Source organism: Toxotes jaculatrix, chromosome 9 (assembly GCF_017976425.1).
Source record: "Toxotes jaculatrix isolate fToxJac2 chromosome 9, fToxJac2.pri, whole genome shotgun sequence".
NCBI lineage: Eukaryota > Metazoa > Chordata > Actinopteri > Toxotidae > Toxotes > Toxotes jaculatrix.
In genome coordinates this window covers 4,388,330-4,532,508 of record NC_054402.1, presented here as the reverse complement: position 1 = coordinate 4,532,508, position 144,179 = coordinate 4,388,330, and the positions used below count along the sequence as shown (strand labels likewise).

The window sequence follows — 144,179 nt, the reverse complement described above, 5'->3', positions numbered from 1 at the left end:
GTGAATGAGGATCATTTTCCTCTCCCTCCACAGCTACTGAAGGTGGTGGTGGAGAAAGAATGGCAGCAGGGTAGCACACTGCAAAGAGAGACCACTGACACTGAATATGTATCAGCCATAGGGGTGCTTTTGAATAGCTGCCCTTTGTTCTGCCCTTCCTACAGAGGGGAGCAAGAGAAAATAGAATATCTAAATAGAGCTATGTAGAGATGAAACAATTTGTTGATCAATCAGTTAGTTAATCAACGTTAAATATTATCTGGCAACGATTTTGCTAATCAAGGTCATTTCTCAAGCCAGAGTGTCAATCATGACCTAGTTCCTAGTTATTTTTCAGACCTGTCCAGGAGGGCAGCAACAGACAAAGACAACTGTCACACACCAAAAGAATATGCACAGTATCCAACTGAAACGTGATAAAGGTATATAGATATCTTGCTAAGATGAAATGGAAGAGTAGAGACAAAATCCAGTTAAGATGCAGAACCAGACACAGTTCTCAAAAGCATTTATCTGTAAAATGTCAAAAAAAAAAGCTGTTGAAATTTCACACAGTTCAAGGTGACATTTTCAGTTTAAAATCCACAGATTCAATTCACTGTCAGGTACAACAACAAATGCATCAAATCATCACGCTGGAGAAGCTGGAACATTAGACTCAAAATGATTATTCTATTATTTAAACAAATGCCAATGAATTTTCTGTGGATCGACTAATTGATTAATTGACTAATCTCTGCAGCTCTAAAATGAAGTCACTGTACTTCATGGTGCTGTAATGTTTATAATGCATATAACCTTTTAATGTCACTTCTTTATTGGATTTTTTTCTTGTTTTATTTTGCTTGTTTCCTTCAAGTTGTTCCTTTCTTCCTTCCAGCTGCTGTAACATGTGAGTAGCTGCCAAGAAAAAAGGCTTCATGTCATGTGAGTTGCGTTAGTGATATAAAAGGAAACAGGTGTTCTTCTTGTGCTCTGAACCTCAGTTGGGTGCTCTGCCTAAAAACAAGACTCCCAAAGACAGAATCGGGAACAAAGGCAGCACTCCAGTGGTCAGAAACACTAAAAGAATCTTCTACTGTGTTGATATTTTTGATGAATTTTATTGGAGCGCTGCTTTTTTTTCCTGACCATTTGTGGGAAACATAAGCATATTAATATTGTGGGTCTGCAGCACGGCATTGCAGAAAAAGACCACATCCTGCAAGCATGGCAAGCATGGCAAAGTAAATGTTTAAAGGCATTTAAATCTCCAGTATCACACATTCACTACATATATATATATATATATATATATATATATATATATATATATATATATATATATATATATATATATATATATATATATATTTATACCTATATATGTAACTTAGCCATTATTCTCTTAAGATTTATCATGGTAAATGTATTCATCAGTCACCCATTTGTATTCTCTGATTGCCTTATTTGTTTTTATTCTATGTGCAGAAGTTCATAGAAAGCCCTTACTGATATCATTATTTATTTATTTTTAAACGCACCATATAGACCAGGCATAAGCCACAAAATTGGATTGTAGCATCAGTGATTCTTTTGAAGTGCGAGGACTTTAGAGATCAGTTGTGACTGGTTGGCTTGATAGATGTGGGAGCCTGTTCTTGTTTAGGGTGCCCAAATGTCGCTGTCCCGTGTGTATGATATAGTTACTATAGCTGCAGTTGTTCCAGTGAACCTCACGTACTTCAGGTCTCATGTTGTATCTAATCTCTTGGCTGTTAAGTTCTCAGTGCCATTATAATGATCCTCAGTCCTGCAAATAACTGTGAAATCATGTACATTTGGTGTATTATCTCCTTAAAGACACTTGTGGGAACCAACGGGTGTTGTTAAGGGTGGTAATGACACAGAAGCTTTATCATGTTCAGTAGAATAAAGCCTGGCTGCAGTATAATGGGCTGCTCCTGACCTATTTAGGACACTATAATGATATCCCAGCAGAGCTGAAAGCACAATGTAGTATGACTTGGTGAAATGTCTGGACATTATGGGGTCCTATAGAATATAGAATATAGGCAACATATTACAAAAAGTTTGTAATTAAGAACTGAAGTTTTTGATAATTGGCTTGTGGGACGTGGTTGATGTAGTCCTCCTAAAGATGAAATCTGTAGGCAGTTGGAAGATTCACTCTGAATGTAATGTAACCTGTGTCTGAATTTTTAAAGCGAGTTAGGTAGAGCTGTCTTAAAAACAATGCTGCTGGATGCAATGCAGCACCTGGCATTATATAACTTTAATAACAGCATTGCCACACTGCTCCTAAAAGGAAAAAAAAAAAAACTGTGTCGCATTGTCCTTTATCTTAGGAAAGGTGTCAGCACAAGTAGAACTTGATATATTTCAAATGCGATCATGTGCTGTCCAGTCCAGTTTAGCTATGGCCAGCCTTGTAGCGGTACTTTATTTTGTTGTCACTGTAAATTCACTCTCCCTGAAGCATCTTTGGCATCATGACTCGCGTGCACGCTTATACCTCTATATCCTTTTCACACCCCTGCATCTCTCCTTTTTGTCTCCTTTAGAAAGCTCTGGTTTTTTGCTTGTTCCTCATTTATGGCGTAGCTTTTTGTTCCTGCCTGTTATATCACCTGTACTCTGAAGATTTTGACTGAGAAGAAACTAAACGTCAACCTCCCAGTGTTTTTCTGGGTCAAGTGCAAAATGAAATACAGTAGGACTAGTCAGGGATGCACCAGCGCTGGTTTCTATGGTAACTGCAGGGCTGTATTTAGTGCAGTTGTTTCACTGCGCCTGGCTCTCTGTTTTCAACCAGGCGAGGAGAGAAGAGTGAGGGCCGTTCCCAAGGGGGCTAAGCAGAAAGTGGGGCAACATCTCCCATCACCGTCAAACAAAATCTTTCAGCTTGAGAAGGGATCGTGTCATGAATTCCTTACCTTGTTTCAGAAAGAGATGATGCACAGAGAAGCAGAGAGAAGAGCACATGCAATCAGATGTTTAAAAGGCACAGTCACAGATGCAACAGACATCACTTATCTGTTGACACAAACTCAAACTTGTGAGCTTTCAAGTTAACGTCATTGTGCTGTGCACTGTTAGGAACAAATATCTGAAAACGTGAACATGTAGCTGCAGTGGCTGCGTTACACTTGGGTCTTGTCTCTTACAGTTTTAGCATGATCTGTCAGGAAATTCTTACTTATTTATACCAAATAAAATGTATTTTTGTCTGCAAGTATGACAAATTGTGGGTCTCAGCAAGGGCTGTTTTTTTTTTTCTTCTACAGGAAAGTAAGTGAAAGACTGATCAAAACATTAATCTACCATTTAACAAAGTAATATATTTCAACACAACACAACTAAAATAACTGTCAAATAAATGTGTCTAAAATTGATCAAATGACCCCCCCCCCCCAAACAAAAGAAAAACTAATGTGTTGCAGTAATTTGTAATTATTTGACAAACAGAAAAATTTACTGTGGCTACAAGAAAATGGGTCTGTAAGTTTTGTAGGATGTGTGCAAACCAGAGTTAATGACCATGAGCGTAACATAATTACAGTACACATTTAAATAGTCCGTGTGCTCAGCAGTGTCTGTTTGATTTCAAGTTGGTCTCCAGTTATGAATCATCATTTTCAAAAAAAAACTGACTCTTACTATTTAATTAAGTCTTGCTTTGTTTGAATGGTAAGGAATTCTATAAGGAAATTAATGAAAACATTTACTGTTTTTTTTTTACTGAAGAGTCACACTAGCTTAAGGATTTAAAAAAAACAACAGGCTACTAAAAAGACCTGAAGACTTGAGATTTGTGCACATTCTTGCTCGACCCAGTGCTGTGTCAGGGTCACTTCTACAAGACCTGTCATTGCAGAAAGCACAAAAAAAGAAAGTGAGACTTATGTATGCAAGCAATGGGGTCACTCCCTTTCAAAAATGATTTAGTCCTACATAAATGAATGATGTAGAGCACATCTGGACAGATGCCTCACAAGTTCAAACCACTGGCACACACACACTGCATTTCTCATTTAATATTGCATAGACCTGCTGCTCATGAGAAAAATGTTGCTTGGAACAAAATTCATTTGTGTCAAAACATGAAGACACATTTCAGTGCCAGGTGACTGCAAGATATGAGAAAACAAGTAGGGAAAGTTCAAAGCCGGTGCACTCTGGGATGTAGTATTTAAATTAGACTGGAGTGAAGGTACGACTAGGGAAGGTCTACAGCTGTTTGAAGTTTGACAGTATTTCACTGCCTCCTCTTTGCTTCTAGCAACTCATTTCACTACAGGCCTGCACCTGGCAGAGACACATGGGTGTTAACTATTTGGGCACATAATGATTAATTAAGCATTAAATAAACAACTCACAGCAATACATTCAGTGCATTTTTTGGTTAATATATTATAGATGACATAGGTTAACTTTAACCTCTATCTTATGAAATACTTGTGTTATTTAGCAGTTTTCTTTAAAGATTTTCTTTGTACCTTCAGGGCCTTCTTGAACATTTAATTTCACATTGCATGCAGCAGCAAAGCACTGCAGATCTCATGTTGATATTTATTCTGTTCCTTAATTTGAGCAGCAAATGAATTATGTGAATTAGTGGTGAATTAAGGGGTTCTGCCCCATAAATGCAAAAAAAAAAACCAAACATGATCACAAAATGTGAACTGTTCTATGAATAATGCAAAATGGAGGTATGAGGAGGGAAATGAGCCAAAAAGAAAGAACTCTAATCTACGTACATATGGAACAAAGTGTTAATGGAGAGGAAATGTTACAGACACACTTGTTTTGTTTCGGGAGCAACAACCATTCACAGTGCTTGAGTTTTGTCTCACAATAAACATAAACTGAAAGTTTTGTGACTTTACAGGAGCAAACAGAATTGCCAGTGTTAACGACAGGGCCATGAGCACAGCATGTGTTGCATATAAAAATATATTCTCCCCTCTTGACTTTTTTTTTCCCCTTATTTTGTTCTTCATTTGATTTTCCAAATGCAAACACTTGGGATTTTTTTTTTCTGCCAGAGAGAAACATCAAGTAGCATTATTTTATAAATTGAAAAATGAAAATGTTGAATACTATAACCAGCAGTTTTTATGAAATACATACAGACATGTTAATCTCACTAAAAAGTTACCGGGAATTATGCTTTCTTCTTCAGAATTGTTGTTTCCTGCTGGTCCTGATGGTGTTAATGTAGTTTTGTGCGACAATCATTGGCTCTTGGCAGTGCGCCACACCTGAATTTTCAATGATCCACGAGTCCTCTGGGTATAATATTACTGCATTTATCATTATTTGCCAGAAGTCATTCTGTGACACAAATGGCATTGTTTCCTGTTTTCTGCTTTCCTCGTTTGGTGCAGTAAGCTAATATTCATTCATAATGCTACCACTGAGGCCAGCTTAACATTTCCTGCATGTGCTTCACAATAAATTTGTTAGAAGGAAGTGGGTGCCACGACTGGCGATCGGAGCACAGGCAGGGAGGATCCAAGGGCAGACACACAGGCAAGCTGGTGCAGTGAAGGAACTTTAATAGATTAAATGTAGAGGTCCAGGCTTACAGACTGACAGATGGACAGGCAGGCAGGCAGGTACAAATTACAGGTAACTACACACAGGTAGCAGGAATGGGGTCCACAGCATGAGCAGCACAATGAGAAACACACAGAGGCACCAGCAGACGATCTTGAAACTGGGTGAGGCAGTTCCAGTGATTGGAAAATGGAAAAACAGGTGAGCAGGTGGATATGGAGACAGAAAGAAAGTCCAGGGACATCGGGTGGACAGGTGGAGTATGGCAGGTGACTTCACGGGGAGGGGAAACAAGGCAGGAGGTGATGGCAGATCTGGAGGAGGGAACAGGAGAACCCAGAGGCACTAACTGTGACAGTGTGGGCCTTTGTTGTGAAGCTACCTCAGAATAATACCAGCCAGGCTTGCTAATGTTGAGTTGAGACAGTTATATCTCTGACAAAGCAGCTCACAAGAGAAGAAGAACTGATGCAATCTTGAGAGCAATGATGAAGTTTTAGCAGCTGGATTTAAAAAAAAAAACAAAACAAAACACTATGTCGGGGTTTGTTTTGGTTTGTGAGCATAGAAAAACTGAGCCATGCACAGGTGAGGTGTTTATATGAAACGCTACAGAAGCTTTGCACAAACCTCAAACCTGCACCTTGTAACACACACCTGTCCCATGGACATAGAGAGGGCAGCATGTCTGCTCTGTTCACTGCTGCTACTCAAAGCAGCTCAACACTGTTTGTAAGATCTGTATCTGCACATAATACCAATAATCCTTCTTGAGGAGCTGTGTCTGTTACATGGTAAAATGTAGAAATTGTACTGAAGTTAAAGTGCAGATCCTGAGTAGGTGTTCAGAGCAGCTCTGTTCCTTTTCTCATTCACTCCACAATTATGTTTTTCAATTAAAATTCACTCTATAAGATTTACTTGTGAATAACGTGTCTGCTACAATTGAATGAATTTCTCTTGAAACATAACTCAAAATATGAAACTGCGGTCTCTATGAGTGAAGCACCTTCTGCACAGTGTTTGTGTATATTCTGCAGAATCATTGCACATTTTTCAGTATGAAAGACAAAACAGTTTTTACAGGAAATATTGGTCTGACATAACAACTACAGCCAAAGGACAGAGTGTGAAAAATGACGACGAATGTTGAAAAACCGTTGCCAAGAATGGTGTTGTTTGAACAAGTGAATCGAGGGCATGAATACATTTATAAATTGTTTATTCATTTTCGTTTCTTTCAGTGCATCACAACCAAATTTTAGGCTGTCCATTCAAATCAAATCATGAACACTAGCATTAACACAGACAGCTACACGGTTGCAAAACAAATGATCGTGATACCGGTTCCGAATACCAATGTATACTTTGGAGAGTGGTCATTTAACAGGCTTTACAATTTCAGCATTCATGTGGGATTAATGTTATATTAAAGACAACAGTTTAAAGATGAAAAATGTCCCTTGTCGTCCAAGATTCTGTCACAGCAGCTTTTTCCATCTTAGACAATTCATCGTCTCTAGATGTTACAACAGACTGCTCTTTTTCATTTTTGGCTTTTTTGAAAATGAATGCTCATAAATACCTACTGAACACTCTGCATTCTGTCTTACTACTTTTTATGTTTTTATAATTCTTATTCCATCACCGTGGATTTTCTATATCCCTGTTTTTTTTCTGTGCAATATATAATATGGCAGAATGTAACAAAGTAAATTTGCGTTTAGGTGCTTTTTATGCTTACGACCACATGCTTGCATTGCATTTCAGAAGTAATTGTTTTTTGTACTCCACTACATTAATGTGAGAGCTACACTTACTACTTACTTTGAAGTTACAGATTATACATACACAAAGCTTATACATTTACATTTATAAAATAAGGATTGTTATAGAATAAACTAGCCAACTTTATATTAATAATTATGACATTAAAATTCTACTCACAGGCTTATTCATCAGAAGTAATAATCTATTAATATAATATAACAATAAAAACCTGATAAAGGCTATTTTTCTGCATAAACAGTATTTTTACTTGTGATACAAAAAGTACATTTTACTGATAACACCTCTGTGCTTTTACTTACTTTCAGGACTAACAGGGTGTTTTTACACTGTGGTATTGCAAAGTAAAGGATCTGAATACTTCTTCCACTACTGAGCATATGCGTGAAGAGGCAAACCCACCAATCACGTTTGTCGAATAGCCTACAGTTTAACATGCTTCTTAAAGAATGTTGTGCAGAATCGTTCCTATGAGTTGTAGACAAAACACTGATATTCCTGGAGATAATGTCTCCTGTTTGATTTATAATGAGCAAATCTGTAGAGGAGTAATCTACTTTTGAGGCGCTCGGGGCCAAGTGGAGATCTGTATGACCGCGGATAATACCTCCTCCAGACTTCTGAGCTGTCATTAATCAGACCCTTGGCTGACAGTCCAATGCCTGCTGCTACGTTCCCTTCAGACCCTGTTGTAGGATATTTATGTTGATTGTCTGTAGTCGCTCTCCCCCCCATCCTCTCCCATCCACCCGCTTCCTGTCATTAATTAAAAGCATGTAGTGAATTTCAGCTCACAGCTCTGTTCAAAATATGCAGACTAATTTTCCCATTGGGCTGTTTTCAGCTCGTCTCCTTTTGTTCTGGAAACTGTCTCTCTCTCTGTCAGTGACGAGGGGCCAACATGCCACGACGTACTCCAGTTCTTTCAGCTCTGACACTGGACAGCATGACTCCTTCTTCAGGATAAAAGTAATGGTCTATTTATTGATGGTTGTGCGGCTAATTTGCCTTGTTGTGGTCCTTTTTTTAAGCTGCATTCAGCACACAGTCATCACTGGGTTTGCAGCCACTAAGCTTATGGGAAGTGTGACTTACTATGCTGAGATGAGCAGTATCTGACTGTGACAGTGTGTGTGGTGTTATACAAAGGATGGCCAAGTGTCATTTTCAAAATAACACTGTCACAAGGAAGTGGTTCAGTGGCTACTGCTGAAGTATGTAGATTACGTGAACATTAAACTGTTTTGTTCTGGAGATGTACTTGCGCTGTACACAGGCAACCTTAAGACAAGCCGAAGTAATTCTTGGAATAAAAGTTTTCTTCAAACATGCCACTGTATTCACCTCCGCCGAAGATGCAGGCTGCTTTCATAAGACAACTGAAAGAGCGGCCTGTCAGAGGAGAGCTCCATTAGTGCTACACCCACACTGCTCTTTTCTCAGACATGCAAGGTGTATCATTTATGGATCCTGCCATTGTTTGCATATGCAGCAGCTCCTCGAGGATCCGCAGCAGAAATTGTCAAAGATGGTGATTGTTTCGTTCCTCGTCGTCCCAGGTGCTTTTGACGCTGCTGTCGGAGTGCGGCAGTGAATCTTGATTCCATGACAGACAGATGCCAACTTTCATCTCTTTTTAGTTTCCTTCGGAGAGGCAGCATGTTGGCTGGGAACATAAATTCAAAGTGAGCCTGAAAGTCAATCTCATGGGGATTTGACAGGCAGAATATCCAAGCTACATAAGCACCTTTTGATCAACCCTATGCGTTTATATTGGCATTGACATTTTCTTAAAGTTAATGAGCCTTCTCTTATAATTACATGAAAATTGATATGTCGTGGTTTTCTTAAGTGTTTTAATTGATTTTAATGAGCATGAGGATTTCTTAAATTTCAAGCTACATTTCACACAGGAGCTGTGCAGAGAGAGTTAGGCATTCTTCATGGCAGTGGGTGCAGTGTTGTTGTGGCTGGGGATGTGTGCCCTCCGGTTGAGGATTAAAATCCATCCAACAAAACACACAGTATACTCTAAGCTGGCCATTCTCCCAAAGTTCGGGTGACATTGTGTGAAAATATGTTTATGGTCTGGTGAAGCTACTCAGATTTAAAGGTTTTATTTTAAGATTTATTAAGTATCCAGTCCATTCAGACGACACAGTCATTTATTAGGCTTTGAAACTGCAGCAGCAGCAGCAGCGGCGGCGGCAGCAGCAGCCCAGCTATGAAGTGTATTAAACAACAAAACAGGCTTAGTATGCTGTTCAGGTCATCTCACAGGTAAGACAGCAGTATGTTTTCATTTTGTTTTACTTTACTATCTCATTTGACTCATAACTCTCTCCCTTAATACACAGAGTAGGTTTTCTAATTTCAGGGTGAATTCTCTCCCTGAGATACTCAGACAGTAAGAAGTAACTTCAGTGATGTCCTCAACATGCTGCTATCATCACTTTAAAGTGAACTTGAAAGAGCCCTTTTTTGGCAGTGTGTCTTTCTTTTTCCTTGAGTAGGCGTAGAGGCGTAGAGGTGAGCTGCAAGTGTCACTGGAGCAGATTCAGTGAATTATACAAACATGGAATAAGCATTAATTTGATTAAAAAAAAGACTCTGAAAGACCAATGCTATGCAAATTAGAAATCTGTAATATTCTAAAAATCAAACACTGGTGGTTCAATTATTATATCAAAGTATTAGTCAATATACTGTAATAGTAGCAATGTATTTATTGGATGTGTGTTTTAAAGCACTCAGTCGTCCTTCAAAAACATTTGCGTATAATTATTTATAACAGTCACTTATGTCACTGAGGTATGTTGTTATGTCGGACTCAGACCCTTGTCTGTTATAAATACAGACTTCTGTATGCCTGTTACAAAGATTAGAAGTATGGCTGTGCATAAATAGTGGCAGTATTTGAATTTGTGTCAACGTTTACCTGGGCTGACTTGTTTGGATGCGTGCTATCGAGGGCTTGATTTGATTGTTAATGATCTTACACAAGGTTTTCAGTTACTCAGAGCCGGGCTTAATTTGTCCCGGGCTGTTGTCACAGCAACAAGTTCAGGCTTAATGATACTCATTTTCATCTAAGAACACATCGCTGTAATGTTATTATTGTGTAAGGACATTACAATGATGGTGATGGATAAGTTCATGGCCTATGGTACAAGGAGAATTTTAGAAAACCTTGCATGTTTATTTTTCAACAGTCGTGGAGCATACAGATCCGTCTTTGTAGAAGTCGGCATCTTGGACCAGCAGAAAGTGGTCCACAGCAGTGATGGCATCATCGTCCGTTTTGCTGTGCATGTTCCAGAGAATTATATTTTCATCAAAATATGGCTAATTCTCACAGATAACACACACATGAAATGGTTCCCGTTTGTTAAAGTGATCACATCCTGCTCTTTTGCTGGCCGTGCCATGTTTAAGATTCATTTTATACTGCACCACCATTTCATATTATACATCGGCAAGAGCCAGTCACAGGGTTTGCATCATCTATCTCATGTTGAGTGAGATATGGAGCCCTGACCCCCAGTTTTTATTATTTTTTTTTAAACATTGTTGTGAGTCCAGAGAGGATACAGCAATGTATTATTATTTAGGACCTTGACCCGCATGACTCATTTCACTGTCACTCACCGTAGGGCAGTTGGTGACATATTCATAGAAGTAACTGCTTCCGTAGCTGGGTTTGAGGGTACTGTAGTAATGTGAGCACATCCAACACATGTGTTTTAAAGACTGTCTCGTGGTATTCTCACACAGCTACAGAAGATAATAAAATTGGAGTGATAGGCATTTTTAAACCCTGATTTATTACTATTTTGAGTTGCCCAGCATTCAAAAAGTGCCCCGTGTAGCTTTCTGTAGACTTGTCTGATTGTATATAAACTTTTAAATGCTGTGCAACCATGTTACCGAGCAGCTGTATATGTTTGGATATGATTTAAGTCACTGTAGAAAAGGCCAGATTGCTGTTTCTGCATGTTTTTGTCCATTTACTATAAATCACATTTACTCTGCATTACTGTCAAGCGTGCCATGCCATGTGTCTTTCCAGCCTTTCCAGTAGCAATTGGTTTCATTTCTGGAGGCGTGAAAGTGACTTAAATAGACTTTGAATTTGCTTATAGACAATGTGAACACAGTATTCATCATTTTATTTTTGTCAGTCACTGTACCGTCACATTGCAAATGCAATTAAAAGAGTGAATTGGCCTTAAAAATCTGCTTGTGTGGTACATTGATGTGCTTGTGGGAAGCACGGCCATCCGAGACTTGAGAGTTGGCTGCCAAACCTCCTTTAAATGCAGAATGTTACCCTTCATCATCATTACCCTTCTCAAAACATCCACTCCTGCTTATTGTTTGTCCTCTTTTGATAGCTTGTAAAAACGACGGCTGTTTCAAGTTATCAAGTCTTGTGAAATGGCCCGTTGACTAGGAGTCACGTAATGCATTACCTGCTGTCAGTCACACTGCAATATTCAAGCACATAAAAAAAAATATGCATACAGAAGCGTATTTACAAACCATAATGTTGAGCTGTCTAAGATTCAGCATTCATTGTTTGTAGTGATAAACCTGGTAATATAAAGGTTTTACCTGACTATTCCCATGAGCAGGGTGCAGACTATGTGCTGTTGGAGCTGACTGAAAGCACTGAAGCATTCTTTTACTTGACTACAAGTGCTTGGTGTCTCTGGAGGAGCAAGTCAGTGAAGAGAGGCTCTCGCTCTTTCTTCTTCATTGAGAGTGAAACAGCTGAGAACACTGACCTGAACTAAGACACTTACACAAATACACAGATGAAACTTGAGCATTTAGATTATATCATACGCAGGAACTTTTGTATTTCTAGCTGAAACCTTTTCAACAAGATTTGCTACAAGATAATAGTTCATGGCTCACAAGCTTGTAACTCTACATCAACAGCTTTTCCTTGTTCAGGTATTAAATATGGATGTCGTAGCCATTTATGCAAGAATTGTATTTGAGAGGAGTGATGCAAAATGGAGGAATGAATCTTAATGAAACAGAAAATGAATGTATTCTTCCTACACCTTTGCAGATGTCTGCTCGGAAGCGGGAGATTGACAGATTACATTCAGCTCGTTCTCTAATTAGCATCACTGGTCATGGTAGGATAGTGATCATTAGCACTAGAACCCAACTCATTCAAAACAACATCCACCTGTTTTGAGTTAGCTATATTATACCTCATAAATACTAAATTTAAAGTGAAAAGGAGGCATAATCACTTGGCTGTCTGCATCCCAAGTTGATAAGGAGTGCTCGCAGTAACGATGATTTACTTGTTTTTTTTGCATTTGTGCAGATAATGGGTGCTAAAGTGAGGAGCAGCTACTGTAGAGCTCACAGATTAAACACTGTGTCAGTACAGTACATTTGAATTAAGGGAAGACAGGTTGTAACCCTGCAGGAACAAGTCTGCTTTCAATTACCTTATGAATTCACGAGTGTTTTATCCAGTTTTTGCTTGCATCTACAGTGGACAAACAACGACAACCTTTGGTGTGTCTAGGCATTATTTCAGCTCTAAATAAGTAGAAACAAGAGCTTATATATACAAAAATAAAGGCTCACAATATGCCTTAAAAATATTCCCAAAAGTCAGCGTCATACTCCAGAGTACATTTAAAAGGCTGTGTATCGAGGGCCTCACTGAACTGTGGATTAGGCCCAGTGACAGGGGTCGTGGTAAACTCCTCCTGTCCGGGTTATCAGTCTCTGACAGCCCACTGCTCTCTGATGGCTGCTGCCGTCACGGGAGCATGCATCACACACTTGTCAAAGCGCCTCTTCTCCTCCCACCCCCTTTCCGCTGAAAGTCAACACTCTGGTCTCACCACACATATACTTACGTGCTCACAGACACCCTCACAAAACGTGCATACACACGAGCACATGCACACACATACAGTACACATATACCGACACCGTTCCCATTATGGTGACAAATCCTGCCTGAGCTGGCTCCCATCTGTGAGTCACGGCGTGGTGTGTTGTACGAGTCAAACTCCCCCGTCATCTGCCTTTCACAGATGGATCCGCGGGGTGTCCAAGGGCCTTGTCTGGTGGCCATGGTTGCAGGATGGTTTAGATTCAAACCTCCCGTGATCCGGATCGAGAGCAGACACATATATTTCCCAAGCTTTGAGATATAAGGGTGCAACTCTCCAACAAGGGGGTCAGGTTAATCATCTCGGCTTGAATGGGTTTAATCCATTAAACCATGAGTTCACCCCTACATAGCTTTGGTTGGCTGAATCTCTGCACTGATCCCATTTCCTCTGTATACATATCCGTTCTTTCACCCTGGCTCCTATTTGCCCCCATAATGGGATTAACTCCAATGACACCAATCTGAAATCTAGCTTTAAACTCTGCAGGGTGAGTCTTATTTCACTGGTTATTCCCATAAGGGATAAAACATGACTTGGGTAACATAATTAGATTCCTCTCTCCCACCTAAATATAAATGGTGACAGATTAATGATAAGTAGCACAGTGTATGCACCTCTTGTTTTCTGCCGGCCCGGTCAAGATGCCTCCAGTAACAGAGAACATAACTGACAAACCATGTTAATTAATATGTCTTTTAGAATATGTAGAGGGCGCTGTCATAAATAATGGATGCTGTCAAGCGAAGCTCAAATAGCCTCAGTGTCTCAACGACTTTGGGTCTGTGCGGCAAATAGTGCTTTGTCCATGCTATTAAATATTTTGGCAATAAAGATAAAATAGGTTTACTCCACGCCTACACTTAAAATACAATAAGGTCCCAGTTATTATTGTTGTACCCACCAATAACTTTTGAAACACAGCTATTAAGCAAGCTTATTATCGAGCTCTTTTCCACTTCATAATAAAATCAGCATGGAACAATTGACCTTGGCAGAACAAAAACCCTGTCACTTCTCTCTGCCTCATTCTCATGGTGCAACAAGACATTAGAAAACCGTTTCATCGCTCTGTCTCTCATTCGCTACCAGAGCCATTAACAATCAACGATTCGTTTTCTTTCCCTCAACATCCTCATCTTTTGTTCTCTCCGGTCAAAGGCAGCCTAATACAAGGCCCTCTAGTCTGGATTTATGTAACCAAAATAAACTAAATGTGCAGAAAATCACATGGTTGTTGCTGATTACTTGTGGGGATGCAATGAACTGTTACTTACCACGTTTGACCTCATTTATATGAATGTCCTGGGAGATTTTTCATGAGGCTTAAAGATGTTTTTTTTTTTTTTCTTAGAAGGAGCAGTGATTTGTAATTAGTCTTTAGTTTCATTGTGATTTAAATTGATTCACACACTGCACTCCATACGCATATGAATTTGTATCATTGCTTGATAGTTTTAAAAATCTTTGCTGGCCCGAGATTAGACAGATAAAATACAGTCATGCTGTATTTGCCACTTAATTTTAGTCACCATTTCCCTATGTTAGCATCACATTTACATAAAAATAAAGAATTTGTGCAAGAACCAAGCCTGTATAGGTCACCAGTGCACCTAAATTGAGAGATAATCCATTGCAAGGTTACATCAGTCTTATCTTACATTGCAGCACTGTAGAAAAGCAAGGAAAATTGCACAAGAGCCTTACAAAGGGCAGGGTATATGTACAGTACTGTATATGGTAATGCTACATATGCAGCCATTTAACACAGAAACTCAAACTTAACTGCTCTGAAAAGGGTTCAAAATATAGTGTGTTCTAGAAAGGTATTGTTAAGATGCTTCTGTTATTTGAATTGCAAGTAGGAGTGTCTTTTTTATAAGCATAGAGAACACACAGACGTGTTCGATCATGGCTCATCATTAATCCTTTATCACAGAACTGTATGGAATATATTATCTATACATAATGCTCAGTGGTGCAATATTAATGTGTGTGTCAGTTTGAATATTCTGACATCAAACCAACTTTAATGTCCTTTTAATCCTTCAGAGTTATTTATCTTTAGCTTCCATTTGCTCGTGGACCAGCGTCTCTGTTGTTTTATGTGTATTCACGTTAAATAAAACCCTTCATTAGATATTTTGAGCCACAGCCACAAGAAAACTGGAAATGCAGTGTTTTTCAGCTATGCATTTTTTTTTAACCTTCATTAACTGATTTTGCTGTAAATGCAACCCTGACATATTATTACTGTGTAAGCTGATGTGGCAAAGTTGTTAGCAAACATTTTCTTATCTGTGCATCCAGTGCAAATAAGGCAAAGTTAGCCACCAGCTATGTTCACTATCAAGTCACTAACTTTCTTTGTTGTTTGGTGGTGGGCAGCTAGTGTACAGAAGGTTTTTAGAGCTGTTTTACTGCTGTGTCTAGAAACAACGCTGATGAGAGCGTGAGCGTGAACCAAAACAGTACAGTTGCAGGCCAGAAAAGCAAAATGAGCAGAAATACACTGAAATTCTCTGTAGAGCTGAGAGGAACTGCAGTGTAGGATGATATTTCTCTGTGGGTTTGTCATTATGAGTGATGTGATCCATTTTTAATATACTATAAGAATATTGAGCATAGCAGCTCAAAACATGTGACATCCATCAGGTTTGCAGTTGTAAACCAGCCCTAAATAAAGAGCGATATACCATCAGTTGTGCTGCAATTTATATTTATAAAGTCAAACATAAAGGGTCACTGGTTTCTGGCAAACCATCAGTAAAAGTTAGTAAATCATGTGGAATTTTAAGTATAAATAAATCATTGATAAAGGCTTTTACATAATCCATAAAGTTGTACATGGTGGTAAATAGTTAATAAATGGACTGTGGCACAGGTAAGAAGAAGTGTCCTGAGCCAAAGAGATTTTGGCAACCCAGACTGTTTTTTCCAGTAATGGCTTACAACTGATCAATATGAAGGACTTTGTTTACCACTGATATGCATGCATTAGTTACTACTTCTAAACCATAAATAAAAGGTTTCTTATTAGAAAATTGTACCAATATACAGCCTATGTTTTGGACTTAATACCACTAAAAATAATTTTTCTTTCTTCCTCCTACTAGCTCTCTACGCAGGCGAGCTGACTCCACCTGCACTCGAGGGCATAACATTTTGATTGACATTTCTTAGCAATTTCATAGCAAACAACCTGTTTGACTGCAGTCCTATTTCATCATGGCCCCTCTGCCTTCCGCCGCCCCTCCTCAGGGTCTGGTGGATGGTGTTGAGAACATTTGACCAGTAATATCATTTACTCATGCAGACACATGCCCATGTTTCTTTTATTTTCCTTCAGCCGTCTTTCTTTTTTATCAGGCACAGATGTCCTGAACTGGACCCAGCTGTACATTTTATGATGGACTTATAAATATCAAGGAGGACATGTGAAGTTGCCTGCCTTAACTTCACAATGTAGCATGAAAAAATTTGAAAGGGTTAAAATCGGTATCGAATTCACAAAGAAAATTCACCATAAACATATGGCAGGAGGTCTGTTTATACATATATTACTTAGAAAGAGGAGAAACAGGATTACTGTCAAAAAAGAAATCAGTTATTGTCTTTTCATGAACCCCTGCAGTAAACAGCGAGTTTTTGTGGCCTTGCTATCAGGGCATTTTCCAATTTATCTTAATGGAAATCTGCAGCTTTTTTGCACTGAAGACCAAGAGGGGCCTGAGCTGCATCTGTATTGAAACCCAGCAGAAGATGAACAGCAAAGAAATTAGGTTGTATAACACATCCACACTGTATAGAGGAGAGAATTTGAGATGATTTATTTTGATAACAGCAACAAACAAGGTGTGCCTTGTATTCCCATCACATTCACTGACATATTCCTTATCAGTGGTGCCTTTCTATCCCAATCACTCTGAACCTGATTCATGCTCATGGCACATCTCCACTGACATGTGGGAAAGGTTCACAGTGAGGCACAAAATGGATTGGGCGTCCATGGTGGCTAATTCTGATTTAAGGAATTGAGAGAGCTGTGTTAAGGATGTTAGGCATTAAAGAGTTGTCTTTTTCATGGGATTATCTGCGAAGGAGGAAGTCAGTATTCAGACAGAGCTGACTGGCACGACAAGATCAGCCCCCATCCAAGTAGAACACTTCTTCAGGCATGCAGAACATGCAGACTTAAGTCACATAATCCCTTTCAATATCAGTGAGGATGTCAATACGCTGACATGAATGGATAGGAAACGACGGTTTTGCAGGCTTACTGTTGTTTCCGATGACAGTGCTTGTAGTTGTAACTGGCAGGTTGCTATTATTAGCCGCTGCACTAATACAAATGTTACTGTAGATTCACTGACGCTATGCTGATAAAACAGGTTTAAACCCTTGATGAAATGCTGCCTGTCTAATGAAATATCATCAGGAGTATTCCAGGCTGCGTTTTAGTCTTTGCACCCCAACGCTGTGGCATTTATGGGGCCTGCAGATATTGAAGTAAATAATTGGACACACAAAGCTAACACTCAAGCACATCTCAGGGGCTAAACAAACAATGGCGCTCTCTGCACATTTGGTGCCCGAGTTCAAACGAGACTGTAGCTGTGGATCATAACAGGGCTTTTCTGGTGTTTTGTGGAAGCACTGTTCTGTCAGCGTGACTAAGCAAGGCTGTCCAAGTCCAGCTAACCGTGACTGTTTGAGAGAGCTATGAAAACAATCGCTTTTCAGAACAAGTGGGTTCAGGCAAATTGTTGATGTTACACATTCAGATGTCGCTAAATGTTGAAAATGGCATTGTTGTTGCCTCTGTATTGCACTGCCAGGCATTTGAGATCCGGTACTTAACATATTGGAAATGGCATTCTGTGTTGAAAGCAACGTATTTCACGATGTTCTTATTATATCCTATCAATATTTGCTGTTGCTGCAGCGAATATTGTCTTGGTGAAACTCATTAAAGTTTCATTGCATCTCATCTCATCTTACATGAACACTGCTGTAGAATCTGGACATATATATATATATATTTCATTGATCAGCTCAAGGTTTAAATTTTTTTTTAATGCGACGAATGTTGCACCTCTTAATGTGAAATCATATGTATTTACATTTATCCATTCATTTTGTATATCACTTATTCCTGAAGCTCAAGCTGTTTGCCCCACATTCGTGGGGCAAAAGCCTGGTAAACACCCTCATTGTGGTCAATTCAGAACTCATGAATTCCAGTTCAATTACTGAGTTTTGAATTAAAATGAAGCTTTAAACAGGAACGTCTTTGAATTAAAGGGGATACTGCAGATTTGTATAAATTGTGCTCTAATTTTATGAGCTAAAATTAAAACGTTTAGTTTTTACTGCAGTGGACTGTATTATTCTCCACTATATTGATACACATGCACAATAATAGAAAAGAAAGTTAAAATCAAGCTGTATTGCAGGAAAACTGCCTTGTATGTCTTCATGCTTTAATATGAAGGGATCTGTTTTAGGTTTATTCTGCCCATTTGATAATAATTTGCTATTTGGACATTTGCTGTGTTTCAGATAGTTAATAATATGATCCTCAAAATGCTTTTAACTTTGCCTTTTCAGCAGACTTAAAAGGTCTTGTGTTGAGTCTTTTTTTTTTTTCCCTATGAATGAGTACATCTGTCGATGTAACGAGGTACAAAACTTGAGTTTTTTTATTGTGTCTCCCTGGCTGCTACAAGGCAAAATAGCTGCCTGGGGTACCCATAGCCTTTGCTTTTCCTTTTTTCTTTTTTGTGTATTGAAACCTTGTTGGCAACAAAAGGCATACTGCTCTATTTCCTTGCAGTGTGGAACGCAACTTATTTCAGGTGCAAATGCAGGCAGCGTAATGCTTGTCCAAGTGTTTTGGCTCCAAATTAAGTTTGATTGTGCCAAGGTAGGGGAAGGGACGATGGTTTCCCCAAACAGCTGTTTTGACTTGTTGGTGCCAAGCAGACATGATGAAAGAGAATCTTTTAAAAGGTGTGACATGCAGGTGCAGGTTGTGTTAAGGCAGATCAAGGGGTGAAGCAGTTTTGGTATAAAATTGTTGAAGCGTCGTTTTCTCAGAACACCTCTAAATTTAAAAGCAAGTGCCAGTAGAATTTGTCATGGCTTTAGTGTGAAGGCACACACACTGTCATTTCCAAAATCCCACAAAGTTTATGTAATTAAAATGGGTTTAATTTTGGTTAATTTTTTACCCGTAATGTCATGTACAACTACGTGTAGGATATATGAAAGTCTTCCCTTTCAGCTGATTAAAAACATGTAGCCATCAGACAGCAGTGGGAGTGATGCATGTGTTCCAGCTGTAGCCGCTAATTTACAGGATGTGCTGCAGTTTTTCCAAGTGAAATTGCACAGTTATTCAAATCAGTGTCGGTCCCTTAATGAATGAATTTAATCATCTGAAATGGCGCCAGGCTCCACCAAAAAACTACTCAAACTTCTGTGCTTTTCTGAACACCTTGTTGGCAAATTTGCACACAGACTCCCAAGTATATGTATAGTGCCCAACCTTCAACAAATAACATTTTTAAGAGGTGGAAATGCGTATGTGTAAACAAACCCATAGACTGTGTGATTAACTGAATGAAATTCTGAATCAGGCAACAGATTAAAAATAATGAACACGTGGCTCACAGGTTTCATTGTTTGGTAAACAACTACAAGCACATACTGTACACATGGCAAGAATGGTGAATTTCAGTGTCTCATGAAACACAAATTAAATTAGACCAGGGACATGATGTACCCTTGGAAGAATATTTGTGCTGTATAATCGTATTTGGGGTGCAGTATATTTGTGCTTTGGGCCTTGGCACCTTGTGCACAGGACCAGTTTACTCAAAGGAGAAGCCAAAATGGATTCTCTCTGCAGCCCTTTAGGAGACAGTGTGCAGCTTTTAAAGGGGGTGAACACAGCTGACATTATGTGCCATTACAGAAGCTCATCCCAGCCCAACCAGCTGATTATAATGTGTGTTTCTCCTTCCATTTTTGTGACACTGAGTGCAACCATTAGCATAAAATGTAAACTAGGGGTGGGGTTATGCTATATGGGCAACCGGGGGGCCAAAATTACATGGAATTTGTTGGACAGACCCATGAGTATTTACACCTTTTTTCTGGAATATAATCAGATTTGCACCCAAATCCATTACAAGAATACAAAGTCTTGTTTTGAGTATCAATACTAGAGTCAATAGGATCAATACAAAAAAGAAAAAAAAATCGTGCAGGTTCAGATTTCGCTCAGGGGTGTTGTTATGCATGTGCGTGTACGCATGTTAGTTCAGAATATTCACACAATAAACATTTTTGCTATTTAAAAAGAAAAGCCTGTGCTGTAACATGCATGAGTTTTAGTAATTAGCAGAAAACCGAAAAAAGGAAACTTGCAAAGCATTTAGTTGTAAATTTATTCAGTAGTTTATTAATGATGCATTCACCTCATAAATCATGACAAGTGTCTCTCCCCCCGGATGATGGTACATTAGTTACTTTGAATAATAGAAGTATCAGTGATTTTTGCCCTCGTATTACTTTACATTGAAACCAAATTTCATGGACTCACTCATCCCTAGTAGATATTAAAAAAAGAGACAGAGTAAGTTGCGCAGCCATCCCTTGTGGGGGGGGGTGCTCCTAATCGGTACTGTTCAGTACAATCAATACGACCATTAAAGGCTCTGCAGTCAAAGTACCCATCAATACACTTGTTTATGTCAGAGTAAAAACAGAGAGTAAAATCTCTGTTTTGGTCCAGAGTTGAGTACGTCAGCACAGAATGAAACATCGAGTCAGAAGTGGGATGTTGCGAACGTGGTACATTGCTCTGTGAAAGTACGAGCCCAGAAGTTGCTGTGTTAAAACAAGCCCATCCTTCTTGCACACTGTCTCTCATACCTACTGATTATTTATGTGGTACTTGGTAGATGTGCTGAGCATGGCTAAGTGTATAAATAGCAGTACGGACATCATCAGAGGCTTCAGCTCACAAGGGGGGCAGGGCAGGGGAAAGAGCTTACTACCAGAGCATCAGATCATGAGCAACAGAGACGATCCTCCCTGACTCATCAAGAACGGAGGGAAACTCTGATCCTTCGCATGCTCGTAGTCTGCATGTTGGAAGCTCGCTGGTAACCCTGCTGACCTCTATTGCCACTGGTGCACTACTTTGTGTTGTGCTTATTGCATTATTATTCATATGACGAGACAAGTGCATTATTCTATTAGCATCTTCCCCTTGGTTCACTGACTTATATATGTGGGACATAGTTTAGGATAATACAGACTTGCAAATCTAACTCAGTTTTTTCTTTATTTATTTATTAAAAATAGCTGCATAACCAGAGCAATTATTAGAGCGTATATTATTTGATGTGATCCTCTCAGGCAACTTGTATTATTGCTCAGTGTCACCACGGTCAGTGTCTGCACCACGACGAGATTCCCTTCCGAACAAAGGAGTCAAAACATCCTAGTCATGGTAAATATTATAGTAAAACATCAGTGCAATTCCTTCCTCATCATTTTACACCTCCGCCACCGCCATTATCTCTGTGTACTCATGTGTTCCAGCCCTCTGCAGTGCAGCCCACAGTATAGGCCTCTACTTTGCTGCCTTGGGTTGTTGCCTTTGTCTGGAGCTCTCTCATCTCTGGAGGTCACATTTGCCGCCCTGGAGGTACTGGTAATGGTCAGTGTGCCAACTGTGTGGGCATGCTAAGAGAACCATATGCTGTCTGTTAAATCACACTCAGCGGAGGCAGCGGAGTAACATGGCTGTTTGGTATCTGATGAAAATCACAACAAGCTTAACATGTGCGACAAAGGCAAATGCTGCCGTCAAGCCATCAGTTAAGCATCCTTTCCTTTCTCGCCATGTCGCTTCTTGTTTTGTATTCCACACTGATCGCTTCAAGAGAGGGGGATTAAACAGGCAGAATAACCAGGCCTCACCCTGACTGCATAGGCCAGCCTCTGAATTGCCACTATTCGCAATTCATCCAATTGGTTAAGTTCACCATGGCCCAATATCAAATGTGTGTTTCTTTATTTGTTTATTATTGAGGGTTTTATAATAGCTGTGTGGGTCCTGGCCTCAAAATATTTATTTTAGCCTTGTGGCAAGTCGGGCAGAGTAATAGAGAAGTGGATGTGCTGTGTGCCTAGCATTTTCACACATGGTTTAGACACTGCTATAGAAAGGCCCTGTAGCTGCTTCTTTTTTCACTCTTCATTAAGAATTCTAGAGGGTGTTGCGACTGAGAGGTGATAATGTTTCTATGGACATCGCTGGCCTCTAGTCACACACCAACAGGTAGAGCAAAATGCAGGCAATAGCATGTTTCACTTTTCAGCTGTTCAACTGTTCAAAAAAAAAAAAAAACACTGCAAAATCAGTGAAAAACTGAACATCCATTTTGTCGGTATGTGGAGACATAATCCAAGCTTACAGTTATCCAAACGGCTGCCTCACCCTGTGTACAGAAGCTCTGAGATCTTGAAACACTGAACAAATAGCTGTTTGTCCTTGAGGACGGCCACAAATGAGAAGCCAGGGTTGCTACACTGGGTTTAGGGAAACAGAGAAAAGAAAACCATCAGCCTGACAGCATCGACATACACGTATAAATCAGTCTTATACATATTTATATATAAGACTGCCTGTGTATTGAGCTGAAAGAGAAAACCGATTAACAAGTATATTAATTGTTTCAATAATTTTCCAAGAAAAAAACATCAAATCCTTTCTAGTTTCTGCAACTTTTTTATTTACAGTTTTATGCAGGATACATATACAAAAAAACACACTATACACACAACTAAACAGCAGTGCACTGATAAACAACACAACAACACATGTTGTAGGTGGTTTTGAGGACAGCACACAGTTAAATATATTATATAGTTAATTGCCTGTAATTATGATCATAAGGTCTACTTCACCTGTGGGGGAACCAAGCTTCAAAATCCTCTCACACAGGGCTCCACAGTGAGTCCATGTAATAATTTAACTGCAGATATGTAATGTTGAAACACATTTCCACACTTAATTCCTAAACTGTAGCTAATATCACTGATCAAATCAGCTATTCGTTCAACAAAATCACTCTCGTAGAAGCCAAAAAAGACGAGGCTTGCTATTCGTCAGCTTCTTTTTTTTTTTTTTTGTTTGTTTTTTGGTTTTTTATCTCAGCTGTGCAGCCCTAGACCATATGAATCAAAGTACCTACTTGTCCATAGCCATGCCAGCACAGATGAAAGGAGCTTGGGTCCATGTTTTGTTTTTTTTGTTTTTTTTAAGTCTGGAGGACACGATATAAGCTCTATAACTCTGAATCTTACTGACTTGGGTGTTTCCTCCATATTCTTTCCCACTCTCCCGAGGTGAGTGAAGCCCATAAGTCTTGTTCCCATCGGGACTGAGTGTGAATGTTGAGATTAGAGGAGGAGTCAATCAACAGCCTATACAGACTTGACACGGTCCATCTGTCCGAGGCTAAATACCAGAATTCGCTGCAAATGTAGAATGAGAGAGGATTGGTCCCTGGCTCTCAAAGGTGAGGATCTGATTCATTTCTTTGATTTTTGACGGATGGTCGGATAAAACAAATAATCTGAATTATTCACCTTCGGCTCTGGGAAATTATGATCAGTGTTTATTCCTCTTTCCCAACAAATCATGAATGACTTGAGAATATAACAGGCAGTGGCAAATGACAGTGAAAATAATCAGAAGTTGCAGCAATATTGTTTTAACCACACTGGTCAATCTTTAAAAGCACCACAGCATCTGTTTCTGTAATCCTGTTGCATTACCAGAAATGAAGATATTCCTGGAAGCTGTATATGACCCTGACGACATCTGATCTTTAAAGGATGTTTTGAAGCAAAACTGCTTTTGTTTTTGAGTGCGCAACCTTTCCCTTCTCCTCTGCAAGTCACACATCCCACTACCAGTGTTTTTAATTATAAAAATGACAGCAGTCACTAAAATGTAGAGAAGAAAATCCTCTCATACGTCTAATCACTGTGCCACTCAGCTGAAGTCTGTGTGCATGCAGTGTATGTATTTGATGTGCCTGCGTGGGAGTTTGATGAGTAGATGGAGGGGCAGTTAGCATGCAGTCACAACATGTAAGATTACAGCTACAGCAGCATGAAAAGCACGGGTGATATTTGCAGTGTGAGTTTGTGTGTGTGTGCGTGTGTGTGTGTGTGTGTGTGTGCAGTGTGTATTAATCAATTCCTTAGTGGTGAATGCTTCAGGGAACATGAACATAGGATGGACGTCTCAGTGAAGTGAAACATGCGTGAAATTGTACTTCTCACATCACTGTCTTAGGTCAGTCAGAAAGCTGGCCATTAGATGTTACTTAATGGTGCTTTGACAAGAAAGGATTTAAGTTATATTAAAAACTGGACACCGTATGATATGTCACTGATTCCTTAATAACACTAGGAAGATTTTAGATTTAGTTAAATGTTCAGAAAATCACTTATATGTTAAGGGAGCTCTTGTAGAAACGGGGTGAGATGCAAACATGACGCTAAAGAGGAAGAAGAGGCATGTCTCTTTTGGATGTAATGGACAGCTACTCCGCCGCCTTTGAAGGTTGCTCTCAATGTCAGTCTTTTGTAGAGGTCTGCCTTGTTTACACATTGGTAGAAGTCAGACTTTGGTTTGGTAAATATGTCTTGCTTGGACAAACACCCAGCGTTGCTGTGGCTGCAGCTGATAAAAAGCACTGCTGAGATCCTAATCAAGACTGCTGCCGTGGCAATTAAATTTGACAGAGGAGAATCAGAGTTATCCCACTCTGATTACTCCCGAAAAAAGAAAAAAAAATAGTGGAAAACTTTTTCTTCATCTACAAAAGGTTCAATTAACTGTGATAGCTCCATGTGCCCCTGTAGGTTTGAATCGGGGAGAGAGAGAGGAGAAACTGTGGCTCAACTGTTTTAGCCTATATACAGTTCTGCTGTAGTTTAAATAAGTTTGTTTGCACCCTCTGAAAGCTATTTACACCTAACTTGTTTTGTTTGGTTCACCGCAGTCCCGCAGAGTTATTTTTATATTTTTAGACTTGTCACTACAGTCACTGTAACAGCAATACTAAAAAAATTGGTCTGTTTTTTGTAACTGCACCGATGCTCATGTTCGTGTCCGGTATTTATATGCTCTCAGCAGGTAAAGTCACCAGAAAAGATAAGGAAAAATCTATAAATAAATGCCGCAGGATTTTCTGAAGGCAGTCATTGGAATAAACTTTGTTGATATTTTTCTGCTTGCCAGAAAGCCTTTCAAAGGCTCAGCAGTACTTTGCTATGAAGAGATTGTAGGGCAGTGTGTGTGTGTGTGTGTGTTTTTTAAGGCCTTTCCAAAATCAAATGCACAAGAATGAAAGTGTAATGAATGGATTACAGTGTGTTTATCTGCTCTAACATAAGCTGTAACCGATAGCATGTCTGACTAACTAGGTTACTACCTACAGTAGCAACCAAGCCAAGAAGCACATCATTACCTGACTATAACTGACTTAAACTAATGTTTAAGCACATCCACTGTGCACTATTTCTGCACTGCATAGAATCTGATCCTGGATGCTTTGAGATTTTACGCTAACTTTAGTAACACTGTCGTGCTCTGTATTGGATTTAAGAAAGTTTACAGTCTTCTGTTCTGTAGATTTACATCCATGCAGCTGGTTTTAGCTTAACTGGCTAACAAAATCTGTTTAATGATATTTGACATTTTATCGGACAGAACTGACAGTCGCTGGCAAGACTCTGCTTTTTTCTACCTCTGTATGAAATCAATGACCTGTTGTTTAAAATTAATTTCAAGTGGTAAATTCCCAGCCATTATCATTGCTAACTAAGGGTTGAATTTACGTTTATGCCTTCAAATGCAGGATGCCTTATCAAAAATCAGTGGTAGCCAGTGCTTTCTAACTTTGCTATTGTGCATTGGGGAAGCAGGATTATGTATAGGCCTATACATATACCTTACATATTTCTATTAGTAGTTTTATGTTGTATTCCTTATCTATTCCTTTGCTATTTCTTTACACATCCCTACTGCTGTCTCTGCATCTATTTATGCACAGCGTTTGCAGATATTTTCATCATCATTTAAGATGTTTCTCTCTTCACTCAGTATTAATTGTATTGCATTGTTTTTTTTCATTTGTGACAAACATACAAGGACAGTGCATGGTATATATTCAGCAGTAAATATTCACTGAATTCATTCATTTTATATGATAGCTGTAATGGAAAAACAATAACAGGTGAAAGAAAAAAACTAACCTGAAGGTAAGGCAAATGTTCCAGCGTTCACTCTGAGGTTAATTATAATACATTGCAAAAGACAAATATTAGTTATGCGTATAAAGCAGGAAATCATCTTTAAAGAGGGAGGGAGGTAAAATGATGTTTCTGCTTGAATTTCTCCTTTTTTAAATTTCGTCTGGCAGAAAGGCTTCAGGCAGAAAGTGATTGTTCCACCACTATAGAAATATCAAATCATTTGTATTGAGTCTGGGATGGAATCAAAGATTGAACTATAAATTGAACCTTTTTATGATTCTGACACTATTACAACTGGTGCCGTATGGGCCCCCAATGTTATTTGTGCTTGCACATTAAGGTGTGACCGTTTATTTCTCTCTGCAGACTGCTTTGAAGTGAACCCTGTGAGGAGCATCCAAAACGACACGATATTCTGGTGAGTTCCCAAATTGAAATTAAAACCCTCTTCGCATTTACATAATATACTACCACACATTACCCATCTAGACTTTGAGCATGAGCAGAAAGTGATGGGGCAGAGGGATATTGGGGAAAGGCTTTGATAACAATATGCTGAAAAAAATGATGTTTCCCCTCTCTGACTCAATCAATCCACAAGCTCAGTATGTTTGACTCACCATGCATGCATATTCCCACTACATTAATCACAAAGGCAAGTCATACAGTTTTACCCATTTTCTTTCTTTTTTTTCTCCTGCATATATTCACTCAAATGCCACACAGACATGAAGGCAAAAACACAACATCTTGTTCTTTTCCTCCCCTCTATGTCACATGCAGATTTAACCACATGTTCACATACAGAGGGAGAGGGAGAGGGAGTGAGCCTCCTCCGAGTGACACTGTTAGCTATCCTCTCACATAGGCAGGGTTGGGCTGGCGCCACGGCTGTTTGCCTCATAGCCTGCGCAATGGGAGTCGGCTCCATTATTAGAGCTGCTGCTTCGCCACCCTGCAGCAAACCCAGCATCCTCTGTTCCTGCAGATTTAATTTCTTATCTCAATAGGGAAAACAGCCCCTCTGATGAACAGCAGAAAACACCCTTGGCTGCTGTGAACACGGATTGAGAATACATACAATAGATGGTTTGATAACCTCATGAACGTGCACAGCTCTGATATTACTCATAGGAATTTGTGGCTGGTCATAGATATTCAAGGGAATTTGCTTTTTACTGTAAATGATAATTCAGGGAAGGGAGGCTCCACTCACCGTTATATACTGTATTTAAGCAATTATTTATGGAGCAGCCATTAAGCACACATCAGACCTTAAAGAGGATCCCTGGTAGGTGAATGTCTGTATTGTGCTGCTGCTGTTATTCTAGGACAATCCGAGTTGTCTTCATGTTACTGCTTGCAGATAAAGACGGCTCTTCAGCTGCTGTACTCTCACATGACATAAACTCAGCACGAACCGCTGCCACATGTGTGCTCCTTTTGTTAAAACTCTTGCGAGAGCACATTATCAGCTTTCAGTGAAAAGAGCAGCTGGATATTCTTAATGACGTGTTTTTATAAATGCCTCTTGCAAAAAAATATATATAAATAAAATAAAATATCTGAGCTTTGTACTGTGACATTACTTTGGGGTTTTTTTTCCCCCTATTGTTTTCCCATTTCCTTTATTTTTAACAACCCGCAAAATTTCTTCTTTGCTCCATTTGGTAAGAAGTCAGAGTCTGTAATGGAACTGAAAGATTTGACTTGTGGCTTTTGTGGCCCTTTACTAACAGCTTCATCAATGTCATGAAAAGCCTCTACAGTGGTAATTGTGTGTCAACTTTCCCAGGCCCTAAAACAAAAGTTATTATGTGAGCACAAAGGAGTTACATAACTCGATATCCCCTGGGTAAATTAGTTTTCTTGTGTTTTACAGGAATCACCTGTACCTCCTGATAGCAGTGTCATCTTATATGTGGTCTGATGCGAGTAAGAATAACTTATTACAGCCATTACTATTAAGATCTTTTCTTCTTGTCAGAGTTTTACCCAGTGGTGGATGGAGTATTCAAATGCTTTACTGAAGTGAAATTAGTTTTACTGCAATATAGAATACAAGTCAGTAACAAAAGTAAAGCACATATTATGTAGACTGGCCCCTAAATAAGCTGACAAGCCAATCCATGCATCCAAAACTTACAAAACGTCCTTTTAAAGGTTATTTTCTGTGACGCTCATACAGTATATTGTTATAGTGGAACATTATGTGTGCTTGTGCAGGAGTAGGAGCTAGTAAAAAAATTCACAGTGCTGCACAGACACCATATCAGAGTATAAATGAGAGACATGAAGACACACCAGGCATTGGAGCTGAACGTTGCAGATATTGAAACTGATCGTTTTCAGGTGGCTGGGGTTTACATAATGTGGCACCGTGAGAGGGCATTGATTTTTCTTGCTTTGAACCATCAGTCCTGTAGGATATTTCCCTGCACACAGATAGTGTCTGGCTTCAGCATTTCACGGGGAAGCAGAAATCAGCTATATCAGCTAATTTGGCAATTGAGTGGAAATGGAAAGTTAATAATCCATAGTATGAGCAATAACTAAACATTTAAAGGCAAAACTATCACGTTAGCCACTGTTTTTTCCCACCTGGAAACATATAAAAAAGGGTTATAAAGCTGCTTATGGTTTAAAGAAATGAGTAGCAATCAGCGATTAAGGTTCTTTGAAACAGATTAATTTAGGTATTTTGATTAAGCTCTGAGCACACTAGCCACTCTGAATATTTTAGTGTGTGATGTTAAATTAAACACAAGTTGATGATGTGGTCATGAGATTATTAATTATCCTCGTATTCTTTGAGGAGGGGATTCTGGCCTCTTTTGCAGGGGGATTGAGTGCAAGAAATGAGTTTGATACCTTTGACATCTTAATACATGTGAGGTCCAGGTGACAATACTTCCATTAGTTTTCCTTCTAAAAGCAGTTCTGTATAGAGAGGCTGCCCAGAACAGAGTGTGACACAGATTCATTATTGTAGTTTATATGGTTCATGCGTTTGTTGTTTTCCTCATATGTCCTTGTTAGTGCAAACGAGTTGGCTTTGTGCAGTTGTTTTTAATGAGAAAAACCATTTGCAAACATCATGACACTGATACCTCAAAGACACACCACAGGTCTCTAGATAGTGTATGTGAAAAGTTCAAAAAGAATGGAGCAATATGCAGAGAGTCCTAATGAGGATAGTGATAGTGTGAGAACACATGGATTTTAATTTAACGTTTCCTCTGTGTAATTGGAGAAAAAGTGTAAGAAAGAAAAGTGAGTTTTCAAAGTTGCCCCAGTACTCATGTTGACAAGTGTTTTGATTAAATTTCTTCACGCTCAAACTACAAAGATGTAAAATGAACGTATGCGTTATTTATTTTTTAACAGAATCAAAGAGGTCAGAGTTTTCGATTCAGGAGTCAAAACAAATCAAGTCTATCTGTCTGACCCTTAATCAGAGAGAGAGAGAGGGTGTGTCTGAAACAGTCTGCTGACAGCCACAGTACCAATGCAGAAACCAAAAAAAGTTCAAATCCATTTGATGGAAACTTGAGATTGCAGAAAAATAAATCAACAAGTAAATAAATAAATAACATGTAATTTAATTAGTGTTGATGCTTTGGGATGCTCTTAAAATTCCTATTTAACACTTTTCCTCCCCATACGTTTGACAAAGGCTTCATTAGCATTACCTCAGGTTATGTAAATACTCATTTCTTCTATATAGAATAAAATCATTACCATAATGCTTGATAATAATTAACAAGGCCTCAGGAAAGTATTTTATAACTGATTGATTATAACCAGCAACACAGGGGATGTATTTGTGTGTGTATTGTATGTGTGAAATACAGAATATTATTTAAACATTTATTATTTTTTACTAAACTGTGCAAGATTTCACTGGTTTGCAGCCGACTCGCACGTCCTAAAGTAAATGTATGTCACATGTTATCATACAGCAGGAAAAGGCAAAACCAACTGACATGAGTGTAATATCCCGGAAAATTGAAAGAGCTCTTAGATTAACAATTTTCCTCCATGAGAGCACGTTCAGCATACCAAAAATATCAGCACACCAAAATATGGATTCTTGACTCATTTTGAAATTAGATTCTCTTCATGCAAATAGCTGTTTTGATGTGTTTTGTTGGCATCTGCTGCTTTTCTCAGGGCGCTATAATTAAACAGGAGGAGGCCGCAACCCTTCTTTATTCTGTGTCAGTTTGAGAAATGGCTGTTGCAAAATGCACTGTGTCAAAGCAATGCGAGTTGAACAACAGCTAGATTTCACACGCAGTGGAATCCATTTTTAGGAGTATGTTTATCTGAGGATTCTTGAATTAATCTTCATTACGGCAGTGGCATAGATCTCTGAAAATGCACAAACTGATGCAAAAATCATCAAAGACAAGTATCATCTACAGCTACCTGAAAATCAAAACTTATGAAGGCACATTACTTGTTACTTTACAGCTGAAAAACATATTGAACTGCTTTGATTCCTTCCCCCAGTAATGGCCTAAGTCCTGACACCCCCAATTACAGATAAACACATTAGAAAATGAGGGTTAATAGTCAGTGTTAAGATAATTAATTCAGATAAATTTAACAGAGTTAAAGCCTTGAACTACTTTCAGTTGTTTCCCGACATGTTCAGAGCAGCACTCCATCACAAGTAATCTTTTTGAATTACAGAAAAAAAACCATATTTTTTTATTTACTCTCCACGTGCGACCACCCAGGTTTCCACCCACGGCACATCCCTGATCTGACAGCATCCTCAGGATAACTCCCATATATCATCATTAAAGAGCAGGGACTCAGGCACTTTGTCAGAGTTTGCAATCCAGTGATACAGGTACAAAGGGGGCAGAAAATAGATCTCTTTGATGAACAACAGATTATGATGGAGAGGTGAGCAAACATTCCTCTCAATCGCTGCCCACGTGTGCAGTGCAGCAAGACTTACCATCTCACACAGCAGCAAATTGCTGTCTGATCTCAAAGACAAGCTGCAAATGGGGCGTAATCCTCTAGGATCTTTGTTTAAAAAAACTACAGTGAAACGTGAAGCTCTCCCTTCATTTTGAGAGTAATATAAAGACCTGCGTTTCCATAAAGGATCAAATGAATATGCTAATTTATTTTCATTATATTCAGTTCACATAAAGTTATTATTTATAGCATCATTATTTGCAGTATTTATAGGCTACCCACATATATTTACTTTCCAAAGACAGGCTTTCTTTCACAGTGTGTCTGAATTATCAGAGGATCAGCAGCCTCTTTCAGCCTGACTCCTATTGTTGAAATATGACATGTGAAAGACTGACATAAAAATTCCCACTGAGTTCTGTGACTTGAGAGTTCACCCCGGCTGATTCGGCTTCAACTGCAGTCTGTGTTTCCTCAGCTTTTGTTGGCCCACCTTTGAGGGAGGTGTCTCCAAAATTAGAAACCTTACTGACAACATGTTGGCTCTCAAGCGCGATAATATGCAGTAGCTCACAGGCAGGGGTTTTATAGTCACATACCTGAGCTTACTGAAAAAAAAAAAAGAGATTGCCAGAAAATGAATCAACAAAGCATTTTCATAACCAATTAATTGTAATTTTTTTTAAGCAAAAATTGTTTAAATATTTTCTGGCCTTTTATGAATGAAATGTAACAGCCCTGGTTGTAACAATGAACATACAGTTTACAATTTATTATCAAGCAGTCAATAGGAGCTAGTTGGTTTTAACTCAAAGCTGCTATCTACATCCGTTTATTTCACAAATATATCTTTTTTTTTTCTGTGTATGTATCCGTACTCAGAGTTACACAGGAAGTAGGCCAGCCCTACGCCAGACGTTGTTGGAAATTGTCTGGGCCACTTGTGCTAAATTGTTTCCTGCTATTTATATTCTTGTATGTATGAATTTAGCTGCTAGGGAAATATAACCATGTTCCTAAATGTATCAAATAATAAAGAATTAACTGTATTTGAACTCCAGCTACATCAAACAAAAACATGCATGGCTAAACTGTCTAAATAAAATCTGTGTAACTTAAGGCAAAGATGTACGGATAGAAACGACTTGCATTACTTTTGATAGTTCAGAAAATGTTTAAATTTGATGATTATGTGGCATTTGATTTCAAATTGGATCTATGGACTTTTATCCTGGACGGACAGAGTGAGTTCTGCTGATTATAACTGCGTTCAGGTTGACTGGGTTCTGGATCTGTCTGAGAAGGAGGTGTACAAATTTTAAACCAGTCAGGTTGTTAGTGGGTGACAGGTCAACACATTTGAAGAGCAAGAACATTTATACTGTTTACATCCTTTATGTATTTGTTACATTCACAGTGCTTATTAGGCTCATATCCACTTCAAACAATATATTATTACATTACTGGTCTGTTATGCATAGTAAGGAATTAGCAGTCTGGTCTTATTCCTTGTGGCACTGCTTGTATCTGTTGGTTTATTCTTGAGTCAGGCTGCTGACTTTACTGGTCCGGAGAGTTCAGCTGTGTGTAACAACTGCTCGAACCTTTCTTTTACAAATAGGCTGAAAGAAAAAGCCAGTGCCAACAGGAAAACTAATGCAGCTACTGGCTGATCAAGTGTTTCTGTAACGTTTGCCACTGTGCGTTTGTACATGACAAGGAATGTGGTCACACAAATGCAGCTAATTAGCATTAACAATTATGGAGAGGTTCATTATTTCTACTAACCTTTCCCATCTGCTCAAAAGTAGTGATTTTTCAGCTGTTGTGGAAAATTATTGTGTTTGTACACTTGTCACATGTACACTAGCAACTAACAAGTAATTCTGCTAAAATACAGAATTAAAGGCACATTCATTAGGCTGGAGCAGGAAATGAACTGGAACGGGGTGGCATTGGCATAACTTTTAAGATTCACTTTATTTATTTAGCACACAAACGAATTAACATCAGTATGATGTACATGCGTCAGGTTTAGCCAAAAGGCTAATTATCTTTGGTAGTCCCTGAGCATGGTAATGTTATACGTTAAAAGAATCAAACAAGCCGATAAAATAACATCAAAACCAGTGGAACAAGAAAACTGGTTGTGTGTTGTGTTGTTATGGTCCTTGTAAAATAAAATAAGCTGATATAAGATAGAGCTAAAACCTAGTAAAACATTTCAGAACAAATATCTAGACACACATGCAACAATAAGACTGTCACAACAACAGACAAGAGTGAACATCACAAAGGACTTTAAAAATATAGCATTTTGTGAATGACATGACAGACACAATAATAACACAAAAAGGCACTTTGAGGTTGCATGTACTGTTTGCATCACTGCTGTTAATAGCTACTCTGTCTCTGTTTCTGTCAGTCTTTCTCTTTACTGTCCAACAACTAATTTGAGCTTGCAGCCACTGACCCACAGAGAAATGTAATATGCTGCTACTTAGAGGAAGGTGTGGCAGTATACGCTATATGAAGCATTTACATGTTGTTTTCCTTTACTTATATACCTTAAATTGTAATATTTTTTTAATATATTGGAGCGACTGCAGAAGAGATTATAAATGTGTTCAACTGTGCCGGTGGAGTTTCGGTAAGAAAAGGCAAACAGCCTCTCAGTATGAAGTCGTACAAAAGTGCCATGTTTAACGGTTCACGCTGTGAAGTTCTCGGGAGAATTATATCAGTGAGACCTGGCATCTCTGGAGACAGACGTAGTGGGACGTCCCAGGCTGCAGAGAGATGAGAGTTACCAGATTAAGAGCATGCTAAAATGCAGCTTTCTGCTCTCTGATCCAAACACCCACAACTGCTTTTTTTTTTTTTTCCCTACATCAACAGCTCTGAAGGCAATCACAGCTGCATCAATTACAACCACATGTCAGCGGTTTCATAGATCAAATAAAATAAATCTAATGCAGATGAAAATGGGGATTACAAACATGACATTGTGCGACAAAGCATAACAGAAAGTCATAACAGACATCATGCTCCCTTTGTTTGAAATAAACCTCCCCTGATTGTGCAGCACAACAAGAGGCACCATAAATAATTCAGATGCTCCCCAATGGCCGCGCATTTACAGCCGCTCACTTGCATCTGACTGGACGTATTCTTCTGCCATATTTCTCAGTGATCTGCCCGTTTTAAAATGGCAGCAAAATACATGTGACCTCTGAGTAGGACTCTGCCTTCACTCTAATGCTTAATTTATTCATTACCCTCCGCCTGTTTTGGGTATGCGCTCCAAAGCCCCTAATCGTAAATACTGTAGAATTTCAAAATGAATATGATGGGGAAGGAACACAGAGGATTATTACAGCTGTATGTAAATAACAAGGTGAAAAATGGCTCTTTCCTCATCACAGTGAAAGCACACCAAGGAAAGAGTTGACAGAGGAATAGCAGAATGCAGTAGTCAGATAATAATACCATTTGCTGTATTGTAGCCCATGAAGGACATCTCTCTCCAGACAGCACAGCATGTGATTTTTCTTTTCTTTCTCTGTTCTTCTGCTGTTTCTTCATTCATACTGATGGGAGGTTTGCTGTGGTAACTGCCAGGAAAAGGGAAGATGGTTGAATGCCCTCTCTCTGTGAAGCATTTCTTTGGGTTTGAAAGCTCACATCTTCGCGACTAGCTGTCTGTACTGTTTGAGGGCTCTGGCAATTTTTTGCAAACGTACGTTCGTGGCATTGGAGAATGGCATACAGCAGGAAAATCTTGCCATATATCAGCCTGTCTCTGTAAATTGTGACACCCCCTGTAGATTTTCATAAGCTTTGGTTTTAATTAAGTTATAAAGATATTTCTGAAATGAATTTATTGTATTATGTCAATAGAGTCCACCATTCCAGGGCTGGACTGAAATTGCTTTAATGTGCAACAACAAATCCGAGTAAAGCAATGCATGCATGTAATCCAGTCAGACTCTACTCCTAAGACGAATGACAGTTGTTTCAGCCAGTGTTCTAGCGAGCAAAGGTGGAAGTCTGGCAGTGGTGTTTTAGAGCAGGAAAGTCTGAGAGGAGGTCAGGGTGGATGGATGTGTCAACAATACATAGGACGTAAACACGGGAGACAGCTGTTTATTTTCAGTTTCTAGCCGACACACATTGATTTTTCTTCGAATCATGACTGCAATCATTCCATGACTTTAACAACGTGGTTATTATTATAACCACCATGACAAACGTCCCCTAACCAAGCTGTTATTGTGCCAAACCGCGTCAGCAAATCAACCCGGGAAAAATCTGAAGGGTTAGAACTTTAGATAAAACTTAACCTAAAACATAAATTAAGTCTTGTACAGCTCAAAAATCTTAAATGTTTGCATAGTGCAGGCAGTGAAATGTAGTAAATCTCCTCTAAATGCAGCGCGTCTTCTGTGACAAAGCTCTTTTAAAATTGTCCTCATTTAAATTCACCCATTTTTATCACTATTGCAGCATCTTAGCAACTCGGCAAGAGCAGGACTCAGGAATATAATTTCTAATTACACAAAAACGAAATCCCCCGCCTACTATAAATGTAATGTGTCGCAGTATAAGTCATTTAGTCATTCACATACTCTGCACTTGACAGCTAAAAACTCAAACTGTATATACTGTTCAAAGGCAGACTGCAGGCTGGAGAATAGTAGAGTTGTAGTATTCAATTGAATCGTTTTTTGAGCGCATGCAGTCATCAAGGGTCTTAATTGAGGTGAAGTCCACTCAGTTTTAACACAGACATTGCTCAAATAAATGGATCAATAACTCCTCTAATCAATTTCCCACTTTGATTCTGTCTGACTGCGAAATTCTTTCTCTTGGATCCCGAATGAGAAATGGTCTCTTTTTTTTTTTTTTCAACATCTCATAATAATCAGTACATATCACAATGAAGCAGGTTTTTAAAGTATACTAAAACTGCAATTACCTTAAATCTTACTTTTGATCAGCACTGTCTTTCCTAACAAAATATTTGTCAACAAAACTTGTCAGTATGTTATGATTGGAGTTTGTCTCAGTCATTGATCATTAGTCACACACCATCGCCCATATTCAGATGTGCACGTCGTCGTGAAGCAGGCTGTTTACAGAGCAGAAGCAGTTTTCAGCATCAGGGTGGCACTCTGATTAAATTCCCAGCCTGTGCTTGTTCCCCTGGGTCCTCTCCTTTTTGGCAAATAAATTGGAGTGAGCTGACCTTTCATCAGATATGCACGGCAAACTTGAGTGTTTAAGCTTCGAGAACCAGACATGTTAACTTCAATTAATCAAGTGAATACCATTACAGCAGGTGACGTGTACTTGATGGTTCACTGCACCATCCACATATTTTACTCATCACTCCGAGGCATTGCTTTCTGACTTTTTTCCCAGAGGATGGGGCTGATCACTGGCCCTTGTCTCACGGTCACACTCTGCTCTGCAGTACTTAAGTCTGTGTGTGGACTTCTCTTCTGGCCTGGCGTCATATAGTTTCTTTCAAGAGGGGTGAAGTTTTTAAAACATTTGAAAACAATGACTAAATGTTTTTGGTTTTTTTTTCCTATTGTGCTACGCACACAGCCACAGTATTGGCAGCCAGTATTGACTTACAGGACTCCACAAATCCATATAAATCATGGTCTGAGTGCTGCATATACATTTTCAAACAGTACTACAAAAAAAGAAAGTCCAAAAATAAAGAAACCAGCTTTAAAAAATTCTCCAAATCATGTTTTCAAACTGTCATTGTCTGCACCATTGGCAAAACATTTACTATATAATACAAGAAAAATAGAGTAAATACTGCATAAGTAATCAATTTTGCCTTCTTTCCCAGGCTTTTGAGACAAAGTTAGCAATAACTATTTCAGTTTTTGATCATCTATGTACCAGAATATTTCAGGGTTTGGTTGAGCATTTCATGAAAACGTAGCTCTCACAAATCATCATCATTTGTAAGTATTGAAGAAAATGGGACTTACTTCACTGTTCCCAAATCACACAGCTCATGTTTCTTTTTAGGATTTGAGGGATTCTGCAGATTCAGAGCAACTACTAAAATCTGCATAATGCAGCAGTGCTGAAAGGTACAGTCTATTAACTAAGTAGAAAATTCATAGGCTATGGTTTTATTAATCAATAAATCATTTAAGTCATTTATCAAGAAAAAATGGCATCTTCAGCTTTTTTCAGCTTTTCATATTTAAGATTCTCTCTGTTTTATGACTTTGTAAGTTTTTATAGTGAGAATTTGACAAATCAGGACATTTGAAGATCTCATCTTGAGCTCTGTGAAATTGTGATGTGATGCCAGATTTTCACTGTTTTATTTCAGCATTTTATAGATTTCAGTTCTCAGTTAGTGGTACAAATAATGGACAGATGCAATTCAGAGGTCCCAGGATGCGTTTGGACACATCCTCAGAGATGTTCCTGAGGTCATCGGGTGTTTCGGTCTTTCATCATCATACACCCTTGCTCAGGCAACCCAGCCAAGATTGATCAGACCCTGGCTTCTGTCCCAGCAGCATTGGCCCACAGATCACTCCTCCTGATCCGAAGCCATCTGGACACCCTCTCTGCAGCCTTCATGTTGGGCTTTCCTTTTTGCAGCCCCAGTGATGCCAAGTAGAGTGGTAAATCTGAGCCTTAAACTTACCTGGTAGGCAAGACTTGTCTAGTGTGGTGATCAATCCCTGGCTTGTGTCCCAGCAGCACTGGCCCATGGAGCTCTCCTCCTGACCCAAAGCCAGCTGGAGTTTGTTGCTCCTCCTGCACTCCTTAAGCTTCTTGGCCGACCCAGGCATCTTTGGAGGTGGCTACTGATCTTCCTCTACGGGGTCATTGTTGTCAGGGTTACCTCCTCTGCTGTTGTATGAGTTTGGATTTACCATGTTGGTTAATCCAATCCTGAAATTTACCTGGTAGGCCAGACTTGTCTACTTTGTTGAGCCAAGTCTCAAAAATAATCATCAGTGCAAGTCAATGAAGTGCTCAGACAAAGTCAATAAAAGTAATTAGGTAAAGAGTAAAAAGGCAGGACTTATTTGAAATAAAGTCAAATAAGATGGTCAGGATGAGGAAGAAGCTAATTATAAACAAAATGGTTGTCTAAAAAAGAAAAAACAGTTTTGAGAGGTGTTTTTTTAGGTGCTAATAATATTACCCACCTAATCTCTTCACATTTTCGTGGTCAAAGAGCCTTGAAGGGAAAAGTCACAAATTGGATCAGTAGAAAAACTAAGGAAGCTCTTTTTAAAATCACTAAATTAGGGGTATTATGATCCTGGCCCTTAGTTGGCCTGACTGCAGAGTTCCAACTGGTGTTGAGCTTGGTGATGAAAGTGAAATGAAATAAAAGCACAAAAAAACTTTCTTAAGGTTGTAAAAGATCATATTTTATCAGTACTTTCAGCAGAGTAAGCCAGATAGAAAAGTTCTTACATCTTGATCTTAGAAAAAGTTTTGAGTAAAAATCCACTAGATTCTGATGCATAGACCTAACAGTAATTTCCAGAAAGGCTGCAGATTTTTTTATTTTTTTTTTTGAATCAGATTAATAGAGCTGAATGGGTGGAACTCAGCAATCCTAGATTCATTATCATTAACTCACAGTTTAGTGATATATCTTAGTTTGAAGAAGTCAATTTATATTTTAGAAGCGAATCATTAAGGTGAATCTACTGCTATAATTTAACAGAGGATTCAGTTCTAATCATTTCATTACAGACTAGATATGAACATCTTTTTTATTGCAAACTTTTTTTATTAAACATTTTCAGTGCATTGTGAAGGCTGTGGGTGTTCACTGGAGGAATTGATATCCTGTTTTGCAAATGATGTGACCAAGTTTGATCATCCAATATTATTACCATGCAGAGTTAAGAGTACCTGAGAGTATAGATTTAAATACAGTGGAAATCAGTGAGGCCTAAAAAATAGAAGACATATTCAGGGGTGGAAGAATTCCACTTTTACTAGTTAATAGTAATTGAATGGTTTGATCCTTTTTCTTGCAAATGTTATTGAACATTTTGTATTGGCTTTCATTACACATTGACAGAATATTTCTTCTGAATAATTTAATTACAGCCAGAGCCTTGCTACAAAGAGTTTTTGCACATTGATTAAAAGCTCTTTGTGTGGTCCTGAAGAGTATTTAATCAAGAAAGCAGCTAAAATCAATCCATGGGAAAAATACGGTTGAGATGATGCACTACCTCCAACAGCAGGAAATGATCTATCAGCAATGTTTTGGTCTGAACCGTTTGAAGGGCAGCAACTGTGACATAAACCCTTTTTTGAGGCTTTCAAGCAGGATGACCGGGTCTGTGGTGTCAACTGCCTCACTGAGATCAAAAAGGATTCAAACAGAGCAATCACAAGCACAAAGAGCAACAAGGGGAGCTCAAGGAAAACCAAGTATGAGCCATGGAATGCCTTAAAACCCAATTTAAACTTCTCAACACATTATTATTCATAGAAAGCAGTGGTTTTGGGAAACAGCATTTTGCAAAACCTTGGAGAAATGTTCAGTTTTGTATGGAATATATAAAAATTGCTGTATCGTAATCAATGGCATACTGAACATCTTGATGTTTAGAGGACTCAGTCCAAGTTATTAAATACTGACTGGCTGCAGCACACCAAGGTGCAGAAGATCCACAAATTGTCATTTAAGAAAGACATATTTTTCCTCATTACATTCTGAAATCTCTGAAGGCCTGGCAGAGAGCGATTGACATTTTCATCCTCTAAACTGTGGATATTATTCATGGAAATGCAGAGCATATTTGGAGAGTCCCATTTTAACATTTTATAGAGTCCCAGTATCTCACCAGAGGTGACTTGTTCCACCCTACACGACTCCATATCCATTATAGATGGCTGGTTCAGCCATGCCAGCAGTATACATATGTTTACAACTGTCAAAAGCACCAAAAGGAGTCACTGAGAGTCCTGCAAAAAACAGCTATCCGTCTAAGCTTGATGGATCCCGAAGAATGTGTTGTAACATTATCTCCTGAGTATATCAATAATACATACAGAGATAAATGTGCCCAAGTGCACAGAATCAAGAACAGGGCAACCAATCTAGCTCCAGGAATATTATACAGTATGTTAAAGGGGCTGGATTTCACTCAGTTCATTTCTTTTCAAATATCCACACTTCCTGTAAAACACTGTACTTTGAAACACATGAACAGTCATCTTTATTTTTTTTATCTGCTGATAGAGCATTCACAATAATAATTTATTGTAGTTAAGTTTAAATCCTTGGATTTGCAAATGATGAAAATCCACACCCTGAATTCAATGGATTAATAATGAATTAACAATAATATATAGAGCAGAGATGATAAGGTTGTCTTCTGTTGTGTTTGCAGGGAAGGACAGGAAATGCTTAGTTCCCTATCTGCGTTTTTTTTTTTTTTTTTTTTAAGTCAGTTCAGCCTAAAATGTCATTTTCTCAGTGAAAGATAGTGTTGAAGCATGGAGTGAAACAGAATTTCAGATTACCATGAAATACATGAAAATTGTCACCCACTGAAATTCTGTTTTGGTGCAAAAGCTCCCTTTGATTGTGTAGTTCAAGACTGTGCAGGGCGGTAAGGTGTTTTGGGTATTTCATTTCGAGCCACATAGCTTCAAATGTGATTAATAGTTGATGTTTTGAGGCTGGTGGTTCTTAGTATTTGTTTTAAGGAGCTGGGGGAGGATTTGTCTACTTCCCAGATGTTCGGTGAGTCTTTGTTGGAACCTCCAAAAAGTTTTTTTTTTCTTTTTCATCTGAAGTTTTTTTGCTCTTTATTGAACAAATCAGAGTTTGTGCTCATGCATTTGTAAAGGACCAAGCGAGCCAGCAGGGGTTTATTGACCTAAAATTTTATTTCCTTGAGAAACTAACCACTTTAACTTTAATATGAACACATTTAACAGTTAACAGGTGGAAGTAATGAAACTCTTTCCAGCCTCTTATGGAATGAGGTTCAGATGAGAAATTGAGGCCCAGGCAGCCACTACCTGACTAACAAAGTAACCCTGTCACCTGAGAAATACATTGAAATACTACCCATTTATTTTATCAGTTAGATTTTTGTTGTTGGAAAATGTTCACAGGTAACATTTTCTCTATTTAATAAGAGAGTTGTGCACTCATGTACTGAAGGTAAACACATTGTTGTCTTGTTTTTTGTTTTTTTTGTTTTGTTTTTTTACTGAGTGCACAGTCTTTTCCTAGCCGTAACCAATTGCAGCAAGTGCCTAAACAATACCAAGAAAAATGGTAGGTCATGTTTTAGTTGCCACAAGAGGATATTGTGGGAAAACAAATGAAACACATTGTCAAGTAACATTTTGTAGATGCATTAATTGTGTATTTTGGGACTTTCTAGATATGTTAATTAACATTGTTTCCTCATTATGTTCATAAACAGTGTCAGTGATACCAAAGTGAAGAGATGACATTAGCCATTGATAGTGTCTCAGCTTAATCCACTAAATATGACTTTGCTTTGTATCATTTAACAACACAAGAGTTTAGAGCCATGCAAGTGATTCCATGAGGCTGTACTTAAGCATTGCATGGCAGCGCTTTGAGCTGAAAGCTAATGTCTGCATGCTAAAATGTTCACAACATGCTGATGATAAGCAGGTATAAGGTTTACTATGTTCCCCATCTTAGCAAAGCTTAGTGTGTTAACATATGCTAATTAGCCCTGAAAACTACTACAGCTACAGCTGAGGCTGAAGGGAATGTGATTGGTTTGGCAGGTATTTGGACATAAACCAAAGTAGGGGATCGACTGAAAATTTTCATATTTAATTAGTCACATGAAGTTTTGAGTTACCCTGTGAAGCCAGGAGAGTTTGTTCTGACCAAATATTCCACCTTTGGTATTAATTTAAGTCAGTATTTTTTTTCTGTATTAATACAATTCGAGGACACAGGAAACAAAGAGGACAGGATCCAAGGCTCCTAATGATTCTAACTAATGATAAGTGTTGTCAGTGTGATATATGAAAGAATGTGTCACTGTGTAAATTGCATGTGACTAATACAAATGTCACTTAATGACAAAATAGAGGTAAAATGAAATGGCTTGCAGAAAGGCAACTCAGCTTCTGTACCTAATGTGATTGAGCCTTCACAGTGTTCTTATAGTGCTGCTCAGTTAATTTAATTTGTGCTATAGAAAAGCGAGTAAGAAAAATGAAATGAATTCTTGTGATTCAGCACCAGTGAAATGAGAGCGAGCTGAGAAAATCAGATAAGCTGCCCGCATTCTTCCTTTGACATATTGCAAATGATCTTATCAGCCCTCTCCTCTCCTGTTTGGTCTCTTCATCCTGACTCTTGTCTTGACAGACAAATCCTGTTACAGTTGCCAATAAATTCAAGAACGAAACACAAATTACAAGAGCCTGAGTATTTACCAGCCTGGAGAGAATTGGGATGTTTTCATGAGGGGAAGGAAATGAAGAGCACTTGTTTTTTAACCTGTTTTGTTGGTGACTGCTCCACCACCACCACCTCCACAACCTGTCAAAGTGACAGCTCTGGCAGCGTCGGGCACAACGCTGACATTATTTGCAGATGGTAAATAAGGAAAAATATCTGGCTAGCCAGTATGATTCATAGTTAGTCCCAGCTCTTGTTTACAGACAAGTTGTCACATTCATTTAGCAAATTACGCTCGTGCTTGGGGCTCTGTAAAATGGTTTTTCCCTCCCACTTTATTGGGGGAGAGGGAATAGTAAAAATAATAAAAGCTTTTTCCTCTCCTCAGCCCTTCAAATCTGTTGACTCAGAATCCCTCAGAATCATTGATCTCTACGAAGGGATTATGCAGCAAAAGTGCCAATACTTTATTGCAGTTTTTTTATTTTTTCCAGTATTCAATTAATTGTATAAAATTTCAGCCAGCTAAAGGCAGCTCCATTACTCTGTCATAACCCTGCTTAGAGGCTTGTATGTAACAGGATATGCTAATACTTGTCGCACTAAGCCCTTGTAATCTTCATGCTTGAATTTGTGAACAGAGGACCATGTCTTTTCCCACATACTGTAAATACTGATGGCATAATATAGCAGAGTGGAGGAAGTCACTTGAATTCCCCTGAGTTTTTAAGTGATCCCAGAGTACAATGCGGCAAACTGTGATGCGGCAGCATAGATGTACAAGAGCACTAAATATGACTGAATGATTACAAAATGAACAGTTATGGATTAAGGTAAGATTCATATGTTTAAGCCCTCCTGTATGGTACATTTTATCCTGGACACTGCAGACCATCTGCTAATGTAGCAGTCAGTGAACCATGAAATCACTTGGTTTTCATGAAGTCGATTTGCATTCTCTTAAAGCGCAATGGGGCAGGAGAGGTAGATGTAAAACCTTCATTTAGTAAATCAGACCTGTCTTTTCTTATTGTGGCAGCACAAAATGATCAAAGTGTCATTATTGCTGAAATGACGCCGCATGCTAATGCCATGAGACATGCAGACAGCAATACCACCTTGTACCGTTTTAAAACACAGGGTTTCTCCAAATCACAGGGTGATCTAAATTTGGATTATCCTTCATCATAAGCTGTTCTGTATTCTCTATGTGCAACATTTTGCTGAGTTAATGAAGTTAGAAATGAATATTCACCCAAGCAAGTCCAGAATGTAGCACAGTGAAAATAATAGAAAAAAAAAAAAATCTTAAGATGAATTATTGTTTTAGGGTTTAATAAGAGCTGCTTGAGCAGTGGGAGTCCTTTGTGCCATTCGTATTAATCTCGTGTCCTTATGTCCGCTCACAGCCACTTGAAGACTCTGCTACTATTCAGCCACCTAAGCCCTCATAATATTTCCTCCCGTTGATGTGACATGAACGTGTCAAACCCCTGAATATTTCCGTAAACTGCACCGTGTAGTCTGGTGAGGGTGCCAAAACCTGTACACAGTGTTTTAAGATGTACAGACCTGCCTGTGGAAGGATTATGCACATAATTGGTGGAACCACATTGCAAAACCCTCCTTTGGGAATTAGGGAAATGTAAAATCTAATCCTAGTGAGCAATTTGTTCTCTTGGGAAAATATAGCATGATTTTGACTCAATACTCAGAGACACTGATTTATCATCAACACAGGACGTGGATCTATTGACGTGAGCTTGTACTTATCTGCTGATGAAGACCATGTGATGTGATTAAAAGCCCCAGAAATGCTAGAGTGGACCTTTAGTTGGTATTGTTTTGTTTAACCACTATTTACAAGGTTAAAAAATTAACTTGTGTGCTTTACTGTAGAGTTTTCCTTTTGAAGGGGAAAAAAAAAATATTATTGCACCTTATACTCTTCATGTGGCCTTTTATTTTGTAATACAGAAATGTGAACATGCTCAAAGGAAAAAATTGCTTTATTATTTATTTCAGCTCACTGCAATCTGAGATTTAATGATTCATCACTTGCCAGTTGCTTTGGATTAATATCATATTAGGATGTTTGATGTTTAGTAAGCTATGACCTACTGTGAGATTTTACAAGATTTTGGCTAATCATATTTCTAAAACATGTCCACTCCTTCCCCAAAGTATCCCAGTGTAACTGGAGCCAAAATGATCTCCAAGACATTTCACAGAGAAGCAAAACAACAACATTTCAACACAATTATGGGAACTTTTGACTGTATGTTTCCTAAATATCACAGTTTTTTTAACCTCATGTGACTGTTTTTTTTTATATATCTTGGATAGCAGTGCTTTCTTATGACTTCCTTCTGTCCCTCTAATTTTTGTTGATCCTTGAAATTTCTCTCTAATCCAGTGAAATATCTCAACAGCTATGGGATGGATTGCTGTGAAATTTAGTGCACATATTTGTCATCCCCTCAGAATGAAAGGAGAAAAACGTTTGTGCTCTTCTGACATTATCTCTAACGCCATCCTCAAGTCAAAATGTCACTTCACACTGGCATGTCATGGTTTAATATCCAGCCCATCTGAAAATGACATGTTTTATATGAATATGAAACATAAAATATTACTTTATCTACAGTATAAATACTTCTTCACTCTCCATGACAACTGAGCAAACTCTATTCGCTGGTGAAGGCCACAAGATGCAACAGAAAGGTGCAAGTGGACCTTGAGTTAAAAATTTTGTCCAATTATTATTTCCAAGGTCCAGAATGAATTTTCAAGTTCAGCAAGTTTCTATGAGTTTTAAACACATTTATAGATTGATGAAAGCTTCCTGTTACTCATTAGTACAGGTGTGTAAACAGTTAATCAAATATTAACATGATTTGTTTTTGTGCGTAATCATAAATCTACATTAAATATGACTAAAGCTGTGTTATCAATCATCCAATGGCAGTTTTAGACTGTTGGTTGGGCATGATGAAGACATGACCTTGAGCTCCCTGGGCATTTTCCTCTATTTTTTTTGACATTTTATAGACCAAAAGATTAATTATTTAATTGAAAATATAATCAGCAGATGAATTGCAGGTCTCAGGCCTACTTGTAATTCCAATCATTGTGCAAAAAGAAAAACTTCCATATCTGGATTTAAGGATCTGATAATAACGTGAGCAAAATCCAATTACATGTTCAGACCTGTAACTTAACCCGTGTTGGCGTGATTGGATGAAGTCTTGCTAAAAAGCTTGTGCGCCTACAGCTAATGCATTACAGAGGTCCTCAACATGTGCTCCACTAGCTTTGTCTGCTGGAGTCTAACCATGATACAACCAGCCTTAATTATCACTGAGAATGGCTTTTTGTGATCCCATCCTGCTCCTTTAGGTCCAGGCCCTCTCTTGGTAATGTTGCCTTCTAGCAGCAGCAGATTCATGAGTATTGATTGGCTGGGGAACACACATACACACTCACACACACGCACCATTCATCTTTTCTTGACCTCTAATGCCAAAGGTTTGTAGAAGCTAATAAAAAGCTAATTATTCAATCAAACTGCTCCTACAAGCAATTTTCCTTGAAACTGTTTAGTCTCATTTCAAGTAAAGAGCTCAGCTCGGTTCGCGTCAGGCCGGTGGGATGGGAGCGTTCATTAGCGTCTGATGGTGTTTTAGATTAGCGGAAATGGCTCAGACAGAAACAGCTGCTCGTCCTTAATAATCATCTCACTTTTGTGGTTTTGTCCCCAGCTGACTCGAGTAGAATTTTGCAACTAGTGAATAAACGGAATATATCTGATCCGTTTAAACACGTTAGATCTGCACTTAGTGACATATCTTCAACATGTTCACAGTTTTGGGGCATAGCTGTTCGTGCACACCTATTAGTTAGATGTAATTAGGCTTTGACTGTGGCAACACAGCTGCTGAAAATCCACGAATGCGTACAGTACTATGATTGATACCTTGCCATATAGCGTATGTGATCCGGTGTGTAAATCAAGTCATTAATCAAAGTGGTGACATGAGGGGCAAATTACTGTAAAGCCTGAGGAAAAGGGAAATGGTCTGATGGCATTCAGTTTCGTGGATCTGCTGAGGATGAGTTTGGCCTCACAGTTATGACAGCTATCAGGCTACTCTACACCTCCGAACAGCACCGCTGCTTCCTCAACGAGTGGCTCTGTCTGCTGAGTCATGATGACATTGAGAATGTCCTTTAATAAGCGTGTTACCGCTGCGGCTGCTTTATTGCTTGTCTTCATCTCAGGCACTGGGATCACTGCAGTTAGGGAAGGGAGGAACTTGCTGAAAAATTAAATTCTAACCAAAACCTTTGCTCCAGTCAGGTAATTTAAAAATAATTAAAGTCTGTAATAAATACATAAAAACCTCCTCACATGGCTTTGGTGGTATTAATTTCCCATAATGCTGTGGTCTATTAAATGATGTGGGTCCTTGTATACCTGCCAGTAAGCTCAGGAATTGCCATCACTTCTGTCGATATCTGGGGAGTGGAGCACAAAGAAAGGCGACTATCTCCAATATGAATGCATTCACTCAAATCTATAATTGATTGAAGCTCCAAGGCTTGTTTTTGTCTCCTTAGATGGTCAGCAGGATCTGATGTAATGAGACGCCCGAAGGCTTTTGCAGGGGTTTCTTTTGCTGCTTTTGCAGAGCCGCTATCTCAGAAAAAAATCCTCCCTCGCTTTAAGCCAGGAGGGAGATCATTCTGACATTGTTTTCTAAATATGCAATTTGTAATGTTGTGTGCTTAGACAGAGGGAATGAAATGACAATTCTGTTATATTACAATCTTTAAATAAAATAATGTGGCTCTGATCTGCTTTTCGAAGAAAATCTCCAAGAAATTCATAATAATGAACATTCTAAGAAAATAATATTTATTCAGCAAGCTATTCGTATATGGACAGATAATGCTTTCACTGCCGGTACATTTATGGCCATTTACGATCAAAGTCCATTTTTAGGCCCTTAAAATATATATTGATGCCAGTGTTGCTCATCTTTCAAGGCAATGTCATGATTATAAAGGTGAATGTCATGGTTAAGGTTATTTTCTTATGAAAGAGATTGAAAAAGAAAAGCCGTTCATCATTCCCGTAACCTGGCTGGCCTTATGTTTTTTTTACGTCACACATATCAAGACGTCTCTGTGTGGATTGACAGACAGAATGTAACTGCAGTGAGGTAAAACAAAAAAAAAAAAAAAAGGGAAGTCTCAGCCACCCCTGTTGTCATACCAGAGTAAAGCTGGCAGTGCAGGAGGATGACTGTCTCCCTAACAACTGTCTTTGTCTTGCTCAGATAGGAAGGAATCACAGTGACGGATAATGACTTGACGGAGTATGTCCTTTGGCCAAAGTTGCCTGGAACTGAGGATTTTTTTTTTTCAGTCTTTTCACTTCATATGAGGGCCTGAGGAGAAAAAGAAAGAAATAAAGAGGTAAAATCATGTGGCTGTGAGAGGAAACTGGAGCAGGGAAGTGGAATGTTTGATACAGTGAAGGGAAGCCATGTCGGAGATTAAGTGAGACCGGCTTGTCCTGGGCTGACACTGGACTTATCGCACTGGGCCAGGTGATGATTTGATGCTTGGAAACGAAGATAAAACTGAAAAATCAGTTGTTAGGCCATATTGGAAGGGTGAAGGGCTTCTTGTTCGAAGCAAATTTAAACTTGATGCACTTCTCAGTGGTTGCTCAATGTCACATTGCAGTCACACCTCTCGCTGTCACTTTGACTCTCACAGGGTGCCATACCGCATACACACAAGTAGAAGCCGTTAATATGCATGGCATGATAGACTGTGAGATGATAGACCGTGATATCTGTGACACCTGCACTCTCACTTTGTTTCTCTCTTAAATTTCTTAAACTCTGACATGACAACACAGACTCCAGCCCAAGATAAATTGTGGGCGACTGAAATAACGTATCAAAAAGCAAAAGCTTGCGTCATAAATACTTGATTGTCTGGGTGAATAGCTGAAGGTGACAAGCCTAAAGTCCCGCTCTGAATACAAACTGATGTACAGTAGAGCTTGAAGAAGAACCTGAGTGGAGAATTCTGTTTTTTAATGCATGAAGGCTCTCTGCAGACAAATGTGAGCGATATGGTAATCTCTCTTGGATTGCGTGCTGCTGTTCTGCAGGCAGAGCAGAGACATGTCACGTAGCTTGTTTTGAATTTTAGGGACAAGTGAGAAACTGAGGGCTTTTGACCTTGGCAGTCACCTCTCCCCAGTGTGAGAAGAAAAACTAAACAAAAATACTGCAGTAAAAATAGCCTTTTAAGTGAGTTACAACACCTCGTTCTCATCCATCTTCATCAGATTGGTGCATATAATGGCAATAACCTTACGTTAAAGTGTGCAGTAATTACTTGGACACATTAATCACCTTATTTTCTCAGTCACCAAATCTCATCACGAGCAGAAGATTCGCCCGTTCTTTGTTTTGCACAGATAAATTCCAAAGCTGTGTCAAAACATGATTAATTTTTCATTATGCTCCCCTTTACACTTTGTTCTCCTTCTTTAGCTACAATGATGCAGTGAAATATTAATGACAGGACACACATTCATAGTCATGGTATCTCCAACTCTGTTTTTCTGGTGCCTCTCCTGCAGCTTATGCTTCTTTCCTGTTGTTTCATAATCAGATCAGTGTTCATATCGCACCCAAAGCTGCCAAGTGGAAAAAGGAGCAAGCTCAGTCAATGAGATTATGGATGTTTCTCTAGTGTGTTAAGGAATGTTGCCTCCTTCACTAAAAAACTGTCTAGAAGTAGATGATAAACATCCCGAAATGTGTTGTTAAAACAAGCACACTTCTGGTGGGTTAAAAAGGCTAAACGTGTTTTTGTCCTCTAGGCAGTGTTTTCCTGTGACGCCCGTGGGAGTCACCAGCCTCAGCCTTGACTCTCTGACAGCCAGCTGATAGGGATGCTGATGTGAAACCTGCGATGGAGACCAGGGCTTGATATCTGGTGAGTTTGTTGTGTTTTCCGAGTCCAAGCACTTGTGACCGTGAGCAGTTGCAGCTCCGCCTTTAACTGGGGCGGCTTTGACAGTGCTGAAAATGTTGTGTTAGCAGTGGTGCATCAGCAGATTGAAGATGCAGTACTATGTAGATCACCGGTGGGAATTTATTACAGAAAAGATGATGAAACTACAGGTGCAGAACAGAACTGGGTCAAATTTGCGAAAGCTTTTTCTTTTTTCAGCAGCATTTGTTTTACACAGTTTAAACAGCCATATGGGTGGAGTTGTCAAATCAGAATCATCCTTATTGGCCAGGGAATACAGGGAATTTGACGGCGGGTTTCTAGCGGCTGTCACTGTGATTTCACACAGTGCAGACAACAAATGTACAGTAAGATAAATAAAGACATACGTCTAAACAAAGACTAAATTGAAGCAGAGATAAGCAAACATAAACATATAGTTTTTTTCTGTGTTCAGACAGGTACTGTAGGTATGAAAAAACAGATATCCATACTGTATATAAACAACACATGCAGAACAGCAGACAGTGTCTGCAGGGTTACAAATAGTGTAGTGTGTGGGAGTATTTCTCTTTATGTGCATACAGTACGTAGTTAATGGACAGTATATAGGGCCTGCTTAGATTTACATTTGACAATGATGGGTAAAATGCACAAGTTGTATATTAAACTGTCATGTCCTGCTTATAATTTGTCTAATTTGTGCATATAATAAGTGTAGTAAATGTTAGAGATGACTGTTGAACTGTGGATGAATATTAAAAATATATAGACTGAATGATTTTCTTTTTGTCCTCAAAACATGCTTGGAGGAGGTAGTGGTACTTTACAGCCTTGAGTATTTCCTGCAGACTTCCTCTCAGGCTAAATACAACTTCCACCAATACGGCAGGGGTACATACACCGATCAGCCGCAGCATTAAAACCGGATCGGTGTATATCTGGACTGGAAGGAAAGACGCAGGGCAAAGTAAGGCCACGAAGCACTCTCTCCACCATTTATTGCTGTTGCTCATCTCCTCCATTTTTTCATCTTGATTTTGACAATAAGAGTGTGTTGTTGAGAGATTTTAGTGAGAAAGTCCTTCAAGTTACGCATTTTGTGCGTATGGTTGTTTGGGCAGTCAGTGAACTGTAGCACATACCAGAGTAGAGTTGGAACAGGCTGTGAATCAAATCCTGGAGGTTGGGCAGGTTGGTACCAGTGATCTTCTGTGCTGACCTGACTGCACTGTTTCAACCTGTTCTTGTATTGTTTGGTGATATTCAGCCAAATAGTCTAAATAATTTTGGTGGCTACAAAAACACTCTCCCACCCAAACCACTTAACTAACTTTGCCAAGCAGTTTAAATGATGTGGCCCATGTGTGGAGATGTAGTGTAACTGACTGCATCTCTAACTAACCTGAAATGGGCCATTAAAAACTCTTCAAAACGCAGCAGCAGTACATAAACGCAGTTTCGTGTTTCACTTGTACATTATATAGCATAAAACTATTAATTAAAACGCGGTACACGAGAGGATAGAGTTAATGATCTGTGCCCCGTCTTCAGAGAGCAGTCAGCTGAGAATAATTGTGTGCATCTGAAGTGCAGTAGGTACCTGTATCCCCCTAACATCTGTCTGGTGTACTCGAAGTGGGTTTGCATCCTGAAAATGTCATCGCTCTACATCTAGGCACTATATCTGATCCAGCGTGCCGCCTGTAACTGTACTTTGCTGTGGGCGTAGTCTTAGGAAAAGGTCTGGGTAATTCCCCAGGGCGAGTTCAGTAAGGAGGAGGGTGGGAGGTGAGGTTATTCTGCCTACCTCTGACCCTCGGTGGTCAAAACCCCTGTGGTTTCTGCGGTCAGGGGGGAATCACACAGCGCTGAGAACAAAGAAATATGATGGCTCCCACTTGTCCTCTGCTGGTTCAAAGGGAATGGCAGGGCGATGCTAATTAGCCAGCTTGTGTTACTGAATTGAACATAACTGCTGTTCCCTTCAGTGTTCCCCCTCCCCCCTCATCGTACGCCTAACAAGGAGCGTCTACAACAGCCATGCACCCTGCATAACTCTGCATATTTTTTGCACTGTGAGACATCCTGTTCTGTGTCTGTCCTAAAAAAGAAAATAATTCCCATAGTTAAATTAATCCTCTCTGAGAGAATTGAATTTCTCCCATCCCGTCTTATAAAAGCAGTTTGTGTTGGGGAAGTACAGCAATTTTGGCCCATGTGTATTCTTTCGCCATCTTTGCCCAGCTGTTCTTTCGAGTGTAGTTTAATCCTGGTTGTCAAGTTTGAGGGCGATAAGAGGCGTAACAACAGGATTCCCCACCAGTTCATCTCTGCAAATGACGCTCCGCGAGTAGGTAGTGAATACATGTTTTTAATCAGGGATCGAGGGGAGAGCAAGGAGGAGGTCAAGTTATTACCCTCACATATTCAAAATTCCAGTGGCGGCACGATGCATATATGCCTCCGCCTCCCCTGTCTTGTGTTTTGTGGTTTGCTTCTCTTGTCTAAGTAATCTGAGTCTTGCAGTCAGTGTTTCCTGGAGGCAGTGACAGGCAGTGTCGAGTAGCAGCTCCGGGTATTCTTGAGGTTTACAGCACATGTTGCCGTGTTAAGATATCATCTCTGTGCCGGATTCCTGTTACTGCAGCTCTAATCACCCACAGAAATTAAGCTATACGCTCCATGCCATCCACGTCTCAGAATAACAGGGGCTTCGTGAATTTGAAGTAGTGTAGCTGAAGCTACGTTCAAATAATAGTGTAGGAAAATATGGTAAAATCAAACACACCTGCATGCGTGTGAGCACAAGTCAGATACAATAGATGCATAGCTCCGGGGGAGTTGTGCTCAATGTCTCGGTGTTCTCTTTCTCTTTAGCTCTCTCAGTCAAATATCTTTTTGTTAGTGCAGATGCACTCAAGGTTGGCAACACATTGAAGACTGAGTCATTTAAACAGCCTCATCTTGACACACAGCTGACTCACATTCTATTGATTTCTTCATACATCATATTCTTTTGTACTGTTTCTTGTTATGTATGTATACGGGGAGCGAGGGCATTGTTTGAACTCCTCTGAGGCACATGTGTTTGTCTCGGTGTTCCCTGATTTGCAGCCTCACATGATTACAAATTCGGAGACATGTTTAATGACACATGGAGGTGCAACCTTATTGCATAAGCGTCCTCATTAGTTACGAGGAACATTACTGAGTTAAAGAATCCATTTACATTAATAGCCAAGAATAACACAATCAGTGTTTGTGAGCACAAACAAGCCTCTTTCCCAGAGCAGCAAAACAGAGAACCTCTGATCTGTGTTGTCATGCAAGTGTAAAGCCTGGAGCTCATTCATTCAAAGTAAAAGGTGGATTACATTTTGATGTAACTTCTGCTGCAGTGCATGAATCCAAAGAGACAAGCTCTTAACCTAAAAATGGTATCCGTACTCACATTTCTCTTTTATAAATTTATCATTTCATTCACTTTTGCAGAAATCAGCAGGGCATTACAAATTAAAAGCAGGACAAACTCACTGCGTCTGTCTCGTTTGTGACTATCAGAGACAGAAGTTACAGAGCTTAGAGACAGTGGAGCAAAGTTCAGTAACACAGAGAGGAACATGTTCAGGCAAACGAAGGAGGGAAAGGAAGGAAAAACTAGTTCAATACTGAAATTAAATTGTTGTCCCTGAGGCATCCCAAACCCATAACATATTTAAACTAGGCTCAAGTTAATTATGCTTTGTAGTGTATATTGTATGAATATTGTATGGATAATGTATGTTCAGACACATAAATACAGTTCTGAAAGAGGTGGTGTGCTCAGTGGAGTTGCATTAATGAATAATATATGGTGCCTTTTAAAAAGAATCAAAGATTTTCTCTTGTCTGGAAAAAAAATAATTTCCATTGAATTCTGATATGATCTTTTATGCTAATTGGATTGAGGTTGTTTATTTAAGGTGCTATTTATAAATATCTAGCATAGCTCAAGGCAAAGGCCTTTATCACCTGCTGTGCAGAGAAACATACAGAAACACACCTACTGTGCTCTCCTTCTCTTTCATCATACTAATGTGACTGTCTGAACATACTTCCTCAAGTCTTCACCCTCTGCTTTTTTTTTTTTTTTTTTTTTTAAACGGCTGATAATGTAACGTGGCCATCTGTGCATTGGTCTAAACAAGGCCATGACAGGAGCTCCCTTCCTTTCATATCATTTACCAAATACAGCGTATGGGAGTAGGCTGCATGATAGTGGCAGACGAGAAGCTGGTTATGAGCCACAGCTCCTCCATTGTCTAGCATCCTGGAGAAAGAGTGGGAGCCCCTAAAGAGGCCTGGCAGAGTCTCTGCTTCCATCTGCCTGCATGGCTCACCATGGAGCCCAGCTCGCACCACTTGAGATTATACTCACGTCCAAGCTGTTACTGTAATTTGCATTGGCTCATAGGCAGAGTAGAGTGAGGAGGAGCTGCACATGAGGCAGGGATGTTATAAGTGGTCCTGGCAACACAGTGAGCTTTCTATTACGGACAAGTGGCATAGGCAGGGCTACTGTATGTTAAAATGCAGTAATGGCACTGAGCAGGTTGCCCTGCAGTCCAAGATTATGGTCTGTGTTAGTGCCTGGAGTGAATTATAGAAATGTAGTGTTTGAAACTACCCCAATACCTCATTCAGTATTGGTGTTGTATGCTTTATCGCTGCATTACTCTCAGTTCATTCCCCACGCCTGTCTCCTGCAGCAAATGAAAACTATCAGTCAGAACACATGAAACAAATAAAATATCTGTCATTCCAAAAGACCACACCATCTGTTATGTATTCCACTAATTATTAAGTTATATATTCATTTCCTTGTAATTCATTTAGATGAAAGATCACTCACCTGGAGGAAACCCACGCAAACGCTGAGAAAATAAACAGAAGTCTACACAAGAAAGGGCGAGGGCCGAGGATCAAACCGAAAGATAAAAACAAACGAGCTACAGCACTGCCCTCCCTTTTTTCACATCATACATCAAACCTGGGAAGTGATCTTAAAATCTTCTTCGAGAATTTATTCAAATCCGAGGCAGCGGTTTTATTTACAAACCAGTTTGTGCACTGAACAGACGTCTGCATTGAATATGACAGCAGCACCCATCTGGGAGACGTTGAATATGAAGAAACTGCTTGATGTAGGATTTTGAATTAAATTCACATTCTCCCCAATAAAAGGGAACAAAACCAAAATAAAGCACTTTCAGCTCAACCCCGCTGAATGTTCTGTGATGTCCTCATTTTTCAGGCTTAATTTGTTCCTAACCTGATAACTTTTGGACAGCAATTTGGTTCAGTGGCTAATTTATCAAATTTACTAATTAACTAGAGACAGAAAATAAAGAGCAATTTCTGATAATGCCACCTCGGTCAAATAGGTTGTGAACTAATTATTTATGGTACAGCCACAAGCACAATGATCCATAATGAACTTCCTCTCTCTGGTGGTAAAGTCACATGTACTGTATTCAGTGTTTCCTGCTCATTAACATTGGCTGGTACAATTATTTTAGTCAATAGATGTTAACCTTTTTATATATTGCATGTTGAAGGTTAAGAAACAATGCAAGTTGAATTGAAACAAAGGCAGTAGCTAAAGTATTGTGAATACAAGGGATGGTGTTTCAAATATAAGACCAGTTTTTATCTCTTTTTTTTCCCTCTTTGGCAAGACATCAACAACTTTGCACAGCAGTTTATCCGTTTTTTTGTAACACTGACTTTCTATTAAAGAGAAAGTAAAATTGACTGACGAGGATTCGGCTACATTAACTTTGTGCACAGCTATGGAAAAAAAATATAGATAAAAAATAATTGTGTGACTGATAAGAGAGAGCTAAATATGTCTTTCAGTCTCAAATAACAGGCCTGACAGGTTTGTGATTAGAGACTCAAAGTGTGGCATGAGCTTGTCTGCATTCATTCTAAACATTTCATTGATATAATTACTAATTATACAGATATGTCATGGATTAAATGCATTGACCTGATTTCCCCAAATAACTGTAATTGGAGGCAGAAATGGCAAATAAGGATCTAATTCACATGGAGAATCATGCATATCACTACTTTTCAAACATGACCCCTATTTGAACCTTGCAGTTAAAATTTGCAAGCTTGAAGATGTAGAACAGAGACTTTATTTATTTATCTAACACAATGACACTTTAAACAATAAAGTTTAAGGTGCATGTTACATGTACCCATTTGTTTAATTAAGCTAATTATTGGACATTTTATAGGAAACTAAACAACAAAGCTGTGGATCAATATTTTGTTAAGTATCTCATGTATGTGCACAAAAATGTGCATGCTTACAGTGGCATGATGCACAGGCCTGCCAATGGTTTCATGATATTTCACAGATCAGCAGTTGGTGGCAGTAACTTGCCAAGGAATGTAGCTATGCGCCAACAAAGGCCAGGAAGAAAACAACTAATAGTAAGCCAGCGTGCATGTAAACAATGTTCTGTAGGTTTTCAGTTGTTTTAAATTTCATCTTTGCAAATGTTTTATGAATAAGGAAATTCATCAAATGCAGTTGTTAGGCCTCAGGTATACACAGAGTGTGCTTTGTTTACAAAAAAAACTCAACAGGTGACCTTTAACTTGAATGTAGTTAAAGCAAGGCTGGATTACCAACCAGGCAAAGAGGAACACTGTTGCAGGGCCCCAGACCCTCAGGGGGTCCCCAGGTTGTCTGACAGTTGCTTCTAGAATTATTAACCACTTACTCTGTTGTAATTTGCTAATTAGTTTGATAATAACCAGTAACTCAGAATAAAAACGGCAATGTACCCAACCTAAGGCCCTGGCTTGTAGTGGGGCTTGATGTCATAATGTGGGTTTATTTCTAAACAAATTTGTGTTTAATCAAATAATCACAAACCAACTGACACAGAGCAAACCCTGAGGCTGGTCAGTTTCCTTGACTCTGGGGAGGGACCCACTGCTCGCGTTTGCCCTGGGCCCCCATAGTGGGGTTAATGTGGCACTGCAGTTAAGGATTACATTTAAAGATACATGAGAAAAGAATAACAAAACACCACATCTTCATGGTGCAGCCCATACTAAAGGAAAACAAGATCCAGATGATGCAAAACATACAAATAAACAAATACACATATGCAAGTGCAAATCCAGTATTAACAGTTTTACAAAAGCAACTGGTGTGCCTGATTAATGTGTTTTGTTTTGTTTTTTTTTAGAAGAGTCACAGTGAATAAATGAAGGAACTGGTACATGATGATGATGATGCTGGAAGCAGCAAGTGTTCACTCTAATTCAGTTAATTCTCTTGGTACAAAGGCAACTGTAGATAAATCCACACCTCATATGTATTTACTGCCCCACTGACCCTGTGTATGTATTTCCATTTCAAGGTGCTTTATTTGACACAGAGACTGGATTAGTGAGGCTCAGACGCCCTGTAATGCATATATGCATATAATACCTAAAATATATGTTTGACCAAAGTTCTGCCTAAACCTGCTTTGCGCAGGCTTTCCTCTGAGGTGTGTCAAATTGAAGCTGTGTGGTCCATTATTTATGTGCACTGAGTGAATCACATGCATTCATAGCTGCCTCGCCTCTGTTGTTTTGACACACACTCATAAGCATTCCAGCCTTGAGTGAATTTGAGCCACTGTTTTCTGTATCCGTTAGAGCTCTGTGAACTTTTAATTATTTTTTACCGTAAATTTATTCATGTGGATCCCTTTGGTAATAAATCTCAATTTTTTTGTTAATTAAATAATGCTTTAGTCAAAAATGAGAGGTTGCACGTAGGAAATATGCTTTGCACACTGAATGATGAATGGGGTCATCAACATTTAGTAGAGTCTGGTTGGGAAGCAACACAATACACTTGTTTAACGAAACTTCAGGGAGCAGCGTACTCTGTCAGAACTGGTCAGGTGGTCAAATAGATTCCGAAACCTCCTCCCTCCACACCTTTCGTACGTCTGACTGGGCGGACTGTGTCCAACCATTTCTGTGGTTAGACACCACATCATAAGAACTTGTTGTGAGTCGGCCCTTAAGACTATGAGCCATGTTACATTGCTAATATGCTCACAATTACATTAATTAGCATTACATTAAGTATAACTGTGGCTGAATTTCACGTCAGCATTCACTCAAAACCATAAAAGTCAACCTCATGGAGGTGCTAAAGGAAAACTCAGAGAATCACCAAAGTCATTGCGCTACATTGTTTGGAAACGTCTGTATAAAATCCCATTCCCAATTCATCATGTGGATCTCTGAGGTATGTCACTGGTTAGGAGAAAAAACTTGAGCTGCTGGTGGCATGGATGGTAGTCATCCGTAATCGTAATCACCAAGGTTATTACGATTCATCCCCTGGGGACCATGAATGTGTGTAGAAAATTTCAGGGCAATTCACTGAATAGTTGCTGTGTTGTTGTTGTGTTGTGTTGTGTTGTTAGTGGTTTACGGAGCGACCGACATGGCCATTCCTTCACATCATTGATGTGTCTAAAAACCTAAATTAGATAAATTGGAAATTTCAGGAGCTTGACATAAAACACAACTGGTCTGTGATAGTGTGTGTGTATGTATGTGTTTTTATGTTTATGTAAAATCCAAAGCTTTGCCTTGTTGTAACTGTTATAGTTGATGTAATGGAATTCATTATTTGTGATTCCATTGTGTGATCAACAGATGGTCTGCATTGTTTGTTTCATGGTTCCTTGAATATAGCAGAAGCTGGTCAGTAATCCATCTTCAATGGTGTTAAGTTCAGCCATTTGATACATATTCTCTCCACAGTGCGAACTGGCTCTTCGCTAGAGTCTGCTGTGGCAGTGAAGCACATAACAGGCATACATAATACCCTTCAAGGGTACATACAGAGCAGGATCAATGCAGTATAGGGGCCTTGGGAGGAGGATTTGAAACCAAGCGTGGATTCCTTAGCATCACTGTCGCACAAAGTGGCACCATAAGGCACCAATTCAGAGGGTCTATTCAGTGCATCTGCACAGAGAGAGGAGGGCATGGAGCCACAATGCTAAGGAACAAGAATAAAATGAAACAAGTCAGTGGATAAAATGATAAGTGTGGAGGACAAACAAGCATGCATCAGTGAGGAAATAACAAAACTGTCACCACATGGGAGCACATTCAGAAACTACATATAGAAGAGACAATCATGCTGCTGCAGTGTTTGAAAATCACCAATTCTTGTCACTGACCCTGGATTTCAAAAATATATAAGCCTAGAAATAGAAATCCCATAAGCTGGGCGTCAGTCAGTATCACTGTCTGTCCTCGTATTGTTTGCTAGCAGCTCCTGCTTTTATCATGGCATGTTTGTCTGTGCTTTTTTTTTCTCTTTTTTTTTCGACAAAAATGTCGACTGTACTTCAGCAGTCTCTTGGAAGGTGTCAGCGGAACTGCTACATGGAGAAAAGAGAAACAGCCACACTGCGTATTGTCAAGCTGATGTCAGGACATGCTGCTTCTTAAAATGTCTCCAAAAAAAAAAACAAATTTAGTCTGAACCCTCGCAATCACCAACCTCAGAGATTCTTCCTTATAGGCAGCACAGATGTTTTCTTATAAGCAGGTAATTTAGATAATTCAGTGGTAGGAAGTGACAAAGCACATTTAGTCAAGCCCTGTACATCATGTTACCGGTGCTTCACTTAAGTATTTTAATTTTATGATACTTTATACTTCTTCTGCTCTGCTACATTTCAGTGTGAAATATTCTACTTGTTACTTCACTTCATTTGTTTGGCTACTGTAGTTACCAGTTATTTTGCACATGGTCATACAGAATATTAAAGCATGTTACTGCATCAATACTAAAGATCCAATAGTACTATATATAATAATGTAATACTGACATAACAAATACTTCATGCTTCAAGTACATTTTTTTTATTTTTGCACTGGTTTGTATTGTCTGTACTGAATAAGATGCTGAATGCTTATATTTCCTTCTTTTGAAAATTACCTGTCTTTCACTCTAATTTCGCTGTATTAAGAATATAACAGAGTATTTTCAAATTGTGGTATGGCTAATTTTACTTAAGTCAAAGATCTTAATTCTTGATGTCATTAAAGATGAAACCGTCTGGTTCATCTTTATTAAAATTGCTGCAGTGTCCTCAATCCAAAGTGTGAACTTCAAAAAGGCGAGCTTCTCCTCGGAGTGTGAAGCTCTGAAACCACTCACAGCAAATCTAAAATAGGCAAGTGGCCACTGTAAATCAGAGGGCAGTGCATTGTCCTGTTTATTCTATTAATCATGACCGCTAACAGATGGAATGCAGTCAGAGTTTTTTTTTTTCCCCTAATTTTGGCTCAGTTGTGGAGGCAATTTGTGTATAAAGTGGATTGACTGGAACAACACCATATCTAATAATTCCATTATGCATCATATGGTCCTTGTGATTAGTGAGTCCATTCCAGTGAAGAATTCAGTGAGTGGAAATACCGTAATCAGGACTCTGTGCAGAAATGTAGTATGTGTGGGTGTGAGTCTTAAAAAGCAAGGAACAATCACTTCACATGAAAAAGCACTCGTATGTCATTCATGTAAATCAATATAATTTCCCCTTTGATTGTTTGAGTGCCCTGACAAATTTAGGGAGAATTACATGCCCGGATTTTTTTTTTGAAGATTGTCTCATGTAAAGAAACTCAAGGTAGATGGACTAAACCATTAATTGATTATTTAAAAAATAAAATGCAAGTGACAGTCTACAACAACTGTTAATCAGTCCTTTTGCAAGTAGTATTCAAGGGTACACATTTGGAAAGCAGTCAGAAAAATTATTTACTTGTTCTTCATAATTAGCAGTTTTTTTATTTTAATTTTAAAGCTGTTATTTATTTATTTTAAAACATATTTACTCACTTTGAGGTAGTTTGTAACTGTTGCAGGACCTATTGAAGGTTGATTATATCTGTGAGAGGAGGAATTCAAATTAAAAAGAACAGGTAGCAAGTAAAGGGTGACAATCAATCACCTAAGTTTTCTGTCGACAAGTGACGTGCATGACTATACTTATGCATTGCCAGTGTAATTCTAATGTTCTCAATCTTGTTTAGGGAAGCTCTTACAATTAAAGTTTATGGAGCTGCAGTAGTTTGTGCTTCTCAATTCTTCTTCATTGAAAGTTTTAAATGGGATGTAATTGAGAAGACCATCTTTGCATGCAGACATAATTATAATATGCAAATGCTCCTCCTGTTTACGAGGACAACCACCACCCCCCCTCCCCTTCACCCCCCTCCCCTTCACCCTCCTCCCACCCCCCTTGATGAGATGCGACCAGAAATCCCTGGGGCTGTGGAGCCTCAGTTTAGGCATCCACTGGTGGAGACAGAGCTGACACCAATGAACTCGGCCTGTCAATAATTATGCCTGCATCCTGACAAGAGTCGCACAAGGGCATCTAGCAGTTCACTGCCTGCACTGTCTAATTGGCGTTTACGGCTTCCTGACAAAGTCATGTCCAGTAAATATCCTTCCAATGCACCGGCTCTGGGCAGATGTTTTTGTGAGGTAAGGACAAACTCTGGCCTTATTTGTATTCGATCGCTGACTATTTTCAATGTCACATTCAAAATATGCTTGAGCTTCAACCACTAACAGTAATCCAGGGCTTCCACTAATAATTATTTTCATTATAAAGTAAACTGCAGATTATTTTCCAATAATTGTTTTGTTTTTAAAATGTCATTAAATGGTATAAAATGCTCATCATGATTTCCCAGAACCTTATTCTGTCTTTTATGTTTTTATCAGACCAACAGTCGAAAAGCTTCACATTTTGATTGCCATATATAGCTAAGAAAAAACGTACATTTGACATAACACAACATTTTTTTCTGTTATTGCATTTTCTCTGGTTTGATTTCAAGCCGTGGGCCTTTGTTATTCCCACCCTCTCTCTCCTGTCATTACCTTTCACCTCTAAATAAAGACAAAATGGGAAAAAGACTTAAAAAACAAAAAAACAGACTGAAATTTTTGATTGAGTAAAAAAATTGTTGTTGATTAGTTTTCTGATTTGAGGAAGAAACTACAGAATTTTAGGCATTTTGGCTCTCTAAAAAAATGGATTAAGCACCTGGAAACCTAATGTGACATCTTCAAATTTCTTGTTTTGTCTTATCAAACCATCAGTCATCATATTCAAGCAGCAACAACAAAGAGCTGCAAAACCTCCAAGTTGGAAAGCTGGAATTAGGGATAGTGGTAGTAATTGGTGAAACTATTAAGTTGATTAATTTTCTGCTCACGTACTAATCATTTCTAGCTCTAGTGTAATCTCATATGAATTGAGATTTTAAAGGCCAGTGGTGATTCTCATTTCAAAAAACCACAAAGATCATCTGAGGTACGCTGCCCTCTGAAAAGAAGCTATTGTCACCACCTTATGATCCCAACATTACATCAAGTGAGGCCATATGTCATTTTGAGTGAGTAGAAGTGGGCAGGTAATATGACATTCCTGTACAGTTTTATGACTGTAGTTCAGACTCATATACATTATTCTCACAGAAGACAATAATTAAGGAGCCACTGTTTGAGTTTGTGTGTTTAGTTTATGTGAAACTAGAGTCTGTGCTTGCCTCATGTGACAGTTCTCTCATTAATGAAATATTCTTAATTGTCAGTTGCACATTTTGTGACACCATTAGTTCTTTCTGGTTATTTAATTATGAGAATATCATGGAGTATTCATGGATTCCCTAATTAAAATTTCCAACAGTGTTATGTCAGACTTACACTGGGTGTAACTGAGCAGGTGAAAACGCAGACGCAGTTTTTCATTTAGCTGTTTAAATAAAGACTGACTTTCTCTGAAGTTGCGGAGATGCGTTAACATCCTCGTGGCTGCTTGTCCTGTTTAATGTGTAAACTGGATGCTGTGTGTTAGGAATGCTGCAGCTGAAAGGTGTTACACAGTCAGAAATAGGACGAGCTGTTTGAGAGCTTTCAGCTTTTATTTGATTCCTACGGCATTGCTTATGACGCTCTCTAAGCTCTTGCTTTTAGTCATTTTTAAGACAACAGTTGATTGTTTAACAATTACCTGCTCTGGTGTCCTGTTTTAACAGAGCGCTTTTGTGAATTTGTGAACTATAAGAACGTTAATAAGAAGCGGCCAAGTATGCTTATGTTTGAGAGCACAAGTGCAAACACTCAGACACGTCTGAGCCAAAAATCCAAGCTGAAAATGACACGTGGTGTTAATTTATTCCCCTATTTGTGTTCTCCTCTTAGGCACTTGCTGCTTTCTTTCTTTCTTTGCTCAGTATGTTCGTTTGTATGTTACTTGGATGTGTAGGTATGTAGTTGTGTTTCTACATGTATTCTCCTGTGTTTGTGTGCGTGGGTGGCCGTGTGTTGTAACATACTCACGTGTACATGCCTTGTGCAGAATTGTGCTTGTACGTAAATATGTCCTGTGAATGGTAATGTTTAATAATCTTACCTGTGCTCAGGATCAGAGTGACCCAGATTGGGTTCATCTACATAAAACCCCAGTCAATTTCAGATGTTAGTGGTTGGCCTGCTGTCTAAAACACTATAAGAAACTATGCAAAAGGTGCAACAAACCTTTGTGTAAATAGGTCCTGTACTTTACATCTAATAAAACCACTCAGTGTAGCACAATTTTTAATTAATCAAGAATTAAGACTTTTTGTTAGTCTTTCCAGGGAAACTCTTCCAGGGTAAAATTCGGGAAATGAGAAATTCTTCACTTTTGATAAGCCAGAAGCAAAGACCATTTTCCATTTTCCCTTGGTGACTGACTTAAACAATTATCAAGTATTTTTGATGACTGATTTCTTTGCAAGTCAAATATTTGATTAATTGACTATTTGTTTCAGCTGTAGCTGCCATTACCTTTTTTTCCTGTCCACTGTAGTCTGGTGTCAGAGGCAAGAGGACAATTACCGCACAGCCAGATCTAAAATAGAAAAATTTACAACCTTTGTTCAAGACAAACATTTCATTTAAGGTCCAAATATGCACCAGGGGACCGAAACCCCCACGCAGTTGGTTTACGGAGTACTGGTGCAGGGATTAATGACCCTCAGACCCATGAATATATGGTTGTGCAAGCAGATACAACAACCCTAAACACACCCAGTACAAGCAACACTGCTGAAATGGTAGCTTAGAATCAAAATGAATTAATAATAATAAGGATCACTCCAAAGTGAAGCCAGGTTAGAAACACACTCACCAATAGAAGGGCAGGCATGGTATGTTTTAGTCAATAGTGTAGCCTCAGCATAAGCCCATACCCCAAAAAACATGCCCAAATATTAAAACCTGCACTTAAGACAAAACATAACTAACCCAGACAAAACTGGAAAGACATTTCACAGGCAGTAAACAAAATAAAACCACCCACGCTAATACACATCTAATAATGATGAGAGTCCACAGGGAGAGCTACTTAGCTGCAAAATATAAAGAAATTTGTTTTGATATGCATTTTAAGCTGTGTTATGGGGGCAAAATTAAACAAAAGCATAATTAAAATATAACCTGTCTAGGACTTTGTATTGGCAAATGCTCAATATTGATACAGATAATTGTGAAATAAAAAAATAAAGATGTATTTTTTTCCACAGTTTGTTGTGCTGCAAAATGATTTTCAGAATTTTCCAAAGCCATTCAATACTCTAACTCTGACCAGATTAATAAGAAAAATATATTTATTTTAGACATAATAGTCTAAAGTTTATATTTTTCACCACTGCCTAAACTTTCATCCAACATTCATATATTCTCCTGTTCAGGGCTCAGGTTTGGGTTCGGGTTTTTTTTTTTTAACCATTCAGACTTGTATTAATTCAGCCTTTTGATGCCAGGGACAACAGATGTCAAAGGAAGCTCGGTGGATTGGGGGATGGATCAAGATTTAGAAAACTAGAGCATAGTGTTGAATGTCAGGTTCACTCTTGGGTGGCTTGGGATGTGCAAATCTTCACATTTCAATTGTAGTGTATTGTAGTTTTCACCATACTATATTCAAAAGCGAGCAGGAAGACACTTTAAGTGGGGTTTAGAAATTAAGTTATGACTGCACTGTAAAACCTGTGTCTCAAACTCCCGGACTCAAGGAGTGTGCAGATGTTCCACAGCTCCATATGTATGTAAGTGTATTTATACAAACTGTATAGGTATGTCATGGGTATCATTGTTTTTAAGGGCGTATATAAATGCGTGATTTTGTAATATTTTTACTGTAGTTGATTTAGTCTCTGAATATGACAGAATGTGACTACAAGCTTTTCTTTAATTAAAAATGTCTAAGTAATCTGCCTAAGCAGTCTCTTGTGTTCCTGCATGACTGGACACACAAAAACAAACCTAAACTCCAGTTCACCTTGTGCTCTCTCCCATTGTCTACATATCGATTTGGCTGCTGGCGCTGATAATAAGCAATAAAACAGAAATAGAAATGTGAGGCGGAGCTGCCCTTTTCCCTTTAATTTACTTAGCTATTCAGACATCTGTTCACGTCCCATATTACCTTCTCAGCACCCCATTAAGATTGAAGCTCCACTTTTCGGCCAACTCAACATCATCTTAATGCAATTCAAAGACCTACATTCTACACCAGAGTTGCCGTGGCAACAAAGTCCCCCCCCCCCCCCCTCCCTGAGATGTTGAAAGATCAATAGAGCATCCTCGACGGTGTGGCAGGACATGCTCTGGCACAGATGGTCCTCTGAGAAACCATGAGCTTTGTGGCCTACTTACTATCTGAATACTAATAAAAACCAAGCAAGGTCACTATTGTGTTGAAATCTAACAAACTTGGGCAAAATTATTAGATTAAATCTGAGGCAAAGATCTTAGCTCTGTTGAAATTTTCTCACCCAGCTTTAATCATACTCATTTGGCAGATGCTTTTATCCAAAGCAACTAACAAGTGAGAGACAACATTAAAGCTTCAGTACAGCAGGGAAAGGAACTTATTTAAGAGGAAGTATGACTTGTGCTACGGCAAAGTAAATCTTAAATTTCACATGGTGAATTCTACAGAAACACTGTTGTAGTTTTAGCTTTCCCAGCATCTTAAAAAAGGAAATTTGGAGACTTAATTTAGACAACGCAGGCACGCTGTGCTTCTAACAATAAAGGAGCGTTGCTAAATAAATAAATTCTCTCTCAGGGTTTGGAAATATTCTCACACAGTGTACCACCTAGCGTGTGTCTTTGTACAAGAAAATGGTTTAATCTCAGTATAAATATGACTGAACACAGGAAATAGCGTGTGTGCATGTTGTATTTTTTATCTTGCTTGGATATTCTTTGTGGATTAAATTGCACACGAGAAATCGTTTTTAATTTCAAACAGCTAACGTGGTTCTATCTTGGAAATGGAGGTTGTGGCTGAGCCTGTGGAGTCAGAACGAGGAGAGAGGGCAGTGTAAACACAAACCAAGCAAAGGTTTGGGTTTGGTGTGTTTTTAAAATCCAGTCTAATGGTCTAGTGAAATGTAGAATAAAGTAGAAGTAGTACAGTCAGTGTTGATTAAATTTGATCAACAGCTTTCGACAAACAGTCCCACTGGTTTGAACTTGTGCTTCAAGCTGGTCTACTTCCCTCAGAAAATTGCATCATACAAACCCAGATTTTAATGAGGGCTGTGATTGGACAGCAAAGTTTCATCGTTAACGAGATGCCCTGTTGTCTGTCAGACAGTAGCCACTCAGCTGTGTGTGCGTGCATGTGTCATGTGCATGTGAAAAGGAAAAGCAACTGAGAATTTTCATTGCTGGTTGGCAAATGCAGTACAGGTTGATGTAAAATGACAGCAGTGCGCTCGCAATTTCTCACTTCTTTCGCTATCTTGAACATGCATAACAACAACATCAAACCAAGTTTGTTAAGTTTAAGATGTGTGAAGACAGTCTTTGTGCAAAGCATACAAATAAGTAAAAGTCTGAGAGATGGAGGAAGGGAGCTTGACTCACAGTTCGCACAGACGCACTTTTCTATGAAGTCTGACATGCAGCATATAATATTCTATGAATTTCACCGTGGGTGTTTTTAAGTCAAATTTGATTTAGGGCTATTGGTACTGTGAACATTAGATTCATTTGCTCTGGGCACAATTGGGGACAAAATTGGTGGTGTTAAGGACGTCAGCACCACGTCACTGTGGTGGAACGTAGATAGAAATTAGTCATTACAAATTGGATGGGGCATCAAAAATGCTGAAAAACACACTGTTTAAAATCCACAGCCCATGATTCTTGATTATGTTAAAATATTTATGCTGGACCTCTAAAACTCAGACTTTGCTGTTGTTTGAGACATTAGATATGGCACGACTCAAAGCTGTCAGACTGTGGGGCCTGATAGAGGGCTAGGCTGTAGCAACCCTCATGTCGTTCTCTAAACCTAGAAAAGAGGAGTCAGTTGTCAACCCTTGACTTTATCGACTTTAGCAGGTTCTCTCATCAACGGCGAAGCTTAGGGCATTAGAAATGAAGATGGATGCCAAAGAGGGCATCAGCACATCACTGTTGGTGTTCTACTGGGGTCTCATACGGTTATTACAACCAACAATCACTTTTTACTCCTGTCACCACAGGCGTGTTCTCTGCAAGACTCAAATCAATACCTCTAAAGGGGAATCAGAGAATCAGAACATCCTCAAAACCTGAGAATCATCCAATGAAGCCTCCATTGGATGGACTCGAAAAACAAGCGGCATTTCTGCTGTTTTCACCTTTACTTTTTGTTGCTGTGATTTACATGACAGGTTTCTGTCTAATTTTGCAGTACATTTCAGAAGCATTGGGAGAGCAGAGAGCATGAAAAGGTCATAAAAATCCTTGAGCACTGCTGACAAGTGCCCTTTTCTACCTTTAATTCTCCACCCTGATGTGGAATTCAGTGCAAGAAAAACACACAAGCCTTGTTATATAATGGAAATGTACATGGCATGGTTACCTAATACAGGAAAACTGTCCTGTGATCATTCAAGAAATTATATGGTTCAGTGGTGATGCAGCCTGGTGGCACAAAAAACATTCCGTTATTTCCATTAAAAGGCTACAGAGACATGGGCTTCTGACAGCGTTGGTGCAGCCTTTCATCATCACAGGTGCCATTATTTCAGAAAAGCTCCATTTCATTTTGTGATTGATACCTTGCTGGCAGTCTCAGCAATCTTGGTCAGACTCTGGATTTTTGCTGCAGGCTCTCATAAAGGCTATGATGCTATTTATTAATTCAGAGATCTCTATTTTTTTGACTCAGTGTCTCTCCTGTTTCCCTGTGTCTGTCTCACACACAGGACCTGGAATCTGATCAACAATGGACCGGCTGGTTCTGTGCGTGCTGCTGTGTGCAGCTCTGGTGAAGGGGTACAGCTGCCCCGGCCGCTGCATCTGCCAGCACCTCTCCCCCACACTGACTCTGCTCTGTGCTAAGACCGGCCTGTTGTTCGTACCCCCCACCATCGACCGCAAGACCGTCGAGCTGCGACTCACCGACAACTTCATCACCATCATCCGCAGGAAAGACTTTTTCAACATGACTAGTTTGGTCCACCTCACTTTGTCACGCAACACCATCAGTCAGATCACCCCCCACGCCTTTCTCGGCCTGAGATCCCTGAGGGCACTCCACATGGATGGAAACCGCCTCAGTGTGATAAAGAGTGACCACTTTAAAGGCCTCATCAACCTGCGGCACCTCATCCTCGGAAACAACCAGATCCACCAAGTGGCCCCCAACTCCTTCGATGAGTTTGTTTCCACCATAGAGGACTTGGATCTTTCCAATAACAACCTGCGCAGCCTTCCATGGGAAGCCATAGCCAGAATGACCAACATTAATACTCTCACACTGGACCACAACCTGATTGACCACATTGGAGCGGGGACTTTTACGCTGCTCACCAAGCTGGTCCGCCTGGACATGACCTCAAACAGGCTGCAGAAGTTGCCACCAGACAGCCTGTTTCAACATGCACAGGTCCTGTCTGACGCCAAGGGCTCCAGCTCGTCCACTCTGGCTGTGAGCTTTGGTGGAAACCCTCTTCACTGTAACTGTGAGCTGCTGTGGCTCCGCAGGCTGACAAGAGAAGATGATCTGGAAACCTGCGCCTCACCAGAGCACCTCATGGACAAATACTTCTGGTCCATCCAAGAGGAGGAGTTTATCTGTGAACCTCCGCTGATCACCAAACATGTTGCCACTAAGCCCTATGTGATGGAGGGGCAGGGTGTGACTCTTAAATGCAAAGCCGTGGGTGATCCAGACCCAGATATTCACTGGCGGGCACCAGACGGCAAGCTGGTGCATAATAATTCCCGCACCATCCTGTATGATAATGGCACCCTTGATATTCTCATCACTACGCTGAAGGACAGCGGAGCATTTAATTGTGTGGCGTCCAATGCTGCAGGCATCGCCACAGCTGCTGTTGAGATCAACATGATCCCCTTACCCTTGTTTGTTAACAACACAGGCCACATGCGTGAGGACCCCGGCCTCTCAGACATTACCACCTCCTCCAAATCTGGCAACGACACCAAGGGCTACGACAAGCAGGACAGGAGGGTGATGGTCACTGAGCTGACCTCTTCCTCCGCTGTAATCCGGTGGCCATCTGAGCGCCATATCCCCGGCATCAGGATGTACCAGATTCAGTACAACAGTACGGCAGATGATACTTTGGTGTACAGGTAAGCCACGGTGGAGGGGGTGGATGAATGGAGGGAGAGGAGGGTGGTAGAGCAGGGACATCAGGAAAGGTGAGACATCTGGAGTTACCATCTGCTGAGTGGCACAATGGTCCGTTATGGCAGAATGACAGATCCCAAAGATGCAAAATGATTAAGTATGTCCAAAAATAAGCAGAACTCCTATAGTGTAGTCTGGGGGATAAACTGAGGAAGAATATTTTTCCATAAATTAAGGTATACTAAAAATTTATTTTAATATGCATAAACTGTAGACTATAAAGATTTAGTGAACAGTTGAATAGATTGTGAAGTCCAGCACTCTGTAGGACAAAAGGGCCTTTTCAGCATCGTTAAAACATAATATGACAATGAACAATAACACAAGGCCAACTATTTCACTGCATGTAGCTGTTTATATCATTAGCAAGTGTCTGCATTAATTGGTTGGAACACAGAGTGTGATTAGATATGGTTGTCTAATGATAGGCTTGGTTTGTAGTGGTGGAAGAAGTATTCAGATCATTTACTTACAGTAAGTAAAAGGAACAGGACCACACTATAAAAATCTCATTACAAGTAAAAGTCCCCATTAAAAATTTTACTTTAGTAAAATATGAAGTATTATTAGCAGAATATACTTAAATTATCAAAAGCAAAAAGTACTCATTCTGCAGAAAAAATGGCCCATATGACCGATATGTTGTTATATATGACAATATTAGATTTTTAACTCCAATTCTACTGTTGAAACTGGTCAAAGTGGAGCTAGTTTTATCTACTTTATACAGTGTTTTAGTCCAATGGTTCCCAACCTAGAGGTCGTTCCCCTCCAAAGGGTCATAAAATAAATCTGAGGGGTTGTTAGATGATAAATGGGAGAGGAAAGAGGAGCAAACAAAGTTCTGCTACAGATATTGGTGCTTTTCTTTTATTCTCTAATCTTTGCAGTATTTAAGAAATATTTGATGTTTTTACCTCTTTGGGCCTGAAACAGCAAATGAAACCATCTGAGAATTTTAAAGGGGAAATTACTCTCTGGGGGTATCTGAACTGTGACAATGGGCCGCAGATAGGTACTGATTTTTATTTATAACTGGTCAAAAAGGTTGGGAAGGAATACAAGTACAAATTGCTCATAATTGTAATGAAGCACAGTACTTGAGTAAATGAACCTAATTACTCAATTTCCCACACAGTATTAGCATTAGCAACAGAATGGAATTAAAATGTGAAATGCAAAAGTACTAAATTTGGTGAATGGGTGCTGTCAGTGTTATATTATTATATTACTGTACCACTGCTGGGTAGCAGCAAAGAGAGGTATATGAGCACAATGTAAATATTGGCAAGTTGCTTAGAGTATTTTGCAATATACTGTATAAGTTGCAGCAATGTTTTATATATGTATGTATAAAGTGCTTAGATAGAGAAAATGGCTAAATGATTAACATTTAAAAACTGAGTTGTGCTTATGCAGAATGAGCTCAGTCTTTTTAAACTAGTGAGTAAAAACCATATGCAAACCTTATTAAAATAAAGTTTTAAATAGATTAATATTGATATGTTTCTTAGGCAATATGTAATGCACATAAAGTGAATGTAGTATATCGTACTTCAGGATTTATGTATTCACGGAGCGAGTTAATAACAGTGGTCGACTTCTTTTTTTTTTTTTTTTTTTTTTCAGGTTTTATCAGATATAATGAGTTCTCCTGTATAATTTTCTCATTCAGTTTAGGCATGGAGCTGAGTGTTGTTTTGTCTTTAGGTGGTACATTATTACCTACAAATGATAACCATCAAAGTCTCCCTTTAGGGAAAAGGAACAGGCTTCTAATTATATTAACGCCAATGTTGACCTGAAGACAATGCCTTTCTCCTTTGTATTTAGAGTAGTGTAATCTTGCAGTTGCTAACAAAATGTGACCTTAGGTATTCACACATCAAAACTGTCTTCACATCATGCATCACTTGTCCTGTAGCCGGCAGCTGTTGTGGCATATTCTTTAGACAGTGAGCCACATCTGCCTTGTTTATCACCTTTCAGTTTACCTTTCGCGGTCTGTCATTTTATACACAAACCCAATAGAGCAAATTCTCATTGCTGTTTTATAATATAACATATTCTCTCATAAGTCAGCTTTAATGAAGTGTTTGTCTACCACAATGAGTGATTTAATGCTAGACCTGCAATGTCCCTGTTGTCTTTTTGTTGTGTGGAATTGACACCTTTGTGTGATTTAAAACACCTTATGCAAATCGGTGTATGTGGGCGTTGTAATTCCAATGATTAATCCTCTACATCTTCACAGCTGCACTATTTCTTTTCTCTGCAGAATGATCCCATCTACCAGCAAGAACTTCTTAATCAATGATCTGGCCGCAGGGCGGGAGTATGACCTTTGTGTGCTGGCGGTTTATGACGACGGCATCACATCATTAACAGCCACACGTGTGGTTGGCTGTGTGCAGTTCCACACGGCCAGTGAGGTCAGCCAGTGCCGCTTCATGCACAGCCAGTTCCTAGGAGGCACTATGATCATCATTATCGGTGGTATAATTGTTGCTTCAGTGCTAGTGTTCATCATCATCCTGATGATCCGTTACAAGGCTTACAGTAGCCCAGAGGACAGTAAGACCAAGGTCAGCTCCAGCATGCATTCCCAGACCAACGGCAGCCAGCAACGGCTCCAGCGCTCCGCCTCCAAGCAGCCTTCTGACGAGGGACAACGTGAAGCCCAGGCGCCCAAAGAGTGCATGGCGCTGGTGCTGAGGGTAGACAATGAGAAGAAGGAGAATCCAGCAGCCACCACTGCCATCCTGGAGGTGGAGCTGCCTCCGGTGACTGTAGACAAAATGAAGAGAAGAACCAGCCTGGATGCACAGCGCTCTGGTCCCCCGTCTGAGGACACGCAGACAGACAGTAGCCTGACAGGCTCCACCTTGTCCCTGTGTCTCATAGGTCCCAATGCTGGCACCAAGGAGGCTCCCAGGCTCAAGGACAAGAAAAGTGCCCTGGCTAACATGGGGTTGCTCCCTAATGAGCTGGCACGAACTAGGCACAGATTCTCTTTTGACGGTGGGGATTACTCCATATTTCAGAGTCATAGTTACCCACGCAGAGCGAGGACGAGGTGGCACAAGTCCACCAACCAGCTCAACGTGGAGTCATCTCCGCTCGCCAACAGGAGAGTTACATTCAGCAGCACTGAGTGGATGCTTGAGAGCACAGTCTGAGGAAAGCAGTGTAGCCGAAAAAACGGCTCAACCACACAAATATATACATGTAAAAACACAAACACATGCCATATAACACACACTTTTCCTGCACACAGCAAACGATAAACACAAGCACATTTACTTATACATGCAAACTTTCTGTGAGTTGCTGGAGAAGAACACAGTCTCCCTTCATTCCTGCCTCCCCATCATACTCCCAGAGAGGTTTGTTGGCCATGTCCTTTCTTTATGCAGCAGTGCCTTATTCTAAAAAATGTACGAATGGAGGATGCTGCTCACTGTAGTCATAAACCTTCCTCTCTATCATTGCCTCCCACCCTGATTATGGGAAGCATTACTTTGGATTTTTAATTTTCTCCTTTTTCTGTGACATGCCAAGGGCGTGTGGCGTTTGGATGTGACTGTTTTAATTGTTAAAAAAAAAAAGAAAAAAAACTTCATCATAACTGTAAAGTGAACAGCCAGGTATCCTGTTATGTCAATCATGTTTTCGGTTCTTTCAAGAAAAAAAAAACAAACAAAAAAAAAACAAAAAAAAAACAAACTTTTGCACAGAAGACACGAGATACAAGGACAAGTATCACCACCAGTCTATACAATAATAATAACTAAAAAAAAGAACAGAGTTTTACACATGCCGATTTCTAATGTTAGCATAGAGAGGATGGACCTGGAAGCCTGCCGTGGATTCCTCTTTGGCGGTCGGACTGTATGATGTTAAATAGGTATTGTTCCAGATGTGACTGTATATTAATCGGTACTGTATCTGGCTGGTCTAGATAAAAAGACAACAAAGAAAAAAGACATATATAAGTATATTAAAACATTGGTGTATGTGTACTAACTATGTAAGTAAGTAAGTCATATGTCACATGACTTTTTACAAAGCATTTGGGTGTTGGCTGCAAGTTTTTACATTAAAAACCTGTGTCATCACACCTCTCCCTATTTAGTATGTCAAAGTTTGGACCATTTATCCCCTCACGAAGGGTATTAAATTTTTTGTGTGGGTTAACTGTATAAGTGGCATTTCCTTCTTGTGCTTTAAGAGCAACGGTGCATGTCCACTGCAGGTAGGGACACACAAATTGAGATGATAAATATTTGATTTACTGAGTACTATTTATAAGACCCCTGTGAAAACTGCACAACGGCAGCGGGGCAGAGTGGGGGGTGTGGGATGATGGGGGACATGATAACTGGACGATGTGATGTTGAATTCAAATGCAGTCAGCTGTTTTTAACAAGGGTGTAACATTGGTTGCTCACCACTAGGGGGAGACAAAGCTCTGTAAGGTTCCTAATTACTTGCAAAGTGAAGTGAAGATGCATTAATAACCGTTACTAGCAGAAAGCCTGCGTAGCATCCTGCATTTAAGGTTCAGATTTTTATCAGGCTCAAAATTCTGGATTGTCTGAAAGCTTAGATCTTGAAACAGGGTTAACATTTTACTTTAAAAGCACTTTGTACTAATAGTTAATAAATCACTATAATGTAGTTGTAAGCAATTATAAGGACACTTTCCAAGTTTTTAATAATGCTTTGTAACTGGAGTATAAATAGTTAATGAACATTTAATGACACATAAGACAGTTGTAATCCTATTTGTCTATCATGGTATGAGTAGACAAATGACCAATTCCTCATCTTGTGTTATAAAACACGTTACGTGTTTATGGGGGAAAAACAGGCAGATTTAAAACAGTTGATACATATATTCAGAACTTTATATTTTTAGCCTCAGCTGCGTCCCATGGCCTTCATCAGCTGATTGTGTTGCCCAGTTGTCATCAAGAGTGAAGAGGGCATATTTATAAATAAATACTAAAAACAGCTTCATATATTTGAAGCTGTTTCTGTATGAATACAACTGTCTTATAATGTAAATTGTTCATCAACTGTTAATACATAATCTACAGATGCCTCACAAGAAGTGTTGTTGTTGACAAATCCTTTCGTAAGCACTGAAAATGTCTTATCTGCTTACATCTATATTATAGCATGTTATAAACCATTTTTTAATCGTTAATACTATACTGCACATAAAGGCTTAACACGGGGGTGAAAAATTGGCATGACAGCGGGAAAAGATATGTTCAGGATTGATGAGGGATACTTGTTTGTTGCTACAGAAACCACCCTCTCCTTCTGATTACAGCTACTTAGCACAGGCAGAGATCAAACAGAGCTGCGTGGACAGCAGAGAGATAAAACATGGAGCACAGAGATAAGTCACAGTGGAGGTTTTCAATCCCCTTGAATCTCTGATTTGCATCCTCAGTGACAGAGAGGATTGTGTCGAAGAACGGGGCCATCCCTATCCCTTTTTCCTCATCAGATTTAACCAGTTTTCAAACAAAACCATTCACATTTTACATAACCTGAAATGTCGCTTTTCCAGCTAGAAGACGACTTAGCTTTAGGGTGTAAATGCTCAGCTTTCAGTTTGTGGTGCACACATTTTTCAGCCCTTGTCCATATCCTCATTAACTGCTGATGTTTCTCGGTCTGGAAATGTGCTCCTGACCATTTCTCGCAGCAGGTGAAGTATTTCTGCCTGCTCCTGTCTGTAACCATTATTCAACACAAAATCTGCTTAGGAAGGAGGAGGCTGAGATATCACCCAGGCTGCAAAATTGGCCCGGACAGCCAAACTAGCGAACACTGGGGATAGAGCAAAGGAGAGCTCTTTCTCATCAGCAGTTCTGAGTGACTGCAAAAAAAAAGGTGCGTTGACTTGTGCATGATTTTTTTTTTTTTTCACTGAAGATCCAATTATATGTTTAATGCATAGTAATGTGTTTGAAAAGTCCAGTCTGAACCCACTTTCATAAAATTTAAAGTCTAATCCATGTTAACTTTGCTGTCTGCTCAGAAATATTACTACTTTTTTCACCAAACCAAATTCCAACTGTGATGATGCTCGAAAATTAGTATCATTTTTTTCTCTTATAGGTTCATTTTATCATACTTAAACATGGCACCTGCAAAAACATCTGTAAACTGGCTCAAACAATACTTTGAACCTATTTGGATTCTTTGCTGACGGTTTGCCTCGAACATACATGTGATATTTACATAACTGCACTCCTTTTTCTGATTTTAACACGTCACATTTAAAACATTGTAATTCTATTTCTTTTCAGCAAATATTCTGTGTAATCTCAAAATGTAAACCTCGTCTCATAATACCCGTGTGCTGTGGAGAGAGAAATTCTTTAACTTATTAGGATTTTGTTGCACATATGTATATTTCATAATTTATGATGTAGCAAGATACAAATGAGTCTAATTAACGAGTCTACAAACATGCTAGTGGTTTTGCAAGGCTGTACTCACTTAGTATGTGGTGCTTTCAGCTAGTGTGCTAACGTGATCAAAATGACAATGTTAACATGCTTTTTGACAGGCCAGAAGTCGGTAAGATATTTCAGTTTGGACGAAAGTTTGGGACTGAACGACTGACATTGAAATCCCCAGAGCCAAAAATGCTTTTTTTTTTTTCTAAATAATTATTTTATGAACAAGTTGTCTGAACTAAATATATGCAGCTATAAAACACATTCAATCATGGATTTTGCCCCCTTGCCAAATTCTTATTAACCTTGACAGTGTGTTTTTAAGACCTCCGTCAACACTGATTTGACCAGCTGAATTTCATATGCTTTTTTCCACTTCCAAGATTTGGGCAGTTGCAGCCAAGCTCAACACAGCCCACTCTCTGCTGCTTAGAGAGAACACTTAGCCTATTGACACAGACTCAGCAAAGTGCTTCAGGCTTTTCCAGAACACACACTATCGAAATGGTTTACCAACACTTCCTTCAGCATCAGATTATCTAAAAATACCCATATGGCACAAGCCTACCACTTGTTACCTGGTTTATATAGACTTATTTTTTTTATTTAGACTGTTAAAAAATGTTAAATACAAGGCAAGTCAGTGGGATATGAATGCATACAGATGACGCAGGAGAGGAGGAGAGATGAACTCAGTGCATTTTGGGAAGTCCCCGAACAGCAGCATAACTAGGGGATGGTTTAGGGCAAGCCTAAGCTGGTCCTTACTATAACGTTCATCAAAAAGGAAAGTTTTAAGGGTTCTCTTAAACGTGGAGAAAGTGTCTGCCTCCATGGACCCAAACTAGAAGATGGTTCCATAGAAGAGGAGCCTGACATCTGAAGGCTCTGCCTCCCATTCTACTTTTGTAGACTCTCGGAGCCTGCATTCAAGGAGGCCTGCATTCCAGTGTCCTAGTGGGGTAATAGAGCATTATGAGCTCTTTAAGATATGATGGAGCCTGACCATCAAGGGCTTTGTAGGTGAGGAGGAAGATTTAAAATCCTATTCTGGATTTTAAAGGGAGCCAGTGCAGAGAAGCTAATATGAGAAAAAAAAAATCTCTTTCCCTAGTTCTTGTCAGTACACATGCAGCTGTATTTTGGATCAGCTAGAGAGTCTTTAGAGACTTGTTGAGGCAGCCTGATAGTAAGGAATTTAAATAATCCGGCCTAGAAATAATAAATATATTTATTAGTTTTTCTGCATATTTTTCAGACAGGATGTGCCTGGTGGTTTTCAATGTTACCTGGGTGAAAAGTAGTGGGGTGTTAAAGAACATATGCTGATCCAAGGTAGCAAAAAGATTCCTTACGGCGGTGCTGGAGGCCAAGGCGATGCCACCTTGAGCAACTATATCATGAAGTAATGTGTTTCTGAGGTGTTTGGGACGATGTACAATTTAATCCAGTGTAGTCTGACTGAAGTTTTCTTTAAGAGCAGAAAATTGCACGTCATCCAGGTCTTTATGTTAAGGTGTGCTTCATGTTTAGCTAACTGATGGTACACAGCCTGTTAATAAAGACAGATTGATCATATCTAGCAAAGAAGTGCTGACTAAGGGTAAAGCCTCTTGTGGCAGTCTAGTTGGGATAAGGTCTAAGAGACAGTTTGACGGTTTGGATGAAGAAATAGTTGAAGTTAGTTGGTAAAGGTCAGTGGGAGAAAAACAGTCTAAAGATATATCAGATTTTGTCTGACAACTGTGACAGGAAGAAACTGACACAGGAGATGATTCATATGGTTTCCATAGTGTTTATGAGTGTATTGTTAAATTTGTATGTCCATCGCTGTTATTCAGTCTTTTTCTCAGAGATCAAATTCACCCAATGTACTAAATTCCCTTAGCAATAAGGCCCTAGAAGGGATGATGGTCTGCTGCTTTTCAAAATAGACCTGAACCACTGAGGACTCTTTAACTAGTTGAACAGTCAAAGAGCGCTTCCACACATCTCTTCATTTATTCACTTTGATCACGAGTAGCAGCTTATTAAGATATATCTTCTGCATCTTGCATAGACATACATGTTCAAACTGGGACAGGACTGCAGCAACATCATTGATCCATGATGGCCTATGGAGAGAAAACCAACCTCTGTATTTCTTTACAAACAGCCTGAAAAATCAAAAAAACATTTTCATTTTATCTCAAAGTATTAAAGTAAGAATTATTAACTCAGTTATCTATACTTACCGTCTCATTGCATGGCTGGATTTTGGCTCCTGAAATGTGTGAATGTTCAGAATGGGAAAAATTGGGATGTTCTAAAAGTTTTGACCCGTAGAGTATAACCATTTCTATAAAAGAATAAGGCTGGCAATATTCTGTGTTTTTGTTATTGTCAACAAATCCCATGAAAGCAGCTAAACCAACGTTGTGTTTGTTTCCTATAACCACAGTGCAGTGTAGTTTTAAGCAAAGATGATTTATACATGAGGAAACAGTTCTTTAGCCGGGGACTATTTTCAGCTGCAGATTAACGCACATTTGGTGCTAAAATGAGTAGTTGAAGTGGGATCGACTGGAAATAGCACCCATGTGTTTTATGCCGATGGTACATGTCGACCGGTGCTACAGTGTGACTCACTGATGTGTTTTTAGAACAACAAGAGCGGTCTTTAGCACAGAGGAATAATTAATGTTGTAAAAAATATCGGTATACTCAACTTTCTAAAAAAAAAAGAAAAGTCCCTCCTCAAGGTTATTATTGTTTTCTCGTGAACTGCTGTCCTCTGTATGTGGCAAACTGCACCTTTATGAGCCACAGTGTAAGTGGAAGTTGTTTTTTTGATGTATTAACTGTATGGCCAAGGTAGGCTGAAATAATACTAAAAAAAAAAAAAAAGAAAGAAAAACACTGCTCAGATCTCCCAGAAAAGTCAGACAGCTCTACCTTCAGCCAAAAGAAAAACTGCAGTACCTTGCCCTACCTCTCCCTACCCCCTTTACCCCCACTAGTTTTTATGCAGTGCCTAAGTTATATGAGGCTTTGACTAGACAAACTGGTCAGATAACTTCATTGTTCGTTGTAGCCATTTCATTAGATCTGTTCTCAATGACAAAAACACTGATTATCATCAGTGTTATCCTTTTAAAACAGATATATATTCCACTATTTTTAAATAACAAAAATAATTTTAGAAAACAGCAAAACAGATTTTTTATTTTTCACTCATGACAGTTTCCTGCATACAAATATTAAAATGTACAAAATTGAAAAACCTGGATAAAATGCACATTATATCATAACTGTTGAGAAAAATTGCATATTTTGACTTTTTTTTTTATTCCTTAAACTAAATTTAAAAAAACAAAAAACAAAATGGTGGTCATTTCGGGACAGAGGGTCTCCATGCGAGACTGACAGTCTGAGGCAAGAGTCAGTGATCAATCAATGAGCCCGCAGCCGACAGAATACTTCATGAGGCAGGTGGTGGATACCCCACCACCTCTCTTCACGCTGCCTGCACTGCTGTACAATGTGCTTCAAGCCACTGCAGAGGTGATGACATATTGCTGCACAGAACGCCCACCGAGAGGGCCGACAGCACAGGTTTGTTGATGTATAACAAAGTACAATACAGAACAGCCCTGCAGAGAAAAGCCTTCTGTGCAGTTAAGGAGAACTAAGGAACCTGCAGCAGTTTTCCTGGTCGTTACCTGAGCTGTGAGTCTATCCATGTCCGTGCATGTCAGTCAGCTGAACTATCATCTGAGCTCTGCTCAGCTGCTGCTTTCCAGTTTTTCCTCCTCTTCTTTTTTGAGTTTGGCCCTGAGTCTGAGTCTTTGTGGGAGTCCTGTTTTCGCTTTTTGCGACTGTGAGTCCGTCTGTCCCCTTCTCCTTCATCATCACTGTTCCCTGAGCCGCTGTCATCACCTCTCCCTCTGGTTTTTGCACTTTTCTTATTTTTATGACGACTTTTAGTCCTTTTTCTCCTCTGCTTGTCTTTGGTAGTGCTGCTGCCATCAGTGCTGTCATCACTGCTGGACTTCGCCTTTCTTCGCTTTTCTTCCTCGTCTTTCTTCTTCTTTTTCTTTTTCTTCTTTCGAGAAGATTTTTTGGAGTGTTTTGATAAGCTTGCTTCTGTGTCAGACTTTGATTTTTTTATTTTGTGGCGCCCAATCTTCTTTGTAGAAGGGTTTTTTTCACTTAAGAAAAAAAACAAATGAACAAAATAAATAGTCTGGCCAGAGCAGTGGTAGGATTTAAGGTATGAATTCTGACTTAAAGGGGCAATCCAGTACTATTCAGCCTGTGAAAACCTGTATAATATCAAGTGGGGCTCTGTCTAATGTCTGCAAGCATTCAGCATCATCTCAGTTTTATACCATATACATAAAATTTGGGTTTAATTACTCTGACTATGGTCGCTGGCTGATATAAGGGGCTCATATTTGTTTTTTTTGTTCACATGTGAACATTATTTACAAGTCAGCAACCTGTGAACCATGATAATGCTGATATGATGTGAACAGAACATAATAAAAGATGCTATCAAGATGCATTAAGGGAAGTGTAGGATCCAGATTTTTTAGCTTGACCCACTCTAGAGACCAAATGTCAGGATATCTCAACCTCTGCGGCATCAATTTTGACAATTCTTTTTTTCTATATTTAATATTGCTCTTGTGTGACCCCCAATTTTATGAAAGTATTGTGCTAAATCGCTGGAGGGCCCCTTTAAAATCTGAGTTGCATATGTAGCCCAGTTATAATCTTTTGCTTTACTAGTGCAGTGCTGCATTTTTGCTTACCCATCACTTTCAAACTCCTCAGGATAAAGCTCCTTAAAGCCACTGTGTCCCCACCTGTGGTGTGAACATATAAAATGAAAATGTAAATTTGTCAGTCTAGTCTGTTTTTTACTTTCAAATGTTGGTCATATTCCAGTAGTGAGAAAACACTTTTTTTCAGACCAGATGCTTTACCTGTCAGGATCTTTGTCCTCAAATTCATACAATTTGCGAGTCCAGTATCGAGCCTCTCTGTCGTCATGTTCAGTGACTCGCTCTCTGCTTCGATCGCAGTGCATACGCCCCCTGCAATGCAATCCCAGTTAATAAAATAAATCAATAAGCCAATATACAGTAACAGTTCTCTAAAGTGAGAACTACATTATGAAATATACTACCAAATGAGCTTTGGTGTCTCTTGTGTGCAGGTGGCTTAAATTAAACTAAGACATTCACTGTTCCTACCTCACACACTCCGTATCTGATAAATGTTTGTGGTGGGACATTTGGACCTCCCAGTCTCGCATTTTCCACATCTCCATCTCTTCCTGGATCTGCAGTGGGTTGACAACAGTAAGTACATCAAAAACTAACCAGGAAAACACACTAACTGCTTTATTTGAATTCAGGAAAGTATAAAGGATTCAAATATTTACAGAGGTTGTGTACATTTCTCAACACTTGTGGATAAAGAAAAATACACATGCAAATCAGTTTGTGTACATGTTCATGGCTGCCAAGTGTCAGTATCACTGACTGACATTTATAGCTTAGTTCAGTGATATTTGTTACCAAGACTGGAAACAGTTTATCAGAGAAAACCTTAATCCGTGTGCAGTTCATCACTTATTTATAGGATGACGCATCATCAAAACCATATCACGGGAGAAATAAGACCATCCTGGCCATAATATGAGCATGTTTGTGAACAGTCACTTACTTATCTGACATGTTCAAGTTATTAGAGCTGAGAGGGTTCCTTCGACAGATAATTGGTAGCTATTTTGATACTTATGCAAAGCCACAAGCCACTTCCTCAAAATGACCATACAGCTGAATCAACGCCTCTCTGAGACAACTTCATTACTTTCATGAAGGCAGGCTTCATTGCTAAGCTGTTGCATTAGACTCTGACAACATAGACTGACAACTGAGTGTGTCACACAAACACGTGAACTCGAACCCACCTTGTTGTGGGCATCTGTGTGGCGGATTACATTCCTCAGCAAGGTCTTCCCCAGCGGCTGCTTTGACATGGTGACACCTGGCATGAGACTCGTGTAAGTAACGGACAGACAAAACCGATCGTTTATTTAATTCAAGTAAAAATAATCCAGAAATAATGGCTTATCTTCTAAATTATATCTGTCAAACCAACACTCACCTGTTAGCCTAGTTCGCTAGCCAACACTGCTGAATATTTAGATACAAGAATAAAATTCAAGCAATAAGAATGAACCTGTTTAAAATCTACACCCTGCAGCGTCTCCAAACAGCATAGCAGCACCACTACTACTACACTTTAATCATCCTTTCGTAAAGGTGTACACACTGTGCCTTGCTAAAACGAGTAACATTCAAGAGGACCAACACAGCTCATAGCCTCTACCGGTACTTCCGCATTTTGAACATACGTAACGTTGACGCGCGTTGCGTCACTGAACGTAGGAAAAATCGGAGCTGTGATTGGTCCAAGCTTGGACCAGTTTGTAAGCATTCAACACGACAACTTTTTAGCGGCAATATCATCAATATGGAGCGTTGTTATTTTAAAATTGCGAATCGTTGAAATGATTGATAGTTGTTTTAAAGCTTGAATGTAACAAATAAATTAGCCATTTTTACAGTACTACTGAAATCTACGGCCAATTGTCAGCGTTTTATATCAACGCTTCACCAAATGTCTCACAGTAGTGCGATATAAACAAGGGCTAGTGCCGGTGGTCCCATTGAGAGTCAACACTCCTGCCTGCAGCACATCCCGGCTCATAGTTTGTTGCACCAACAAACGAAAACAATAAAGGAGTGACTGGTGCAAAAAGACAAAACACGCAAGAATGAAAACTCCAGGGCTAAGACTACCAACTAAACATTAGACGTCTGATGGACGTGCAGATCGTGTCTATATTGCGTCCGTCGGTCCATGACCAGTTCTGGACATTTTCACGACGTGCAAACTAGGTCCGATATTTGGACGTCTAACCACGACCCCACTTGGACGTCAATATACAGTTCAACATTTGAACGTTGGACTAGGTAACTTTTTTGGACGTCACGTGGACGGTCTAAGACAGGTGCAGGAAATTGACATTATTAATGAATGTAATTTTTTTAAATGACAAATATCAACATTGTTGTTATCAACATGATTAATGAATACGATTATAGATTATATGTGATTAAACATTATTTGTTAGTAATTATTTGTTTATTGTTTACGTTTTTATTCATATATTTATATGGAAATGCAACTTGTTGGAAATTAAGCTTCAGAAAATAATTTCATGGTACATAGGAGCCTTGATTTTATAACTTTTATGAGTTCAACCAGTTAACGCCACTCTGATTGGCTGAGGCAGCACGTCGTCATAAGCCAACCAGTAAACGGCACCCTGATTGGCCGAGGCAACACGCCAAGCTTTTGGCGCGATTCTTTAAATTTCATCAAGCGTCTCTCCGCCTCTGGTTTCATCTCTGTGGAAGCAAGTGGCCGCTAGGCTCTGTTCAGCGTACATCAAGAATCACCGTTTTCCACTAAGTTGAAAGTAAGTTGGTCATGTTTCTTCATTTTATGTTCATTTATGTATTTATAGTGTAAGCTGTTCTGGCTTTGTTGTTTTAAACTACCTAAAACTGCTGTGGCTACAATTGGCATTGCATGTCATCGTATCAGCTAATGTTAGCTAAACATTGGCCATAGTTTAAATGGAATTGGAATTACTTTTGAAAACGACTGTGCCTAAAAATATTCACGTTAGCTGAAGGATTAACGTGAACAAGCATTGTTAAGTCGCTAAGTCACTGCTCACTAACCAGAGCTAGGCTGGTAGCTAGTCTAAGCTAAATTCGCTAAGCTAGCGAAAAGAACTTATGTCTAGCGGCTCCCTCACGGCGGGGATTGCTTTTTACATGCTAGCGAGCCACAAAGCTATAGGCAGGTGGTGATAGATGTATTAATCCAGTATTGGTAGTGGATGCACAGGCAACATATTTTTGCTTACAAATATGGGGACTTGGTGTACGTGTGCTGTCTTTAAAGGTCAAAAGTAATATTTAAAGTTCATAAGTTAAAAGTGTTAAAAAGTATAAAAATGTAAAATGTGTATTTTCCTTTGGTTCGTGGAAATTGTATCAGAGTGGGTGTTCTGTACTTTTCTTAGTTTTTGGAAACGGCGACAGAGTGAGCGCTCTTTCTGTTAATGTTACAATTCGCATCTTGGCCGCTCCGTTCCGTTTCTTCAGTCAATAAGTTTGGTCAGTAACACAGAGATGGGTTCGTAAAGTTTAATGTGGTTGCACACGTTTCAGCCAGGGAACGTACAGTTTGTAAGTATTGTGTGCGTGTAGTTTTCAAAGTGGTATGTTTATTGTGTTGTGTTGTGCTGTTAGTATTGTTTAGTGGAGTTTGTTTGCTAGCCGCATTACATTTTGCGTAATGTCCTGTTGTTTAATGTATTTGTGTATTTATGTAGTCACCGTATTTTTGCGTAAGGGTACGCGTGGTGAGAGCAGTACAGTATGACTGCAGATTTCCTTTGCATATTTCTAATAATTTTTCTTTTTCTGCTCGTGCAGTTGGATTTATGAAATTGGATGACACAGAGGACAGAGGATGAAGCAAAGGACCGCAAAGAAGTGGAGGTGGAGGATACACAGCAGTCACTCAGGACTGATTATCCATTGTGGAGAATGTTGTCACAGCCTTTGTACATTGTCTTTTCTGTATTCAGTATAATTGGTTGTGGTTGGATTTTACCTCAAAACACATTGTTTAGCACTTTAATTGTTATTGTTTTAAATTTGTTGTTGTATATGTATGTATATTTGTTGTGATACTGACCGAAACAAGGTGGGTCGTGGAATTTATTTTATTTTTATATTTATTTATTTGAATTTTTTTATTACTGGTAGTTATTGGCTATCACTTTCATTTAGTTTTGGCAGACAATCAAAAGTAAAGCATGTTTGCTTCAACTGATGAACACTGAAGCAACGTCCACATGCAAGCCATGAAATCATGTTCCTTGTTTTTACTGGTAGTTGGCAGGAAATTGAACAGAAGTCAAAAGCTTTATTAGTGACATGTTTGTGCCAGTGATTGACAAAAATAAAAATGGAAATAAATAAGTGGAATTGAATTGTGATTTATTGTAAACCTCAGTGTATAACTCTAGTCTCATGTGTTTCCAAAAGGTGGAGGACCCGTTTCCTGTACCAGTTAATTTTCCTGTAGCTTCGTTGGCTCGGCAGCAGGTTTAAACTGGAAAATGAATTGGAACAAACAGATTGGTGACAAATAAGTGGAAAAACCAGCATATTAGTGTCTTATAAGGTGTTGTTCCACCTTGAGCCTTCCAGACAGCTTCGTTGCTTCCTTGTCATAAATTCTCCAAATTTCTGAGCTCTGCTGGGGGTTTGATCAGCATTCGACCAAAACATATTTTGTCCCATAGGTGTTCATTTGGGTTGAGATCTGGAGACTGTGAAGTTAGCTTTTATTATGCCGAGAACATTTCAGAGGGAAATATTTCCATACTAGATACAACAAAAAAGGTCAGATCTCAGGCTATCTGTTTCCCCCTAAAAATAAAAGATAAATACAATTAAATAAAAATGCCAGCATCAGTTCACAAAAAGCATAACATAATTTCTTCCTACTTCCAGTGTTTGTACTTTGTGCTTAGCTAGGCTTGACCTGACTTGACTTACTGTATATCTGACCCACATACAGATAAGCTACATCCCTCCATGCAACCCATTTCCAGTAATGCATAGTCTTCAGAGTGGTACACAAAATGTAATAGAAGGCTAACTGTATAAACAGTGTAAAACACTTATGGTATTCTGTCCACAGACATTCAAAATATTAAAAGATGGCTCGCTTTGTAAAACTAATTAGGCTCCAGCCTATTTAGAATAAAGGCACAATAAGATGAGGACTAAGTGGTGGTCACTTAAGCGGTAGCCTAATTAGTGGTTTTAATAAGTAGTCTACTTGGACACAGTACATGTATGAAGCTGTTCCATATTACCACTGAGTGAGAGGATGACTGTGTGCTCCAAACTACCCTGTGGGAATCACAGTTTCATCTAGTTTCTTGTATGTACTGTATATGTGACCTAATTCTAAAACACTCCATTCCCTCTTTTGTATGTAAAGAGGGAACTGAGTGTTTTAAATAGGTACAGTTAAGTCTTGAAGCAGAATTGTGTGTTACATCTGTCTGTCTTTGGCCTTAATACCACCTAACAAAAACAGGCAGTTTTTTTTTATATATATAACTGACAAGCTACACTGTGTTAGATTTTGTTTGTTTCTCTTTATCCATGCTTCATTTTTTTCAGGATGCTTAGGCCTGTCAAGTTCAAGTACAATCACTGTGGGCAATTTTTGACACAAGTTATGACTGACTGATGAAAAAGTAGAAAATGTCTCTTCTTTTTTAGTTATTTTTTCTCAAGTAGATTATTGGTTCAGACTTCACTAAAGCAAAGCCTTTTTATAGTCTACAACTTTTGATGCTTTGGGTGGTAAACAGCTGAAAATGGTGGTAAACATTTGGCAACAAGCCTAAATTCTTATTTATATGAAGATTTGCAATCATTTTCTGTTATGAAGATAACAAATCTAGGAACGTGTACAGCCTTGGCCGAGGTATGAGGTATTTCAGAATGAAATAGTTTATTTCAGAATGACAGTTATTTAATGCACAAATATTTTGGGGAATAGCAGATTTATAATGACAGAGACTGACTTTAAATTATCTTTCACTCTCTCCACTGCTATCACCCTAACAATACATTTAAACAGCCACAGATTTCCTTTTCAAAATTGTATTTGACAACAAAAATGGGAAGAGATTCCCAGGGACAAAATCTTATCAGTATGTGGTGCTTCATGCATATCTGTTTGAAGGTCAGTGAAATAAGAAAGACGGGTACCTCTTGTATTATAGCAGGCACAATAATAATTTAGAATCAGAATCCATGGTGACCATGCAAACAATCTGTTCTATTTTAGCAACTCATTTGATTTACAAATTGGCCGACTGCAGGCTGTCCCTGTGGCAAACCGGCTTTCTTCTCACCTCCCGGCTCCCCAGTGGTGGAGTGACTTTCCCACCACACTTTGAACAAACAGCAAAGTCACTCTTTATATATCATCCATGCATGAATTGAATATTGTCTGTTAAAGAAACACCCTGTTTCCCCCAATTCCCTCTGTCACCTCTTGGTCTGCCAAATCTTTATCGTCTGCCTGTTCTGTAGCTGAATTTGTCCTTGTCTTTTTAATACTGGAGCAAAAACATTCAAAGTAATGCTGAAAAGAATAGAAATGAGTGCATGAAGAAACAACTTTATGAAGGCTGTTTTGGGAAAAGGTTTTCAAGACGTTACTGAATTTGCCATCCTTGCCCAGCGCCATTAAATTCTGTCGTTGGATGCAGGAGTCGCTTTTATTCACTCGCTTGGATTTATACTTTTTGTTTTTTGCAGAAAAAGCATTGCTAGAATTTCCTGTGTGTTTCAGTTGGCAGTTTCGCAAATTCCAACCAGATATTTTCCAAAATAATAGCCTGCATTTTCATGGCTCTGGATTAACACTATACAGCAGAGTTGCTCAGTGGAGCATGTGCTGATGGTGCTCATACAGAATTTAAGACACTATCATTTTGTTCTGGCCAGGACTGCGAGCTGCCACGTAGAGACCTGTTTCACATTCTTGCTGATGACACCACCAACATCTCTAACAGCTTAATGACAGTGTGCTCAGTCAGAACGCCTTTCAAAAGAGTACCTAACACATGTCATTGAAAACCTTTTGTTTCTGCTGCCTGCTGCACAAATTATAAAGCTGACACTTTTACATTTTGGGTTAATCTGGTGGCTTTGCTGTTTTAGTGCACTTTCTGTATCTATAGCTTGTGTTTTTTTAAGGCTTTTTGTCACAATTGCAGTAAAAATGCTGTTCACTACACACAGCACACAGCCATGAACACTATGAAAAGAGCCGTAATTGTAGACTGATGTGTGCATTCTATAAATACCATTTTCTGTTTGTTTATTTCCTTGTATCGCCATACTTCCTCTGACTGTGTATATATATCATTAACTTCTTATTTCAGCTTGTGTGGTTGTTGTTGTTGTTGTACAAGCCTGTGATTTTGTCAGCGTACCAAAATCTTCAACACATAGATTTTCATGTCTCTTTCTCCATCCATATGTTGGTTCTCAATTTAGCTGCAGTGACATACAGTGCAGAAAAAAAGCAAAGGGAAAGGAGAGAGAAGGAGAAAATCTCCCTCCTCCTCCTTGTGAAAGGAGAGAGCAGTGGGGAAAGGAGGGAGGAGGAATGAGGGAGAGGGGGGAGGGTAAACACACCCAGACAGAGCCATGTCTGACATCCTCGCTCCCTGAAAGAAGGAAGGACTGATACAAAGCCAGTGCGACCGAGCAGAAGAGAAAGAGGGAAGGAGGCAGGGAGGGAGGGCAGAGGCAATAAATGCAGAAAGACCGGCAGAGAAAAAAATCGTGAATAAGATGCACAAGAGCTGCATCAGTTCTTGTCCGCAAGAAACAAAAAACATTGTGTTCGTGAATGGGAGCTGTTGAGCTCAACCACAAGGCGAGTGCAATGAGAAACCAGGCAGACTTCAGTCGCTGGTGTTGCTGAGCCCCAGTCCTTTCTCCTTCTGTTTCTCTCTCTCTCATTCTGTCTCTCAGCTAGGACTGAGCGTTGGTATGATTTAGGGTAGGGGTTCAGGGCTTTTGATTAGGATCTGGAGCTTTATGTTTTAGGAATATGCTGCTGCAGAGGATTTGAACGTGCTGTTATATCTGATTGTGCGACGTGGAGACTCCTCTGGTTGCTGCTTTCAGGGCTGTTCCCCTCCCTGCTGCCCCTGGCTGTGTTTGGGCTATGGTCCTAACTGAGAAGCAGGGCATCACCCAGATGCGGCGCTCCGACTGTATGGGAGGTTAAGCCTGTAATCACCAGCATGGGAGCTAAACAGATGAAATGGTAAGCGCTGTTTTTTTTTATTTTTTATTTTTTATTTTTTATTTATTATTTTAATATTGTGTCAAAACAGGCTGCTGTTTTTGTCCATGATGCACGAGTGCATCAGTGGGAGGGATATGTACAATACATGAGGCCTAAATTCAAGAGACTATACATCATCTAAATCATCTTGATCAGCGTCTGTGTGTCTCAGAAATGTATTTCACCATAGCAACTGACTTTAATACCCAAACTGTGCAGGTTATTGTTCACAGTGTTTACAGTGCAGTAGGTGTGGGTGTGTCCCTGTATGTGTCTGTATGAGCTGAGCTGAGCTGAGCTGAGCTGCTATTGCCTAGCAACCACAGTCTAACTTCCATTACCGGCTCTTTCATTTCATGATTTTGATGAATATTTTAAAAATTTAAGTTATATTAGAATAACAAATACAATATGTTTGTTTTCTACAGTAAAATAAGGCTGGCCTGTGAACACACCATCTTTAAAAAGCCAAGATCTGGTATTTACCAGATAAGCCGCAATATATTGAACTTGTCCTTTAAAATGAATTTCTAGAATTTCTAGGTTAAACTGTTAATGTATAAACTTTTTATGCTGCTCAGCAGTAGTGGAAGAAGTACCCAGATATGTAAATAAATTTATCAATACAACAATGTAAAAATACGTACAAAGTCCTGCATTTACCAAAGTAAAAGTACAAGAAATAGTAAAAGCAAAGTGTGCTTAAAGTATTAAAAGTAAAATTACTCATGCTTTAAAAAAAAAAACTTCCCCTCTGACTGCTTTATTTTTATCAGTAACATTATTAGATTATGAACACTGGTACATCAATGCATATGCAGTAAATTTTACTGTTGTATCTGGTTGAGGTGAAACTGGATTTAATTATTTAATATACCAGTATGAGTCCGGTCAGTCCAGTGGTTCCCAAACTGGGGGTCAGGCCCCATCCAAAGGGTCACAACATACATCTCAAGGGCTGTAAGATGATTAATGGGGTAGGAAAGCTAAAAAGTTATGCAACACAAATCTTTTCAGGACTTTTTTATGGACATTTTACCTCTTTGGATTGCAAACAGTTATTTCAGACTACCAAACAGCACCCAAACATCTGAAACGTCCCAACTAGGCACTACTGCTTTGTAAGAGACTATTGTATGTTTATTGATGTAAAATCTTAATGAAAAGTACAATATTTACCTCTGAAATATTGTGAATTAGCATATAATAGAAATACTCAAGTAAAGTACCACAAAATACCACTAAGCACAGTACTGGAGTAAATATATTTAGTAACTTTCCACCACTGCTGATCAAATAATCTGTTGCACTGAAGCTCATCTCTTGCAAATCCCAGTGCTTAATCTTTGGCTTAGCCCATATGTTCCAAATCTATCTGTATGTATGTGGCTTTTTGGTGCAATAGATAAGCAGCGGGTATCTAAAATAAATTTGTTAGAGTTCATTGAACTGCACCTTGAGACAGAGACAATGATATAGAGTATCTTGATAATGTCATCATCTGCAGTGACAAGATTAGTAGGAGGCAGGCTCTTTGATCACCTTGTGAAAAACACTTAATCACGGCAGCATCTGAACCACCAGAAGCTTCTCTGTCTGGTGATTGTAGACCTAATCACCTTGTTAATTTACCATTGATAATTTTGGATAAATTACCATGAAATTTGGTGCACATATCCATGGTGCCCAGATGATCAGTCCTAATTACTTTTGGTAATCCCCTGACTTTTCCTCTAGCACCACCATGAGGTTGAATTTGTGTTTTTTGTTAGATGCATCGGCAACTATTGAATAATTGACTATCATCTAGCGCTATTATCAGATCAAAATTTGTCATTTGTTTATGATTGAATGCCTGCAATACATTCAGCATCAGTTGTACTTCGTGTTTATTTATTTCAAATTTAATTTGAGGATAAACCTCTTGAGATGTATCATCTCATTTTCAAGGGGGTCACAAAATAAATAATGATAACAAATACATAAATAACAGTAATGATACACATACACAGTAAAACAATAAAATAGTACGGGCAACACAAAATAATTATAAAAAAAAAAATTTGAGCATAAAAACATCCTCAAAAACACGCACACAAGGGCCCTCCTACAATCCCAAACCACACGCACTAGATCTCTGTTACAAGAGTCATCTGCACAAAACTAATACGGGATAAAATAAATTCTCACTGCCAAACACAGTAACGTTCTGTCAAAGCACTGACTCTACCTATAGCTACAGTTGAAGTAATCAAAGAAAAGAAGTCTTGAAGCCATGAAAGGTGGGAAAAGATCTGAGTGAGTTCAGCAAATTATTCCAGCCTGATGGAGCTTTAAATTGAAAAGTACGTCCTCCAGTTTCTTTAGAAACTAATGGCAATAAAGAAAGGGTGCTGAGTATGGATCTAAATGGAACTGAAAGCAGTTTTAAATTTAAAGGATAATTAAAGCAAAAGCATCTGAAAACAAAGAGCAACCAATGAAAATGTCCCCTAGAGTCTAGTTGTAACCAGTTAACTGTTTCATGTATGATACATGAAACAGAAGACGTATTTCAGAGGTGTCCTGGTTTATGATATCACAAACACAATGTAAACACTATAGCCTACCTGCTTAGCATCAGTATGTTGGCTTTGTTGCTTTAAGTAAGAGCCTCTCAGCTCCACAGTAGTAGACCGTAAAAGTGACAGATAATACAAGTGTTACTGTTTACTGTCTGTTGTGATATTAGCTCGTGTTGAGTAATGCTATTAGATAAGCAGAAAATCTCATCGGCTGCAATCCAAATCTTGTTGTGTATGTATAGGAAGAACCTGTTTAACCGCACAAATGCAATCCCTCTGGATATTCATTGGTTTCTAAACACAGCTCTATCCCAGGGTTAAGTCCACAGTTATTTTTTTCCTTCTTAGCTTTTAGCCTCAGGAGCAGGGTGATGAATTGTGGTGCTTTTCTATCCCCTTGCTAGCACAGAGTTCAGATCTGTTTCCACAGACGCAGGCTTGTTTTCCCACGCAGACAGAGGGAAAAAGACAGAATCCCCTGTTAAAGGACCATGCATAATGCCATAGGTCACAGGTCACAGTAGCTGTATCCTATTACTACAAACACAGCAGAGTGAAGATGACAGCCGGGCTGAACCTCCGGCCACTAAGCGAAGCTCTCAGAAAACACAAAACATATATTCATACAAGCTGCAAGAAAGCCAGCCACTCAGAAACCGTACAAGCATTATGTTTTGAAATTATGGCCAAAGGGGGAGCAAAGTATGTAAAGAATTTCCTGTGGGAAAAATGACAGAGTTGCATGCATTCCTGCTCTCACTGTGTATTTTCTGAACAGGTTTCAGTCCTGTTCTGTGATGCCTTTTCATTTATTTTATTATTTGTTAAATAATTTGGGGTAAGCTGTATTCCTACAGGCATTACATGTTTAAAAACAGATATGGTTTAAAAATATTTAGCCCAGATGGGATTAATTCAAATTTCTGTGCTCCTTGGGGAGTTATTAAAGTGTATATCTTCATTTTATGCAACTAGGTTTATTTATTGCCGTTCATTTGGCAGGAGATGCAAAAACACTCACTCCTGCCTGTGCCCACCATCTGTTTCAGTCTCAGCTCAGCCAGCCCTGCTCACTCCCCCAAAGAGGAGTATGTTATCACCCAGTCCACTGACACCGCTAAAGAAGAAACAGTCCATGATCAGTCTGAGGACCAGGGGGAACCTCGAGATGACAAATCTGAGCTGACAGAGAAGAAATCTGTCACAGGTTGGTTGGCTGCACATCAGCTCTTGTATAGCAAAATATGATGCAGTGAATCCAAATCCAAAAAAAAGCTCCCCTGCCCCATCTCCCCTGTTATGCTCTTCCTTTCAGAGGAGGTGTCTCTCTGTGGATTGTGTCCCTCCCTTGGGCTCAATGGGCAGGGGGAAGAGAAGTCCTGGGAGGAGCAGCTGGACGCCCACCAGGAACAGCTGGAGAAAGAGATGCAGGAGGCCAGGAGGATGGTATTCCGCCTACAGGTAAGTTCCTGGTGATGACATAGTTAAAAAAAACAAACTGCCCCGCTGTTATGAACACAATGACGGCATGCACAAACACAACAGATGCATCAGAGGAAGGCAGCAGCTCAACTTTATCATAGAGTGAAATTTTTAGTAACAATGTGAAAGATGAATTAATTAAAATATTAATTAAAAAAAATAGAAACTCGCTCGCTCTGATTATCAGGCAAGCAAGATTTGTCACTAACACCTGACATCTGTCTACACTCTATTTCTAGATTGAATATCTGGCAAAGAAAGGACATTTGACATTCCTCCAGTTGCATTTTTGCCAAACTTGAGTCATCGATTTCAGATAAATGAAGGTGCTACTGTAAGGCACTCAGATAAACTCACCTGATGTCTATTTGTCTCCTTTAATATCACTCTATTTTTAATTTCTCCAAATTAAAATAATAATAATAATTCACTTGCAGATGAGAGTAAAGCAGAAAATATGCGAAGATCAGTACAGAACAAATAAAAGGAATGCATCAGCACATCCCACAAATATGTACCAGGCTGGTAATCCCACATCATATGGGGGCAAAGTGTTTGAAATGATAAAGATTAGAATTAATCAGTCTTCATCAGGAACATTTTCATTTGGTTAAACTTAGTGCACAAACCTAAAATGATTCCAAACGTGTGAAGACAATGTGATGTTTTCCCATCTTCTTTGCCAATTTATTGATCTGGATAAATGGGCAAGATCTTTATTACATGACTGTTCAGTATCCTCAACCTGTGTATGATATGCAAGGGTACAGTATTTGGAACAAGCCTACACACTGTACAGTACTTAAAAGTCAACACACTACAGTCAGCACACTGTGCGGTACTTAAAAATAGATGTGTGAGGTGACTTTTACAGAAATAGCCTTTCCTGCCAACTACACACATAACACTGTCATGCCCAAACTGAGTTCAATCTATTTGCTAAGATGGACAGTCTTTTCCCTCTTTTTCTCTCTCTGGGATCCAAATTAGTTAAATACAAGTTTGTCGTTTTTTATATATTTCATTCTGGCTTTGTAGCCCGGTTCCAGTCCTTTCGAGCTTCCCCCACATCTTGTTCATTAACTCAGATCAATGGAGTAAAACAAAACAGCTTCAGATATTTTAGACTTTCCTCTATTGCCCAGTGACCCTGTAGGATTTATATGAACATGACGCGTAATGCCAGGTGATTGAAATCAAACTCAAATGCAATACAATACAGAAGATGATGCTATGCTAAGATAATATGAAGAATATTAACTGATTACACAAATGAGCAAATAAGCACACTAATAAATTATCAGTAGTTACTCACAAATGGTCATTATTAATTTAACAGACTTGGATAGATTGCCTATCTGATAATTGTGGTAACTCAGATCGATTATCAGGAGAGTTTTATGGTTTTTGTGTGTGTGTGTGTGTGTGTGTGTGTGTGTGTGTCTGTGTGTGTGTGTGTGTAAATGTGTGTGTGTGTGTGTAAATGTGTGTCTGTGGGTTGGTGTGGGTGAAGTCTGTGTATTCTTCTGCAAGCTTTTCAATTTGATTTCAATTTGACTCCCTTCACTGAATTCACAGGCTTGATTAGCTGAAATGGAAAACTCGAAAGTACAAAACTACAGAACTGCTGTATTTACAAATACAAATACAGAAATATATCAGGCTTGTCTGCTGTATATATTTAATTAAGACTACTTGCAGGCCCTCACTCTGTGTCTGTATATGTGTGTGTCTGTGTGTCTCTTTTTGTCCGCAGGCTTTGCTGCTCCATGGCTCCCTCCCTGAAGAGGACCAGGATGGATCTGTGAGCTTCGGAGATAACCGGGCGAACGCCGAACAGCAGCTGGTACAGTGCCCTCTCTCTGCTAACTCGAGAAAACAACACTTGCTCACCACTCTGTGAGAAGTGTCAGTGTCAGCCCTTCTGTTGCGATGAGGTTTGCAGCCATCACTTCTCTCGAGAGTGGCTTCCGTAGAGCACGAATGAATCTCTCTGATCTGCTGGCCTGCTGTCATGCCGGCCCATTGCCTCCTCATACATCCTGACATTTTTCCATTCTCTAATTACGCTGCTCATACCCTCTCCCTTTGAAGGTTCTAATCCGCAGTCGTCTGGACCAAAGCATGGAGGAAGCCCTTGATCTCAAGGTACAGTAAGTAAATGTAATTAGGTTTAATATAGAAGAGCTCCCCTGCAAGCAAAGTGTCCCTTTCGCTAATGTCTCTGTTCATTTGTGTGGCTTTTAGAGGGAACTCCTGAGACACAAACAAGAGGCACGCCACATTCAGGCCATCAAGGTAAACCTCTTGCTCTAATTTTGTCCATTGTGTGTGAATTAAAATGGATTAAAGGATATAATTCAATCTTTCCCACACTTTCCAGTGTGCCCTCCCAAGTGGATGATTCTGCAGTTTCTATCATGCACAGCTTTTATTTTTCATTTCTTTATAAATATAATAAAGTTTAGAGGTGGGTGTATGCTGTCAATAATGCAGGCGGATGCAGTGGATCTGTATTCAGGTCTTCTCTGGACGTTTCTTTGATCTCCCTCTCGTGCTCATTAGGATGCTCTGCAGCAGCGCCTGGCAGTGCAGGAGGATGCTGTGCTGCAGCTAAAGCAGGAACTACTGAGGTGCAACATGGCCAAAGATCAGCTGGAAGGGGAAAATGTGAGACAAGTGATGATTTCCGTTTGACATGATAAAATATTTGCCCTGCTTGGCCTATGGGTCCAGGTTTATGTGAGAACGATATAGCACTCGTATATCATGCTGATATATCTGTTTGCAGGCAGAGCTCAAACAAAAGCTGAGTGAACGGAACAAATTACTCAGTGAATATGAGGTAACTTCCTTTATTATTTACACTTCAGTGCATTCGTGAGATACATACATGCATATAAAGACTAATGTCATCCATTTTTCTTGTCACGATAGCAGCAGCTCGGGAGGAAGGACAGAATACTGCAGCAACAGCAACAAAAGCTTGATGAAGCTCAGCATAAAGCACATGAAATCAGCCTTGTGCGGGTAAGAAATTGCACCTTTTTTAATGGAGTACTTTGGCCTTGCTAGCACTACCTCGGCTGTGTTTTGGCCTCTACTGGACTCAGACACAGAATAGAAAAGATTCTCCTCCACTTTTCACCTCACACATGCCCGAGCGCAAACAGCCGAGCCCCACACCATTTTCACCAAAAGTTTCCAATGCACAGAACGCTTTAGCTCAGCAAACATGTTGTCATGCAGTGCAGTTGTTTGACAGACTGAGATCAGGGTTATGACTGTAATCAAAGGGGTTGAAGAACAGTAGCCTTATTATTTTGGGTACATTATTTTGTGTCTGGTATACAGCTGGTGGTATTCTGTATTTACATACTCAACTTTACATGCTCGAAAAGAATAATTTGTTAAAAAAAAAAAAGTTAGGAAATGAAGTGACTCTCACCCACCTTATTTACATATCATGTTTTCTACCTCACAGTCATTCAGGAGTGAAAGTGGTGGTTACAGTAACTCAGTGGCGTCGACATCTCCTCCAGCATTTCAACACAACGCACCGGTACGTACCCCTTTTTTTTTAATTTCAGCCTTTTTGTGGTAATACCATATTTTGTAGTTTAATATGTTGATTGTGGTCTCTTATTGCATGGAAGCTTGTTTCCACCAGAAAGAGAAAAAAATGAAAAGTTATGCATGATAAAAATCATAGTAGTCACCATATCATAAAAATTATGAGATTTTTATCACGAGTCAAAATGATGAGATACTCAAAGTCCAAACTTTGGCTTATAAAGTCAAAATTATGACACACTAAGCTGAAATAAGTCCTAAATTTATCTTAGTATTATAATTTTGAAATAGTGAGTGAAAAAATGGATATCTTGTCATTTTTTTCCACAGGGTGAAGAGCTGCAGCTGGTGAGGGAGGCACTGCGCAGTTTGAGGGACGGTTTTTCTGGCCATGATCCCCAACATCACACCCTGGACACTCTGGAACAGGGTGTGTCCAGTCTCATGGACCGATTACACTCTTTGGATACCCAGCGCAGACAGGACAGAGGGGTACATACTCTCTCACTCACCCACCCACACATACACACACACCATTTCAGAGTACATCTCTACAATAGCAACACATCTGTCACCTGAAGAATGATAACTCAACAACAAATGACATCTGACAGTTTACTATGAGTAATTGGTTCTTCCTCTAGGAGGAATTTAAATCACCAGGACGCAGAGCCAACTCGACAGACCGAGACTCCTGGCCGCCGAGCTCAAGTGAGACAAACAAAATCTTTGTTTTGTGTAGGATTTGTCATCCTCTGCAACATCTCAACTCAGGCTGTTAAATCAAATTGTGCCGTTCAGTTACACTGTAGTGTACAGAGAGGGCATTATTGGCTGCGAGGCGAGAGCCATTTTAGACTGGTTGTGAAAAACAATGTTTGCTGTTTTTGCAATTATTTCCAGAAATGGCGCACTCACACAGCAGCCCGGGATTGGACACCGCTGTCTCCACTAAAGTGCTCTACTTCACTGATCGCTCGCTCACTCCATTTCTGATTAACATCCCAAAAAGGTGAAAATAAAAACACTTTATGCTGGGTTTACATAACAGTATTATTGTTTGTTCCCTTGCTGTAGCACTCATGATTTTAAAGCAAATTGCTGTTTGGATTAGAGCTGGATTCTCACATGACCAGATCTATATATAGATGCATCAGTGGCTGTGATGGTTATATGTTTATCCTAGAAAAGCTTACTGCCTCTGTGGGTGTATGTGTGCATAGATCATGACTGACGGTGTGTACTTACAGGCTGGGTGAGGTGACACTGCGAGACTTCAAGGCCGCTGTAGACAGACAGGGCAGTTTCAGATACCACTTCAAGGCCCTTGACCCAGAGTTTGGCACAGTGAAGGAGGAGGTAAGCATGAGAGGAAAATTAAAGCCCCTACTTCTTTTCCCATCAGCTTCAGTGGGCAGTCCTTCAAAACACTGTAGGGTGACTGATTTCCATCCCAGAGAATTTTATAACACTGAGTGGTCATTTTCAGTGTCTATGCTGACCTTTGTATTGTACATTATAGATGTGAGTCTCTGAATGCTGAATGTTGGCTGTTCAGGTATTCCAGGACGGGGCAGTCGTACCAGGCTGGGAGGGGAAGATTGTAGCGTGGGTGGAGGAGGACCATGGAGAAAGGAGGTAGAGGCCAAAAACCAGAGATCACCATTACAAACCTCAGTTGTTCCCACTGGACCAGAATTTCACTGAAAAAATACTTGTTGCCATAAGAAAGAATAATTATAATACAAATAACTGGGACCAATGGCGCCAACACCATTTCAGTATAAAACCATGTTTTAAAAGTGAATGTTTCATATGAAGAATTTGACTTGAATTTGACATTTGACTACCACTTTTTTTGTGAAGGAATAATTAGACTTTGTTTGCAGCTCATAAATTAATGTGGGACTACCAGTTCATGGTCAGTAATGTTACTTGAAGCTCTGAATTATAAAGAAAGCGAATGTGATTTAGAACAAATAACACATGATAAGCTGTGCTCTAAAATCTGTAACCAGTGCATAGTATGCAACCCTTTCAATAAAAGTGCTGACTGACATTTTTCACGTTCCAGATTGCCAAATAGTGATGTTGTTCTGCATCAATTCTGATGTTTTAATAAATATGAATTATTCCATGGATCATTTTGCTGTCAGTTATTCCCCCAGTGTAAGGTAATGACACTGTACACCATCTCCTAGCCATTATACACCTCTGCTCATACACCCACACATTAATAAACGGAACCCACAGATTGTTGTTAAAGTCAGTTAATGTTTTTTGGGTTAGGAATTAAATTTGTTTCTGCAGATCAACCCACACAGAGACATATTTATTTCAGAAAAACATTTTAGTTTTGGGAGGGATCAGTTTAAAGGGTAGTTATTTTTCATAATGTATTGTGTTCTCAAGGATGTTCAGACTACAGAGAAGAAATTTAGTTTGTTTTGGTAATTTACTTTTTCAGGTATTTTCAGGGTCAGAATTGTTGGTTGTTTCTCCATTAAAGCAAATGATCACAAAACATCCACTTTCAGTGTAAGCCTGCGTTTCTTCTTGTTAAAGATGGCAGATGCTGTGTCTTCATTTACAGTTTTTGGAAACTCCAGAAGCAAATAGTAAACATCCTCCACTTCCAGTAAGACATCATCCTGCAGAAGAAAATACGTTCAGCACATTATAAGACTCACAACACTGGGGACAGGTCAGTTATGTATTTTTTATGACATCCAACTATACACTGAAACACACTGTATTGTAAAGTGGTTCATTATAACTCTGTTCAGGGAAGTGTGTAACCCCTAACCTTGGAGATTCTCAGTAGGCACTCTGACATGGAACAAACGTTTGGCAGCTCTACTGTCAGCTCAATGCTGCGAGGAATGCCTGCTATATCAGGCTTCACCTCAAGTTGGTGCTCTGGCTTCTGAGGCTGCACAAAAGTGGTGGAGATGACCTGGATCAAACCCTTCTTTTTGAGCTCTGCAGGTCTACAGATAATTTGGGCTGCCGGTTCATCTTGTTTCTCTGAACGTAGAGAAGAGATCTGCTGCAGGAGGGTAGCTGGGGTTTGAATGGCTGTAAGAATGTAGTGCAATAGATTATTAGAAACTGTGGTTGAAGGTGAAAGATGATTCACCTACAGCAGCAATGGAAAACAGCTCCAATAGAAAGGGCTTGCAGCAGCTTATCAGGGTATGACAGTTATTGCTGTACCTGCGTCAGGTTTGGAGGTGTTGGGCTGCTGCTGAAACCCAAGGCGGCGGTGGAAGTCATCTGGGCTACTTTTCGGGCTACAGCTGATGACACTGTACTGTTGAGATAACCTCAACCCATGCTGCTGCTGGGCAAAGCTGAGGGCCAGCACATAGACTTCTGTTTTGTCTTTCTTACTTTCCTCCAGCACTGCAGGGTTTAACGCTACGTCCAACAGAGTGTACAAGCCTGCGGAGGGAAAACGTCCAATTTATTAGTTAGTTTTCCTGTTTGTATCGTGTAACTGAAAGGCCAATTCTGTAGCCTGTGCAACAGCACAGCTTTGTCTTTTACCATGACTTTCATTTGTGTCTGTTTCCAGTTTTCCTGCACATAAAGGTAATGGCTTGCTGGGATCCTGAGGTGCAGGCACACGTTTCCAGCTGCATATGTTTATATACAGCAACCCTTTCTTGGGCTCCTGTTGAGAACACATATGTACTGTAAACCAAAAAGCTGTCAAAACACAGCCTATCTCTAACCTATAAATGGAAACAGATGTCACAGCTTCATTGTGTGTTGTAAAAGTCAGAAGTTTTGTCTTAATGGGTAGACAGTAGAGCTGAAAGGAGTAATTAAGTAAGTAAATGGCAACAACTTTAATAGTCAACTCATCATTTAGGTAAAATTTTAAGTAAAAATGCCAAAAAAATGCACAGGTTCCAGCCTCAATAATGAATAATTTTCTGCCTCCTCTGATGGTGAGCAAATGTCTATGGGGGTTTAACTGTGGTTAGACAAAACATCTGAAAATGCTGCAAAGGGCTTTGAGAGCATGCGATGCGCCTTTTTCACTTTTCACTGAAATTTTAAAGACCAAACAATCAATAGGATAATCTGTAGATGAATTAATAGAGCAAGATTTTTTCGATCCAAACTTAGTAGACAGACTCATAGATATTACTCAAATCAGCCTGTCAGATCTTTGTCATGTCATTTGACTTTTTATGGCCGATTTTGACGCCTTACTATACTATGACGTTTTTTATGACATTTTGAGGTCAAAATTTTTTTTGACTTTTTTTGGCCGATTTTGACGCTTTACTATACTATGACGTTTTTTATGACATTTTGAGGTCAAAAAATTTTTTGACTTTTTTTGGTTGAAAAAAACGCCTTACTATACTATGACGTTTTTTATGATATTTTGAGGTCAAAAATTTTTTTGACTTTTTTTGGCCGAAAAAAACGCCTTACTATACTATGACGTTTTTTATGACATTTTGAGGTCAAAAAATTTTTTTCATTTTTTTGGTCGAAAAAAACGCCTTACTATACTATGACGTTTTTTATGACATTTTGAGGTCAAAAAAAATTAGACTTTTTTTGGTCGAAAAAAACGCCTTACTATACTATGACGTTTTTTATGACATTTTGAGGTCAAAAAAAAATTTGACTTTTTTTGGCGGAAAAAAACGCCTTACTATACTTTGACGTTTTTTATGACATTTTGAGGTCAAAAAAAAATTAGACTTTTTTTGGTCGAAAAAAACGCCTTACTATACTATGACGTTTTTTATGACATTTTGAGGTCAAAAAATTTTTTTCATTTTTTTGGTCGAAAAAAACGCCTTACTACACTATGACGTTTTTTATGACATTTTGAGGTCAAAAAAATTTTTTCATTTTTTTGGCAGAAAAAAACGCCTTACTATACTATGACGTTTTTTTATGACATTTTGAGGTCAAAAACTTTTTTGACTTTTTTTGGCCGGAAAAAAACGCCTTACTATACTATGACGTTTTTTATGACATTTTGAGGTCAAAAAATTTTTTTTCATTTTTTTGCCGAAAAAAACGCCTTACTATACTATGACGTTTTTTATGACATTTTGAGGTCAAAAAATTTTTTTCATTTTTTTGGCCGAAAAAAACGCCTTACTATACTATGACATTTTTTATGACATTTTGAGGTCAAAAAAATTTTTTCATTTTTTTGGCCGATTTTGACGCCTTACTATACTATGACGTTTTTTATGACATTTTGAGGTCAAAATTTTTTTTGACTTTTTTTGGCCGATTTTGACGCTTTACTATACTATGACGTTTTTTATGACATTTTGAGGTCAAAAAAAATTTGACTTTTTTTGGTCGAAAAAAACGCCTTACTATACTATGACGTTTTTTATGACATTTTGAGGTCAAAAAAATTTTTTCATTTTTTTGGCAGAAAAAAACGCCTTACTATACTATGACGTTTTTTTATGACATTTTGAGGTCAAAAACTTTTTTGACTTTTTTTGGCCGGAAAAAAACGCCTTACTATACTATGACGTTTTTTATGACATTTTGAGGTCAAAAAATTTTTTTTCATTTTTTTGCCGAAAAAAACGCCTTACTATACTATGACGTTTTTTATGACATTTTGAGGTCAAAAATTTTTTTGACTTTTTTTGGCCGGAAAAAAACGCCTTACTATACTATGACGTTTTTTATGACATTTTGAGGTCAAAAAATTTTTTTTCATTTTTTTGCCGAAAAAAACGCCTTACTATACTATGACGTTTTTTATGACATTTTGAGGTCAAAAATTTTTTTTCATTTTTTTGGTCGAAAAAAACACCTTACTATACTATGACGTTTTTTATGAAATTTTGAGGTCAAAAAAAATTTTGACTTTTTTTGGCCGATTTTGACGCCTTACTATACTATGACGTTTTTTATGACATTTTGAGGTCAAAAAAAATGTTTCATTTTTTTGGTCGAAAAAAACGCCTTACTGTACTATGACGTTTTTTATGACATTTTGAGGTCAAAAAAATTTTTGACTTTTTTTGGCCGATTTTGACGCCTTACTATACTATGACGTTTTTTATGACATTTTGAGGTCAAAAATTTTTTTGACTTTTTTTGGCCGATTTTGACGCTTTACTATACTATGACGTTTTTTATGACATTTTGAGGTCAAAAAATTTTTTGACTTTTTTTGGTCGAAAAAAACGCCTTACTATACTATGACGTTTTTAATGACATTTTGAGGTCAAAAAAATTTTTTTCATTTTTTTGGTCGAAAAAAACGCCTTACTATACTATGACGTTTTTTATGACATTTTGAGGTCAAAAAAAATGTTTCATTTTTTTGGTCGAAAAAAACGCCTTACTGTACTATGACGTTTTTTATGACATTTTGAGGTCAAAAAAAATTTTGACTTTTTTTGGCCGAAAAAAACGCCTTACTTTACTATGACATTTTTTATGACATTTTGAGGTCAAAAAAATTTTTTCATTTTTTTGGCCGATTTTGACGCTTTACTATACTATGACGTTTTTTATGACATTTTGAGGTCAAAAAAAATTTGACTTTTTTTGGTCAAAAAAAACGCCTTACTATACTATGACGTTTTTTATGACATTTTGAGGTCAAAAAAATTTTTTCATTTTTTTGGCGGAAAAAAACGCCTTACTATACTATGACGTTTTTTATGACATTTTGAGGTCAAAAATTTTTTTTCATTTTTTTGGTCGAAAAAAACGCCTTACTATACTATGACGTTTTTTATGACATTTTGAGGTCAAAAAATTTTTTTCATTTTTTTGGCAGAAAAAAACGCCTTACTATACTATGACGTTTTTTATGACATTTTGAGGTCAAAAATTTTTTTGACTTTTTTTGGCCGGAAAAAAACGCCTTACTATACTATGACGTTTTTTATGACATTTTGAGGTCAAAAAATTTTTTTTCATTTTTTTGCCGAAAAAAACGCCTTACTATACTATGACGTTTTTTATGACATTTTGAGGTCAAAAATTTTTTTTCATTTTTTTGGTCGAAAAAAACACCTTACTATACTATGACGTTTTTTATAACATTTTGAGGTCAAAAAAAATTTTGACTTTTTTTGGCCGATTTTGACGCCTTACTATACTATGACGTTTTTTATGACATTTTGAGGTCAAAAAAAATTTTGACTTTTTTTGGCCGAAAAAAACGCCTTACTATACTATGACATTTTTTATGACATTTTGAGGTCAAAAAAATTTTTTCATTTTTTTGGCCGATTTTGACGCCTTACTATACTATGACGTTTTTTATGACATTTTGAGGTCAAAAATTTTTTTGACTTTTTTTGGCCGATTTTGACGCTTTACTATACTATGACGTTTTTTATGACATTTTGAGGTCAAAAAATTTTTTGACTTTTTTTGGTTGAAAAAAACGCCTTACTATACTATGACGTTTTTTATGACATTTTGAGGTCAAAAAAATTTTTTCATTTTTTTGGCCGATTTTGACGCCTTACTATACTATGACGTTTTTTATGACATTTTGAGGTCAAAAATTTTTTTGACTTTTTTTGGCCGATTTTGACGCTTTACTATACTATGACGTTTTTTATGACATTTTGAGGTCAAAAATTTTTTTGACTTTTTTTGGCCGGAAAAAAACGCCTTACTATACTATGACGTTTTTTATGACATTTTGAGGTCAAAAAATTTTTTTTCATTTTTTTGCCGAAAAAAACGCCTTACTATACTATGACGTTTTTTATGACATTTTGAGGTCAAAAATTTTTTTTCATTTTTTTGGACGAAAAAAACGCCTTACTATACTATGACGTTTTTTATGACATTTTGAGGTCAAAAAATTTTTTTCATTTTTTTGGCAGAAAAAAACGCCTTACTATACTATGACGTTTTTTATGACATTTTGAGGTCAAAAATTTTTTTGACTTTTTTTGGCCGGAAAAAAACGCCTTACTATACTATGACGTTTTTTATGACATTTTGAGGTCAAAAAATTTTTTTTCATTTTTTTGCCGAAAAAAACGCCTTACTATACTATGACGTTTTTTATGACATTTTGAGGTCAAAAATTTTTTTTCATTTTTTTGGTCGAAAAAAACACCTTACTATACTATGACGTTTTTTATGACATTTTGAGGTCAAAAAAAATGTTTCATTTTTTTGGTCGAAAAAAACGCCTTACTGTACTATGACGTTTTTTATGACATTTTGAGGTCAAAAAAATTTTTGACTTTTTTTGGCCGAAAAAAACGCCTTACTATACTATGACGTTTTTTATGACATTTTGAGGTCAAAAAAATTTTTTCATTTTTTTGGCCGATTTTGACGCCTTACTATACTATGACGTTTTTTATGACATTTTGAGGTCAAAAAAAAATGTTTCATTTTTTTGGTCGAAAAAAACGCCTTACTGTACTATGACGTTTTTTATGACATTTTGAGGTCAAAAAAAATTTTGACTTTTTTTGGCCGAAAAAAACGCCTTACTATACTATGACATTTTTTATGACATTTTGAGGTCAAAAAAATTTTTTCATTTTTTTGGCCGATTTTGACGCCTTACTATACTATGACGTTTTTTATGACATTTTGAGGTCAAAAATTTTTTTGACTTTTTTTGGCCGATTTTGACGCTTTACTATACTATGACGTTTTTTATGACATTTTGAGGTCAAAAATTTTTTTGACTTTTTTTGGTTGAAAAAAACGCCTTACTATACTATGACGTTTTTTATGACATTTTGAGGTCAAAAAAAATTTTTCATTTTTTTGGCCGATTTTGACGCCTTACTATACTATGACGTTTTTTATGACATTTTGAGGTCAAAAATTTTTTTGACTTTTTTTGGCCGATTTTGACGCTTTACTATACTATGACGTTTTTTATGACATTTTGAGGTCAAAAAATTTTTTGACTTTTTTTGGCCGATTTTGACGCCTTACTATACTATGACGTTTTTTATGACATTTTGAGGTCAAAAAAAATTTTGACTTTTTTTTGCCGAAAAAAACGCCTTAGTATACTATGACGTTTTTTATGACATTTTGAGGTCAAAAAAATTTTTTCATTTTTTTGGCCGAAAAAAACGCCTCACTATACTATGACGTTTTTTATGACATTTTGAGGTCAAAAATTTTTTTGACTTTTTTTGGCCGATTTTGACGCTTTACTATACTATGACGTTTTTTATGACATTTTGAGGTCAAAAAATTTTTTGACTTTTTTTGGTCGAAAAAAACGCCTTACTATACTATGACGTTTTTTATGACATTTTGAGGTCAAAAAAAATTTTGACTTTTTTTGGCCGAAAAAAACGCCTTACTATACTATGACGTTTTTTATGACATTTTGAGGTCAAAAATTTTTTTTCATTTTTTTGGTCGAAAAAAACGCCTTACTATACTATGACGTTTTTTATGACATTTTGAGGTCAAAAAAAATTTTTCATTTTTTTGGCCGATTTTGACGCCTTACTATACTATGACGTTTTTTATGACATTTTGAGGTCAAAAAATTTTTTGACTTTTTTTGGCCGATTTTGACGCTTTACTATACTATGACGTTTTTTATGACATTTTGAGGTCAAAAAATTTTTTGACTTTTTTTGGTTGAAAAAAACGCCTTACTATACTATGACGTTTTTTATGACATTTTGAGGTCAAAAAAAATTTTTCATTTTTTTGGCCGATTTTGACGCCTTACTATACTATGACGTTTTTTATGACATTTTGAGGTCAAAAATTTTTTTGACTTTTTTTGGCCGATTTTGACGCTTTACTATACTATGACGTTTTTTATGACATTTTGAGGTCAAAAATTTTTTTGACTTTTTTTGGCCGGAAAAAAACGCCTTACTATACTATGACGTTTTTTATGACATTTTGAGGTCAAAAAAATTTTTTCATTTTTTTGGCCGATTTTGACGCCTTACTATACTATGACGTTTTTTATGACATTTTGAGGTCAAAAAAAAATGTTTCATTTTTTTGGTCGAAAAAAACGCCTTACTGTACTATGACGTTTTTTATGACATTTTGAGGTCAAAAAAAATTTTGACTTTTTTTTGCCGAAAAAAACGCCTTAGTATACTATGACGTTTTTTATGACATTTTGAGGTCAAAAAAATTTTTTCATTTTTTTGGCCGAAAAAAACGCCTCACTATACTATGACGTTTTTTATGACATTTTGAGGTCAAAAATTTTTTTGACTTTTTTTGGCCGATTTTGACGCTTTACTATACTATGACGTTTTTTATGACATTTTGAGGTCAAAAAATTTTTTGACTTTTTTTGGTCGAAAAAAACGCCTTACTATACTATGACGTTTTTTATGACATTTTGAGGTCAAAAAAAATTTTGACTTTTTTTGGCCGAAAAAAACGCCTTACTATACTATGACGTTTTTTATGACATTTTGAGGTCAAAAATTTTTTTTCATTTTTTTGGTCGAAAAAAACGCCTTACTATACTATGACGTTTTTTATGACATTTTGAGGTCAAAAAAAATTTTTCATTTTTTTGGCCGATTTTGACGCCTTACTATACTATGACGTTTTTTATGACATTTTGAGGTCAAAAAATTTTTTGACTTTTTTTGGCCGATTTTGACGCTTTACTATACTATGACGTTTTTTATGACATTTTGAGGTCAAAAAATTTTTTGACTTTTTTTGGTTGAAAAAAACGCCTTACTATACTATGACGTTTTTTATGACATTTTGAGGTCAAAAAAAATTTTTCATTTTTTTGGCCGATTTTGACGCCTTACTATACTATGACGTTTTTTATGACATTTTGAGGTCAAAAATTTTTTTGACTTTTTTTGGCCGATTTTGACGCTTTACTATACTATGACGTTTTTTATGACATTTTGAGGTCAAAAATTTTTTTGACTTTTTTTGGCCGGAAAAAAACGCCTTACTATACTATGACGTTTTTTATGACATTTTGAGGTCAAAAAAATTTTTTCATTTTTTTGGCCGATTTTGACGCCTTACTATACTATGACGTTTTTTATGACATTTTGAGGTCAAAAAAAAATGTTTCATTTTTTTGGTCGAAAAAAACGCCTTACTGTACTATGACGTTTTTTATGACATTTTGAGGTCAAAAAAAATTTTGACTTTTTTTGGCCGAAAAAAACGCCTTACTATACTATGACATTTTTTATGACATTTTGAGGTCAAAAAAATTTTTTCATTTTTTTGGCCGATTTTGACGCCTTACTATACTATGACGTTTTTTATGACATTTTGAGGTCAAAAATTTTTTTGACTTTTTTTGGCCGATTTTGACGCTTTACTATACTATGACGTTTTTTATGACATTTTGAGGTCAAAAATTTTTTTGACTTTTTTTGGTTGAAAAAAACGCCTTACTATACTATGACGTTTTTTATGACATTTTGAGGTCAAAAAAAATTTTTCATTTTTTTGGCCGATTTTGACGCCTTACTATACTATGACGTTTTTTATGACATTTTGAGGTCAAAAATTTTTTTGACTTTTTTTGGCCGATTTTGACGCTTTACTATACTATGACGTTTTTTATGACATTTTGAGGTCAAAAAATTTTTTGACTTTTTTTGGCCGATTTTGACGCCTTACTATACTATGACGTTTTTTATGACATTTTGAGGTCAAAAAAAATTTTGACTTTTTTTTGCCGAAAAAAACGCCTTAGTATACTATGACGTTTTTTATGACATTTTGAGGTCAAAAAATTTTTTTCATTTTTTTGGCCGAAAAAAACGCCTCACTATACTATGACGTTTTTTATGACATTTTGAGGTCAAAAATTTTTTTGACTTTTTTTGGCCGATTTTGACGCTTTACTATACTATGACGTTTTTTATGACATTTTGAGGTCAAAAAATTTTTTGACTTTTTTTGGTCGAAAAAAAACGCCTTACTATACTATGACGTTTTTTATGACATTTTGAGGTCAAAAAAAATTTTGACTTTTTTTGGCCGAAAAAAACGCCTTACTATACTATGACGTTTTTTATGACATTTTGAGGTCAAAAATTTTTTTTCATTTTTTTGGTCGAAAAAAACGCCTTACTATACTATGACGTTTTTTATGACATTTTGAGGTCAAAAAAATTTTTTCATTTTTTTGGCCGATTTTGACGCCTTACTATACTATGACGTTTTTTATGACATTTTGAGGTCAAAAATTTTTTTGACTTTTTTTGGCCGATTTTGACGCTTTACTATACTATGACGTTTTTTATGACATTTTGAGGTCAAAAAATTTTTTGACTTTTTTTGGTTGAAAAAAACGCCTTACTATACTATGACGTTTTTTATGACATTTTGAGGTCAAAAAAAATTTTTCATTTTTTTGGCCGATTTTGACGCCTTACTATACTATGACGTTTTTTATGACATTTTGAGGTCAAAAATTTTTTTGACTTTTTTTGGCCGATTTTGACGCTTTACTATACTATGACGTTTTTTATGACATTTTGAGGTCAAAAATTTTTTTGACTTTTTTTGGCCGGAAAAAAACGCCTTACTATACTATGACGTTTTTTATGACATTTTGAGGTCAAAAAATTTTTTTTCATTTTTTTGCCGAAAAAAACGCCTTACTATACTATGACGTTTTTTATGACATTTTGAGGTCAAAAATTTTTTTTCATTTTTTTGGATGAAAAAAACGCCTTACTATACTATGACGTTTTTTATGACATTTTGAGGTCAAAAAATTTTTTTCATTTTTTTGGCAGAAAAAAACGCCTTACTATACTATGACGTTTTTTATGACATTTTGAGGTCAAAAATTTTTTTGACTTTTTTTGGCCGGAAAAAAACGCCTTACTATACTATGACGTTTTTTATGACATTTTGAGGTCAAAAAATTTTTTTTCATTTTTTTGCCGAAAAAAACGCCTTACTATACTATGACGTTTTTTATGACATTTTGAGGTCAAAACTTTTTTTTCATTTTTTTGGTCGAAAAAAACACCTTACTATACTATGACGTTTTTTATGAAATTTTGAGGTCAAAAAAAATTTTGACTTTTTTTGGCCGATTTTGACGCCTTACTATACTATGACGTTTTTTATGACATTTTGAGGTCAAAAAAAATGTTTCATTTTTTTGGTCGAAAAAAACGCCTTACTGTACTATGACGTTTTTTATGACATTTTGAGGTCAAAAAAATTTTTGACTTTTTTTGGCCGAAAAAAACGCCTTACTATACTATGACGTTTTTTATGACATTTTGAGGTCAAAAAAATTTTTTCATTTTTTTGGCCGATTTTGACGCCTTACTATACTATGACGTTTTTTATGACATTTTGAGGTCAAAAAAAAATGTTTCATTTTTTTGGTCGAAAAAAACGCCTTACTGTACTATGACGTTTTTTATGACATTTTGAGGTCAAAAAAAATTTTGACTTTTTTTGGCCGAAAAAAACGCCTTACTATACTATGACATTTTTTATGACATTTTGAGGTCAAAAAAATTTTTTCATTTTTTTGGCCGATTTTGACGCCTTACTATACTATGACGTTTTTTATGACATTTTGAGGTCAAAAATTTTTTTGACTTTTTTTGGCCGATTTTGACGCTTTACTATACTATGACGTTTTTTATGACATTTTGAGGTCAAAAATTTTTTTGACTTTTTTTGGTTGAAAAAAACGCCTTACTATACTATGACGTTTTTTATGACATTTTGAGGTCAAAAAAAATTTTTCATTTTTTTGGCCGATTTTGACGCCTTACTATACTATGACGTTTTTTATGACATTTTGAGGTCAAAAATTTTTTTGACTTTTTTTGGCCGATTTTGACGCTTTACTATACTATGACGTTTTTTATGACATTTTGAGGTCAAAAAATTTTTTGACTTTTTTTGGCCGATTTTGACGCCTTACTATACTATGACGTTTTTTATGACATTTTGAGGTCAAAAAAAATTTTGACTTTTTTTTGCCGAAAAAAACGCCTTAGTATACTATGACGTTTTTTATGACATTTTGAGGTCAAAAAAATTTTTTCATTTTTTTGGCCGAAAAAAACGCCTCACTATACTATGACGTTTTTTATGACATTTTGAGGTCAAAAATTTTTTTGACTTTTTTTGGCCGATTTTGACGCTTTACTATACTATGACGTTTTTTATGACATTTTGAGGTCAAAAAATTTTTTGACTTTTTTTGGTCGAAAAAAACGCCTTACTATACTATGACGTTTTTTATGACATTTTGAGGTCAAAAAAAATTTTGACTTTTTTTGGCCGAAAAAAACGCCTTACTATACTATGACGTTTTTTATGACATTTTGAGGTCAAAAATTTTTTTTCATTTTTTTGGTCGAAAAAAACGCCTTACTATACTATGACGTTTTTTATGACATTTTGAGGTCAAAAAAAATTTTTCATTTTTTTGGCCGATTTTGACGCCTTACTATACTATGACGTTTTTTATGACATTTTGAGGTCAAAAAATTTTTTGACTTTTTTTGGTTGAAAAAAATGCCTTACTATACTATGACGTTTTTTATGACATTTTGAGGTCAAAAAAAATTTTGACTTTTTTTTGCCGAAAAAAACGCCTTACTATACTATGACGTTTTTTATGACATTTTGAGGTCAAAAAAAATTTTTCATTTTTTTGGCCGAGTTTGACGCCTTACTATACTATGACGTTTTTTATGACATTTTGAGGTCAAAAAAATTTTTTCATTTTTTTGGCCGAAAAAAACGCCTTACTATACTATGACATTTTTTATGACATTTTGAGGTCAAAAAAATTTTTTCATTTTTTTGGCCGATTTTGACGCCTTACTATACTATGACGTTTTTTATGACATTTTGAGGTCAAAATTTTTTTTGACTTTTTTTGGCCGATTTTGACGCTTTACTATACTATGACGTTTTTTATGACATTTTGAGGTCAAAAAAAATTTGACTTTTTTTGGTCGAAAAAAACGCCTTACTATACTATGACGTTTTTTATGACATTTTGAGGTCAAAAAAAATTTTTCATTTTTTTGGCGGAAAAAAACGCCTTACTATACTATGACGTTTTTTATGACATTTTGAGGTCAAAAATTTTTTTTCATTTTTTTGGACGAAAAAAACGCCTTACTATACTATGACGTTTTTTATGACATTTTGAGGTCAAAAAATTTTTTTCATTTTTTTGGCAGAAAAAAACGCCTTACTATACTATGACGTTTTTTATGACATTTTGAGGTCAAAAATTTTTTTGACTTTTTTTGGCCGGAAAAAAACGCCTTACTATACTATGACGTTTTTTATGACATTTTGAGGTCAAAAATTTTTTTTTCATTTTTTTGCCGAAAAAAACGCCTTACTATACTATGACGTTTTTTATGACATTTTGAGGTCAAAAATTTTTTTTCATTTTTTTGGTCGAAAAAAACACCTTACTATACTATGACGTTTTTTATGAAATTTTGAGGTCAAAAAAAATTTTGACTTTTTTTGGCCGATTTTGACGCCTTACTATACTATGACGTTTTTTATGACATTTTGAGGTCAAAAAAAATGTTTCATTTTTTTGGTCGAAAAAAACGCCTTACTGTACTATGACGTTTTTTATGACATTTTGAGGTCAAAAAAATTTTTGACTTTTTTTGGCCGATTTTGACGCCTTACTATACTATGACGTTTTTTATGACATTTTGAGGTCAAAAATTTTTTTGACTTTTTTTGGCCGATTTTGACGCTTTACTATACTATGACGTTTTTTATGACATTTTGAGGTCAAAAAATTTTTTGACTTTTTTTGGTCGAAAAAAACGCCTTACTATACTATGACGTTTTTAATGACATTTTGAGGTCAAAAAAATTTTTTTCATTTTTTTGGTCGAAAAAAACGCCTTACTATACTATGACGTTTTTTATGACATTTTGAGGTCAAAAAAAATGTTTCATTTTTTTGGTCGAAAAAAACGCCTTACTGTACTATGACGTTTTTTATGACATTTTGAGGTCAAAAAAAATTTTGACTTTTTTTGGCCGAAAAAAACGCCTTACTATACTATGACATTTTTTATGACATTTTGAGGTCAAAAAATTTTTTTCATTTTTTTGGCCGATTTTGACGCTTTACTATACTATGACGTTTTTTATGACATTTTGAGGTCAAAAAAAATTTGACTTTTTTTGGTCAAAAAAAACGCCTTACTATACTATGACGTTTTTTATGACATTTTGAGGTCAAAAAAATTTTTTCATTTTTTTGGCGGAAAAAAACGCCTTACTATACTATGACGTTTTTTATGACATTTTGAGGTCAAAAATTTTTTTTCATTTTTTTGGTCGAAAAAAACGCCTTACTATACTATGACGTTTTTTATGACATTTTGAGGTCAAAAAATTTTTTTCATTTTTTTGGCAGAAAAAAACGCCTTACTATACTATGACGTTTTTTATGACATTTTGAGGTCAAAAATTTTTTTGACTTTTTTTGGCCGGAAAAAAACGCCTTACTATACTATGACGTTTTTTATGACATTTTGAGGTCAAAAAATTTTTTTTCATTTTTTTGCCGAAAAAAACGCCTTACTATACTATGACGTTTTTTATGACATTTTGAGGTCAAAAATTTTTTTTCATTTTTTTGGTCGAAAAAAACACCTTACTATACTATGACGTTTTTTATAACATTTTGAGGTCAAAAAAAATTTTGACTTTTTTTGGCCGATTTTGACGCCTTACTATACTATGACGTTTTTTATGACATTTTGAGGTCAAAAAAAAATGTTTCATTTTTTTGGTCGAAAAAAACGCCTTACTGTACTATGACGTTTTTTATGACATTTTGAGGTCAAAAAAAATTTTGACTTTTTTTGGCCGAAAAAAACGCCTTACTATACTATGACATTTTTTATGACATTTTGAGGTCAAAAAAATTTTTTCATTTTTTTGGCCGATTTTGACGCCTTACTATACTATGACGTTTTTTATGACATTTTGAGGTCAAAAATTTTTTTGACTTTTTTTGGCCGATTTTGACGCTTTACTATACTATGACGTTTTTTATGACATTTTGAGGTCAAAAAATTTTTTGACTTTTTTTGGTTGAAAAAAACGCCTTACTATACTATGACGTTTTTTATGACATTTTGAGGTCAAAAAAAATTTTTTCATTTTTTTGGCCGATTTTGACGCCTTACTATACTATGACGTTTTTTATGACATTTTGAGGTCAAAAAAAATTTTTTCATTTTTTTGGCCGATTTTGACGCCTTACTATACTATGACGTTTTTTATGACATTTTGAGGTCAAAAATTTTTTTGACTTTTTTTGGCCGATTTTGACGCTTTACTATACTATGACGTTTTTTATGACATTTTGAGGTCAAAAAATTTTTTGACTTTTTTTGGCCGATTTTGACGCCTTACTATACTATGACGTTTTTTATGACATTTTGAGGTCAAAAAAAATTTTGACTTTTTTTTGCCGAAAAAAACGCCTTAGTATACTATGACGTTTTTTATGACATTTTGAGGTCAAAAAAATTTTTTCATTTTTTTGGCCGAAAAAAACGCCTCACTATACTATGACGTTTTTTATGACATTTTGAGGTCAAAAATTTTTTTGACTTTTTTTGGCCGATTTTGACGCTTTACTATACTATGACGTTTTTTATGACATTTTGAGGTCAAAAAATTTTTTGACTTTTTTTGGTCGAAAAAAACGCCTTACTATACTATGACGTTTTTTATGACATTTTGAGGTCAAAAAAAATTTTGACTTTTTTTGGCCGAAAAAAACGCCTTACTATACTATGACGTTTTTTATGACATTTTGAGGTCAAAAATTTTTTTTCATTTTTTTGGTCGAAAAAAACGCCTTACTATACTATGACGTTTTTTATGACATTTTGAGGTCAAAAAAAATTTTTCATTTTTTTGGCCGATTTTGACGCCTTACTATACTATGACGTTTTTTATGACATTTTGAGGTCAAAAAATTTTTTGACTATTTTTGGTTGAAAAAAATGCCTTACTATACTATGACGTTTTTTATGACATTTTGAGGTCAAAAAAAATTTTGACTTTTTTTTGCCGAAAAAAACGCCTTACTATACTATGACGTTTTTTATGACATTTTGAGGTCAAAAAAATTTTTTCATTTTTTTGGCCGAGTTTGACGCCTTACTATACTATGACGTTTTTTATGACATTTTGAGGTCAAAAAAATTTTCTCATTTTTTTGGTCGAAAAAAACGCCTTACTATACTATGACATTTTTTATGAAATTTTGAGGTCAAAAATTTTTTTGACTTTTTTTGGCCGATTTTGACGCCTTACTATACTATGACCTTTTTAATGACATTTTGAGGTCAAAAAAAATGTTGACTTTTTTTGGTCAAAAAAAACGCCTTACTATACTATGACGTTTTTTATGACATTTTGAGGTCAAAAATTTTTTTGACTTTTTTTGGTCGAAAAAAACGCCTTACTATACTATGACGTTTTTTATGACATTTTGAGGTCAAAAATTTTTTTGACTTTTTTTGGCCGATTTTGACGCCTTACTATACTATGACGTTTTTTATGACATTTTGAGGTCAAAAAATTTTTTTCATTTTTTTGGTCGAAAAAAACGCCTTACTATACTATGACGTTTTTTATGACATTTTGAGGTCAAAAATTTTTTTGACTTTTTTTGGCCGATTTTGACGCCTTACTATACTATGACGTTTTTTATGACATTTTGAGGTCAAAAATTTTTTTGACTTTTTTTGGCCGATTTTGACGCCTTACTATACTATGACGTTTTTTATGACATTTTGTGGTCAAAAAATTTTTTTCATTTTTTTGGTCGAAAAAAACGCCTTACTATACTATGACGTTTTTTATGAAATTTTGAGGTCAAAAAAATTTTTTCATTTTTTTGGTCGAAAAAAACGCCTTACTATACTATGACGTTTTTTATGACATTTTGAGGTCAAAAAAATTTTTGACTTTTTTTTGCCGAAAAAAACGCCTTACTATACTATGACGTTTTTTATGACATTTTGAGGTCAAAAAATTTTTTTCATTTTTTTGGTCGAAAAAAAACGCCTTACTATACTATGACGTTTTTTATGACATTTTGAGGTCAAAATTTTTTTTGACTTTTTTTGGCCGATTTTGACGCCTTACTATACTATGACGTTTTTTATGACATTTTGTGGTCAAAATTTTTTTTGACTTTTTTTGGCCGATTTTGACGCCTTACTATACTATGACGTTTTTTATGACATTTTGAGGTCAAAAAATTTTTTTCATTTTTTTGGTCGAAAAAAACGCCTTACTATACTATGACGTTTTTTATGACATTTTGAGGTCAAAAATTTTTTTGACTTTTTTTGGCCGATTTTGACGCCTTACTATACTATGACGTTTTTTATGACATTTTGTGGTCAAAAAAATTTTTTCATTTTTTTGGTCGAAAAAAACGCCTTACTATACTATGACGTTTTTTATGAAATTTTGAGGTCAAAATTTTTTTTGACTTTTTTTGGCCGATTTTGACGCCTTACTATACTATGACATTTTTAATGACATTTTGAGGTCAAAAAAAATTTTGACTTTTTTTGGTCAAAAAAAACGCCTTACTATACTATGACGTTTTTTATGACATTTTGAGGTCAAAAAAATTTTTTCATTTTTTTGGTCGAAAAAAACGCCTTACTATACTATGACGTTTTTTATGACATTTTGAGGTCAAAAAAATTTTTGACTTTTTTTTGCCGAAAAAAACGCCTTACTATACTATGACGTTTTTTATGACATTTTGAGGTCAAAAAATTTTTTGACTTTTTTTGGTTGAAAAAAATGCCTTACTATACTATGACGTTTTTTATGACATTTTGAGGTCAAAAAAAATTTTGACTTTTTTTTGCCGAAAAAAACGCCTCACTATACTATGACGTTTTTTATGACATTTTGAGGTCAAAAAAATTTTTGACTTTTTTTTGCCGAAAAAAACGCCTTACTATACTATGACGTTTTTTATGACATTTTGAGGTCAAAAAAAATTTTGACTTTTTTTTGCCGAAAAAAACGCCTTACTATACTATGACGTTTTTTATGACATTTTGAGGTCAAAAAAAATTTTTCATTTTTTTGGCCGAGTTTGACGCCTTACTATACTATGACGTTTTTTATGAAATTTTGAGGTCAAAAATTTTTTTGACTTTTTTTGGCCGATTTTGACGCCTTACTATACTATGACATTTTTAATGACATTTTGAGGTCAAAAAAAATTTTGACTTTTTTTGGTCAAAAAAAACGCCTTACTATACTATGACGTTTTTTATGACATTTTGAGGTCAAAAAAATTTTTTCATTTTTTTGGTCGAAAAAAACGCCTTACTATACTATGACGTTTTTTATGACATTTTGAGGTCAAAAATTTTTTTGACTTTTTTTGGTCGAAAAAAACGCCTTACTATACTATGACGTTTTTTATGACATTTTGAGGTCAAAAAAATTTTTTTCATTTTTTGTGCCGAAAAAAACGCCTTACTATACTATGACGTTTTTTATGACATTTTGAGGTCAAAATTTTTTTTGACTTTTTTTGGTCGAAAAAAACGCCTTACTATACTATGACGTTTTTTATGACATTTTGAGGTCAAAAAATTTTTTTCATTTTTTTGGTCGAAAAAAACGCCTTACTATACTATGACGTTTTTTATGAAATTTTGAGGTCAAAAAAATTTTTTCATTTTTTTGGTCGAAAAAAACGCCTTACTATACTATGACGTTTTTTATGACATTTTGAGGTCAAAAATTTTTTTGACTTTTTTTGGCCGATTTTGACGCCTTACTATACTATGACGTTTTTTATGACATTTTGTGGTCAAAAATTTTTTTGACTTTTTTTGGCCGATTTTGACGCCTTACTATACTATGACGTTTTTTATGACATTTTGAGGTCAAAAATTTTTTTTTGACTTTTTTTGGCCGATTTTGACGCCTTACTATACTATGACATTTTTAATGACATTTTAAGGTCAAAAAAAATTTTGACTTTTTTTTGGCCGAAAAAAAGGCCTTACTATACTATGACGTTTTTTATGACATTTTGAGGTCAAAAATTTTTTCATTTTTTTGGCCGAAAAAAACGCCTTACTATACTATGACGTTTTTTATGACATTTTGAGGTCAAAAAAATTTTTGACTTTTTTTGGCCGAAAAAAACGCCTTACTATACTATGACGTTTTTTATGACATTTTGAGGTCAAAAAATTTTTTGACTTTTTTTGGTTGAAAAAAATGCCTTACTATACTATGACGTTTTTTATGACATTTTGAGGTCAAAAAAAATTTTGACTTTTTTTTGCCGAAAAAAACGTCTTACTATACTATGACGTTTTTTATGACATTTTGAGGTCAAAAATTTTTTTGACTTTTTTTGGCCGATTTTGACGCCTTACTATACTATGACGTTTTTTATGACATTTTGAGGTCAAAAAATTTTTTTCATTTTTTTGGTCGAAAAAAACGCCTTACTATACTATGACGTTTTTTATGACATTTTGAGGTCAAAAATTTTTTTGACTTTTTTTGGCCGATTTTGACGCCTTACTATACTATGACGTTTTTTATGACATTTTGTGGTCAAAAATTTTTTTGACTTTTTTTGGCCGATTTTGACGCCTTACTATACTATGACGTTTTTTATGACATTTTGAGGTCAAAAATTTTTTTTGACTTTTTTTGGCCGATTTTGACGCCTTACTATACTATGACATTTTTAATGACATTTTGAGGTCAAAAAAAATTTTGACTTTTTTTTGGCCGAAAAAAAGGCCTTACTATACTATGACGTTTTTTATGACATTTTGAGGTCAAAAATTTTTTTGACTTTTTTTGGCCGATTTTGACGCCTTACTATACTATGACGTTTTTTATGACATTTTGAGGTCAAAAAATTTTTTTCATTTTTTTCGTCGAAAAAAACGCCTTACTATACTATGACGTTTTTTATGACATTTTGAGGTCAAAAATTTTTTTGACTTTTTTTGGCCGATTTTGACGCCTTACTATACTATGACGTTTTTTATGACATTTTGTGGTCAAAAAATTTTTTTCATTTTTTTGGTCGAAAAAAACGCCTTACTATACTATGACGTTTTTTATGAAATTTTGAGGTCAAAATTTTTTTTGACTTTTTTTGGCCGATTTTGACGCCTTACTATACTATGACATTTTTAATGACATTTTGAGGTCAAAAAAAATTTTGACTTTTTTTGGTCAAAAAAAACGCCTTACTATACTATGACGTTTTTTATGACATTTTGAGGTCAAAAAATTTTTTTCATTTTTTTGGTCGAAAAAAACGCCTTACTATACTATGACGTTTTTTATGACATTTTGAGGTCAAAAAAATTTTTGACTTTTTTTTGCCGAAAAAAACGCCTTACTATACTATGACGTTTTTTATGACATTTTGAGGTCAAAAAATTTTTTGACTTTTTTTGGTTGAAAAAAATGCCTTACTATACTATGACGTTTTTTATGACATTTTGAGGTCAAAAAAATTTTTGACTTTTTTTTGCCGAAAAAAACGCCTTACTATACTATGACGTTTTTTATGACATTTTGAGGTCAAAAAAATTTTTGACTTTTTTTGGTCGAAAAAAACGCCTTACTATACTATGACGTTTTTTATGACATTTTGAGGTCAAAAAAAATTTTGACTTTTTTTTGGCCAAAAAAAATGCCTTACTATACTATGACGTTTTTTATGACATTTTGAGGTCAAAAATTTTTTTGACTTTTTTTGGCCGATTTTGACGCCTTACTATACTATGACGTTTTTTATGACATTTTGAGGTCAAAAAATTTTTTTCATTTTTTTGGTCGAAAAAAACGCCTTACTATACTATGACGTTTTTTATGACATTTTGAGGTCAAAATTTTTTTTGACTTTTTTTGGCCGATTTTGACGCCTTACTATACTATGACGTTTTTTATGACATTTTGTGGTCAAAAATTTTTTTGACTTTTTTTGGCCGATTTTGACGCCTTACTATACTATGACGTTTTTTATGACATTTTGAGGTCAAAAATTTTTTTTGACTTTTTTTGGCCGATTTTGACGCCTTACTATACTATGACATTTTTAATGACATTTTGAGGTCAAAAAAAATTTTGACTTTTTTTTGGCCGAAAAAAAGGCCTTACTATACTATGACGTTTTTTATGACATTTTGAGGTCAAAAATTTTTTTGACTTTTTTTGGCCGATTTTGACGCCTTACTATACTATGACGTTTTTTATGACATTTTGAGGTCAAAAAATTTTTTTCATTTTTTTCGTCGAAAAAAACGCCTTACTATACTATGACGTTTTTTATGACATTTTGAGGTCAAAAATTTTTTTGACTTTTTTTGGCCGATTTTGACGCCTTACTATACTATGACGTTTTTTATGACATTTTGTGGTCAAAAAATTTTTTTCATTTTTTTGGTCGAAAAAAACGCCTTACTATACTATGACGTTTTTTATGAAATTTTGAGGTCAAAATTTTTTTTGACTTTTTTTGGCCGATTTTGACGCCTTACTATACTATGACATTTTTAATGACATTTTGAGGTCAAAAAAAATTTTGACTTTTTTTGGTCAAAAAAAACGCCTTACTATACTATGACGTTTTTTATGACATTTTGAGGTCAAAAAATTTTTTTCATTTTTTTGGTCGAAAAAAACGCCTTACTATACTATGACGTTTTTTATGACATTTTGAGGTCAAAAAAATTTTTGACTTTTTTTTGCCGAAAAAAACGCCTTACTATACTATGACGTTTTTTATGACATTTTGAGGTCAAAAAATTTTTTGACTTTTTTTGGTTGAAAAAAATGCCTTACTATACTATGACGTTTTTTATGACATTTTGAGGTCAAAAAAATTTTTGACTTTTTTTTGCCGAAAAAAACGCCTTACTATACTATGACGTTTTTTATGACATTTTGAGGTCAAAAAAATTTTTGACTTTTTTTGGTCGAAAAAAACGCCTTACTATACTATGACGTTTTTTATGACATTTTGAGGTCAAAAAAAATTTTGACTTTTTTTTGGCCAAAAAAAATGCCTTACTATACTATGACGTTTTTTATGACATTTTGAGGTCAAAAAAATTTTTGACTTTTTTTGGTCGAAAAAAACGCCTTACTATACTATGACGTTTTTTATGACATTTTGAGGTCAAAAAAAATTTTGACTTTTTTTTGGCCGAAAAAAACGCCTTACTATACTATGACGTTTTTTATGACATTTTGAGGTCAAAAATTTTTTTTCATTTTTTTGGTCGAAAAAAACGCCTTACTATACTATGACGTTTTTTATGACATTTTGAGGTCAAAAATTTTTTTGACTTTTTTTGGCCGATTTTGACGCCTTACTATACTATGACGTTTTTTATGACATTTTGTGGTCAAAAATTTTTTTTGATTTTTTTGGTCGAAAAAAACGCCTTACTATACTATGACGTTTTTTATGAAATTTTGAGGTCAAAATTTTTTTTGACTTTTTTTGGCCGATTTTGACGCCTTACTATACTATGACGTTTTTTATGACATTTTGAGGTCAAAAAATTTTTTTCATTTTTTTGGTCGAAAAAAACGCCTTACTATACTATGACGTTTTTTATGACATTTTGAGGTCAAAATTTTTTTTGACTTTTTTTGGCCGATTTTGACGCCTTACTATACTATGACGTTTTTTATGACATTTTGTGGTCAAAAATTTTTTTGACTTTTTTTGGCCGATTTTGACGCCTTACTATACTATGACGTTTTTTATGACATTTTGAGGTCAAAAATTTTTTTTGACTTTTTTTGGCCGATTTTGACGCCTTACTATACTATGACATTTTTAATGACATTTTGAGGTCAAAAAAAATTTTGACTTTTTTTTGGCCGAAAAAAAGGCCTTACTATACTATGACGTTTTTTATGACATTTTGAGGTCAAAAATTTTTTTGACTTTTTTTGGCCGATTTTGACGCCTTACTATACTATGACGTTTTTTATGACATTTTGAGGTCAAAAAATTTTTTTCATTTTTTTCGTCGAAAAAAACGCCTTACTATACTATGACGTTTTTTATGACATTTTGAGGTCAAAAATTTTTTTGACTTTTTTTGGCCGATTTTGACGCCTTACTATACTATGACGTTTTTTATGACATTTTGTGGTCAAAAAATTTTTTTCATTTTTTTGGTCGAAAAAAACGCCTTACTATACTATGACGTTTTTTATGAAATTTTGAGGTCAAAATTTTTTTTGACTTTTTTTGGCCGATTTTGACGCCTTACTATACTATGACATTTTTAATGACATTTTGAGGTCAAAAAAAATTTTGACTTTTTTTGGTCAAAAAAAACGCCTTACTATACTATGACGTTTTTTATGACATTTTGAGGTCAAAAAATTTTTTTCATTTTTTTGGTCGAAAAAAACGCCTTACTATACTATGACGTTTTTTATGACATTTTGAGGTCAAAAAAATTTTTGACTTTTTTTTGCCGAAAAAAACGCCTTACTATACTATGACGTTTTTTATGACATTTTGAGGTCAAAAAATTTTTTGACTTTTTTTGGTTGAAAAAAATGCCTTACTATACTATGACGTTTTTTATGACATTTTGAGGTCAAAAAAATTTTTGACTTTTTTTTGCCGAAAAAAACGCCTTACTATACTATGACGTTTTTTATGACATTTTGAGGTCAAAAAAATTTTTGACTTTTTTTGGTCGAAAAAAACGCCTTACTATACTATGACGTTTTTTATGACATTTTGAGGTCAAAAAAAATTTTGACTTTTTTTTGGCCAAAAAAAATGCCTTACTATACTATGACGTTTTTTATGACATTTTGAGGTCAAAAAATTTTTTGACTTTTTTTGGTCGAAAAAAACGCCTTACTATACTATGACGTTTTTTATGACATTTTGAGGTCAAAAAAAATTTTGACTTTTTTTTGGCCGAAAAAAACGCCTTACTATACTATGACGTTTTTTATGACATTTTGAGGTCAAAAATTTTTTTTCATTTTTTTGGTCGAAAAAAACGCCTTACTATACTATGACGTTTTTTATGACATTTTGAGGTCAAAAATTTTTTTGACTTTTTTTGGCCGATTTTGACGCCTTACTATACTATGACGTTTTTTATGACATTTTGTGGTCAAAAATTTTTTTTGATTTTTTTGGTCGAAAAAAACGCCTTACTATACTATGACGTTTTTTATGAAATTTTGAGGTCAAAATTTTTTTTGACTTTTTTTGGCCGATTTTGACGCCTTACTATACTATGACATTTTTAATGACATTTTGAGGTCAAAAAAAATTTTGACTTTTTTTGGTCAAAAAAAACGCCTTACTATACTATGACGTTTTTTATGACATTTTGAGGTCAAAAAATTTTTTGACTTTTTTTGGCCGATTTTGACGCCTTACTATACTATGACGTTTTTTATGACATTTTGAGGTCAAAAAATTTTTTTCATTTTTTTGGTCGAAAAAAAGCCTTACTATACTATGACGTTTTTTATGACATTTTGAGGTCAAAAATTTTTTTGACTTTTTTTGGCCGATTTTGACGCCTTACTATACTATGACGTTTTTTATGACATTTTGTGGTCAAAAATTTTTTTTTCATTTTTTTGGTCGAAAAAAACGCCTTACTATACTATGACGTTTTTTATGAAATTTTGAGGTCAAAATTTTTTTTGACTTTTTTTGGCCGATTTTGACGCCTTACTATACTATGACATTTTTAATGACATTTTGAGGTCAAAAAAAATTTTGACTTTTTTTGGTCAAAAAAAACGCCTTACTATACTATGACGTTTTTTATGACATTTTGAGGTCAAAAAATTTTTTTCATTTTTTTGGTCGAAAAAAACGCCTTACTATACTATGACGTTTTTTATGACATTTTGAGGTCAAAAAAATTTTTGACTTTTTTTGGTCGAAAAAAACGCCTTACTATACTATGACGTTTTTTATGACATTTTGAGGTCAAAAAATTTTTTTCATTTTTTTGGTCGAAAAAAACGCCTTACTATACTATGACATTTTTTATGACATTTTGAGGTCAAAAATTTTTTTGACTTTTTTTGGTCAAGAAAAACGCCTTACTATACTTTGACGTTTTTTATGACATTTTGAGGTCAAAAAAATTTTTTCATTTTTTTGGTCGAAAAAAACGCCTTACTATACTATGACGTTTTTTATGACATTTTGAGGTCAAAAAAATTTTTGACTTTTTTTGGTCGAAAAAAACGCCTTACTATACTATGACGTTTTTTATGACATTTTGAGGTCAAAAATTGTTTTTCATTTTTTTGGTCGAAAAAAACGCCTTACTATACTATGACATTTTTTATGACATTTTGAGGTCAAAAATTTTTTTGACTTTTTTTGGTCGAAAAAAAAGCCTTACTATACTATGACGTTTTTTATGGCATTTTGAGGTCAAAAATTTTTTTTCATTTTTTTGGTCGAAAAAAACGCCTTACTATACTATGACGTTTTTTATGACATTTTGAGGTCAAAAAAAATTTTGACTTTTTTTTGGCCGAAAAAAACGCCTTACTATACTATGACGTTTTTTATGACATTTTGAGGTCAAAAAATTTTTTTCATTTTTTTGGTCGAAAAAAACGCCTTACTATACTATGACGTTTTTTATGACATTTTGAGGTCAAAATTTTTTTTGACTTTTTTTGGCCGATTTTGACGCCTTACTATACTATGACATTTTTAATGACATTTTGAGGTCAAAAAAAATTTTGACTTTTTTTGGTCAAAAAAAACGCCTTACTATACTGTGACGTTTTTTATGACATTTTGAGGTCAAAAAAATTTTTTCATTAATTTGATCGAAAAAAACGCCTTACTATACTATGACGTTTTTTATGACATTTTGAGGTCAAAAAAATTTTTGACTTTTTTTGGTCGAAAAAAACGCCTTACTATACTATGACGTTTTTTATGACATTTTGAGGTCAAAAATTTTTTTTCATTTTTTTGGTCGAAAAAAACGCCTTACTATACTATGACATTTTTTATGACATTTTGAGGTCAAAAATTTTTTTGACTTTTTTTGGTCGAAAAAAAAAGCCTTACTATACTATGACGTTTTTTATGGCATTTTGAGGTCAAAAATTCTTTTTCATTTTTTTGGTCGAAAAAAACGCCTTACTATACTATGATGTTTTTTATGACATTTTGAGGTCAAAAAAATTTTTGACTTTTTTTGGCCGATTTTGACGCCTTACTATACTATGACGTTTTTTATGACATTTTGAGGTCAAAAATTTTTTTGACTTTTTTTGGCCGATTTTGACGCCTTACTATACTATGACGTTTTTTATGACATTTTGTGGTCAAAAATTTTTTTTCATTTTTTTGGTCGAAAAAAACGCCTTACTATACTATGACGTTTTTTATGAAATTTTGAGGTCAAAATTTTTTTTGACTTTTTTTGGCCGATTTTGACGCCTTACTATACTATGACATTTTTAATGACATTTTGAGGTCAAAAAAAATTTTGACTTTTTTTGGTCGAAAAAAACGCCTTACTATACTATGACGTTTTTTATGACATTTTGAGGTCAAAAAATTTTTTGACTTTTTTTGGCCGATTTTGACGCCTTACTATACTATGACGTTTTTTATGACATTTTGAGGTCAAAAAATTTTTTTCATTTTTTTGGTCGAAAAAAAGCCTTACTATACTATGACGTTTTTTATGACATTTTGAGGTCAAAAATTTTTTTGACTTTTTTTGGCCGATTTTGACGCCTTACTATACTATGACGTTTTTTATGACATTTTGTGGTCAAAAATTTTTTTTTCATTTTTTTGGTCGAAAAAAACGCCTTACTATACTATGACGTTTTTTATGAAATTTTGAGGTCAAAATTTTTTTTGACTTTTTTTGGCCGATTTTGACGCCTTACTATACTATGACATTTTTAATGACATTTTGAGGTCAAAAAAAATTTTGACTTTTTTTGGTCAAAAAAAACGCCTTACTATACTATGACGTTTTTTATGACATTTTGAGGTCAAAAAAATTTTTTCATTTTTTTGGTCGAAAAAAACGCCTTACTATACTATGACGTTTTTTATGACATTTTGAGGTCAAAAAAATTTTTGACTTTTTTTGGTCGAAAAAAACGCCTTACTATACTATGACGTTTTTTATGACATTTTGAGGTCAAAAATTTTTTTCATTTTTTTGGTCGAAAAAAACGCCTTACTATACTATGACGTTTTTTATGACATTTTGAGGTCAAAAATTTTTTTGACTTTTTTTGGTCAAGAAAAACGCCTTACTATACTTTGACGTTTTTTATGACATTTTGAGGTCAAAAAAATTTTTTCATTTTTTTGGTCGAAAAAAACGCCTTACTATACTATGACGTTTTTTATGACATTTTGAGGTCAAAAAAATTTTTGACTTTTTTTGGTCGAAAAAAACGCCTTACTATACTATGACGTTTTTTATGACATTTTGAGGTCAAAAATTTTTTTTCATTTTTTTGGTCGAAAAAAACGCCTTACTATACTATGACGTTTTTTATGACATTTTGAGGTCAAAAATTTTTTTGACTTTTTTTGGTCGAAAAAAAAGCCTTACTATACTATGACGTTTTTTATGGCATTTTGAGGTCAAAAATTTTTTTTCATTTTTTTGGTCGAAAAAAACGCCTTACTATACTATGACGTTTTTTATGACATTTTGAGGTCAAAAAAAATTTTGACTTTTTTTTGGCCGAAAAAAACGCCTTACTATACTATGACGTTTTTTATGACATTTTGAGGTCAAAAAATTTTTTTCATTTTTTTGGTCGAAAAAAACGCCTTACTATACTATGACGTTTTTTATGACATTTTGAGGTCAAAATTTTTTTTGACTTTTTTTGGCCGATTTTGACGCCTTACTATACTATGACATTTTTAATGACATTTTGAGGTCAAAAAAAATTTTGACTTTTTTTGGTCAAAAAAAACGCCTTACTATACTGTGACGTTTTTTATGACATTTTGAGGTCAAAAAAATTTTTTCATTAATTTGGTCGAAAAAAACGCCTTACTATACTATGACGTTTTTTATGACATTTTGAGGTCAAAAAAATTTTTGACTTTTTTTGGTCGAAAAAAACGCCTTACTATACTATGATGTTTTTTATGACATTTTGAGGTCAAAAATTTTTTTTCATTTTTTTGGTCGAAAAAAACGCCTTACTATACTATGACGTTTTTTATGACATTTTGAGGTCAAAAAAAATTTTGACTTTTTTTTGGCCGAAAAAAATGCCTTACTATACTATGACGTTTTTTATGACATTTTGAGGTCAAAAATTTTTTTGACTTTTTTTGGCCGATTTTGACGCCTTACTATACTATGACGTTTTTTATGACATTTTGAGGTCAAAAAATTTTTTTCATTTTTTTGGTCGAAAAAAACGCCTTACTATACTATGACGTTTTTTATGAAATTTTGAGGTCAAAATTTTTTTTGACTTTTTTTGGCCGATTTTGACGCCTTACTATACTATGACATTTTTAATGACATTTTGAGGTCAAAAAAAATTTTGACTTTTTTTGGTCGAAAAAAACGCCTTACTATACTATGACGTTTTTTATGACATTTTGAGGTCAAAAAATTTTTTTCATTTTTTTGGTCGAAAAAAACGCCTTACTATACTATGACGTTTTTTATGACATTTTGAGGTCAAAAATTTTTTTTCATTTTTTTGGTCGAAAAAAACGCCTTACTATACTATGACGTTTTTTATGACATTTTGAGGTCAAAAAAATTTTTGACTTTTTTTGGCCGATTTTGACGCCTTACTATACTATGACGTTTTTTATGACATTTTGAGGTCAAACAATTTTTTTCATTTTTTTGGTCGAAAAAAAGCCTTACTATACTATGACGTTTTTTATGACATTTTGAGGTCAAAAAATTTTTTTGACTTTTTTTGGCCGATTTTGACGCCTTACTATACTATGACATTTTTTATGACATTTTGAGGTCAAAAAAAAGTTTGACTTTTTTTGCTGAAAAAAACGCCTTACTATACTATGACGTTTTTTATGACATTTTGAGGTCAAAAATTTTTTTTTCATTTTTTTTGCCGAAAAAAACGCCTTACTATACTATGACGTTTTTTATGACATTTTGAGGTCAAAAAATTTTTTTCATTTTTTTGGCCGATTTTGACGCTTTACTATACTATGACGTTTTTTATGACATTTTGAGGTCAAAAAATTTTTTTCATTTTTTTGGCCGATTTTGACGCCTTACTATACTATGACGTTTTTTATGAAATTTTGAGGTCAAAAATTTTTTTGACTTTTTTTGGCCGATGTTGACGCCTTACTATACTATGACATTTTTAATGACATTTTGAGGTCAAAAAAAATTTTGACTTTTTTTGGTCAAAAAAAACGCCTTACTATACTATGACGTTTTTTATGACATTTTGAGGTCAAAAATTTTTTTGACTTTTTTTGGCCGATTTTGACGCCTTACTATACTATGACGTTTTTTATGACATTTTGTGGTCAAAAAAAATTTTGACTTTTTTTTGCCGAAAAAAACGCCTTACTATACTATGACGTTTTTTATGACATTTTGAGGTCAAAAAAAATTTTTCATTTTTTTGGCCGATTTTGACGCCTTACTATACTATGACGTTTTTTATGACATTTTGAGGTCAAAAAATTTTTTTCATTTTTTTGGTCGAAAAAAACGCCTTACTATACTATGACGTTTTTTATGACATTTTGAGGTCAAAAAAAATTTTGACTTTTTTTGGTCGAAAAAAACACCTTACTATACTATGACGTTTTTTATGACATTTTGAGGTCAAAAAAATTTTTTCATTTTTTTGGTCGAAAAAAACACCTTACTATACTATGACGTTTTTTATGACATTTTGAGGTCAAAAATTTTTTTGACATTTTTTGGCCGATTTTGACGCCTTACTATACTATGACGTTTTTTATGACATTTTGAGGTCAAAAAATTTTTTTCATTTTTTTGGTCGAAAAAAACACCTTACTATACTATGACGTTTTTTATGACATTTTGTGGTAAAAAAAAATGTTTCATTTTTTTGGTCGAAAAAAACGCCTTACTATACTATGACGTTTTTTATGACATTTTGAGGTCAAAAAAAATTTTCATTGTTTTGGCCGATTTTGACACCTTATTATACTATGACGTTTTTTATGACATTTTGAGGTCAAAAAAAATTTTGACTTTTTTTGGTCGAAAAAAACGCCTTAACTATACTATGACGTTTTTTATGACATTTTGAGGTCAAAAAAATTTTTGACTTTTTTTGGTCGAAAAAAACGCCTTAACTATACTATGACGTTTTTTATGACATTTTGAGGTCAAAAAAAATTTTTCATTTTTTTTGCCGAAAAAAATATACTATGACGTTTTTTATGACATTTTGAGGTCAAAAATTTTTTTGACTTTTTTGGCCGATTTTGACGCCTTACTATACTATGACGTTTTTAATGACATTTTGAGGTCAAAAAAATGTTTTCATTTTTTTGGTCGAAAAAAAAACGCCTTACTATACTATGACGTTTTTTATGACATTTTGAGGTCAAAAAAAAATTTTCATTTTTTTGGCCGAAAAAAACGCCTTACTATACTATGACGTTTTTATGACATTTTGAGGTCAAAAAAAATTTTGACTTTTTTTGGCCGATTTTGACGCCTTACTGTACTATGACGTTTTTTATGACATTTTGAGGTCAAAAAAATTTTTGACTTTTTTTGGCCGATTTTGACGCCTTACTATACTATGACGTTTTTTATGACATTTTGAGGTCAAAAAATTTTTTTCATTTTTTTGGTCGAAAAAAAGCCTTACTATACTATGACGTTTTTTATGACATTTTGAGGTCAAAAATTTTTTTGACTTTTTTTGGCCGATTTTGACGCCTTACTATACTATGACATTTTTTATGACATTTTGAGGTCAAAAAAAAGTTTGACTTTTTTTGCTGAAAAAAACGCCTTACTATACTATGACGTTTTTTATGACATTTTGAGGTCAAAAATTTTTTTTTCATTTTTTTTGCCGAAAAAAACGCCTTACTATACTATGACGTTTTTTATGACATTTTGAGGTCAAAAAATTTTTTTCATTTTTTTGGCCGATTTTGACGCTTTACTATACTATGACGTTTTTTATGACATTTTGAGGTCAAAAAATTTTTTTCATTTTTTTGGCCGATTTTGACGCCTTACTATACTATGACGTTTTTTATGACATTTTGAGGTCAAAAATTTTTTTGACTTTTTTTGGCCGATTTTGACGCCTTACTATACTATGACGTTTTTTATGACATTTTGAGGTCAAAAAATTTTTTTCATTTTTTTGGTCGAAAAAAACGCCTTACTATACTATGACGTTTTTTATGAAATTTTGAGGTCAAAAATTTTTTTGACTTTTTTTGGCCGATGTTGACGCCTTACTATACTATGACATTTTTAATGACATTTTGAGGTCAAAAAAAATTTTGACTTTTTTTGGTCAAAAAAAACGCCTTACTATACTATGACGTTTTTTATGACATTTTGAGGTCAAAAATTTTTTTGACTTTTTTTGGCCGATTTTGACGCCTTACTATACTATGACGTTTTTTATGACATTTTGTGGTCAAAAAAAATTTTGACTTTTTTTTGCCGAAAAAAACGCCTTACTATACTATGACGTTTTTTATGACATTTTGAGGTCAAAAAAAATTTTTCATTTTTTTGGCCGATTTTGACGCCTTACTATACTATGACGTTTTTTATGACATTTTGAGGTCAAAAAAATTTTTTCATTTTTTTGGTCGAAAAAAACGCCTTACTATACTATGACGTTTTTTATGACATTTTGAGGTCAAAAAAAATTTTGACTTTTTTTGGTCGAAAAAAACACCTTACTATACTATGACGTTTTTTATGACATTTTGAGGTCAAAAAAATTTTTTCATTTTTTTGGTCGAAAAAAACACCTTACTATACTATGACGTTTTTTATGACATTTTGAGGTCAAAAATTTTTTTGACATTTTTTGGCCGATTTTGACGCCTTACTATACTATGACGTTTTTTATGACATTTTGAGGTCAAAAAATTTTTTTCATTTTTTTGGTCGAAAAAAACACCTTACTATACTATGACGTTTTTTATGACATTTTGTGGTAAAAAAAAATGTTTCATTTTTTTGGTCGAAAAAAACGCCTTACTATACTATGACGTTTTTTATGACATTTTGAGGTCAAAAAAAATTTTCATTGTTTTGGCCGATTTTGACGCCTTATTATACTATGACGTTTTTTATGACATTTTGAGGTCAAAAAAAATTTTGACTTTTTTTGGTCGAAAAAAACGCCTTAACTATACTATGACGTTTTTTATGACATTTTGAGGTCAAAAAAATTTTTGACTTTTTCTGGTCGAAAAAAACGCCTTAACTATACTATGACGTTTTTTATGACATTTTGAGGTCAAAAAAAATTTTTCATTTTTTTTGCCGAAAAAAATATACTATGACGTTTTTTATGACATTTTGAGGTCAAAAATTTTTTTGACTTTTTTGGCCGATTTTGACGCCTTACTATACTATGACGTTTTTAATGACATTTTGAGGTCAAAAAAATGTTTTCATTTTTTTGGTCGAAAAAAAAACGCCTTACTATACTATGACGTTTTTTATGACATTTTGAGGTCAAAAAAAATTTTTCATTTTTTTGGCCGAAAAAAACGCCTTACTATACTATGACGTTTTTATGACATTTTGAGGTCAAAAAAAATTTTGACTTTTTTTGGCCGATTTTGACGCCTTACTGTACTATGACGTTTTTTATGACATTTTGAGGTAAAAAAAATTTTTGACTTTTTTTGGCCGATTTTGACGCCTTACTATACTATGATGTTTTTTATAACATTTTGAGGTCAAAAATTTTTTTGACTTTTTTTGACCGATTTTGACGCCTTACTATACTATGACGTTTTTTATGACATTTTGAGGTCTCGAGGTTAGACTCGGAGTCAGACGTGTGTGTTTTGGTTAGGAAAAATCACATGATTTATGACGTATGAACCACTTTACTGCTTCATTCAGTATCGAAACCCTGTCACTGGTTTAGTTTTCTAGCAACAATGCAGCGTGGATTCGATTCCCGTCAGAGCTGCGTGTTATTTAGCTCATGAATTAAACATTTGGAATGAGATCACATTTGCCATCTGGGGACTGAACACCCAGTATTCAACATCTTTTAAGCTATGGACTATTTAGACTTGTTTAAGGATAGCTTACGATCCATAACACAAAATATCAGGCCAAGTATATCGCTGTTTCCTACAACAATCAGACGTGTCAAATAATATAGCCTATGTATTTAATATATATATTTAATATATGTATTTTATTGTGTCAGCTTAAAACCATAATGACGTGTAGTCGAACAAAAATGTGCATGGCGAATCAAATCCTAAATCGATGAACCAATAAATGTCATATTTTGATTGTACTTTTTTTTTATTGACCTATAGATGTCCTACTGGAGCACTGTCATTGAAGCCTCGGGTAATTAACCATTTTTTTTGAATCAGGTGTCGAAGCTTCAACAAAGCCTCGATCCGCCATGACTAGATAAAAGTAACGAGCTCAGTATAGCCTAATGTAGTAAGAGTAGCCTACCGTTTCTTCTTTATAAATCTACTCAAGTAAAAGTAAAAACTATATTGATTTAAAACTACTCCTAGAAGCATTTTCTTTTCACTTACTCAAGTAGATGTAACGGAGTAAATATAACTCGTTATTACTCACCTCTGCCTTGGTGCTTTATTCCCTGCCCTGACGCAAAATGTTTGTCGAAAGAAACGCAGAGTTAGCTAGTTAACACAACAGAAGCTACTGCCACTTAACTTACCAACATTTCAGTGCACAGACAAGAGTGGAGCTCAGGCGGTGCTATGAATTCAGCTCCTTCCTTCATCTGTTTGTGGATGAACTTCCGGTACGCTGCGGGGTCATTCTCAGAAAGATCGTCCAGCATAGACCAAAACTGCTTTACCTGGTGCAAAACGTCCTCTGTGCCGCCAGTGGACGACATTTTAAGGTAAATGTCTAGCTTAGTTAGCTCTCTGCTGAGAAAACAACTAGAGAAAGTCTGAATATTATTTTGAAATAGATATATATAGATATATATCTTAAAATACAGAGCAATAACTCACAACTACAACAAACTACTTCTTCTGCTAATGTTGTCAGTTGCTATGGAGACAATATGAGCGGAAATGCTACACAGATACCACCTAGCAGTGAAAAAGGAGAACTGCAGCTCAATAATCACACGACACAGTTTTATAAGAGGTAAAATTTATATATATAGTACATGAAAAAACATAACGTAAACATCTCCAGGCTCCAGCAATGTCTTTATAAGTACATTATATAACGGACACTAAAAATATTAACTATAATTTTCAGATGTTTCAAACAGTAGTATCAGTAGCATCCTTCTTGTTGTTCATGAGCTCTCCTCAGTAATTCTGCAAAGAGAATCCATCATTATTAGCAGTCTGTGTAAAAACTGTAATTATATTCCATTGCGCCTTTTTAAATATGTCATCTTGTTGCTGATGATGTAAAAAAAAAAATTATAATAATGGCTGTGTGTGGAATTATTCAGGGCTCTCTGATATTTCTGAAGTGGTGTAAGAGGTATTGTTTTCTTTTACTCGTGCAAAAGTAGCAATGTAAAAACACTCCAGAAGAAAAATCCTGTGTTCAAAAAGTTATTTAAGAAGAACAGAAGCATTATCAATAAAATGTAGCATCAAAATTAAAAGGACTCATGAGGCAGCACGATGGCCTCTTTCACAGTTTTACTGGAATATCTTTATCATTAATTCATCATTTACTGTGTAAGCAGCTTTTTAATGTTGGTCAGTGTGAAGTTAATTTGAACTACTTTACATACCGTTGGGTGCTCTAGTCTACAGCTAGAATGATTAGTTAATCGAAAGAAAATTAATCTGGAACTACTTTGATAACTGATTGATCATTTCAGTTATATATTTTTTTCATTCAAACGTGCCAAACTTTTGCTGGTTCCAGCTTCTCAAATGAAAAGATTTCCTGTTTTTTGTTTGTCTGATTTTATAGTAAAGGGTTTGAAGATGTGGGTTCTGAGCGACTGAATGATTAATCACAAACATAACTGGCAGATTAATCAATAATGAAAAGAGTTGGTAGTTGCAGCTAGTCTAATCCACAAAGCATTATATTTTATAAGATGATCGAATGTTTTGTATACATTTGACCTACAAAGTGTAAATGTAGTGAAGTAGAATGTACAGAACACAATGGACCAATGGAATTTAGTTCATTTCTACCACAGAATTTCTATGTCGATTTCTAATGCCTGTTTACCTCAATCATGTCATAGAGCCAGCCCAAGAATTCAGCCACTTTGGTGTAAACCCCAGGATGGTTGGGCTCAGCACATCCTGTCCCCCAGCTGACAACCCCTACCAGCCTCCACACATTTTCATCCTGGCACACCAGAGGGCCCCCGCTATCCCCCTGGAGAGGTTAACACAGACACTGTTCATTATAGACTGATCCAGCTTTCAATAGGCCAGTGTTCCACTGTAAGCAAAACACAGACAAGAGGATGGATCTTTAAAATGCCTTTGCAAGGTAGTGTACAATACATGCATCTGACCTGACATGCATCCACTTTTCCCTCTGTGTATCCGGCACAAAGCATCCGTGGTGTGATCTCTCCATTGTACATGCAGGAGCTGTTACACTTCTTTGTGCTTATTATGGGAACTGGCGCCTCTTTAAGGGTGTCAGGTGAGTGAACTGAAAGAGAAAAGACATATTTAAGGCTTCTCTGTCAGTACACTCGGCACACTCTGTCATCATGTTTTCATTAGACTTGCAGCAGATGTAAATTTGTTTTAGAGAGCTGCAGTAGCATCTTACCACCATCGGGCTGTGTGTATCCCCATCCAGAGATCCAACACTGTGTTCCTCCTGGAAGATCATAATCATACTGAGGCAGGCAGACGGGCCTAATTGTATCTAGTTAAAGGGGAAAAGAAGTAATTAATTTAGCCTCTTTATATCTCAATTTGAACAGATTGGAACATGATAATTTGGAATAAATTATGATTTTTCTTTCAAAGCCTTTCATTAAGGCTTCCACACTATTTAAGAGACATACATATGCTATATTTTTTCTCCTCTTGCTAAGATTTTGTCTTGTAATAGGCTCCCTCAAGTTCACCCTGAACTTAACCTCACATCTACCTCACATGAAGATTTAAGCTTCACTGTGCAGAATGATGAATGTGCAGAGTTTGACACTAGAAAGCTGTTTTCACTTTCACCAGCTGAAGGGGAAAAGTTTCTCTGCGCTCACCTGAAATCTCAGTTTGGGAACAAACAAGACAAACAAGGATGACTTCATGATAATCGTGGTCCAGTATGTGACTTTCAGTAACAAACGCTGAGAGTGGACTTTAGAGTGAAGTAGCAGACATGTTGTGTCCAGCAATTAAATTTTGGAAATGAAAAATATTTGCATATTTAAAGATTACAAGGTAATTCAACTTTTTTGTGGAAAAATCAGATCTGACACAAATTATTACTCAAAGCAGAATAGTTTTATATGTCATAAACATAGAAGATTCCCAGCAGACATGAAGACATTTATATTCTTTAAACTTTGAGGTTGTATGCCTTCATTTTTGAACTTGTACAAAGAATAGGTTCCTTAAGAAATGGTTGAAGAGAGGATTTTGTGATGTGAAATCTGTGTCACTGTTCATTATGGTTAGAGAAGTTATTCTTTATAAAAGGTAGAGGATACCACTCTGTTGTTCTTTGTTTGCTGAAACGTGTATGCATTCGAAAATAAAATAGTAAACTCAGGCCACAGTATTGGTAATAGTAGTGCTCATGGCCTTTTTGGAGTGCTGCTATCTCAGCTCATATGTTGTGTGCAAAGCTTGTGAGGGGGTTGCCTGGCTGACCTGAGAAATTCAGCGGAGTCCGCAGTTTCATCAGCGCTATATCACTGTCGTGGCTCCTGTGGTTGTAGTTCTTGTTGTAGATTATCTTCTCCACCGCATATCCTGTGTGCTGAGCCATTTTAGCTGAGCTGCGAGTGACAATACCTGCATAGACCACCCAGCTGGATACCTGAGGCAGCCTGTAGCTGACATTTGAGAAAAGAAAAGGCAGACAGTGATAAGAGGGAACTGTCATGTGTTCAGTGTGGTACACCTGTTAATGAGCGATTATTGCTCTTCACAGAGGCTGTAACCTCTGACCTTTAGTCCTGGTAAGGTCTGCAGTCTTACTTGTGCACACAATGGGCAGCTGTGACTACCCATTGACTGGTGATGATGGAGCCTCCACAGGTGTGACGGTTGCTGTAGTAGAGGCTGACCTGCCAGGGCCACCTGCCCAGCGTCGCCTCCACCCCTCCGATTATCCTGGGCAACTTCGCTCGTGTCCCACACTCTATACAGAGATCCCATTCATCAAAAAGTTGAACTGGATTGGTCAGAAGGTGACATCACTCACTCTCTCTGCCACACTGATGTAAAGCCTTTTTTTTCTAAGAATTAGCTGAGAACTACAGGGCTTTGTGTTGGGTGCAAAGTCAAACAAAAAAGTTAAGTTTAATTTGCTCACCAAAACATTGCAAAGCAATAACCTTCCCTGTGATACAGCTCCCCCTAAATGAAAATAAATTGAGTAACTAATGATGCATAATTAATGTGTCAGTAGCCACTGCATCATTATGAGTATGATGTCCTCAGACAAATTGCCTTACCTGAATTGCCACATATTTTCCAGGCTGCTCTTGTGTTCTGAGGTAATTTGTATAAAGCCATCGGTATAGTTTGGCCCGATATCGGTTAGATTCACTCCTTTATGCTTGGTCAGTCTGGTAAGAGAACATATGTAAAATGGGTGGGAGTGAAAATTAAGACAATTCAGATTCATAAGGTGTGAAGCCAGATTGCAAATGAGGTATTAGCAGATCATAAATAAGCCAAGCCTTCAAGCTTGAAAAAGCCGGCTGAGATTAAACTATAAGTTAGTGTGTGGGCGCTCCGGTCTCAATCAGTGTTAAGGGCTGAGGCGGTGTGTGCGTGTGATCCTGTCAGGGGTGCAAACCTCAGATAACCCAGCTGTCTGCAGACCAGCGTTCCCAGGGAAGAGTTCCACCTTTCGTAGCACACTGGCAGCCAGGTGGGTAGCTTCCCCAGCTGGATCTCCAGGAGGGAGTTCTCCGGGCTGATTCTGTAAAACACTGAACCTGATTGATTGAAAATCCCTCCAGAGGCAAGCTCTCAGTCATCAGTAATGAACGAGCCTCTTCTATGAGTGGGAAATGATTAGGAGAAAACACGAGCATCTATGCTAATGTAGTCAATACAGACACTTCATTATCTGTGATGTTTTCATGTCAGTCAATGGGCATCTCTCAAGAGTGAATAAAAGGCAACAAGAAGCAGCGAGTGAATGATAATGTTGCTACTGCTCAACCAAAAATCACTACAGAGGTGTGAACCATGACCCGGTACGATGAATCGGGTAACAATAAACTAAGCAACCACACAATCCTGCACCGTTAATTCATAAAACAAAAAGGAGGGAGCACAGACCTTTCCTGGGGTCAGAGACAGAAATGTCCTCTGTCACATTGCAGAACGACGTCTCCTTTGTGTCCCCAAGTCCCACTGGACTTTGGGAGGAGGAAGGCCTCAGCAGAAGTTTGACTATATGTAGTAAAGATATAGTTAATTAGTTGTTTAATCAGCAGCAAAACATGTTGTTTCCGAAGTTACCAGATGATCAGATCAGTGCACCAGCCAGTGTCTCTGCTCCAGAAACACTGGCTCCTACATTTCTTACATTTCCCATCAAATTAAATTCACTGACTTTAGATTGACTTTAATATGAAAAATCATAGGAGTGCTCCTTTTTAATGAATTCACGAACACAGTCCTTGAACAGTTTGATGGGAAAAATTTAGGGAACTTTACTTTTAAACCCATGCCCACAAATCTGTAGTATCAGTTATAGTCTGTAGTACAGATAAATATATAGATATAGTTATTGCTGAACATTTGATGGTTCCAGCATCTAAATTCTAGCGGTTATTCATTGTCTTACATTAAGATATATTGAATATCTTTTAGTTTTTTGACTGTTGATTAGACAAAAAGAGACAACAAGAGAAAACTCTGGCATTTCTTAGTGTTTTCTTATGTTTTGTAGACTAAACAATTCATTGATCAGCTGAGAAATAAGCTGAAACAACTGGCAGATTAACCAGTAATGAAAGGAATTAGTTGCAGCCTTATATCAACTTAAAAAACTTTTAAATGCTGATTTTTTTTATTGGCCTCAGAAATCCAGCATGAGCTGAGCTCTACTGTGCAGTGGAGCTTGAGTGGCTGTAACTAGACGTTTTGCACATTCATTTCCAGTTCTTGGTTACTGTTAAGCTCATTTAGCAATTCTTTGTTAGACACAGTGACTCACCTAGAAACCAGACACCTACAGCTAAGCCTCCCAGGAGCCCAACCGCACACACCGCTGCCAGCAGCCTCACCAGCCTGTGAGCTAAAGCAACAGTTAAGACTGGCGTTAATGACTTCTGATCCCAGATATGAGCTGGGAAGAAGTATTAAATGTCAGCTGTTACATATATAGCACACTGACACACAGCACTGAGACAGAAATGAATAAACTGTGCTCACGACACTGAGGTGTTGAAAAACAAATCTACACAGTGACATTTTTATAAGAAAGCCCTGCTTTACTGGACTTCTTATCACAACACTGCAGATTCAGTTTGGTTTTATTCTTTTTTTCTTTTTTGCACTAATGAGGCAGAATTGCTGTTGTAGTCTGAGGCTTGATACCCATCAGGTGGTGCACTGCTGGAGCTTACCGTGAGTCGTGGAATGAATCCCTTTCAACCAGCCCTGCACTCTCTTGGTCCCTGCGACTCCTGCAGTTTTGTCTGAGTGAAAAGAATGACTGACAGCCGTCGGGTTCTCAATCACTGATAATGTGTCTCCATCAAGACTCTGTAAGAATTACAGCAGGCACGTCAGACCTCATTTGCGGCTCGTTCCTATTTGATAAAGTTTTGGCAAGTTTGCTTACTTGTGACAGAGACTACCTGCTGACCATCTGCTGCTCAACAACTCTGCACCTGTCAGGCTCTGTCGGATTTAATTAGGAGCACTGTTATCCTGGATGTTAGCAGCCACTGACCCGTCCAGATGTATAGGGTCTCAGCTGTAGGTGTGTACAGGGTACAGGTGTATGTGATGGGGCTATGATAGTCAAGCTGAAGCCTTGACATGCCTGTTTTGTGTCTTGTACAACGCATTTTTATTTGAGGTTAAAACACATTGCCTGTTCCTGTTTCGCTGAAAGGTTTTCCCACTCTGGAGTGTGCGTTTTTGTTGGGCTTACCCTCCAAGGAGGAGCTGTTTCTATAAGCAACATGTAACAGTCATTATAATAAAGCTCTCCATACTGTAGATGTGAGAGCAGGCTTGGTATTCTGCAATTACAGTACAAAATCCATCCAAATAAATGCCACACCATCTGCTGTCTTGTATTACTCTGGAATTAGCATGAGTTGTATATAGTGCAGGAGCAAGTTTAGAAGTTTAGTACAGCTGTACAGCATAGGTCAAAAGATGCACATGAAGAGTGAATAAATAAAACATACGGAAACATGAGAAAACAAGTGTGATACAAGTTTGAAATGAGCACTACATGTGTCCTCAGCAGCTGTTACTGTAAATTGTGAGGGTGCAAGTGAAGGTGACAATGTGAGAATGGAGCTTTGGTCAGGATTGCTTACAGTAAACAGATGGAGCAAGGTGTGGTGAATATTTAGCCCCCCTTTCCCCTCGCTTTTCTTACCATGTTTTCCTTGCATACAGTCCTAAGGAAAAAGCAGCAGTGTCCGAGCTCATCTGTAGGCCTGTGCTGGAGGTAGAGAGGTCTGTCCCGCTTGCAGTTGATGCACCATTTGCCATTTAACAGAATGCAACTCTGGATTTTCCCTTCACAAAGAGACAATGAGGTCAGCAGTGGTGCAGAGAATGAGGCTGTTGTTTGTCCAGGGGGGTCATGGGGCCTGTGGAAGCAAGCTGAACCAGGTCTTTGTAGGGGGGAGCATCTCCAGAGATACCTCCAAGCCGACTATTGATAGGACACCGGGGGGTTGCTAGGTTACACTTTCTATCTTTGCCAAGAGATTGTCCATTTTCACCTGAGACTTGTTATTACCTGACAGTTTGTAGGTTCTGAGAAAAGGTCATTATTGCAAATTGTTGAAAAGTCTCACATCACGTCAATCCCCATCATCTGGAATCCAAAGCTATCGTCTCTCAACAACCAAGAACAAAATGAAGTCTGTTCTGTCTTCTCACTGACAGATGACTTTCTCTTCTCTCTCCGCTCTTTTAACCAGCTCACAGTCGCATGTTTTGTTTTGATTTTTGATATTGCTTTTCTGTATTTCAAATGTCTTGTCTTTTTAAGTGCAGTAGTAAAGGTGACGTTTGAGCAGCTTCAAAAAGAAATCCTTAACTCCTTAACCAACTAAAGACTTGAACTCAGAGAGAGGTCTTCACTTCATTTCCTGAAAAACACATTGATTTTTTTATTGAAAAAAAAATGCTAATTTGATCCTTGTGGCTAAAGGAGCATTTGATACAAAGGTTGTTTATCCATCTCCCATACGTGTGGTGTGGGATTAGCGAGAGTCCAGGTGAAGGGATCAACTGCCAGGAAGAAAATTCCTCCTCGTCTGACTGTCAAGGCTGAATCCAAGAAATGGCCTAGATCTTTTTGGCTCATCTAACAGGTGTCATATGGAATTATTTGGAAATCAAACGCAGAGTAATGAACATTGCAACAGTGGTGTAAATTGCATGTGATGCAGCAACAGCTGAATTTCATATTCGCAAGACTGAAAGGTTAAAAATGTTTGATAATATTAGTGTTGCACTGAATTTTTCCACTGCAGAGGCAAACAGAATAGCAAGAAAAAACATACCTGGTGTTTGGTAATGTTCATAAGGATTTCATGTCTCCCTCTTGTGGTGAAATTAGTTTTCTCAGACGGCAGAGTAAACAGATTTTATAAACCTGCCATTCACTGGACTCATTTAGGGAAGATCAGACAAAATAAGCAATATGAATATGAGATTTTTTTCTGACACATATAATCTGAAAAAATATAATCTTCAATCATATAATATACATATAAACTAAAGAATAATCAGATAAATGTATAATTAATTTAAACAAAAAAAACAAAACAAAACTTAACAGTACCAGCTTCATGAAGTACAAGCTTTATGGCAGGAATGTTGAATAAGACTGCATTAACCGTAGTGAGAGTAGGCTATCATACAAATATCACTTAATATTAAACGAAACCACAAAAACCATCTAGGCCAGTCCCCTGTAAGTGTCATGTTCGTCTTTTGATCAGCACATAGAATTCATGAGTAGATCCCTCCAATGAGACTACAACAATAACAGTCTGTCACCTTGCGCAGCAGAAGGGAGAGGTATCCCAGATGCCCCAGTGTGGACTACATTCATTTATTCATGTTCCACGGTCTGAGGCTCCACTGTGAAGAGGCTGGCTGTGGCCCAGTTTGCTGTATCTGTGTCTCTCTGCTCAGGAGGGGAAGCTCTCGCCTTGTATGGTGGTGTGAGATTTGATCAGCTCCACTCTTATCTCAGTCATTAGTATGTCTGCCTCTTTGTGTCCAAACCTTGAAAGTCAGATGCGGTCTCTCACTTCTCCCCCTCCACCGAAATCCTTAGGTTCTAACTGCACAGAGGAGAGGGAAGCTTTTTTTTCCGATGGCCAGCGTTTGCCTCTACAGCTTTTCTATTCTTTCTTTCTTTTTTTGTCAAAGTCCAGCCCACCAAGGCATTTAAAGCTGGTTCATTGGTGTGGGGGCCGTCATGAGAGTTGTGCCATTGATGCTGTTGGCCGTGACCTCTTGGCAGAGATGGCCGTTAAAGGTTGGATTGCCCACAGATGTAGGCAGGGCAGAGTGGAGCCTGTTAAATACACAATCCAAATGCAGAGGTGGATGCTTTTTGTCTGACACAGCCTCAGATGAACCCTCTCAGATGAGCTCAAGTGCTCCTTCATGAACACGGCTAGTCACGCTGAATTGTCATTGAATCTTAATTAAAGGAATAAATCGATTGTTGGGGGGAAACATGATTCTCTTTCTTGCCGAGAGTTAGGTGAGAAGACTGACACCGCTCTCGTATCTGTCAGCTAGAAAGGAAGCTAAATATAGCAGCCAGTTAGCTTGGCTCAGCATAAAGCCTGGAAATAACAAAGTCAAGTGTTACAGTACCATGACGAAGTTGTGTGTTGGTAGGCGAATTGTTTTCCCTTTGGATTTATCGAGGCTAGCTGTTTGACCTTGTTTCCATTCCTTCTGCTAAGCTAAGCTAATTGTCTCCTGGCAGATATGATTCAAGATTCAAGAGTCTTTATTGTCATCATGTGAACATAACGAAATTTTGCAGAGACTCCCGGCTTTAAGGCACACATATAAATAAATAACACAAATACTTAAAAGGAAAGGAACACTTACGAAAATATAAACACAAAGTAGAGTAAGTAAAGTAAATAAGTAGATAAAAGTAAGTGGGGGGGGGCATGTTTGAGGGTCCTGTAGGGGGATGGGATGTGGGTGTTTTCACTGTGGTGGGGCTATTGCTTTTACAGCTCTGGGGAAGAAGCTGTCCCTGACTCTGATGGTGCTTGTTTTAATGTTCCTGTACCGCTTTCCTGATGGAGATCTGGTAGCCGACAGCCTACAATCCCCGGTGCTGTCTTCACCGCCTGGGTTAAGTCCTTCCTGTCCTGTGCTGTGCAGCTGCCATACCACATTGTCACACTGAGGCACAGGATGCTTTCGATTGTGGCCCTGTAGAAGTTTGCGAGCAGCTATGATGGTACTGATCGTCTTTTCTAACCCTGCAAGAAAGTAAATAATGCATTTTTAGAAATATCAAACTGTTGAGTAGGAGGCTGGTGCACTAATTACTGAGATGTTTAGCAGCAGACAAGATGGAGTGCCGGTCAGGACACAGGTAAAGCGGGACAGGATCTGAAACGGTGCTCCAGCTGTATTTGTTCTCCTCTGACATTCACAGCATCACAGCAGTCTGAAATAAGTAATAAGAATGGCATTCAGCTCTATCATCAACACATATTATACAGCCTCATTAAATGTAACTAGATAAAGGAGCACATAAAAATATAAAAATAACCATTTGAGCTGTAAGAGGTTCACTAATACACACAAACATGACAGAATACAGGCAGTACTAAAATCAGTCTACACAAGTCGTGGTCTGTATGTGTAAAATACCTCTCCAACACGCGGGAAATACTCTACGGGGTAACAGAACATAACACAACTTAACACGGGCTGAAATAAAGTGCTGCATCAATCACGCAACCTCCTCTCACTCCCCTCATTTAACACAGAGACACACAACCCCACAGCCCACACAGAAATGAACTGACATGTAAACACACATGAGCAAACTTCACCCAAACACACGACAACCGCAACCTGCGGTGGAAAACAATCAAGCTAGCTAGCTAGCATAGCGGCCCGGTAGCAGGTAAACAAACTTAGCGACAACAAGCTAAGAGACCACAGCAACACTCACGTTTCATCAGCGACTCAGAACTGGTCAACATCAGAGGCTGGAGTTGCAGGTAACGTGAGAGTTTATACTACTTAACCAAACTATAACTAACTTTGTGAACTGGTGTATGTCTTCAGCTTGTGCACGCGGGAGAACAGGAACGTAGCGCAATGACGTCGACGTCGCATCACGTGATCGCACACGTGATGCGACCGGCTTGTCCGGTTGTAGCCAGTACTTTACCGGGGTTTGTTATTAATTATTAAATATATTTGTGTGTATTTCGTAACTGCAGAAGTACCTGTAACATACCCCCTGGGTGGGGATCTCATTCCTAAATAAAGCTGGAGCCCATCATTACCCAAC

General features: G+C 37.0%; 5 protein-coding genes across 9 annotated transcripts; 2 read left to right on the top strand and 3 right to left on the bottom strand.

The window, feature by feature from the left end:
* The first annotated feature begins 68,435 nt into the window (after positions 1-68,435).
* On the top strand, positions 68,436-73,347 carry lrfn1 (leucine rich repeat and fibronectin type III domain containing 1). The gene is made up of 2 exons (XM_041046592.1): positions 68,436-69,817; positions 72,154-73,347. The coding sequence occupies exons 1-2, from the start codon at positions 68,442-68,444 to the stop codon at positions 73,052-73,054; spliced, it is 2,277 nt and encodes a 758-aa protein (XP_040902526.1). The 5' UTR covers positions 68,436-68,441; the 3' UTR covers positions 73,055-73,347.
* A 6,194-nt stretch (positions 73,348-79,541) lies between these two features.
* On the bottom strand, positions 79,542-82,739 carry nkapd1 (NKAP domain containing 1). Of its 2 annotated transcripts, none has more exons than XM_041047335.1 (6): positions 82,517-82,739; positions 82,320-82,407; positions 81,598-81,686; positions 81,328-81,438; positions 81,154-81,207; positions 79,542-80,547 (listed from the first exon to the last, which is right to left on the bottom strand). In XM_041047335.1, the coding sequence occupies exons 2-6, from the start codon at positions 82,401-82,403 to the stop codon at positions 80,091-80,093; spliced, it is 795 nt and encodes a 264-aa protein (XP_040903269.1). In that variant the 5' UTR covers positions 82,404-82,407; positions 82,517-82,739; the 3' UTR covers positions 79,542-80,090. The 2 variants fall into 2 exon arrangements, with proteins under 2 accessions (XP_040903269.1, XP_040903270.1); XM_041047336.1 differs by having other exon boundaries at positions 82,320-82,396.
* On the top strand, positions 82,214-99,155 carry dixdc1a (DIX domain containing 1a). 4 transcript variants are annotated; one of them, XM_041047332.1, is made up of 16 exons: positions 82,214-82,412; positions 89,233-89,374; positions 93,009-93,166; positions 93,275-93,420; positions 95,198-95,287; positions 95,536-95,589; positions 95,689-95,739; positions 96,007-96,111; positions 96,233-96,286; positions 96,379-96,471; positions 96,926-97,003; positions 97,345-97,506; positions 97,659-97,725; positions 97,918-98,026; positions 98,265-98,373; positions 98,573-99,155. In XM_041047332.1, the coding sequence occupies exons 2-16, from the start codon at positions 89,352-89,354 to the stop codon at positions 98,654-98,656; spliced, it is 1,383 nt and encodes a 460-aa protein (XP_040903266.1). In that variant the 5' UTR covers positions 82,214-82,412; positions 89,233-89,351; the 3' UTR covers positions 98,657-99,155. The 4 variants fall into 4 exon arrangements, with proteins under 4 accessions (XP_040903266.1, XP_040903268.1, XP_040903264.1 ...); XM_041047334.1 differs by having other exon boundaries at positions 89,152-89,374; positions 96,382-96,471; XM_041047330.1 differs by having other exon boundaries at positions 89,152-89,374.
* Positions 99,156-99,379: 224 nt separating this feature from the next.
* Positions 99,380-133,158, bottom strand: pih1d2 (PIH1 domain containing 2). The gene is made up of 5 exons (XM_041046841.1): positions 132,976-133,158; positions 100,564-100,690; positions 100,231-100,458; positions 99,821-100,092; positions 99,380-99,665 (listed from the first exon to the last, which is right to left on the bottom strand). The coding sequence occupies exons 1-5, from the start codon at positions 133,156-133,158 to the stop codon at positions 99,531-99,533; spliced, it is 945 nt and encodes a 314-aa protein (XP_040902775.1). The 3' UTR covers positions 99,380-99,530.
* Positions 133,159-133,426: 268 nt separating this feature from the next.
* On the bottom strand, positions 133,427-139,455 carry tmprss5 (transmembrane serine protease 5). Its single transcript, XM_041046466.1, has 13 exons — positions 139,336-139,455; positions 139,036-139,174; positions 138,624-138,704; positions 137,741-137,854; positions 137,250-137,385; positions 136,903-137,016; positions 136,761-136,804; positions 136,424-136,586; positions 136,094-136,278; positions 135,042-135,140; positions 134,776-134,918; positions 134,481-134,633; positions 133,427-133,597 (listed from the first exon to the last, which is right to left on the bottom strand). The coding sequence occupies exons 1-13, from the start codon at positions 139,453-139,455 to the stop codon at positions 133,589-133,591; spliced, it is 1,500 nt and encodes a 499-aa protein (XP_040902400.1). The 3' UTR covers positions 133,427-133,588.
* Between the last annotated feature and the right edge of the window lie 4,724 nt (positions 139,456-144,179).

Excerpts from the sequence above, each read along its gene's own strand:
- tmprss5 (XM_041046466.1), bottom strand. The coding sequence starts at position 139,455 with ATGTCAAGGCTTCAGCTTGACTATCATAGCCCCATCACATACACCTGT. Across the intron at positions 139,175-139,335 it reads TGCTAACATCCAGGATAACA|AGTCTTGATGGAGACACATT; the intron begins GTGCTCCTAATT and ends TAATTCTTACAG. Across the intron at positions 134,919-135,041 it reads ATACACACAGCCCGATGGTG|TTCACTCACCTGACACCCTT; the intron begins GTAAGATGCTAC and ends TTTCTCTTTCAG.
- pih1d2 (XM_041046841.1), bottom strand. The coding sequence starts at position 133,158 with ATGTCGTCCACTGGCGGCACAGAGGACGTTTTGCACCAGGTAAAGCAG. Across the intron at positions 100,691-132,975 it reads GTCTGTGCACTGAAATGTTG|GAGCCCAAGAAAGGGTTGCT; the intron begins GTAAGTTAAGTG and ends TGTTCTCAACAG. Across the intron at positions 100,459-100,563 it reads AGACACAAATGAAAGTCATG|GCTTGTACACTCTGTTGGAC; the intron begins GTAAAAGACAAA and ends TTCCCTCCGCAG.
- lrfn1 (XM_041046592.1), top strand. The coding sequence starts at position 68,442 with ATGGACCGGCTGGTTCTGTGCGTGCTGCTGTGTGCAGCTCTGGTGAAG. Across the intron at positions 69,818-72,153 it reads GATGATACTTTGGTGTACAG|AATGATCCCATCTACCAGCA; the intron begins GTAAGCCACGGT and ends TTTTCTCTGCAG.
- dixdc1a (XM_041047332.1), top strand. The coding sequence starts at position 89,352 with ATGGGAGCTAAACAGATGAAATG. Across the intron at positions 95,288-95,535 it reads CGAACGCCGAACAGCAGCTG|GTTCTAATCCGCAGTCGTCT; the intron begins GTACAGTGCCCT and ends CTCCCTTTGAAG. Across the intron at positions 96,472-96,925 it reads ATGAAATCAGCCTTGTGCGG|TCATTCAGGAGTGAAAGTGG; the intron begins GTAAGAAATTGC and ends TCTACCTCACAG.
- nkapd1 (XM_041047335.1), bottom strand. The coding sequence starts at position 82,403 with ATGCCAGGTGTCACCATGTCAAAGCAGCCGCTGGGGAAGACCTTGCTG. Across the intron at positions 81,439-81,597 it reads TCAGATACGGAGTGTGTGAG|GGGGCGTATGCACTGCGATC; the intron begins GTAGGAACAGTG and ends ATTGCATTGCAG. Across the intron at positions 80,548-81,153 it reads GAGGAGTTTGAAAGTGATGG|TGAAAAAAACCCTTCTACAA; the intron begins GTAAGCAAAAAT and ends TTTTTTCTTAAG.